General features: G+C 40.9%; 2 protein-coding genes, 1 non-coding gene and 1 pseudogene across 7 annotated transcripts; 1 reads left to right on the top strand and 3 right to left on the bottom strand.

The window, feature by feature from the left end:
* Nucleotides 1–5450: 5450 nt before the first annotated feature.
* On the bottom strand, nucleotides 5451–48869 carry IL20RB (interleukin 20 receptor subunit beta). The gene is made up of 7 exons (XM_012519301.3): nucleotides 48676–48869; nucleotides 35238–35364; nucleotides 34243–34433; nucleotides 30391–30515; nucleotides 27252–27402; nucleotides 24059–24201; nucleotides 5451–6261 (listed from the first exon to the last, which is right to left on the bottom strand). The coding sequence occupies exons 1-7, from the start codon at nucleotides 48746–48748 to the stop codon at nucleotides 6139–6141; spliced, it is 933 nt and encodes a 310-aa protein (XP_012374755.2). The 5' UTR covers nucleotides 48749–48869; the 3' UTR covers nucleotides 5451–6138.
* Nucleotides 12031–12102, top strand: TRNAG-CCC (transfer RNA glycine (anticodon CCC)). Its single transcript has one exon. It is a non-coding gene; the product is annotated as a tRNA-Gly (tRNA).
* An 11435-nt stretch (nucleotides 48870–60304) lies between the features above and the next one.
* Nucleotides 60305–143755, bottom strand: NCK1 (NCK adaptor protein 1). Of its 5 annotated transcripts, none has more exons than XM_004477638.5 (4): nucleotides 143612–143755; nucleotides 86126–86369; nucleotides 63685–64397; nucleotides 60305–61677 (listed from the first exon to the last, which is right to left on the bottom strand). In XM_004477638.5, exons 2-4 carry the CDS (start codon nucleotides 86349–86351, stop codon nucleotides 61483–61485), a joined length of 1134 nt encoding a protein of 377 aa, XP_004477695.1. In that variant the 5' UTR covers nucleotides 86352–86369; nucleotides 143612–143755; the 3' UTR covers nucleotides 60305–61482. The 5 variants fall into 5 exon arrangements, with proteins under 5 accessions (XP_004477695.1, XP_058150994.1, XP_058150997.1 ...); XM_058295011.2 differs by lacking the exon at nucleotides 143612–143755 and adding an exon at nucleotides 143200–143279; XM_058295014.2 differs by lacking the exon at nucleotides 143612–143755 and adding an exon at nucleotides 143026–143045.
* LOC101423736 (sorting nexin-6 pseudogene) lies at nucleotides 99286–100321 on the bottom strand (annotated as a pseudogene).
* Nucleotides 143756–144179: the final 424 nt, after the last annotated feature.

The following is a 144179-nucleotide window of genomic DNA, read 5'->3' as shown; positions in this document are numbered from 1 at the left end:
TGCTTACGAGAGGAGGGGCAGAAGAGGTATATTGGGCCAGTTGCTCATCAGCTCCAAGCTTAACTCCAAGAAGAACTCCTACTTTTTTAACAGTTCCAGGGAAGAGGGAGCCCCTTACTGGACCCAGTACAGACCTTTCCTCCACAGATGGCCCAGGCAAACAAAAAGCTGAGGAAAGAATGGCAACTGCACCATCTGGTTGTTTTGGTTTTGAAAATGTTGCTGGTTTTGGAAAGGTGATACAAATGGAGGTGGCAGTATTGAGATGACTGATTCAAGAGGACAGTTCAGAACCTGAGGATGAAGGTGACAGCATTCCTTGTGAAGTCAGGATAGATAATATTGAGCTTCCAAATTCAGAAGGTAGAAAAGGCAAGAGAGAAGTTCTGGATCGTCCTGCAAGTAAGAAGAAGAAATAGTGAAATAAATGATCTGAAAAGAAACAGGTGGTATATGCTAGGTAATTCTGTGAAAAAGAATGTGGTTATTTTGCATTTTAGGTCTCTGTGGTGCTTTTATGGCACAGGGGAATATATATTTTAGCTGGATTTTAAGGAGCTGGAATACAAAGCATTTGAGGATCTTCTAGGGATAGATCTATCTTTGATCTCATGCTAAAGAGACTTAACTTTTAGAATGCTTAACTTTGTGCATGGTGATGTGTGAACTTGTTGGCATCTTCTTATTTTGTTTTAAATTATCTTCCTGTATAAAGCAAACTAATTTTTTTAGGTTATTATAAAGTCAGATTTATTAGTCACCATACAGTGGGTTCCATAAGGGAGAAATTTTACTTAAGGAAAAAAAATTTCACACAAAAAATTTATTTTTATCCTCAGGCATATCTATTTATATATTTTTTAAATATTCCTTGCCAGCTCAAGCCTAGGAAACCAGTGCTCTGTGGTTTGATCATTGCCAGTAACTTTGCAGCCTGTGAATGCATGTAGAATTTGCTAGCTGGGAGTATGTGTGTTTTCTTTTTTCATAAAGCAAAGCTTTTTGTCAGCTGTTAAAACTGATTCACGCAGTTATTCACAGATTGAAACCTATCAAATGGGGAAAATAGGGACATCACAGGAAAAGTAGCAGGCACGGTACAGAGAAGGGCAAGAGCCGGTTTTCCTTTCAAAGGTCACAGTGTCCCATGCTGAAGTCACCTTTCTACCTCATTCTTGATCCTATTAAACGTGTTTGGGATCTCATCTGCCATCCTGGTTTTTGCTCAGGAAATTGATCGGAGAATTTAAAGGACTGCCTACCAGTCTGGTGAACTGATACAACTTTGTTGCCTAATATTTTAAAGTTCTTTTTTAATCCGTTTCTTTCTCAGCCTCACATTAGCCTCAGGCATCTTGTAAATACCATGAAGAAAATTCCAAGGTCTTTTTTGGCCTTTCTCATTGGAAATTGTAACTAAATGCTATCCGTCAGCTCCTCTGAGCTGTGCCTCACAAAATGTATGAAGATGCAAGATGAGGGAAAAAAATTTCCCAGCTGGAAAGGGCATCATTCTATATTTTGTAACACCCAAGACAACTGTAGCAAATTACTGGTATGAATATTTAAAGATTGCCTTCTTGGATATTTTGCTACTTTGTGGGAAGAATTGCAATTGTCTGGTGCATGGTGACAGAGTAGACACTGACTAATGTTAATACGTTAATGTCTGAAAGTATGAGGGGGTACAGGGCATTTTAAACCATGGTAGACTGCTCCAGGCAGGGGGATTTAAAGGTAACTTAACAGGAATTATTGAAATATCCAGGTAGAAATAGACTGAGTTATCAATGAAGGAGACTAGTTAGTCTAGAAATAGATACTAGTATGTAAAGATTTTAGTATTTCTCTTCTGCTATGGCTAGCTCATATGTATACAGCTAGCTTTCCTTAAGTTAAAAGAGTCAGCTATATTCAGGTCCTTCTTGTGACACATAGGAAAATAAAGAAAAACAGAAAAATTTTATATATGATAAAGATGTCATTTCAAGTAAGTATAAATATTAGATGATTATTAAATATATCATATCGGGTATGGCTAACTATTTGAAACAAGGTTAGAGTCTACTTTCATACCATGTGCCAAAATAAATTACATATGGATTAAAGATTTAAATGTAAGAAATAAAGTTATAAGAGTTCCATAATTAAATATGGGTGAATATTTAATAATGGAATCAGGAAAGTTTGTTTACAAAGCATAATATTAAAGCCTAAAATCACCAGGGAAAAGAGGAGGAATTTTTGACCACATGAAAGTTAAAAAGAGGCTGTTGATGCGGGAGGAGGGGGGGAGTAGAGAGTGGGGTATATTGGAACCTCTTATATTTTTTAATGTAACATTTTGTGTGATCTATGTATCTTTTTTTAAAAGGCAATAAAAATAAATTTTTAAAAAATTAAAAACCAGTGAGTGGTATAGATAGATAGATAGATAGATAGATAGATAAATAGATAGATAGATAGATACCAGTGGGTGGCAAAGAAATTTAAAAGACAAGGAACAAGCTTGGAAAAGTCAAGGGACAAAGTGGCAATACATAATAGAGTGAGTGTCAATATATAAAGAGTGCTTACAAATTAATAAAAATGGATGAATATCTCAATAATGAAAAGGCCACTGAACATGAAGAAGTAATTCACATGGATAAAAGGAAATTCAACCCCATTTATCAAAGAAATGCAAATGAGACCAAGATGGTATTTTTCACCATTAAAAAAAAAGTCAAACTGGCAGATGAAACAATAGCTAGTACTTACTGAGCACTTTCTGCATGCCAGACTCTATCTTTAGTTGTTACCACTCATACATTTGTAAAATTTCATCTTGCTGTACATTAATTTAACATCTGTGCACTTTATCTATGTAATACCTTAATTAAAAAGTTGTTTTGTTTAAAAACAAATAAATAAACTAGGGGCCGTGAAGCTCCAGGGAGATTCCAGGACTGAGAAGGAACATTGCTGGGAGGGGATGATGCCTTCTGAGTCCATGTGGAAAGGATGCGGAGGCTTGAGAGTGAGACCCTCCCAGACGTAACCCTGTGTGCCTCTTCTTTGGGATTCTTCTGATTTGTATCCTTTTACTATAAAAAACACTCTAGGGAGGGAGGCGGCTGTGGCTCAATCAGATGAGCTCCTGTCTACCATATGGGAGGCCCTGGGTTCATATTCCGTGGCCTCCTTGTGAAGGCAGGCTTGCCCGCAGATGCTACGGAGAGCCAACTTGGCAAGGTGACACAAGAAGAAGAAGGGAGACAAGCGAGAAATGCAGAAGAGCCTGCGGTGAATGGACACAGACAGCAGACTGCAAGCAAGCCGCAAGGGGGGAGGGGAAATAAAATAAATAAATACAGACACAGAAGAACGGACAATGAATGGACACAGAGAGTAGACAGCACACAAAAAACTGCAAAGGAGGATAATTAAAAAAATAAAAAGCAGATCTGCTTCAAACATGCACTAAAAAACAACAACACTCTAGGGGAGCATATTTAACCCAAGTGGCTGAGCCCCTGCTTCCCACGTATGAGGTCCTGGCTTCAATCCCTGGTACCTCCTGAAAAAACAAACGAAAAAGCCAACGCTCACTGGGCAGCTCTCAGTGGTTGAGCACCTGCTTCTCAAGTACGAGGTCCTGGGTTCACTCCCTGGTACCTCCTAAAAATTACAAAGAAAAAGTGTAATTGTAAGTTAGCCCTTTCCGTGAGTTCTATGAGTCAGTCTAGCAAATTAGCAAACTCCAGGGGAGGGGGCAACCCCCGTAGTTGTAGCCAGTTAGAGGTGTCAGTGGCCTGGGTTCCCCAAACTTGTGGCTGGTGCCTGAAGGACAGTCTTTCGGGGCTTGCCCTCGCCCTGTGGGGTCTGCCCAACTCTGGGTGCTTAGGCTCAGAACTGAATTGTATCGTCGCTGGTTTTGACGTTTCTGCAGTCTTGACAGATGCTCACACGCTCCCAGCTCTGCCAGTGGAAGCCCTTGTGGGTTGGTCCTTGTGTAATTTTGAATGACCCAATTATTTCAAGCTTTCTCGCTTCTGGCCCAGTAAGGTTTTGGCGTTTCAGGATTGCCTTGAGTCTTTCAGTTTCAGACCAAACACGAGTTCAGCCATCGCTCCAAGAAACCTTAACTCCTTTTTGGAAAAAAAAAATAGCATTAGAAACCAGCATCTGGAAATTAGAAAACATTTGCTACTGGGCAATTTCAGTGGAAAAATGAATAAAGGAAATATAATTGTAATCGAATGTTTTATAAAGGCATGACTTCATATAAACATGTCCAATTCAGTTCTCACATCAGTGTTCCTACTCAAATTTGTGAACCCACACTTACCCCTCCTTTTCACCAATCCTAAAATCCAGATTCCTATAAAAAATTAACATTATTTATTTGCTTTATCTGGCAATATAGGAGAATAGTTCTAAAAAAGCAATACACTACTGGTACAAACAGTACAAATATTCAATGGGGTTTTTGTTTTAGACAGTGTACGCCTCGGAATGTGTAGCCAAATTGCTTTGTTCTGGAGTCACCCGGCCTCTCACACTCTGTGGCTTCACTGACAGGTCAGCTCAGTTGCTTTTATTCACTTCCATTTTGAGAACACTTCACTCTGCCGCCACTCCCCCTTCTTCTGCTCTACCTTTTCATTTCTTCATAACACTTCTACACTCCCTGTGAGCTGGATAATTCACTTAATAATAACATTAACAGTCGCGGTGGCGCGCTCCTCCTCTGTTGCAAGGCAAGCCTCACTGGCAGAGGTTTGGTGCGTTCAGCTCTGGCAGTTGCTCCCTGGGGGCCTGGTAAGCGGTTAGACTGTGCTCACCACGGGCTGGAGGGGGCCGGGGGCGGGGGTGGACAAGGCCAGCTCAGAGACTCCGCAGCGGGGAGGGCGTCGCGCTGAGCAGGGAGGCCGAGGCCCTGCTGTCAATCCTGTGAACCCTCGAGAAACTTGCTCCCTCTTTACTCCCCTCGCCTTGGCCTTCCTACCTGGTGGGGCAAAAGAAATGGCCGGAGTTGAGCTGGGGCCCTGGATATTACATAGTAGGCTGCAAGGGCTCAAGAGCACCCTAAGTGAGGCATCTTAAGGGAAAGAGGGTCCCCAGGGACTTTGGTGGTGAGAGGCCTCCAGGAAGGACCAGGGGACACCCCGACCAGATGAGGCTTTAGTGGCTGCTGTGGTCAGCAGCTTTTGTGTGGCCAGAGGCTGCCCCCATCCAAAGTAGCCCCTGCCCAAGTCCCCTCCCCTGCCCCAGCCCCTGCTGGGGCTCTGCCCCACTCCTCCCCATCAAACATGTTCTTCGGGGGCCTCTCCGGCCTCTAGATTAATGACATAACTAGAACCCTAAAGACCACGTTTTGGCAGGAACCAAAAGGATAACCCAAAGGTATCTCCTCTTACTTTTCATTCAGCACGCTAACAATTCTACAGGAAAAAGGATCGCAGTCCGCATCACACTTTTTATTGATGTCCTTCTCCGCCTTCATCTCATCCTACGCGTATATTTTACCTGCTGTCCTCAGTGTGCACGTGCTATATACACGTCCTAGGATTTCCGGCATCTACAACATTCACGCGCAGCGCATTTTCAGTGGGGGTGTGGCCTCCCTGTGGGACACACTTTGTAGGGTTTGCTGCGCCAGTCACTGCTACACAGGTAAGTGGCTTGAAGTGAAATCCACACCATCGCACTCTCCTTCGGTTCCTCTTCCAAGCGTCCTCTGGGAGCATGAGCTCTCCAAGCCACCAGGGTGTCAAGTCTTTGAGAGCTCTTCTTACACATTTGTATCTTCTCTCCAGAAGAGATGAACCAATGACCGTGGACAGTGTCTCCAGTTTACCGACAGCCATATCTACTTCAACAGATACGTAGGTAGGTCCGCCTCCATTTTACAGATGAGAAAATGGAGGACCAGAGTCAGGTGCCCCAGGTTCACTTAGCTAGAGAATGGCAGATCCAGGACTAGAGGGCACATCTCCTGATCCCCAGCAAGTGCTCGTCCACCCAGCCACTCTGCCTCTGAAGTTGCTTGTGGACACGGGCACAGCAGACTCTTCTAGTCCATTGTCCAAGGAGGATAACAGAAACAAAGCCTCCCCCTCATGTTTCCTGTGTCATGAGGACCAGAGTCTCACTTCAACTGGGCCCTTCCCTAAGCCAGATGCTGAGGAGCTCCTCAGAGGGCAGCACGGCTGTGGCGCAGGCGTCCACCTCTTCCCTTCTGCATTTGATTAACTTCTGGGGCGAATTGGTTATTTTCTGGAAAGTAATTTTCATTAATATGCATTAGATGCTGGTCGTAGCAATAGTCATAATAAAGAATATCACAAAAAATCCCAACTATTTAAAAAATTAACTTTCAAGCAGCAAAAAAAGCCCCAAATTCCAGCCCCTAGAGCAGGGGCTTCCAACATTTGCTGAGATCATCCCCCCAGTTCACAGCCCTGCAGTTCCCTGGAGCCCTGGCTGGTCAGTGCTCCCTTCACTGGGACCCCACCCCACAACAGCCCAGAATGTAGTTTGGTTTTTGAAAACATCTGAATTTCTTCCGCCAGAGAGGTCTGAAAACAGTGACGTGGTCCAAGATGCTCGATGCACCGCACTTACCATGGTGCCCAACCCAGAGAGAGTGCTCCTTACGTGGAGCACCCCAATACATAATCATAACTGGTTGTAACTTTTTAGAGGAACTCTTCCACACGTGGCTAGGCCACTCACCTCCACCCAGATTCTCTACACCAGGTCTTCTTAACCTTTTCTGTTTCATGAACTCCTTTGCCAGTCAGGTGAAAACCATGGGCCCCGTACTAAGTCCACACTACACTGTGTATTATTTAATAAATATATCACACCCGCACCAGCACATCACCACAAGAATAATGTTTTTATTATTATTATAAGCTCACGGACCCCTTGTTAAGAATCCCTGCTCTAGGTTCTTCTTTAACTGCCTTCAAAAGTCCTTCCCATCATCACTCCAATGAATGGCACATGAGTACAGACAAATCAGCACAACGTTTGCCTCCACTTCAGTCCTCCATGAGACATCAGCTTCATCACATCAGTTGTCCTTGATCCTTGTTTGTAAGGAAGCATTTTCAGGGGTTATTTTTAGCATGCATGGTAAAGGCCAATGTGAAAAGGCAATAAAGATGATTGTGGGAAAATAGAAGAGTAGGAAGCACCAGCAATTGGTCCCTTCAACAAAACAACTATTGAGCTAGCAGAAACTATCTGATCCAGTTATTTTGGAGCTCTGGAATATGGTGGAACACTTGCAACATCAAAGAAAAAACTGAATGAAGACACTGGTAAATAAGGTAAACACCAGTTAATTTCACCTTCCATGAAGTGGCTACCATCCCCAACCACCAACTGCATGGCAGGCAGTAGTGGGGATTGCAGCCCATGTTTGGTGCAGCTTACTGGTGTCAGCATGAGCAGTAAGGACCTAGTCCTCCAAAAGCCAGGGATGTGTGGTGTGATGCTGATCACTTCTTTTGATCAGCTGTTTTGGATTGCTGGGGAAGCCAGTATGAAGGTTGGCCATTGATTCAGAGTCCCAAGGGAGAAGTGGCAGAGGAGCCTTAAAGAGATGGTACCTCTTTTTCTTTTCTTTTTTTTTTATTTTATTTTTTCTCTTTCCGTTCAGTGCTAGGTAGCAAACATAGTGTGGAGAGAAAAAAAAAACAACTGCCAGCTCCATCCCTCAAGACAACAACAAACCCAACAATCCCAGAGGAAAAGGAGACATATTTCCGGAGTTACAAAACTGTAACACTCACAATGTCCAACTCTCAACCAAAAAAAAATGATAAAACACATGAAGAAATAGAAGAGTGTGGCCCATTCTCAATAAAATAAAAGAAGGAATTTGACAGAAACCATCCCTGAGGAGGCTCACACAGTGGAACCATTATTCAAAGATGTTCAATCAACTGTCTTAAATATCTTCAGTGAGCTAAAGGAAACCATGGGCAAGAAAACAAAGGAAATTAGGGGAATGTTGTTTGAACAAAATAGAAATAGAGATTATAAAAAGGAATAAGCACAAATTCTGGAGCTGAAAAGTACAATAATTGAAATGGAAAATGCACTAGAGAGATTCAACAGATTAGCACAGACAGAATATTCACTGAACTTGAAGATGAAATCATTGAAATTATCCAGTGTGAGGAGCAGAAAGAAAGAAGGATGAAGAAAAATAGAGTGTGAGAGATCTGTGGGACACCATCACACACATCAGCATACACATCATACATGTTCCAGGTGGAAGACAGAGAGAGAATGGGGTAGAAAAACTATTTGAAGAAATAATGGATGAAAGCATCCCAATCTGATAAAAGACATGGATATGCACATACAAGGAGCTCAATGAACTCCAAGCAAGACAAATGCAAACTAAATCTTCACAAAGGTAAATTATAATGAAATTGTCAAAATCTGAAGATAAAGAAAAAATTTGAAAGCAGGAAAAGAAAAGCAATTTGTCAGATATAAGAGTTCCTCAATAAGATTAACAGCAAATTTCTCATTCAAAACAAACATTAAGAAATGAAGGCTTCCACTAAAAGTAACTGTATGGGTAGTTATGAATACCATAATATAGAATTACATTTTGAGGTGATTGAAAGTGAATATACAACATACCAAAAATTATAGATGCAGCAAAGGCAATGCTGAAAGGGAAATTTATAACTCTTAAAACATTAAAAAGATGAAAAATTGGGAGCAGATGTAGCTCAAGTGGTTGAATACCTCCTTCCCATATACAAGGTTCTGGGTTCAGTCCTTGGCCCCAGTATCTCAGGGTTACTGAGAGTTGCTGGTTTAAGGCGTTTGAAGGGGGGCATCTGGCACAGGGTGCACCTGGGGCAGGCTCCTAGGGAGTGTGTGAGTGCTCATCATGTCATAGTGAGGTATATCAGTGGGTGGAGACCTATACAATGAGCGGGATGGTGCTATACCCCCATCCTGGGGAGGCCTGAGGTTCTTAAACAGAGGGGAGGGTGTCTCTCGAGAGCATGGGTGGCTCCCAAAGGGGGAGGACAGACTAGTGTGTCAAGCCCTCAGCATTGTTGCAAGTATCTATGAATCTTGCCCTTTAAGCAATGAAGCCTTGTTGTCACTGTGGGCCCTGAGGGGTGGGGGAGAGAGGAATAGAATAGATGGAAGAGGAGTAACTGGGGGGCAATGGAAGTGTTCTGCATGATGCTGCAATGATGGATACAGGCTATGTTAAATTGCACCAAAAATTTATAAAAGTGTATAGTCTAAAATGTAAACCACAATGTAAGCCATAATAGAACCATGGTTGGCAGCTATGTTTCAATACCTGTACATCAGTTGCAGCAAATATAACATCCACATGTAAAAAGATGATTGTTGGGGAAAGGGAGGAAGCATTTTGGGGACTTGGAGTTGTCCTTAGTGATATTGCAGGGACAGATGCAGGACATTATATATCCTGCCATAACCCACTGAATGGACTGGGGGAGAGTGTAAACTACAATGTAAACTGTAATCCATGCTGTGTGGCAGTGCTCCAAAAAGTATTCATGAAAGGCAGTTAGTGTACCACAGTGATGAAAGAGGTTGTTGATGTGGAAGGAGTGGGGGAGAGTAGGGGGTATATGGGAACCTCTTATATTTTTTAATATAACATTTGTGTGATCTATGTATCTTGTTAAAAAAAGACAATAATAAAAAAGGGGGGGTGGAGGGGAGCAGATGTGGCTCAAGGGGTTGAGCTCCCTCCTTCCACAAGGGGTTGAGCTCCCAGTCTCAATTCCTGGTGCCTCCTGAAAAAACAAAAATAAACAACAAGCAAAACAAACAAACAAAAAAACCAATTCAGGGAAGCCAATGTGCCTCAGTGGTTGAGCACCAGCTTCCCATATATGAGGTCCTGGGTTCAATCCCCACCCGTGGTACCTAAAAAAAAAAAAGAAAAAAGAAAAGATTTCAAATATTTCAGAGGCCAAATCTCAAAACTTGAAGAACTAGAAAAAGGAGAGCAAACTAAAGCAAAAACAACTAGAAGGAGGAAAATAAAAGATTGGAGTAAAGATAAATGAAATGCAAATTTTAAAAAACAATGAAACCAAAATTTGATTCTTTGGAATCAAATCAAATCTTTAACTAAACCCCACTTTAGTTAAACTGATAAAGAAAATGAGAGGATGCAAATATCTAAAATCAGAAATGAAAAGGGGGATATTACTACTGATGCCACTAAAATTAAAAGAGCTATATGAGATTCCTATCTTAATAATATTTAGTCTTCCAATCCAACAAATTAGATAATTTAGATGAAATGGGCAAATTCTTAGAAACACAGACTACCTACACTTACTCAAGAAGAAATAGAAGATCTAACAAACCAGCAACTAGTAAACAGATTGAATCAATAATAAAAAAAAAAAACTTACCAATAAGAAAAAGCCCAGGACCAGATGGCTTCACAGAGGAGTTTTACAAAACATTGCAAGAAGAACTAATACCAATCCTGCTCAAACTCTTCCAAAAAATTGAAGGGGAGTAAACACTCTCTGATTAATTCTATGAAGCCAACATCACCTTCATGGCAAAGCCAGAAAAATATACCACATGAAAAGAAAATTACAGATCAATATCCCTTATGAATACAGATGCAAAAATGCCAAAAAAAAAAAAAAAAACCCCACCCAAAAACAAACAAAAACCTAGTAAACTAAATCCAACACCACATTTAAAGAAGTATACACTATGACCAAGTGGGATTTATCCCTGGTATGCAAACGTGGTTCAACATAAGAAAATTAATTAATGTAATATACACTACATCAACAAAATGAAGGGAGAAAAACCACATGATCATTTTAATTGATGCAGAAAAAGTATTTGACAAAATCCAGGATCTCTTCTTGATACATTTATAAAAATAGGAGTAGAAGGAAATTTCCTCAACATGATAAAGAGCATATATGAAAAGCCCACAGCCCACATCATACTTAATGGTGAAAGATTGAAAGCCTTCCTTTTAAGGTCAGGAACAAGACAAGGATGCCCACTGTCACTACTGTGTATTAGAAGTTCTAGCTAGAGCGAAGGAAGGAAGGAAGGAAGGAAGGAAGGAAGGAAGGAAGGAAGGAAGGAAGGAAGGAAGGAAGGAAGGGAGGGAGGGAGGGAGGGAGGGAGGGAGGGAGGGAGGGAGGGAGGGAGGGAGGGAGGGAGGAGAGAGGGAGGAAGGAAGGAGAGAGGGAGGAGAGAGGGAGGGAGGGAGGGAGAAAAGCTATCCAGATTAGAAAGGAAGAAGTAAAACTTGCCCTATTTGCAAATGAACATGTTCCTATATGCAGAAAATCCTGAGGAATCCACAAGAAATCTCCTAGAGCTAATAAATGAATTCAGTGAGGTGGCAGAGTACAAGATCAAACATCCAAAAATCAGTAGTGTTTTTATAGCCTGGTAATAAAAAATCAAAAGAAGAAATAAATTGCATTTACAATAACATATAAAAGAATCAACTATCTAGGAACAATTCTAACCAAGGATGTCAAAGATTGTACACAGAAAGTAATTTTTTTTAAAAATTGCTAAAAGAAATAAAAAAGATTTACAGTAATGGAAGGACATTCCATGTTCATGGATTGAAAGACTAAATATTTATGGTATTTTTATGATTTGAAAAGCCAATCATAAAATTTAAAGGTAAGGTGTTCCAAATAGACAAAGCCATTGTGAAAAAGAAGAATGAAATTGGAGGACTCACACTTCCCAATCTTAAAACTTATTAGAAAGTCATAGTAATCCAAAAGAGCCTGAGACTGGCATAAGGGCAGACAAATAGACCAATGTAATCAAATTGAAAGCTCATAAATCAACCCACACATTTATGGCAAACTGACTTTTGACAAAGGGACAAAAACCACTCACTAGGGAAAGAATAGTCTCTTCAATAAATAATGCTGGGAAAACTGGATCACCATTTGCAAAGTATGAATGTGGATCCTTACCTCACAACATATACAAAAATCATCTCAGAGAGTAGGTGTAGCTCAGTGGTTGAGTGCCTGCTTCCCATGTATGAGGTCCCAGGTTCAATCCCTGGTACCTCCTAAAAAAAATCATCTCAAAGTAGATCAAAGACCTAAATAAATATAAAAGCCAGAACTATAAAATTCCTAGAAAAAAATAAAGGGAATCATCTTTAAGACCTTGTGTTAGGCAAGGGTTTCTTACATTTGTTACCCAAAGGACAAGCAACAAAAGAAAAAATATAATGGGTCCTCATCAAAATTTAAAAACTGTTGTGTCCCAAAGGACTTTACTGTGAAAGTGAAACAACAACCTACACAATGGAAGAAGATATTTGGAAATCACATTTCTGATAAGGGTTTAATTTCCAGAATATATAAAGAAATCCTTCAACTCAACAACAAAAAGACAAATAACCCAATTTAAAAAAAGGTAAAAGAAAAAAAAATGGGCAACAGACTTGAATAGGCATTTCTCCAAAGAAGATATACAAGTGACCAAAAAATACATAGAAAGATGCTCAACATCATTAGACATTAGGGGCATGCAAATCAAAACCACAGTGAGATACCACTTCACAACCACCAGAATGGCTACTATTTTAAAAAACGAAAAATCACAAATTTTGGAGGGTGTCATTGCTGGATGGAATGTAAAATGGTACAGCCACTGTGGAAGGTAGTTTGGCAGTTCCTCAGAAAGTAGAGAACTACCACATGACCTGGCAATCCTACTTCTAGGAATATACTCAAAAGCATTAAAAGCAGAGACTCAAATAGAATTTGCACTCCAATATTCATAGCAGCATTATTCACAATAGCCAAAAGATGGAAGCAACCCAAGTATCCATCAACTAATGAATGGATAATCAAAATGTGGTACAGAATATTATTCAGCTATATTAAGTAATGAAGTTCTGATACATGCAACAGCTTGAATGAACCTTGAAGACAAAATGTTGAGTGAAATAAACCAGGCATAAAAGGACATATACTGTATAATCTCGCTGATATGAAATAATTAGAAGAGCAAACTCATAGTCAGAATCCAGAAATTAGATTACCAGGGTATGGGGTGGGAGTAGAAAATAGGGAATTAAAGTTTAAAATGTACACAGTTTCTATTTGGGATGATGGAAAAGTTTTGGTAATTGTGGTAATGATGGTAGCAAAACATCATAAACATAATTAACAGAACTGAATTATATATGTGAATGTGCTTAAAAGAGGATTTTTAGTTTGTAAATGTGCTACTAGAATAAAAGTTTAATTTTAAAAACCCATGAAACTGTGCAACACAAACAGGTAACCCTAAGTTAAACCATAGAATATAGTTTTATAGTTTTATAGTTTTTTATAGTGTAACTATAAAAAATGTGGTTTCTTAATTTGTAACAAATATACGACAATAATGAAAGGTGTTATAGGGTGGTATAGGGAATCTTGTATTTTATGCATGATTTTGTTCTGTAAACCCACACTTTCTCTAATTAAAAAAAAAAGTATAAATACAACCTACAGAATTTGAGAAAATATTTGGAAATTATATATTTGATAAAAGCTTAATATCAAGAACTTCTACAACTCAACAACAAAAAGACAAATAATTCAATTTTTAAATGAGCAAAAGACTTGAATAGACATTTCTCCAAAGAAAATATACACATGGTCAATCAGCATATATGAAAAGACACTCAATATCATAAGCCATTAGAGAAATGCAAATTAAAACTGCAAAGAGATATCATTTCACACATACTAGGATGGCTATTATTTTTAGGATGTGAAATAACAAATATTGGAGAGGATATGGAGAAATAGGAACCCTCATAAATTGTTGGTTGGAATGTCAAATGATTCAGCCACTGTGGAGAATAATCTGTCATCTCCTCAGAAATTTGGGCATATAATTACCATGTAGCTTGACAATTCCACTTCTAGGTATATCCTCAAGAGAATTGAAAGCAGGGTCTCAGACAGATATTTGTACACCAATGTTTATAACAGAATTATTCATAATTCTGAGAAGAATTATGAGAAGAAACTGGTCAGCACAGGCCTCTGAGGGAAGAAAAAATGCTGCTTTCTTCTGGAGCTTGCCTCAGAGTCAAGTTGGCCTCACTGTCTCCCATCATCTTTGGGTTCTGCATTTGTAAGCTTGGAAAGATGCTCATGGAATACTTTTCACTATGGAGACTCGTGGACCTGACATCAGTGATGGTAGAAACCCTTGTTGTGAGGCATCTCTTCCAGGGATATGTGGGATCCGATTTCTGGTCATTGAGTTTGGGAGGCTACCTGGTCGGTGGCATGAATGAGGCTAAATACATTCCAGCTTTAATTAAGAAAGTTGGGAAGAGTTGTCCCCGCCTGACCAAACTGGTGGTCCACCTTGCATCCCTGAGGAAACTTCTAATCGCTAAACAGCCTCAGTTCCTAAGGAGTCTGGAACTGCACAATGGAAATTTCCAAGTCATGGCTTTTCAAGGAAAGCAACGTCTCTTCACTGCCCTTCCTGCAGCACACTGTCCTGCACTGGGTCGCTGTGTCCACTGATAGGCAGCTAAAGGCCTTGAACAGGCTGAAGGCGCTTTGATCCCTGGAGCTGGAGGACTTTCCTTTACTGTCTGACGAGGGGTTCATGATGGCCCTCTCTGAAGTTGCAGGCCCCTCCTACCCAAAACAGGAACTGCTCCTGCTCAGCAGATGGGCCCCTCCAAGGAGCGGGCCAGCATCCTCAGAGGCAACCAAAGCTCATTATCAGCGTGAATGGGCTCAAAACCAAAGAAATGTCTCAACTAGAAAGGATGGATTCGCTGCAGCTTTCGGAACTAAATAGACCTCATACCAGTGAAGACTTCTCCTCCACTGCTCACATCCACTTGTTTGCCTCAAGATGCCCAGATGTTCAACCTCCTGAACATCCAGAGCAGGGGAATGAGGATACCAAAGCTTGTGCGCAGGAAGTGAATGAAGGTGAAAAGTCACCCTCGAGTCCAGCCCAGGCATCCACTGACTGGTGGAAATGATGCCACAACATGACCCTGACCCACCCCTCCCTGCACGCCCCATGTCATCTGTGTGTGTTCCCTTTTCTGCCAGATGGTTATCTTTCTAGGGACCTATCTCCAGATGTATTTTGAGCACTGAAAGGAGAAAATCTACTGAAAATTGTGGTGAGGACCTAGGCCTTGGGGCCAGACTCTCAGGAACTTGAAACACAGTTCTACTGATTGCATGTTTTGTGGGTTTTTTTCAAGCCACATAACCTGGCCTCATAATAGGAAAGTGACGACAATTGCAATTAAATAAGGTATTTTGAACGCATGATAGTAATATCAGTAAATGCTCCTGTCACCTACTGCTTGATCATAGCATGGATACTCCTGGGCAGATGGCCTCTTAGCTCTTCCCCAGGGTGTATCTATGCCCATCAGGACAGGGAAGGGTAGAAAGGTATGACTGTGGTCAAGAGCATTCTCAGTCTTTTTTTTTTTAAGATTTATTTATTTATTTATTTCTCTCCCCTTCCCCCCAACCCCGGTTGTCTGTTCTCTGTGTCTATTTGCTGTGTCGTCTTCTTTGTCTGCCGTGGCATGGGAATCTGTGTTTCTTTTGGTTGCATTATCTTGTTGTGTCAGCTCTCCGTGTGTGCGGCGCCATTCCTGGGCAGGCTGCACTTTCTTTCGTGCTGGGCGGCTCTCCTTACGGGGCGCACTCCTTGCGCGTGGGGCTCCCCCACGTGGGGGGCACCCCTGTGTGGCAGGGCACTCCTTGTGCGCATCAGCACTGCACATGGGCCAGCTCCACACGGGTCAAGGAGGCCCGGGGTTTGAACCACGGACCTCCCATGTGGTAGGCGGATGCCCTAACCACTGGGCCAAGTCTACTTCCCCATTCTCAGACTTTGAATCTTGGAATGGGGGCCTCCCCTGGAATGGGATTCAGGCTTCAGGACCACAATGCTAGCAATGACTGTCTCTAGGGATACACGTTTGTGGTTGTATAATTATTTTTTATGATTTGAGATTTGTTTTCTAATGTTTAGCACTTTTCTGCCAATACATGTATTATGTTTTTGACACCATAAATACGTTATCTTAAAAAAAACTCACAATAGCCAAAAAGTGGAAGCAACCCAAGAATCCATTGACAGAGGAATGGATAAACAAAATGTGGTATATACGTACAATGGAATATTACTCGCCATCAGAAGAAGTGAAGCGCTGATATACACTAAAATATGGATGAACTTGAAGGCATCATGCTGAATGAAAATAGCCTGGCACAAAGTACAAATACTGTATGATTTCTCTTATATGAAATAATTAGTTTTAAGAAGCAAATTCATAGACACAGAAAGCAGAAGAATGGTAACCAGGCGCAGGGCAGAGGGTGATGGGGAGTGATTGCGTAATGGGTTCATGTTTCTGTTGGGGGTGATGAAAATGATCTGGAAGCAGAGAGCAGTGAAGCTCACCCAACGTCGTCAATGTACTTGATCTCACAGAATTGTAAAGTTGAAAATAGGTAAAATGATATTTATGCTATGTAGATTTTACCACAATTTTAAAGATTATTTTTTAAAAAAAGGCCCATGAAGCCATGTGCAAGCAGAGCTCACTGAATGAGCGGTGTTCTGCAGACCCCGGCACTGATTCTTTGCTTCTGGTCCTGTCAGTGCTCAGGACACTGGCTGTCTAAATCTGCAGTGTTTAAACTTCATCAGTTTTTAAATTCTAGATCAGCCCTGTCTGATAGAGATAGAAAAGGAGCCACATATACGATTTTAAATTTTCTAGTGGCCATTTAAAAAAGCAAACAGAAACTAATGAAATTAATTTTACTGATGTATTTTATTTAACGCAGTATATCCATACTAGTATCATTTCAACATGTAATCAATGTAAAAAACATTCATGAGCTGTTCTACATTTTTTTCTTCTACTGAGTCTGGAAACTCCATTATGTATTTTACACTTGCAGCACCTCTCAATTTGGACTAACCACATTTCAGGGGCTCCATAGCTACATGGGGCAAGTGGCTACAGTATTGCACAGTGACATTTAGAACATTTTAGAAGGTGCAAAATTTTGACCAGGTGTTAGAACAAACTTTCAAGCGACTCAGTTGATATTTAATAAATATTTGAATTATTTTTTAATTGGGATAAAATATAACATAAAAATAATTTTCACCAGTTTTAAATGAACAATTCTGTGACATAAGTAATTGATAATATTGTGTAACTTTCACCACTAGCTATTTTCAAAATATTTTCGTAATCCTAAAGAGGAACGCATACCCATTAGGAAATAACCTCCAATCCCCAACCTCCACAACAACTCTGGTAACCACTGTTCTGCTTTCTGTTTCTATAAATTTGTTCTTTCTTTCTCTTTCTCTCTTCCTCTTTCCCTCCCTCCCTTCCTTCTTTCTTTTCTTTCTTTCTTTTTCTTTCTTTCCTTTCTTCCTTCTTCCCTCCCTCCCTTTTTCTTTTCTTCTTTCTTTCTTCTCACTTTCTCTTTCTTCCTCCTTCCCTCCCTCCCTTTTCTTTTCTTCTTTTCTTTTTTCTTCTCGCTTTCTTTCTTCCTACTTCCCTCCCTTCCTTTTCTTTTCTTTCTTTCTTTCTTTTTTTCTTTCTTTCTTTCTTCCTCCTCTCCTTCCCTTCTTTCTTTCTTCCTCCTTCCCTCCCTCTCTTTCTCTTTTATTTCTTCTTTTCTTCTTTCTTCTCTATTTCTTTCTTCCTCCTTCCCTCCCTCCCTTCTTTCTTTTCTTTCTTCTCTTTTTCTTTCTTTTTTTCTTCCTCCCCCCTTCCTTTCTTTTCTTTCTTTCATCTCTTTCTTTTTCTTTATTTCTTTCGTCTCTCTTTTTTTCTTACTTTTCTTTCTTGGCTCTGCTAAGCCTATGTACTTATGGTTTCAATAGCAGATCTCTTACTGAGAAATAGCTCAAAATAGTTAACAGCAGAAGAGCACAGCCAAAATTTAAGTGATTCAATACTTCCACAATATTCCAAATTGTATCTGAAATTTATTAAGCAGAAAAACACCTAGGAGAAGTAGATTTTAAAAAATACATCTGGAGCTCATCTCTTGGGAAATCTACAGTAAACAATCTCCTTTATTTTGCTGCTATGGAGAATTCTTTTTTTTCATTTTCCAGTTATCTCCCCCAATTACCTTTGATTTGTTTTCCTATTTCCCCTTCATGAATTCGTTTTTAGCAATTGAAGATCAGGAGAGTTCTCATGAAAAACCTGGATTTCTGGCTTCTTTCCTAAAACTTGAGGACCGAGGCGCCCTCCTCTCGGCGGCACAGGACAGGGCCTGAGGAGCAGCTGCCTTTCTGGGCGGAGAACGTTTGCTACGGTCTCACTGCCCCTCCCAACTGAATTAGACTTACCGCACTACACACTCATTTGGGGACAGAACTTGCCTCGCCCTCCACAGGCACCTGAGCTCGCAAACCCCACTTCTTGGAAGGTCCGTGAAAAGTTACTAACTTGGAGTCACCCTTATGCTCGTTACCCACTTACAGCAGGGTTAAGTCAAGAAGGAAGGAGAGAAAAAATGAACCACATCGCAGAAAGAAAGAAGCACTTCTGGGTGAAAGACAAAAAAAGAAATTCCATTTTAAATAGGAAATATACACTGGAAAGGATTGATGTGATTTTCATTATGTGTATTTTTGCTTTAGACTGCTACTTAGTGATATAAACTTGAATAGAAAGAAATTTTTAATGGTATATTTCAGCGTGCAACCAACAGCAACTGTAAAATTGTAGATGTAGACATGAAATATTTAATCCATACAGAGAAATTAAACGCTAATAAACTAATAGGGCTTTCTGAAGAATGGCCAAAGATTTCCACTTGGTAATTTCCCATGGTTTAATTTGGAAAGATGTGTGGATTTTTCAAGGATGGCTGGAAATGCTTTTTATAGGTAGAAGGATTATATATAAGTGACACAAATAGGCTAAGCTAAAGGCAGGCAGGCAGGCTAAGCTAAAGGCAGTGCTCTATTTCTCACACAGTGCTGTGGGGAGAATGCACGAACCAAGGGAAATTATCCACTTTAAAAGTCTGGGGATGAAAACAATAAAAGTTAAAATCCTCATGGAGGCGGTGGACTTGGCCCAGTGGTTAGGGCGTCCGTCTACCACATGGGAGGTCCGCGGTTCAAACCCCGGGCCTCCTTGACCCGTGTGCAGCTGGCCCATGCGCAGTGCTGATGCGTGCAAGGAGTGCCCTGCCACGCAGGGGTGTCCCCCGCGTAGGGGAGCCCCACGCGCAAGGAGTGCGCCCCGTAAGGAGAGCCGCCCAGCGCGAAAGAAAGTGCAGCCTGCCCAGGAATGGTCCCTCACACAGGGACAGCTGACGCAATAAGATGACACAACAAAAAGAAACACAGATTCCCGTGCCGCTGACAACAACAGAAGTGGACAAAGAAGATGCAGCAAATAGACACAGAGAACAGACAACCCGGGGTTGGGGGGGTGGGAAGGGGAGAGGAATAAATAAATAAATAAATAAATAAATAAATAAATAAATAAATAAATCTTAAAAAAAAATCCTCATGGAAAAGAATGAACATAGAAACAGACACAGTAATGACATGAAGAATGGAAAAGGTGAACAGAGAAGCAAAGGGTATGGAAGGCTAGTGGTGTCCACCTGCCATGCTGTAGTGAAAGCAGACGTGCTGTCATAGAGCCTCCTTGTCTCCAGGCTCCTCAAGCTGCCTGGTTTTCTCTAAAAGTTATTTTTAGGAAATGGCTCATCATGCATTAGGATTCCTGTGAGTTCTTTCCATTGGAGGAGCTTTGTTGTGCACCTAAAATTCTATAAGGAACTGACCCTTTATTTGATAATTTCCCTGACCCTTTACTCTGCTCCTCACTAATAAGGCACTGGATCCTGAGAGGATCGTACTGCTCCCGATGCTGTGATAGGGGGGAAACTCTGCCTCTGAATGTGAGTCCAGAAGAGGAAAAATGAGGCAGATGCTCAAAACGGAATGACCTGTATGTAGGGGAAAGCATGGGCACCGTGGTTGAGAAGGGCAGCTAAGCTGAGGCAGGCTGAGCTTCCCATCATGTGTGGAAAAGCAGGGCTAGTGGCATTCTGAGGCAGGAGTTCTTCCTTACCACTGCCATCGTTTTGGCCTGGTTCGGGGATCCCTCTTTTATGGCAGGGTTCCACTTCCAGTTATGGCAAGGAGCACCAATCAGACCAGGCCTCCTACAGAGAGCAGCTTTGAAAACCGACCAAAACCTAAAATTAACTTCCAGGGAAGTGGACGTGGCTCAACTGGGAGAGTGTCCGCCTACCATATAGGAGGTCCAGGGTTCAACCCCCGGGCCTCCTGACCCGTGTGGAGCTGGGGCACGCAAGGAGTGCCGTCCCACACAGGGGCGCCTCCGCGTAGGGGTGCCCCAAGCACAAGGTGTGCACCCTGTAAGGAGAGCCAACTCGCATGAAAAAAGCACAGCCTGCCCAGGAGTGGCACCGCACACATGGAGAGCTGATGCAGCAAGATGACAACAAAAAAGAGACATAGTTTCCCAGTGCCACCTGATAATGCAAGCAGATACAGAAGAACACACAGTGAATGGACACAGAGCAGACAACAGGGGGAAGGGGAGAGAAATATAAAATAAAATAAATCTTAAAAAAAATAAATTAAATAAATAAATAAAATTAACTTCCATATGTCACCGAAGAGCAACCAAAGTCGACACTCATTGGATGAGTTTCCCGTTTTTTACAGTTCTTTGCCTGGGGGCAGGTCCCACTTGGTGACATAATGTTGGCAGACTTACTGCTTTGAAAAACCAGAGGACAGAGTTTGGTGCAAATGCAGAAGTTAGTAAGTGAGAGGAGAAATAGAGAGAGAGAGAGAGAGCCAGAAAGGGAGAGCCCAAATTCTGCACATAAATTCTGCCCAATCTGACTGACCTCTAACTATTCAGGAGTGGGGCAAAGGCAGAGTAGTCCAGCTAAGGCTAAATGGACTAACAAATAGCATTTGCCTACTATGTCGGAGACCAGTGTTTGAAATTTGTGTTCATCCAAGTTAATTGCCTACTAAAACAAACAAACAAAACTCAATATTCTTCAAAACATAACAGATCCAAAATCTCTACAATATCCTGAATACAATCCAAAATTATTAGATGTACAAAGACATAGAAAAATGTGACCCATGTAAAAATAAAAAGCAATCAAAAGATACTTGATACTTGGAGTGACCCATATGGTAAAATTAGTGAAGATTTTTAAATTGTAGACAAAAGCCAAAAGACAGTTAAATAACACTTTTAAGGTATTAAAAAATTATCAACCAAGAATTCTTTATTCCCCTAAAATATCCTTCAAGAATGAAGGCAAAATAGACAGTGTCAGATAAAAGATATCTAAGAATTTCTCATCAGCAGAACTTTATTACCAGATGTACTAGAGAAACTTTTTCAGACTGAAGGGAAAATATTAAATGGAAATACAGATCTCATGAAAGAAGGAAGAGTACCAGAAATAGTAAATATGTAGGTAAATATGAAAGACTATTTTATATGCCTTTGAAATACCTATGACTGTTTAAAGAAAAAGATAGTGCAAGATCCTTACGCTCTATGTGAAGTGATTCAATATTAACTCTAAGTAACTAAGAATTTAAGGACATGTATATTGCAATTGTTAGAATAACCATGAAAAAAACAATGTGAAGAAGCATGGTGGTTTGAAACTGTATGTACCCCAGAAAAGCGTGCTCTTAAAGTTAATCCATTAATCCATTCCTGTGGGTAGAAACCTATTGTAAGTAGGGTCTTTTGGTTGGGTTACTTCTGTTAAGGTGTGGCCCAAGGTAGTCTTAATCTTCTTACTGGAGTCCTTTATGGAGAGAGAGGGGGGGAAAAAAAGCCATGGAAGCAAGAAGCAAAAGCAATGAAATCAAGAAGAGAAGGGAGAGACCAGCAGATGCCGCCATGTGCCTTGCCATGTGACAGAGGAGCCCAGGATTGCCGGCAGTTAGGCACCTTGATTTGGACAGTTGCCTCAAAAGTGTGAACTTACAAGTTAATAAATTCCCACTGTCAAAAAGCCAAACCATTTTATGGTATCTCCTTTTAGCAGCAATGCACACTAAAACAAGAAGTATAACTAAAAGGCCAATCAATAAGTTAATAGAATTCTAGAAAGTATTTAACTCAAAAAGAGGCAGGAAAGGAATAACAGAGAAACAAACCAAAAAAGAAAGTGGGAGAAACACAAAATAAGTAATAAAATGGTGGAACAAAATCCAACCATATCAATCACAACAGTAAATGTTAATGTACTAAACACTCCAATTAAAAGGCAGAGCTTTTTGAAATGAACTTAAACAAAAAAGGAAGAACCACCCCTACACTGTCTATAAGAGACACACTTTAAATAGGAAGATACAGGTTTAAAATTAAAATATGGAAAAATATAAGCAGTAAACTAAAAAAGGGTTATATCAGGACAAAAAATAATATCATTGATTATCATAATGATAAAAGACTTAATTATCAGGAAGACAAAGCAATCATAAATATGTATGTACCTAAAACAGAACTTCAAAATATATGAAGCAAAGATCGACAATAAATAAAAGGAGAAATGGACATTCATAATCATAGTTAGGATTTTGACAAACCACTCTCAAAAAGTAATAAAATTCAACTAAAACTTAATAAAGATGAAGAGGAACTGAACAATACTATCAAACATTCTGACCTAACTGATATTTTAAAAAGCACTACCCCAGTAAGTGCTCCTTTGAGCCCCTCGAGTTCTTGCCGAAGGGGAGTAAATGTTCTTCCTGCCTTACGTGTGATACACCGTGTTGTCTTTAGGTCTGGTGGTAAACCGTTCAGCCACTCAGCATGCGCTGGAGGAGGAGCTGATGAGAGGGATGGTGATAAGCTTTATGAAGAGGAGTAACTAAATGAGTTAATACATGGAAAGCCCTAGAAAAATTCCTGGCTTTTAGAAAGCTCTCTAATAGTGTTGGTTAATACTACGGCTACCTGGAAGGGTTGGAGAGAAAAGGAGAGCTGGCGTTTGGATCACAGGGTGGAGGGGTGTCCTGAAGCCTGAATTATAAGAATTACTCCTCCTGTGTTGGGAAAGAGGGCAGGACTGTGCAGGTGTCACAGGCGAGACTAACTCCCAAGTCAAACACCTCTGGGCTAAGGAAAGTGCCAGCTGCAGGCGGTTCCAGCTCTCGCTGCTTCTGAGAAGCTAACTGCTTGCTGACCCCTCCCAGGAGAGCACTGCAAGAGATACCTGGGGTGACAATGTGTGTGTGTGTGTGTTTGCTTGTTTGTTTGAGCTGTTGTGTGGCTGGAATGCTGAAAGAAAGGGCCAAGGATACAGCCAGATGGGACACAGGAGAAACTGCTGCAGGCCGGCTCTTCTTTTCCCCACTATGGCTTAGGGCACAGAGGGTCTAACCCCATGGTGAGGCTCAGACCTGTGGGCCAGGGTCCTCAGGAGTAGGACAAGAATCCTGTGCTTGGGAGGGGCTGGGAAACAGTAGGGACCACTGCCCTTGGAGAGTCTCCATGCGGGTCCAGATTGCTTCCCCGCAGCCAACGCACTGCCTGTGACTCCCACGCTCACACGCAGGCTTCACCGAGGACCACGGAGCCGGCGGCATGGGACTTGACCGTGCTGTGTCAGGTCACGGCTTTGGATACAACCATTGTTATGACTGTGGGAAGGGGCCAGCCTGGAAACTTGAGCCTGCACATGGCTGTTGCGATAACGGGCAACACCCTGGCTCTTCCAATGGATCCCGGGGGAGAGCAGGGGTAGCTGCAGCGAGGCCCAGTCTCTGGAGAAGGGAGGGCTTTTCCAGCCCTTAGAATTAGAGTCACGTTATTTAAGTGCTCTTCTCACCTTTATGTGAAAGTGCCTGTAAATTGCTGAGAGTTGTGCTATGCCTAACTGAGGCTCAAACTACATCCAGTCAGTGTCATGCTGAAAGGGAAATTGAAAATTCCTACCAAGGTGTCGGGAAGAACCACTGCAGGGCAGCAGGAATACCGGAGAAGCTGGCCCATTTTCCAGAGGGAGAGCGGCACCACCGCAAGGATCAGCAGGAAGCCGACAAAGGCAAACAGGGCCAGCGCCAGAGGGAGGGTCTCTCCTGGAAAAAGATAAGAAATAGGCTTACAGGGAAGACGGAGTCTCCAATCCTGGGCCTCCCCCAGTTTCCTGAAGTTGCTTCTGCACATTGGCCAAGAGAGCAAATGCCAGCCTCTTGAGATTTGATGTGTGTCCTGCTGATGAAATTACCACCATTGAAACGATTTTTCTAGAACCCAGGTTAAGGCACGTTTTACCAGAAAGCCCCAGGGAAGATTACTATCATTTTCTCGAGAAGGGAAAAGGGAGCGCCATCACACGCTAGGCCACCAGCCGCGCTGGCACGTCCCTCCACGCTGCTGCCAAGGGGGTGGCTCGGTGCCAGGCCGGGGCAGGGGGAGGGTGGGGGAGCGGGGAGAGAACAGCGCAGGGGGGAGGGGGTGATGGAGAACGGAGCACGCGGCACAGTTTGCTCTTGGTATTGATTTGTATTATGGGGGACATACCGGGTTCAGGAAACAGCCACAGACTTTATCGAGCACCCCTTTCGTGGGCTTGGGCTCCTCGCTCCTGGCGCTGTGCTAACGGCCGGGTGCGGGGTCCCTTTCTGCACCACAGGTGGGAGCGTCCTGCCTCCATAGATGAGGAGACGGGGCTCAGGACGGCTCCGTGGCTACCCACAGTCTCCAAGGCAGGGCTGCCTCCAGAGCACGTGGCCGTTCTACTAAATACATGGAAGACAAAGTGCCAGTCGGAACACTGAGCATCAGAGACTGGGAACAAGGAGGAAGGGGGAAGAGGCTATCTTCCCGTCTCTCTGTTCTATTAACCTTGAACCGTTCATTAAACCTCTCTGGACAAGCACTGCTCGTCTGTGCTGTGAAGGGGCGGCAGGGCTGATGAAGGGGTACAGAAGCTGGTGGACTCACACCTGGCTGGGGGCACTCTAATATGTTGGCCCAGTGCTTTTGGGAAATATTTTGAGAGCACACACATTGAGAGATGCAAAAATGTTCATATCCTTTCATCCACATCTAGGATTTTGATTTTTAAAATGTCAATGAAGGAATGTATACAGGGGTTCACAGCAGCAGCCGTGCTTCCCCCACAGCCTCCTAGCTGGTCTCTCTCTGTCTAGTGTGAGACGCATACACCCCATGCCACCCCCTAGGTGTGCCCTGGTTTATTTTCTTCATAGCAGGTATTCTCAGTGAAATGCTCTCATTTGTCGTCTTTTCTTTTGTCTGTCTCCCCAGTTAGAGGGTAAGCTCCATCAGGGCAGAAACTCTGCTTTCTGCTGTATTCCAGAGACCAGACTAGCACATAGCACATAGTCAAGGTTCAATAAATACTCATCAAATGAATGAATGAATATCATCCTTAAAAAACTGAAATTACCTAAAAATGGAAAGGATATAAATACCCCCCAAAATAGGGGATGGTTTAATACATATGGAACATCAGCATGACAGGCTGGTAATTTAGCTATTAAAATGAGATGTAGGGTATATGAAAATTTGTTCTCTATAGCATATATCCAGTGACGAAAGCCCCAAATTTGCTTATGAATAGGGAGATGCCTGCATATATTTTGGCACATTCGTTTATTGGCTTACTATCCATCTTTTTTTAAAATGATATACATCTATATGTATTGATGTGAAAAGATACCCATATTATATTACTAAGTGAAAGCAAGCAAGTAACAAAACAGCAAGTAAAGTATAATCCCATTTGTGTATGTGAGTCTTGGTATCACCTAGACAATGGCTTGAAGATTAAATGTCAAGCCGTTCCCAAAGGAAATCTCCTGAGTGGTGTGCGGGAGAATGGAGAACACTTGCCTCTTAATTTGTATTTTTATGTCTTGTTTCACACTTTTACCAAACTTGACTTATGACTTTTGCAATAGTGTAAAATGGTCATCAGAAAACGTAAATGGGAAATCGTGTGGATATGGTGTTAATGAAGAGAGCAGGTACAGAGTGTATGCAAAACATGACTACAACACGTATTTATACATGGACAGTGACTGAAGGATACCATCCCTTTGGGGGACAATTTGGGAACAGCAATCAAAATTCAAATGCACAGCTCTTTGGTCAAGCAACTCTACTTCCAGGAATTTTGTCTTTCAAAAACACACATATACACACATGCAACAATGTCTATGTACAAAGTAATTAACTGGAGCATTGGATACAATAGCAACATTTTGGGGAAAAATTCCATGCCCATCAATAGAGAGTTAATTAAATTAAACAATGGAATACTATGTAGCTATAAAAAGGATGAGCAAGTTCTTTTTATATAGATAGGGAAAAATCTTCAAGATATATTAAGTGCAAAATAGTGTGTTTAGTATGTTACACACTTGTGCTAAAAGAAGATATATATATACATATACACACAAATACTATTCTCACTTGTATATATGCTAAATAAATACATATTGTATATGTATTTAATACACAAGGATATACAAGAAGCTAGTATCTATGAGGGAATGGAAACCATATGTATGGGGAAGAGGAGTGGAGAGTTCTCAACATCTTATACTTTTTTTGAACCATATGGACTAAATATTCAAAATGATAATTGTTGAAAAGACTAAAAAGTTATGTGTGAAAATGTAACCAGTGCTGTTTGAGTGGCAGGATCGTGAGGTATGGGTATTTTCTTTTCAAAAAGGTTTTTAATATGCTGTAAACTTTTTCATCATTAAAAATTCAAGGGGAAAAAAATAAGGCAAATGAGAAGATTCCACAGGCTTTATTTACATCAGGTTCCTGCCAGGTGAAAGAAGCTGTGCTATAAAATACCTCCTTACTGAGTCTGAGTCTCTGATGCCCCTGGATGCCTGCTCGGCAAGCTTCCCACCAACCCATCTGGTCAACCAGCCTTGGACCATCTGGCCCCAGGCCCAGGAAACTTCCAGGAGGAAAGTACTCCAGACAGATGCTCAAGTGACCCCCACGCCCCCCGGCCCTCAGGGCAAACTCCTGCCACCGGGAGACACTGGGCCAAGCATGTCCCTTCCCCACGGGAGCCCGCCCAGCCAGGAGGCCTCCAAGCCTTCCACCGAGGGTCCCGGGAGCGGACCAGCCTTACCTCGCACCTCGACGCACTCTGCCCGGCTGAACGCGCTGGCCCTCCCGATGAGCTTCACAAATGTCCGGGCCTTCACACAGTACGTGGTCTCCGGCTCCATGGTCGCCAGGTGCACCGGGATGCCCCGACTCCTCAACACTTTGACGTGTTCCTTCAGGAGACCAGAAAACCCAGTCACACGTGGAGAACGGTGGGACAGCAAAGGGCCAGGAAGGGAAAGCTGCAGATAAATCCTCCCAGGAGGCGCACGGGAACATTCCTTCTCATCTGCTCCTTCATTTGTATTTACTGAGCACCTACTGCATACCAGGCTCTGTTTGAGTGACAAGGACAGCACTGAACACAAAACTGACAATGTCCCTGCTCTCATGGAACTTAAGTAGGGGAGACAGACGACATATGAATACACGGCAGGTGGTGACAAGGAGCTGTGAAGAAACATGTAGCAGGGGAACGGGACAGAGGGAAGAGTGGACACCGTTTTAACCCGGGTGGGGAGGCCTGTCTGATAGAGTGACATTTGGGCAGAGACCTGAAGGTCAAAAATCTTACTAAAGTAAGGGGCTTGGCATGGCCGCTGCTGGCAGGGAGGCTGGTGCCCAGGAGCCGGGGAGCTGGTGGGCAGTATCTCTTTCCTCATCCCTCCGTCCCCCGCTGCCCACCCATCTGCCCCTCTCCACCGCCGCCCCAGCCCGAGCCATGTGCGTGGTGCTCCTCTTGTGCAGTCTTGTCTGGGCCAAGCCCAGATGACTCAGGGCACTCGCTCCTCTCCCTGCACAGGCTGTGCCAGTTACGAAGGGTGGAGAATGGATTCCCTCCCAAAGAATGTGAAGAGCTGCTGCCTCCCCCTCTGGGCCAGGCCCTGGCCTGGCCCCCACCCAGTCTGCCTGGCCAGGGAGGCCAGAGCCGACCACTGGGCTGTGAGCCACGGGGAAGATGCCCAACAGGTGCACGCTGGAAATCGGTGTCATTGCCTGCCCACACCGCCGTCCAGGGCAAGTTACCTTTACAGTGGGAGGGGGAGCATGAGGCCAGACCCCAGGCCCTGCTGTTAGGTCAGGGGTATGCCAGACCCGAGAAGGGCCCAATCAGGGGCCAGCAGCAACCTGCCGCCCATGAGGCTTGACCCGATAAGAAGAGCAGGTCCTATCAGATTCCTCTCCTGGGAACTGGGCCTTGGGAAACTGATACCAGGCTAAAAGCAGGGACAGAAGGGAGAGGACACAAAAGGGGGGTCAGACCCAAGACGCTGTGGCAGTTCGGTATTGTTTATGAATTCCAAAAAGAGATATTGGGTTGTGTCTGAAAACTGGTCTGCTCTTCAGGGCGTACTAGCTTGTATTAGACTCAGAGGTTTCACTTTGACTTCATTAAATCAAGATCAGGGCTTTCATTTGACCGCATCGTTAGGGCAACCCCGTTTGAGTCCCCACCTACAGCTAGCCTACCCTGTGAGCTGTCTAAACGGATGCTCCATCAAAGACAGGGAGGTAAACACACGGAGAAGGAGGCCACAGAAGCAGACACGCAGCAAGAGAGAGTGCGCCATAGACGCGGCCCCGGGAAGAGAGACGAGCCTGATAGTCTACGGCTGACCTTGTGGAGAGACCAGAGCAGCTAAGCCCGGAAAGAAATGAGCCCCGGGGAGAGAGACGAGCCTGACGCCAGCCTAGACGGCGATCGGGAGAAGCTGGGACCACGGAGCCTTAGGAGGAAGGAGGAAGGCTGAGCCCTCACTGTCCTCACCGCCCATCTCGTGCCCACACGGGGCAGCAGGCCCTGGGTGAGGAGGTGCCTCTTACAGCACCTTGAGCTGGCGTCTTCAGGGCCTTGTGACTGTAAGCGTCTACCCTTTATAACATCAACGGAGCTCTGGGAGTTTGCATCAGCACCCCTTGGGCTGACTGAGAACGCGGAGGCCTGGAGGGGCCAGGTCCAGTCACAGCCCTGTGCAGTGAGGAGTGGTGGTGGAGCAGAGCCTGAGGGGGCGGCGCAGGGAGACGGCCATGAGGGGACCCCCAGGGGAAACCGAGGACGCCTCAGGGAGACCGCCAGCTCCGTTCAGAGATTCCCTGACAGCCCCTGATTGCTGCATAGCCATCCTTAGGATAAAGGCTGTTTTTCCTTGAGCTGATTGGAGTGGGCTTCAGGTGCTTGTCACCAATCCTCCTGGACAGGGGCACCACCGCCTGACTGTCCCCTAGCCCTGGTCCCTCTCGCTGCTGCTGCTGGCTTGGGCACTCCCTCCCCCAGGGCTGGCCTCCCCCACCCCGGCCTGCGGCAGCCTTCCCTCAAGGGAGGGGCAGCATCTCAGGGGCGTTCTGGGTGGACCCTGCTCATAACTGGGCGCATTCATAAGCCAGTGCCCAGCACCCCGCCTACACTTCTGGGCCCTGCCCAGGTACACACCCTGGGGCCGGATGCACATGCTTTTGAAACCATCCAGTTTACCTGGAACACCCTGGCCTGCTGCCCCTCAACATGCCAGGGAGAGTGGCCGGGACCAGCTGGCGAGGGGGAGCAAATGCCCTGACGTGGGTGAGCAAATGCCCTGATGTGCCCAGCGAGGGCGAAGGTTAGGGCAAGGAGACCCACCTGCCCTGCAGCAGGGTGTCCTGAGAGGGCTCCCAGCCCAGACCCGAGATGGCCTAAGGCAGTCTTTATTTTTATTTTTTTATCATATACTTTTTAATTTTTTCAAAAAGGTACCTAGATTACACCCCTCCCACATTTCCCCACATTAACGACATCCTTCATTAGTGTGGTACGTGTCACGGTTGAGGACCACATCTTGGAGCAGTGCCACTAAGCGTGGACTGTAGTTTACCTTGTGGCTTACAATCTCTCCCACACAATTTTGTAAGTTATGACAAGATACAGAATGGTCTGCCTCTGTCACTGCCATGTCACGCAGGACAGTTCCCTGAAGATCCAAGGCAGCCTTAAAAGAAGAGACGGCTAGGGCTGTCGGCACACTTCTCACCGCTCCTTCCCGGCCTGCTGGTCGCCAGGCCCCGCCAGGCAGGGAGCGCAGCCGAGGGCCGCCTCTCCCTGCCCTGCTCCCAGGGCTCTGGGCCTCGGCCTCCAAAGCCGCAGAGAGACGGAAGCCTGACTCCAGGGCCGGGGCCGCAAGTCTCACCTTGGCACCAGGCTCGCTCCTCCAGTAGGTCACGTGGAACTCGAACTGGGGCCCCAGGTCTTCCAGCTCGATCACCAGGTGGGAGCCATCCTTGGTGACCACCATCCTGGGTGGGGTGAGGACGGCTGTTGACCAGACAAGGGGAGAGTCAGAGCCAGCCTCCAGCAGGGAGGGAAGGGGGGAGAGGAAGGGAGGGAGGAGGGGGAGGGGAAAGGGGCAGGGGGAGGGCGGACGGGGGAGGCCCGGCTCTCCTGTGCGGAAGCACGCACATCAGCTGAATGTTCTCCCCTACTTAGCTGGTGCCCAGTCCTTTTTTTTCCTTCCCCAAGAGGCACACAGACAGAAGGACTAAATATTAGGTGAAATTCTCTCCATTTTAAAATTCTGAATCCACGTGCCTGTCTTTACCTTTTTCAGCAGAGCGTGCTCCTGCCTTGACTCACCTAAGTGAGCAGGTGCTGTTTCTTAACACCCACACGCTCAGGCCAAAACTGACCACAGCCGTGGTCCAGGCTTTGCCCATTAGGAACGAACGGCCCCAGAGGGGGCACGGACTGCAGTCCATGGAGATTAGTGACACGGACTGGCTGCCGGCGACTTCTGAAAACCAGCGCGACGGCAGCCTTCATGGGCTGGCCGTGCTCTTCTCAGGCCCAGGGTTCTTCATCTCATTTCCTGACTGGGGCTGGTGGCAAGTCAGGGGTTAACGAATTCTAATCATCGAGGCTGGAAGTCGCAGCAGGAGCCCAGGCACGGATCCCAGACAGAGGCCAGCAGCTCCCTTGGGTGCATTTGCCCCAGCGGGCCAGGGACAGAAGGGCCAGCCCGGCGTTCTCTGCTCCCTGGCCGCTGAGGGCAGATCCCCGCTTGCCTCTCAGGTCCAACGCTGCGGGACCGGATGGGCCACCTGGATTGTTGGCCCCGGCCTGGGAAGCCGGGTGGGGGTGCTTGGGCTAGAGCCCCCCGTATTGGGCTCCAGGCAGTTGCTGGAGGAGGTTTCAGAGAACAAAGCACACTCCCCAACTACCTCGCCAGGGCAGGATGTGCACCTGGGCACTTGAAGCGCCGCCTGGCTAGGGGATTGGGGGACCTGGGAAGCCGGGGGCCATCGGTGCCAAGCCCCCAGTCCAGAGACTCCCCATGACTGCAGAGCCCCAGGAGAACCAGATCCAAAACACCTCCAGAAGGAAAAGAGAAGCTCGACGCCTCCATTTTTAAATCTAACATAAGAGAATTGGGTCCTCTGATCTCCAGCTCTATTGAGAACGGAAATCGAGAAAATGATGTAAAGCTCCAGGTCAGATGAGAATGCTTTGACAGTGTTGGGGCAGGAACCCCTGATTTTGAGGACATGCCACGTACCAGGCTCTGTTCCACACACTCCACATGCTCCTCTCCTTTTAATCCTCCCCACAAGCGCAATAAGATAAAAACCATTCCTGTCGTACAGATGGCAGAACGGAGCCTCAGAGAGGCTAGGTGACTGGTCCAGAGTCACACAGTTGATGGTCAGAGCTGGAGCCCAGCTTTTCTGCGTTTTAGGCTCCCCTGTGTGGGTAAACAACTTCCCAGTGGATCTCAAGCCCACCTGCACATGCAAATAACCCGGGGGGATTTTCTACCGCCAGTGAAGAGGCCCAACGCAGATCATTTCGATCAGACTCTGCAGGCTTGGACCCCAGACACCGGCTGTTTTAAAGCAGCTCCGGGGTTCCAACATGTGGTCAAGGTTGAGCCTGTTCCCAACCAGGCTTCTCTTGAAGGGCAGGAGATACCTCCCAGGAGAGCCTCATCCCAAGATTTTTCACAATTCTGGGGAAAGTCGGGATGGCCTCTTCCAAAGGCAAATGAACGGACCTGATGCCCTGCGAGACCGCGGTTTCACCTGGCCCAGTGGCTAACCTCCTGCACAGAGAATGTGCCGGACCACCTCCTCCACCTTCTGGTGCAGGTACAGAGACGCCACTCCTGCAGCCAGACCTTTTCCCGTTTACACAGACATTTGGGCGCACCCCTTGTCCCTGCACACCCCTGCCACGTGGTTTGTAAGCGCTGCGGTACCTCCACCTGACCCGTGCCTGCCCTGCCAACAACAGCGACCAGCCCCCAGCGATGGTCAGGGGCAGAGGGAGGGGGTGCTGGGTGCCCCCAGGCACTGCGGGCAGAGCTGAGTGCCCTCCAGGGCCCTGAGCCTCCCCCGGTGCGGGCCGCTTCCACCTCTGCCTCCAGCACCTGGGGGAGGGGGCGGGAGCCAGGAGCCCCCATTCTGCACCCAGACCCCCTTATTGGTATCCTGCTTGGGCCCACTCCTGTCTCCTGCCCATCCCCCCCTACCCTCCGACTCTCAACTCCGGGCACTCCTAGGCCATTATTATTATTAATAATAATAATACCTCCGAGTAGCTGAGTTCTGTGATAGAACAGCCTGCACTGGGCATTCTCACGGGATCCCCACAACTACCCAGAGGGCAGGACTGTTGCCCCACTTGCAGGCAAGGAGCCTGGGACCAAGGAGCTGGGAGCCTGCCGAGTGGCTGAGCTGGGGTTTGAAGAACACTTCCTGTCTACATTTACCCTCCTTGGCCCCCTTCCAGCTTGCACCTCACCCACCTTCTAGCCTCTCCAGGTTTCCATCCCGTCTCCTACCTCCTTGGACAATTTTCGGCTCATCCATGACAGCAGCTGCTGCCCCAAACCTCCCTCTGCCCTCACCCACTAGCGGAGGATCTTCTCCCACCACCTCAAGGACACAGAAGGCCCTCCCCTTGCCCTGCAGCCTCGAGCCGGCCGCCCGCTTGCCCCCGCCTGTCTCAGCGGAGGAGCCGCCTGGTTCTTTGCCCCCTCTACTCAGTCCTCCCCGCCCCAGCCTGGCAGCCCGCCCCACTGGTCCACGGAGCCACTCTGTCCAGGGCCCATCAGGCAGCCTCCTTCAGGCCCTTCCACTCTCCTGGGCTCCCCTCCGTCCCTCTACCTGCCCAGCCCCCTGCTGGTGCCTCTTCTTCCACCTGCTTTTTAAACCCTGGGATTTTCCAGGGTCCTCTTTGTCCCCCATGTCTTGTCTCTGGACGATCTTGTCTGTCCCCAAGCCTCTGGCATGATAGCTTGTAGGAACCTCAGTCTCGAAGAGCCCAGGGCCAGGGGTCTGTCCTCCTCCCCAGAGCCACTTGCTCCCGCTGTGTCCTCTGCCTCGGATGCCGTGGTCGCCAACCCCAGTTGGAAGCCGGACACCACCTTCGCCTCTCCCCACTCCTTCCTCCAACAACTGGTCCCCAGCTCTGTCCTTTCTCTTGAATCTATCTTGAATTTACGCTTTGCCATGTTTTGCCACCTCTCTGGATCCTTCCCTTCCCTCTCAATCATTTTCCAGGGCTTCTGCAATAGGAAAGCTATTTATTTCCCAACAGCCGTAGAAGGGCAACTGTTTCTGGTGGTTCTCTTTAAATTTGCACAAAGAGGCTGCTCACACTGGCAGTAAACGCAGGGTTCACGAGGGCCCCAGATGAGAAGCAAGAGAAGAGGTGCCGAAGCCCTGCCAGGGTAGAAAGCAGCAGTCCCGGCCCCATCTCCCCATCTGCAGAGCAGCTTTCCCTCCAGGCCCTGAGATCAGCCTCCCCACCACCTGCAGCTGCTGGCAGAGACCACCAGAAATGACTTCAAAGTCAAAGGACGGAGAGCGAGGGCCTGTGGGAAGCGGTTGGCAATTTTTAAAAGGTGCAAGCCAGGGTTCTCTGCGTGCACAGTGCTCTGGCTTTGCCAGGCTGCTTCAGAGACCAAGAGAAATTCTGGGTGAGTGAGGTTGCTGAAGGAGGGGCCGGTGGGGGGGACAGGGACGCAAGGAGAAAAGCGCCTTACTTGAGTTTCGATTAAAGGGCTGCTTCAGAAGGCTCCAGGCCGACGTTCGCGCACCCAGGGTGGCCCTGACGCGGAGGTTGTACGGCACAGAGGCGGTGATGTCATCGGTGACATCGCACTGGGGGTCTTTGGTGAGCGAGCACCAGCTGCTGGGAATCCAGACGTGGCTCCTGTACAGGCTCTCGTACTCCCTGGCCAAGGAGAGGAGCACAGAGCACACCACATGAGCTCCTTCCTCCCAGACTCAACAAGCGGCAAGAAACTGCCCTCATTCTCCAACTTCCAGTGGGTCAGAACATTTAGTATTTGCTCCACATCCCAAGTGCTCCAAGCTCCTCCCTCACCCATCATTCTCTTATTCCTTTTTTCACCAGACAAGGGAAACCTAGGCATAAACTCCATCTGTCCAGTCTCTCTGTCTTCGCTGTCACTACCCTAATTGCAGCTGCCATCATCCCTTGCCCTGCTGAGGTCTCTTGCCTGGTCTCCCAGCCTCTCTTCTGCCATTCTTTGAGCCACTCCTCTCCCTGCAAATCAGGACATCGCCCTCTTTAATGGCTTGCCTCTTCCCCATGGCCCACAGCTCTCTGTGGCCTCCTCTCCCACCTGTCCCTCAGCACGATGCCGCCACCATGTTGGCCTCCTTGCTGCTCCTCCAACGTGCCGGTGCTTCTTGCCTTATGACTTTGTTCTAGTTGTTGAACCCTGTCTCAAGGCTCTGCCCCACTGTCCACCACGGCTGGCTTCTCTTGGCCTTCATTTATCATCTTAAATATCACCTGCTCAGAGGCCTTCCCTGACCCCCCAATTCTCTATTTTATCACCCTTTAGCTTTCTGCTAGCACCGATCGCCGTCTGAAATGACCTGCGGCTGTGCTGCCCAAAGGCCTTTCCGTGATGATGGAAATGCTCTGTATCAGCGTTGTCCAATCGTCCCTGTGCCTCCAGGAACCAACTGCTTTCTAAGGGAGAAAAAAACACACAAAACAACTCACCCCTGGTACTCAACAGAATAGTATACTGGTTCTTCCAGTACAACTGCTGGGCTCCACGTGAAGAGATGCTTCATGTTGGTTGAGTATACAGAGAGGTTCTGCGGGGCAGGCAGGACGGCCACTCCACCTGAGAGGTAGACAGACGGGCTGACAAGCGGCTCATATCCAGGAGTGCCACAACTTCAGATTAGTATCTCAGGAGAGGCCTCACGTTTACGAACTAGAAACAACTCTACTTCCATCACCCTTGTGTTAAGGTGAAGCTTTTGTGATCATCCTCGTTGTAATTCTGTCTTTGGTGACAAAGCAATGGCACATTAATAACAATAATGGCAAATATTCATTAATCACTTAACCAGGTTCTATCTAGGCCATGTGCTGAATTGTTACAACCCTGCTGGGAGATAAAGACCATTAGTCTCTCACAGCACAAACGAGGAAACCAAGGCAGGTTGTTTACAAATCTTAGGGCCAGGCTGACCTGCATCCAGGCCTTGACCTCGCCACTCACTATGTGACCTTAAGCTAGTTGCATAAACCTGAACCTCCCAATCTCGCATAGCAAACCCATGCAGGCTCCTGCCAGCTTCTCATCACCTCCCCTTCCTGCTACTGTCATCCTCAGGCGCCAGAACGTCCCTTCACATCCCCCAGCAAGGCCAGACGGGACATCCACCGACAGCTGCGAGTGCAGGCGCAGGCCTGCTGCGGACGCAGGCCAATCAAGAAGGGACCAGGGGGAAGAGGATGTGGCTCAAGCAATTGGGCTCCCAGCTACCATAGGGGAGGTCCAGGGCTCGATGCCTGGGGCCGCCTGGTGAAGGCGAGCTGGCCCGCAAGGAGTCCTGGCCCACGCGGTGCGCAGGCCCGTGCAGAGTGCTGGCCTGCGAGGGAGTGCTGGCCCATGTACCAAGCTGGCCCGAGCGGAGAGCTGGCGCAGCAAGATGATGCAACAAAAGTAGGCACAGAGGAGAGACAATAAGAGATCAGCAGACCAGGGAGCTGAGAGGGTTCAAGAGACTGAGTGGCACTTTCCCACTCCAGAAGGTCTCAGGATTGGTTCCCGGTGCCACCCAAAGGGAAGAGAAGCAGACACAAAAGAACCCACAGCAAATGGACCCAGAAAACAGACGATGAGGGGAGGGGGGGATAAAGAAATAAATATTAAAAAAAAAAAAATGAGGGACCAAGGGAAGTGGATGTGACTCAAGTGATTGAGCTCCTGCCTACCACATGGGAGATCTGGGTTTGGTTTCCAGTGCCTCCTAAAGAAGACGAGCAAGACAGTGAGCTGACACAAGAGACACACAGAGGAAAGCAAAATGAGACACCAACAAAGCAGGGAGCTGAGGTGGTGCAAGCCATTAGGTGCCCCTCCCACATGGGAGGTCCCAGGTTTGGTTCCCGGTGCCTCCTAAAAAAAGACCAGCACACAACAAAAACAGACACAGCAAATGCAAACGACAGGGAGGGGGGATAAATAAATAAAAGAACACTTTAAAAAAAAAAAGGTTCCAAGCCAGTTATGAGACTTCTACCCAGGAAAATAGTGGGCCCTTGAGCCTGTCTCGCCACAGGCATCTGCCCATCCAGGTGCGTGTGCGCGGTGCACCCAGAGATGCACGCCGTGGGTCTGTGATGTGCACACCCAATGGCAGAGGCCATGAAGCTGGACCTGGGCTCGCAAGGGCTTTGGGTGACCCCCAGGCTCGTGGCTGCGCCAGCCCCAGGTGCGGTCTGGCCCCTCTGCTGCGGTCCTCCTCTCTCACGCGCTCCTCCTCTTTCACGCGCCCCTCCTCTAATGCCCACACCTGCCAGCTCTGCTGTTACAGCTGCAGTGATAACATCAACTGCACAGCGGGTGGCGGCGCTGGGGCCCTTGCCAGAGGCTTTCATCTCTGAGCCTGTCCCCAGTCTGGCACCCGCTGCTCGTTACCAGGCCCCCCCGGGACACGAGGAGATGGGGGCCGCCAGGGACAGGCGGTCCGCTTCCCCGGCCTGCTCTCTGGCACAGACCCTTGTGACACACCCCCATCTCGGCCCCAGCGCCCGCAGGCCGGCCCGTGAGGAAGCACCTGGGGCCCCCACAAGGGAAGCTTCCTGCCCTCCCCACCCCTCCCCGCACACTCGCCCGAGAGACGGAGAGGAAAAGGGGATCGGGGCGGCACAGGAGGGCAGGGCTGTCCTCCCCGGCAGCCTTCCTCTGGTAAAATATGCAAAACCTTTCCTTTAGAGAAAATAACACTGCTAACACACAAGCGGTTCCAGCTCCTGCCAGCCCGACCGAGGTGACGCGGCCCCACCTTGTCCAGATGCCCCGGCCCGGCTAAGAGACTCGCTCCTCTGGCTTCCTCCGTCTTACCGTTCCCGATCCCTCTCAGATAGGTTCTGGGAGCCGCCCTGGCTAAGGCTAAGCCGCTGGCCCTTGCACCCGCTCGCACCCACCCATCTCCAGACACCAGACCCTCTGGCCACATAGCACGCCCCTGGGTGTCAGCCGTGCTCCGTGTCCCCAGCTGCTGTCCTCGGCTCCGCTTCTCCAAGTGGGGTTCATCTGGTGCCCAGCCCATTCGCTGGGACTTGTTTCTCCTTTCCTGAAACTTCCCTGACCCCTGCACTGGCAACATCTGGGGCTTGCTCTCTGCTCCCCAGAGGTCACCAGCTGCTGCCTCCGCGCCCCGCCTCAGGGATTGAATTCCGTGCTTGCAGGGCTGCAGTGAGGGCCTTCCAAACCATGCATGGAGAATGGGAGACACAGCGGAGATGCTCCTCTTCCCCAAATCCTATGGAGGAGACTTTAGAGTCAGCCTCCCTTTCCCCCAAGCTACCCAGAGAGTGTCATGAGGCAGCGCTGCTGCCCCCAGCCCCCTGCTGTGAGGGGCACCCTGCTGTTGGAGCTGGGCAGGCACTGGGGAGGCAGACGGGCAAGAGGAGGTCGTTCTAGAACTACAGACTAAGAGATCTCATGAACTTAGCTGCAAAACTCTTCAACAAAATAAGAGCAAGCAGACTCCAACAATGTGTACAAGGAATTGTATTCCATGACCAAGCGGGGTTTATTTCAGCTAGCCAAGGCTGGTTCACTATTAGAAAAGCAATTAATGGAACTCACCATATCAACATGCTAAAGAAGAAAAATCCTATGATCGTATCAATTGACACAGAGAAAAGCATTTGACAGAATCCAACACTTTTTTATGAAAATATCTCTCATCAAGTTAAAAATAAGAATAGAGGGGGATTACCTCAGTGATAAAGAGCATCTACAAAACACCTCCAGTTAACATCAGATTTAATGGTTAAAGACTGCTTTCTCTCTAAGATCAGGAGTAAGGCAAGGATATCCTCTTTTACCATTCTTACTTAATGCATACTAGAAGTTATAGTGGCTGCAATAAGGCAAGAAGTAAAGACATACAGATTGGAAAGGAAGAAATAAAACTACCTGTTTTACAGAAGACATGATTTGTCTATGTAGAAAATCCCAAAGAATCTGAAAAAAAAAATCTCTTAAAACTACTGAGTTCAGTAAGATCACAGAATATGAGATATACCAAAAATTAATTGTATTTCTATATAATAGTAATGAAAGTTAAATTTAAAATGCAGTATCACTTACACTCATTCAAAAAACGAAAATGATCCACCCTCTACGGAAAACCATCCGGCCGTTTCTTATAAAAACAAGCATACGTTTATCATACGACCCAGCAATTGTGCTCTTAGGCATTTATCCCAAAGAAATGAAAACTAATATCATATAAAACCTGCATGCGAATGTTCATAGTGGCTTTATTTATAATAGCAAAACTGGAACCAGCCCAGCTGTCCTTCAACAGGTGAATGGCTAAACAAACGGTGGTATGTCCATACCATGAAAGAGTGCTCAGCAATAAAAAGGAACACGTGACAGCTTGGATAAGGCTCCAGCTAATTACGCTGAGTGAAGAAAGCCAATCCCCAAAGGCTACATATAACACATAAGGCATTTGAAATGTCAAAATTTTAGAGAGGTCTTCTTTTTTCTCTTTTTTTAAGTGTCAGGGATTGAACCCAGGACCTTGCACAGGGGAGGCAGGCACTCAACCACTGAGCTACATCCACTCCCCTCAAAATTTTGGAAATGGAGAACAGATTGTTGGTTGTCCAGGGTTAGAAGTTAGGGGTGGGGAGCAGGAGAGAAGTGGGAGTGGTTATAAAAAGTCAAATGGCTGGAGGTCGTTATGGTGGCTGGGATTGTTTAGTATCTTGACTCTGGAGGTGGATTGATGAGCCTACACACACACACAAACACACACACACGAGCATAAGTAGAACTGGGGAACTCTAAGATGGGTGGATTGTGACAATGATGTCAATATTGGTTGTGATCTTAGACAGTAAGGGATGTCCCATCTTTTGGTGGCTGTACCATGGTAACACAATAATTTGCACTTTGTAACCCTCTTCTCCCACCCTTGGAAAAGATCCAAAGTCCATTTTGTGCAAAAATACTCAGTCTCACCCCGTAGTAGAAGAATAGCTGCTCCTTTCGTTCCGAGCCTGACAGCAGCACCTCCAATGTTCTCATGCTATTTTACAGCATACTCCAAATTTCATCTCTGATTTGCTCATATTTATGTGGCACACACACATTGGGTATGAGATGGCTAAACAGTACTGCCCATGAGCTACTGATGCTAGGGGCATTGAATAGAGTTACACAGGAAGTGTCATGGCACTGCATGAAGGAGGGGTCCGTTTTACGTTGGGACGCCAAATAGGACGTGGCTCTGCAAGATGGGCAATGCGTTTTCAGCTCTGACTCCACAGGAAAGTGACTGTGCCCACTAAGGGTTTTTTAAAACCTTCCACCTGTTGAGAAGGTTAGCTGTGGTCCTAAAAACACAACTAAAGGGAGAGAAAGAACTTTGTTCCTCACACGACATTCTTGTTAATAAGGCATGTCGTTGGTCAGCAAGAAGCAGTGTGTATTGAAGTCAAGCAGTTAATAAAAGCTCTACCTGATATAAATGTGCAAAATCAAAAGCATGAAATAGTCAAGGAGAAAGGGGAAAGCAAGCTCATCATGTGAACAGAAACAACACACCGGTCGCAGTAAGGAGGATGCCAATTCTGGAAGAATCCTTCCTCCGGCCATCCTTGTTGAGGAGTCTCCCCAGCGTTAAGAGAAATACTGAAACCCACTGTCCAAGCCTCTGGTTCCTCGTGAATATTTATGTTCTTGTTTCTACAGAGTGAACTGGACTATCATTTTCTTTCTAGAGGCCTGACAGGCGTCTCACCAAGGCCCATGGGATGGAATTTCCAGTAGGGACTTGAGCTTTGTGGCCATGACCTCACTTAGGGTTCTGGTACTCAGCATGGGCAAAACAACCAAGATCTTGAAACAGAGCTGAATTTGCAATGATGACCTCTCTCTTGGGATGGATTAGTTTCCATTGCTGCGGTAAGAAATTGCCACAAATTTAGTGGCTTCAAACAACGTAAATGTATCGCCTTGTAGTTCTGTCGGTCTTGCCCAACGTGGCTCTCACCCGGCTGGAACCACGGTGTCAGCAGGACTGCTTTCTTTGGGGAGGCTCTAGGGGGATGTCTTTCCTTGACTTCTCTACCTCCAGGTGCCATTCCTTCTCAGGGTCCCCTTCTAAGATATTCAAAGACAGCAATGGCTAGTCAAGTCCCTTTCATGCTTCTGATTCGTTCTGCCTCTTCTTCAGTCATGCTGTCCTTCTCTCACTGCAGCCAGGAAAGGTTCTCCTCTTTTAAGAGCTCACGGGATTACATGGGGCCCATTCTGGTAATCCAGGATAGTATCTTTCTTTCAGATGCTTAACTTAACCACATCTGCAAAATCCCCTTTTTGGTATGAGGAAACATGTGCACAGGTTCACGGGATTAGGGCATGGGGTGCCATCATGCTGCCTAAAACATGTGACTTGCCCTTCAGGGGACATTTATGGACTTTAATTATTCCTTCCAGACTTCCTCTGTAGCTGGCCTTTTTCTACCAGCTGGACCCCCCGTTTGTACTCAGTCAGACTTCGAGGAGGTCCCGGGGCCACACCAGTCTTGGCACGGCACGTGATCTTCCTGCTCCCTTCCTCCTGCCTCTCCTAACTCCTGCCTGAACGAGCAGCTGCAGTATTTGATTCCTGGTCCTCACATCTGTCCTCTGCAGTGTCAGGAGTTGGGACTACTTGGGCCAGGGTTTAGGCTGCCTTTGGACACCAACTACTGCTCCCACCACCCCCTAGAGAACCTGTGACCCAGCTCCAGCCCAGGATTCCAGGTCCACCAAGCAGCTACCTATGAATTCCCAGGGCTCAGGGCGTGGAAAACAGATTCAGGCACCTTCAAATTCCCACTTCCTCTTTCCCCTCTGACCCTGTTCTTTTGACCCCCTTTCTGGTTTCGAATTCTGAGTTTGCTCTTCCCCCAACCCTGCATTGCTGTTTCCCTGGTTGCTGCTATACTCATTTTTTTAAAAAAGATTTATTTCTCCACCCTCCCTTGTCTGTGTTCACTGTCTGCTCTCCGTATCTGTTCATTGTGTGCGCTCTGTGACTGCTTGTCTTCTTTCAGGAGGTATCAGGAACCACACCTGGGACCTCCCATGTGAGAGGGAGGTGCCCAGTCACGTGAGCCACCTCCGCTCCCTGCTAGTCGCGTCTCTCGTTACGTCTCTCTGCTGCGTCATCTCATTGCTCGCCATCATCAGCTCGCCATCATCAGCTCGCCGCACCAGCCTTGGCGTCAGCTCACTGTCCAGCTCATCTTCTTTAGGAGGCACTGGGAAGGGAACCCCGGGCTTACCACGGGGGAGCTGGTGGCCCAGCTGCTCGAGCCACATCCGCTTCCCTGTTCTCATTTGAAAATCCCTTTTCTCCACGGATTTCTATGAATGTCTTTCCTTTCTTTTTGCTCTGTAAACCTCAGTGAACGAGTCATTTAACATTTCTGAGCCTCAGATTCCTTATCTGTTCGATAGGCCTTATGAGCTGCCTTACTCCAAATACCAGCGCCCCCCCACACACACACACACATGCACGGCCAAGCCGTCTCCGCCCTGGGCGCAGGGTCTGCTCGGAGGCAGGGCTCAGGGAGGGCTTTCTCCACCCTGTCGCCTGCCCACGGCCTCCTCCTGTGTCCCGCGGGAGTCACCAACGCGAGCAGGACGCGGCCTGGGGAGCAGGCTTCCCCTCCACGGCAATGCCGGGGGGCCGTGGTCCCTGGAGGCCCCCCCGACAGCACGCTGCCTCCAGCCTCGGCCTCCCGGCAGGTGGAGGCTGGAGGGGCTCCCCACCGGCTCGCAGCGGGTCCCCGGGGAAGCCGTGTCCGCACCCAGCTGGCAAGCGTCCGTGGGCTATCAGGGCGCCCTCCTTTAGGAGGGACGCGCTATCGTTTTCCTCTTTTTAGGTACTTCTTGACCCCCACCTCTCCTCCAGGGGCCTCTTTCACCACCTCCTGATCCACGTGACTCCTCCTGTGGCCCCAAAGAGAAGCCGACAGGCCCACTTTCCAGCCCATGCTCCCAGGGCTGTTCCTCTTCCAAGGCCTTTCCAAATTATGCAAAACATATGACTTATGAAATTGTGTGGGACACAGGGTAAACTATAATGTAAACTGTCGTCTCGGTGAATGGCCATGCTCTAATGCGGGTTCATCCATTGTAACACATGCAGGGCACCGAGGAAGGATGGTGCTAATGTGGGGAAGACGGGGAGGGGTGGGGCACACGGGAATCCCCTGTGTTTTTTATGCAACATTTATGTCATCTAAAACTCCTTTCCAAATAAAAACAATTCATTATCAAAAATAAAAATAAAGGCACTTCCCAGCCAACTCGAGTCTTACAGGCCATCGTTTTCAACATCAACACGCCACAGTGACTCTCTCTCAATTCTAAAAGGACAGCCTCTTCCTGACCAGAGAAGGGCCTCAGGTTCTCACCGTGACCCACCCCGGTAGTGTCTTGGGGCACTGCCCAGCCAAGGTGCGCCTCCAGCCCCCGCCAGCTGCCTGCTCTTCCCGGAACACCCCCCGAGGCCCTCTCCCCACCTCACCCCTACAGGCTCAGAGGCCACGTGGGTTCCAGGAGGACTCTTCAGTCTGGGTCAGGTATTCTCAAGTCGAGTAAATCATTTTAAGCGAGTTTCCTTGCATTTGACCACAAGAGAAGAGGCACGACGGAGCCAGGAAACGGCTGCTGGGCAGCCTGCTGTCGTTGCTCACTGCCCAAGTGACAAGAGCCCACGCGCCAGCTTCAGAAGGTGTGCCCCCAAGTTCTCACCTCGGGAAGTGACAAATTGCTCTATGGCCTCAAAGTGTGGTCTTTGGGTCTCATCAGCATCACCCAGGAGCTTATTAGAAATGCAGACTCTCCGTCTGCACCCTATACCCTATCAGACTCAGAATCTGCATTTTAGCAGGATCCCCAGGCCCGGTAAAGTTTGAGGGGAGCAGATGCGGGCACCTGCTTAGTTTTTAAAAACTAAAGATTTTATATATATATATATAATACATATATATATATAATACACACATATACACACATACATATATACATATATATATATATATATATTTAATTGAGAAGCACTGGTCTAGAGGCTAAACTAATGGTTCTCAACCGAGGTTGCGCATTAGAATCATCGAGGGAGGTGATTTGGTTTTTTGTTTTTGTTTTTTAATTATTTTGGAATAATTTTATACTTACAGAAAGGTTGCAAAAATGGTACAGAGAGCTCCCATATACCTTTCACCCATCTTCCCCTATGTACGTAGCCATAGTACAATTATGAAAACTAAAATATTAACATTGGTACAATATCTATCATCAACTAAGCTCCAATGTCTGTTCAAATTTCTCCGTTTTTCTACTAATGCCTTTTTCTGTTCCAGGGCCCAATTCAGGATCTTACCTTTAATTGCCATATCTAGTCAGTCTCCTCTAATTTGTTCCTCAGTCTTTGTCTTTTATGACTGATGCTTTTGAAGAGGTCTGGGCAGTTGTTTTGGAGAATGCTCCTCGTTTTGGGTTTGTCTGATGTTACTCATGATTTGACTGAGGTTATACATATTGGGCCAGACTATTGCAAAGTGACTTTATTAGGCCATATCCTACTCTGAGTGTCACTTCCAGGATCTTGATGTCAATATGTCTTATTATTGGTGGTGTTAATCTTGATCACTTGGTTAAGATGGTATCTCCACCGTGAAGTTTGTCATTTACCCCGTTCTAATTAATAAGTACCTTGGGGGATATATTTCAAGACTATGCAAATACCCTGTTTTGGTTCAAACTTTCACCCACTGATTTTAGCATCCGTCATAGATAGTATTGCAACAGTGATTACTGTGATGTTCTAATGGTTTCTATTATTAATTAGAATGCCTTTTTAAGGAAGAGCTGGTCATTCACCCCAACGCATTTACTCAATTATTTATTTATGTTAATATGGACTCATAGATACTTACTTTATTATGTTAAAGTCCAACACTGTTACTTATTTGTTGCTCTAATTATTCCAGCTTTGCCCACTGGGTACTCTTACAGGTTGGCTCCCATGTCCTTTAGACTTGTCCCCACCCCCAGTCCTTTTTTTAAATGTTATTTTCAGTGGGCTTTTTAAATTTTTGGAATTATTTTAGATTTACAGAAAAATTGCAAAAAAAGTACACAGAATTCCCACACACTCTTCACCAAAATTCCTCTATTGTTAACAGGTAACTTAATCATGGTACAATTGTCAAATCTAAGAAACCACCACTGGTACATTATTATAACTGAACTCCAGACTTTGTTTGCATTTTGCCTGTTTTCCAGTAACATGGAAAATGATTTCTCTTCCAGGACTCAAACGAGGATACTGTTTTGTTTAGGCCCCCATCCTTTATTTATTTATTTATTTTTAATCTTTGCCCTTTTTTTTTTTAAAAGATTTATTTATTTATTTAATTCCCCCGGTTGTCTGTTCTCTGTGTCTATTTGCTGCATCTTGTTTCTTTGTCCGCTTCTGTTGTCAGCAGCACGGGAAGTGTGGGTGGCACCATTCCTGGGCAGGCTGCACTTTCTTTCACGCTGGGCGGCCCTCCTTACGGGGTGCACTCCTTGCGCGTGGGGCTCCCCTACGCGGGGGACACCCCTGTGTAGCACGGCACTCCTTGCGCGCATCAGCACTGCGCATGGGCCAGCTGCACACGGGTCAAGGAGACCCGGGGCTTGAACCGCGGACCTCCCGTGTGGTAGACGGACGCCCTAACCACTGGGCCAAAGTCCGTTTCCCGCCTATCCTTTATTGAGCACTTCGTTACCACCAGATGCTCCAAACTGGACTTGTGTTTTCCCTGCCCAGTTGGGACCAACAATTTCTCTAAGGACCCCTCTGGAGTTCTGAAAAACCTCAATGCCCAGGCAGCACCCTGGATTAGTTAAATTAGAATCTCTGTATTTTTGAAAACTCCTAAGTTTGGGACTCCAGTGTGCATGTGGGAGTTGAAAACCACTGTTCTGGACCTTTCTTCTACAGCCTTAAGAATTGTTGAAATAACAAATGCTCAAATCCCCGAATGCCAAAGATTTAAGTCAATTTCCCAGCAGGCTCTTAAATTCCCTGAGGACAAGGGACCCATCCTTCTTCCAGTTTATATTAGACCTTTTTGCTGCTCTAAGTCTTATTCTGAACTCTTCGTTTCCTAAAATCTTGAGTCAGCAAAGGGAGGCAGCATGAAGCCTGTCCTACCACAAAGCCACTGGACAAACTTTCCAAGCAGAAAACACTGCATCTCCTCCTTAGAAGGACCCAGTGCCAGTTTCCCCCGTGGGAGGTGCTGTCGCTTCCCCTCATTTGGATCCTCTTTACCCACCTTTCCCTCCAAAAGCCTTTTTGGCAAACGCATCAGAAAAAGGCAGTGCCATCTTCTTTCTTTCTTTTATATTGTCCCTCCCAACTCTTTCTGGCCTGCTTCAACGTCTTGGCTTCTTCGGCAGAGAAGTTAAAAGGGCTCAATTGCTGGGACCAGCAAAGCCAGAGGCAGACCCCAATCCCATTACACTAGCTGTGTGTCCTCGGGCAAATAACTGAGCCTCTCTAAGCCTCAGTTTCCTGAAACAGCTCGGAAGGGACAGGACAAGGCAAATGATTTCCGTAAGATAGGGCAATAACTCTATCTGCCCAGGGCTCTAGAGTAACTAATGAAGTTCATTTAGAATTTGCAGATTCATTGCAGGAATCTGCATAATGCAGAGGAAATTGTGAAAATTGCTTAAAGGCCATCTCAGCTGAAGCAATGATCTACCAACACCATCATCTGTTTGAGTGACCAACAGATGATAGTAACTAAAATTTGGGGAGCACGCTGAAGTTCAAGCCATCCCATAACCCTCAGGTGGCTATTATGACCATTGTACAGATGAGGAAACTGAGGTTATACGAGTTAGCCACTGTGCTAGTAAGAGAGCCAAAACTCACACAAAATCACACTTTTCCACAAAATCACACTTTTCTTGTATGTGTGTGTGTGCATGTGTTTTCTTTGCAAGTTTATAGATGCCAGAAGGGTACACTCACCTTCAGGTCTGTTTAAAACAGGAATTTTAAGGAAAAATCTTAAAAATCTAGTCTTCCTCATTGAAGAAAACATAAAGTTAAAAATTACAGATCTTTCTCCTTCTCATTGGGCCTCCCCATCTTTTCCCTCTGGCAGAGTAAAAGGCTATTTCCCTGGCAGCTTGTTGGCCCCACCAACTAATCAATCAATTGACCAGCCAATCAGCCAGTTGCTTAGCCTGTGCTGGGGGCTATGGGGCCACCAGGAAAGATGCCCGCGTCCTGCCCTCAAGCCAACGCATGAAACAGCAGTAACCACTGAAACCAGAGAACTTGGGGCCAGCCATGTGGTCAGGGGTCAAGGAGAGAGAAGTCTGAAACCTTCTGGAAAGGGCTTGGTATGGGGAAGGAACTGGAGATAGTGCGTCTGGTGGGAAATTAAAATATGGGCCAGAAGAGGAAATGAGGGTGAAATATGCTAGCTGTGAAGGCAGTGGCCACACTGCAGCCCATCCTGGTTTTCAAAGAACAGTGAGAAATAGGGTTGAGTAAGTAAAGAACCGGAACTGAGTAGGCTGGGAAATGAGAAACAAAGAGCAGAATTTGGATATCACGTGCTGAACAAGCCGAAGCGGTAAAGGTTTTTGAGCTAGGAGAGAACTCCATAAATGGAGTGTTAAAGCTAGTTCTAAACACTTCCAAATCGCCTAAGCATTGATTTGTTGCCTGACTAAACTAGCTGGAATAATTATTTCTTGGCTTAAAAAAAAAAAAAGGCAGAAAGTACTTGAGGCTCCCATTGACACTGTAAGGTGCCCGGAAGCCGGGAGCATTAAAATTAGAAATTTCTCTTAAACGTGATTTGACATGAAGAACCATCAAAGACTAGCAAGCTGTGATTTAGGAATGATAAAACAGGTAACTGCAAGCAGAGGATAGCACAGAATATTACACAACCTCACCAGCTGGGAAAATGCCCCAAACGAATTGTTTTTTAAAACACTACAGCTTACCTGACTTCTACTTTTTCTGCACTGACCAGGAGAGGAGAAAAATCCAATTTTCATCAGTTTGTAGCCAATATTAAGTTTGTAAATTATGTCTTTTTGTTTGTATGTATTTTGTTAGAATCATTATTTTTTCCCAATATATCACTTAATTTTTTTTTTAGTTTTTATTTTTGAAGAAGCTTTAGATTACATAAATGTTACATAAAAATTATAGGGTTTTATTTATGTTCACGTATAAATCATATAAAAATAATAATAAAGTGGGTTTGGGGAAAAATAAAAATAAAAAAATTATAGGGAATTCCTATATGCCCCACCCCCTTCCCCTCCCACACTTTCCCACAGTAACAACATCCTTCATTAGTGGGGTACATCTGTTGCAATTGATGAACACGTATTGAAGCATTGCCACTAAGCATGGACTACAGCTTACTTTATAGTTTACACTCTGCCCTGTACAATTTTATAGGTCATGACAAAATGTATAATGGCCCGTATGCATCACCGCAATGTCAGAATCATTAATTATTTTACTTTAAGCTGTCGCAGAAAACCTGTGATTCCTACAATGCTCCATTTAAATAACAGATAATGAGATAAATAACAAAATACGTGTAGCTCTGGTAGCCCTTATTCATTTTGATACTTCAGCTTTCTAAATCGGTCTATGGATGTTAGGAGAGAGATTTCTAAACAGAATGCAGGCTTTTTCTTTCCTTTGGGAGGCAGGGATGGAGGTTTGGGAAGAAACTTTTTTTAAAAAAAGACGTAAAGATGTCCTAGACATATATTTCATCCCAAACCCTGGGAAAGTATGTTTCAGCTTAATTCATATTTGAGTCCCAGAGTATCAGCTGTCTTCTAACTCAAACTTACCTGTGAGTGAAGACGGGAGCGAAGCGTAGAAAAACCACATGACAGGACTTGTTGAGATTCCTCCTGGAGCCATCCTGGGGGCTGTGTGGGTGCAGTCAGTTTGGCCTGGAAGGCTCTTTCCCTCCGGGATGAAGCGTTCCGCTCGGCCCGGCCGTCCCTGCTTCAGGACACAGAGGTCGGGGCTGCGCCCTGGGACGCAGTGGAGTCTGAATTGTTGGGAAAGAGGAGCTGGCGCAGACAGCCCAGGAGGGGCGGGCACTGCAGCGCCCTCTTCTCTGCCCAAACCCAGGAGCTGCATCAGGGGGAGTGGCCTGGGAGAGCTCCAGAGAAAGGGGGGCTCTGGGGAGCCTGAGAACCTGCCCGAGCCTCAGGCTCTGTCCTGGCAGACCGTGGGTGCCCTGTGGGCCCCCCTCGGCAGACAGGATAATCTGCCCCCCTCATTGACCAGCTCTTTTCTTCCAGCTCTCCTGCTTGTGAATTCGTTCAAGCTGGGTTCTGATGAGCTCTTTTTGCGAATACATACCCACTTCGTAAAAAGCAGAGAAGTTTAAAAAAAAAATTTAATACCTTTTAAAAAGTCAGGAGGCAAAGAAGAGCTATGTAGCTCCATATTTCCTTGAATTTGCAAAAAAGAGAATCTGGAAGGAAACAAGATTGGCTATCTTTTTATACTGTATTACTGAACCATTAAGATGTGTTATTGAAAAATTAAAACCTATTTTTAAAATTGGAAGGCAAACCTTATTTGGCCTTGAAATGTCAGCTCTTTAAGGACCCTAAACACTCTACAGGTGCAAAGGCAATAGTGGAAAGAAGATGGGTTTTACAGTACCATAGATTTTAGTTCCAGTTTCAGAAACATACTTGAAATGTGACCTTGGAAAAGTTTGTTCATCATTTATTCATTCAACAAACATTCACTGAGGGCCTACAATGACTTAGATTTGGAGAGGTCAATAGTTCTTGTCTTCAAGAATTTCCCAACAAGTGGAGGCAATGGACATAGGAATAATTATAAATCAATATTGAAAACGTAGTGGCAGAAATATTCACAAGGGGATAGAGGAGAACTAAGGAGAAACGCCTAACCCAGTCTGGAGATCAGAGGCTTCCTGGAGGAAGTGACTTCTGGGAGAAACGGTGAAAAGAATTCAGCCGGGTATGGAGTGTTTAGGAAAACACAAGCAATTTGCTGTAACAGGGAGTAAGGCTCAAGTGGCAAGAGGCGGGTCCAACAGCGGGCAGAAACAGGATGCCGGAGAGCTCTGAATGCTTTGCTAAGGAGCTTAGAGTTTATCCTGGGAGCAATGAAGGTCAAAGAAGGGATTAAAAACTCAAAGCTTATCACTTCATTTCCTGCGTTTGGACTTTGAAAAGGTTCTGTCTGCGGTGGAGAAGGCAGAGGAAGAGGCCGAATCCGAGGCAGGAGGGCCAGAAGGGAGCTATGCAGTCAGCTGGGCGAGTGTTATTAGTGGCCTCCAGTGACGCTTCCAATGTCTGTTGAGAGAAGTGGCCAAATTCAAGAGACATGCAGGAGGTAGACTTGACAGCTCCTGGATATTGAGTGGCTGGGGAGGGTGGAGGAGGAGGAGGAGCCAAACACGACTTTCAGGTTTTGGTTTGGATAACTGGGTGGAAAGAAATGCTTCAAATGAAACAATGAAGAGGAGGGTGGAGTGGGGTCAGACAGGCAGGGCTGGAGGCGGCGCAGAGAAGAGTTGCATGTGTTCAGCTTGAGACACTCTGAGATGCTTACAGGGCAAGGGGAGTCTCCAGTTTGTAAATACTCTTTGCCTCAAATTTATGGGTCATAATGGTCTGACTCCATCTCCCCTTCAGCATTTTGGTGGTAGCTGAGACCAAGAAGTAGGTGAGATCATCCAAGGAAAGTGTGTAGACTAAGGAGAGCTGTGGATGTGTTCCTGAAGAAGACCCACACTGGAGAACCAGGGCAGGAAGAAGAAATAGGGAGGGAATGGTCAGCTAGGTAGGAGAATCAACCAACTAGTCCTGGAAACCATGGAGTGATTACCAAGAGGGAGTGCAGAAGAAAGGGCCAGTGAGTTAATCATTGAAACATGTGCCCTGGATTTAGCAACTTGAAGGTCATTTGTAATTTCAGCAAGAATTTCAGTGGAGGACTTGGATTAGAAACTAGACTCTTATCGGCTGATGAATGGATGGAAAAAGTAGAGAGTCCAGTGCTCTGTTGATGAGAAAAAGAGGGGAAGCAATGCCATGAGCCTTTTTGTTCATTTGTAAGATACACGCAGTTGCTTGCTAATTGTAGGAGTTCAAGAACGCAGACAAAACACATTAACACAACACCAGGAATGCAGGTCTGCATAAATGGTAGTTCTTGTGCTTCTTAGATTAACAACACTGAATACATTAGGGTCATTTTCTTTTTCCTCATGAAATAAATATTAAACATCTAGGACACACTAGGTTGGGCTATAACATCAGACGGGCAGTCCATCTCAGAATTTTACAATATGCCTGGAGTGATGAGAATCAGCCCTTAAGTCTGACTCCAAGGTCGTCAATCCCTCCTGTCACCTGAAAGGGACGCATTGCTGGCTGGCCCTCTTTGGGTCTGACCCCTACACCAGCAAAGAGAAGGCTTCTAGTTGGATGGAGGTGCTCACGAAAGTAGTTAAAACCATGGGCTCGGGCATCAGCCACCTTCAGGGAGATGGCAGCAACGTGGCGATTTTGCCAAAGAAAACAGCAGTTGCACCCTGTTTTGCAAAAACCATCAGTGTTTGGGAATGACTCTGATGATGACGACGTACAAGGGCTGGGGATTGATCCTGGGAACTTTGTATGTTGGGAAGCCTATGCTCACTCACTGAGCCACACTGGCTCCCCTAAGTTGTTTTCTCATTGTTGGCTTGTTGCTTTTTTTAGTTCTTCAGAGGCACCAGGAACCGAACCTGGGACCTCCCATGTGGGAAGCAGGAGCTGGATAATAACACTTGTGAGATTCAGTTTTGCATCATAATTCATATGCCATGGAAAGGCATGATGCATACAACCTGAAAATTATTGGTTTTGGATAAAAATATGAAAATCCTTGACCTCTTCTTTAAAAAAGAATATGAAGTTAAATGAGATAGGTGAAATTTATAAATTTAGCATTAAGTATAGCAAATATGTCAGATAAAAGGTGGATGAGGATAATAGTTGCACTTTGAGTAATTGAAAAGCCATGGTAAAGACCTTTACAGGTTAAGCATTAATTTTTATAAGATTTAAAATTTATAAAAACTATAAGAAAAACACTAAAACCCCAGCAGAAAAATGGGCAAACACATATATTGACAAATAGGTAAGCTATAGAAATACCTAATACCCATTTTAAAAATTCAGTCTCGCTTCATTAAAGAAATATAAATAAGGATAACAGTGAGTGGCCATTTTTACTATCACATTAGCAAACGTTTTTTTAAAAATGATAATGGCAAAGTTTGAAATGGGTTTGCCTAAATTTTTGCTGGTATAAATTGATGCACGTTTCTGGAAAGCAATTTTGCAATTTGCATCAGTCCTTTTATTTTTAATCCAGTGTTCTAAGACAAGAGACAGAAATCATGCCAATAATTTCCCTTCTAAAACTCTGTTTTGAGAAAATTGTCAGAAATTTGGATCAAATATTTATAGATGTTCAAAAGTATTTATCTCAGGAAGCGAATGTGGCTCAAGTGATAAGGCTTCCGCCTACCATATGGGAGGACCCGGGTTTGATCCCTGGGGCCTCCTGGTGAAAAAGAAGAGAAAGCGTGCCTGCGTGGTGAGCCAGTGCCCACGCAGCGAACCAGTACCTGCATGGCCAGCCAGTGCCCACATGGTGAGCCAAGTGCCCACACAAGTGCCCGTGTGGCGAGCTGAGTACCTGCATAAGTGCCGGCGTGGTGAGCCGAGTGCCCGCATGAGTGCCTGTGTGGTGAGCCAGTGCTCATGCAGCAAGCCGAGTGCCCGTGCAGTGAGCCAGTGCCCGTGCAAGTGAATCACGTAGCAAGATGACGATGCAACAAAAGAGACAAAGGGGAGAGTCAAGGTGAAGCACAGCAGAGACCAGGAACTGAGATGGCTCAATTGGCAGGGAACCTCTCTCCACATCAGAGGTCCCCAGGATAGAATCCTGGTAAATCCTAGAGGAGAAAGACGAGGAGAGAAGACAAAGAAATAGATACAAGAGATCACACCGCAAATGCACACAGACAGCAAAAACAGCAGGATGGGGGAGGGGGGAAAAGTATTTATCTTGAGGTTGTATAAGGTAGTAAAAACTTAGACCCAATCCAACTTTCAACAGTGACAGCATGCTAAATAAGATGTGATACAATGGATAGGTATTAAAATTATCACATAGCATAACATCATAATATCAGACTTATAAGTGGTTATTTCATTTTTATACTGTTCTGTATTTTCCAAATTTTCTACTGTTTTGTAATTGAACAACAAATTTTAAGAAAATTTGGTGGTGAATTTTAAAGATTACCAGTAGGATATTCAGCTCTCAAGTCATATTAAAATATAAAATATCATATCATAGAAGGTTAAAAAAAAAAAAAGCCTGGGCTCTGTGAGATGGTGCCATTTGCACAGCGGGGTCCCTTCTCCAAGCTGCCGGCCCCGGCCCCATTCCCTAGTGGCCTGGCAGTGTGCTCAGAGCTGTATGTTTGGGAGCCACCACATGGCAAACCTGCATGGCTGGAAGCTGGCCTGACCTTAGACACCGCCATCTTCCCATGGGGTTATCTCACCAACCTACTTCAGGAAGAGGTTTTAGGGTATAAAAGAAGAAATTGATTGCAATAAACTTTTGCAAGACTATACAGTACACTCCGTGTAGTGATTACAGTAGTTCCTCTGAGTTTTATATGAGTATATGAAGTCAGCATTTGTGTGTTGTATCATTAAATAAAAAAATAAAAAATAAAAATAAAGCATGGGCTCTGGAGCCAAGCCGCCTGGGTTTGCATCCAGGCTCTGCCACTCACTGGCTGTGTTTTTGGGGCAAGTCACTTAAACTTTCTGCCTTAGGGTCCTCATCTTTAAACTGAGGACAATTATAATAGTCTCTAACTCAGGACTGTTGTGAGCACTAAGTGAGAGTATATCCTCAGAACAAGGTCTGGCATAAAGTACGTACAATCTTTAGCTACTTACCATTTTACTGCACCTCGAGAAAGGACCACTGGTGCTTGTTCTCCGTGAACAAGCATCAAAGCAGTGGCCTTGTACCTGTGCCCTGCTCTCTGGTCCCCAGCTGCTTCCTGGCTGATCCTGGCTTGCCCTTGCCTTTGAGTCTGGGCACACCCCAACTTGGAGTGCTCCATAAGTGCCTGGCCTCAACGTGTTCCCACTGTGTACCAGGTTCCTACGATGTGTCAGCAATTGCCCTAAAGGTTTTCCCCATGTGCGATCTCATTTAACACAACACCCTTGAGAAATAAGATTCAATTCCCTACTTTTCAGATGAGGACACAAGCCTCAGAGAAAATCGAGAGACTTGCTGTGATCACAGTCAGGGAGGTGACAAGAATTCCAAATGAGGTCTGCCTAACTCCAAATTCTTTCCACTCTACTACCTCCCAGCTAACACCAAAAGATGGCTCACAGGGTGTCCAAGGGCTAAGGGGAGTGAGTGATCCAGATTAGCAAATGCTTTCTAGAAGAGGCAGATGTGAAAATGGAATTCCAAGGATGTACCCATTTAGATTTGGGGAAGAGGAGAAGAGATGCATTCATAGTTCAGCATTTCAGCAGGGAGAATGAAATGAGCAAGGCCCAAGATGGAAAGCTTGAGGGAAATACCAGACTGAACTAAAGGATGAAAAGGAAGGGGCTAATATGAATGCAAGGTGTTAATAATGGGGGGTATATAAGAACTGTATTTTCTGCAAACCTGTAACATAATTTTTTTAAAAAGGCAATATACTTGTCTTAATTTTTGTTTCAAAACAGAACAAAAAAAAAAAAAAAAAAGGAAGGGGTAAAAGCAGAAAGCATATGGGAGAGAGAAAGAACGACTCCTTTGGCCCCACTGTGGGGGAGGAAGGAGAACTGTTCCTGGAACCCTGAGGTCTTAATTAGCTCCACCTGGGCATGAGTCCCTGTCAAGACGCCCTTGGCCCAGCACTGCCATGCTCTGACAATCTTTCACAAGCCACTGCAAGTATCTGTCCTGGGCTCAGCACACCTCAAGGGGCACTGAGGGGGAATGCCACCTGTCACAGCTTTTGAACCACAGCCTCTCTCAGCCCTGATATGATTCAGTGAGGAGCTCAGGCCATCTGCCTCTACCTGGGACATGCTAGTGGATGAAGACTTCGGGATGGCTGCACCTCTCTTGCTAGCCCCTACCCTTGCCTGGACACCTGACTCTGATTTTGCTTTCCTCTTCTGTCTTGAGATGCTTCTCATTCTATTCTATGTCATCAACTGGTTGTGATCTCATCTACTACAGGCAATCCTAAACGGCCCTCTGTCCTGTTGCCTGCATTCCCCAGGTTAATTTCCATTGCTTTCCACAGAGTTGGAAGAGCATCCATATCCAAAGATGAACTGCTAGAACAGACCTATTTCCTATCATGAGCTTCAACAGTCCAGAAAAATGATTTTCTATTACACTCTTTTCCATTTAAATATTATGTAAGGAAATGTATTAGCAAGCAGATACACACTTTTATGGAAAGGTAGAGAGAGGCCAAATTATAAGGAGATTGATGGCCGAAGAAGAGATTCCTAGGCTGTTTATGACCTGTAGGGTAGGAACCAGAACGAGCAAAGCAAAGTGCCTAGGTCGTAACGTTTGTGGCATTCACTTAGGGTCATCCAAGGGCAGGACCGGCTCTGGTGCCCTGGCACAGACGATAGTCAGCTACTCCATTTCAATAACTCTTTGGCACCAAGATTCCTAAATATCTATGCTCTGCATTTGAGCTCTGCATTTGAGCACATCTGACATTTAGTTGGAATTTAACAATACTTTCCTAATGTAACACACTCCCTCAAGATTTTTATTTCTCTGTAACAGAGAGAAGAGTCTTAAGACTCTTCTAACTCTTTCTTCTACCAAGTCGGAACCAGATATAATTTTCACACTTTCAAGCTCTTGTTTTCAGGGATCCTACATCCCTTTTTCACCACCTCTGAACATATCTTAGATTGTTCCTCTCTAAAGTTGGTCTGCTCACCAGTACAGAGCACAAGGAACTCAACCTGACCTCAGTTCTTTGTGCCAGGCATCAATTAAAACACATAATTGTGCCAATCTATTCTCTTTCCTGTAGTTGTAACTTTTTTTTTCCCTGTGTGACATCTCTGACAGCTCCTCTTATGATGGAGAATCAGACTTTATTCAGCATAGCCCTTTGTAGTTAAAAGGTCCACATTTAAACAAATACTAATTTATTCAATTTTAAAATAAAAAAAACTGTAAAGCAAACTGTAGTAGTGAGGAACTTAATGTAATTTTCTAATGACGTTGGTTGCTGCATTTACATTAGTGTTTCTATTATGTGCAGCACATAATATGCTCACGTCCATTTTATCAGACGCCTCCTTTGATCGTATTATACAACACCCCCAGCCTCACACTTCCGGCGCCTTCAACCTGCTTTATCTTTCCTTCAGAGCACTTACTCATCTGGTATTAGGTAACTAGCAATATAAGGTCTACGAAAGTTTTGTCCATTTTGTTCCGTTTCACTGCTAATGTAGAACAGTACCTAGCACCTGGGCAATCAAATATTTGATTTGGGCAATCAAATATTGGATCTGATAGGATGATGGATAAATACTTCCAGAAGCTATGTGCATGTACATATATTCATATATACTAACACAAATGTTCAAATTTTTTTTCATCTTGACACCAAGTAACTATGGAGTCCTGATGAAATTAAGATTTGTCTATAATCTCCCTTGTCTATAATTTAGAAAAAAACATCAAAAACAAGTAAAAGTTTGGCATAATTCTTTCTTAAAAGTTCAAAAAATATCCAATAACCATTCCTGCATCTAGCCTAAAATAGACAACACAAGCCTCATTCTGGAAACTCTTTTCTGTTCTCCACCATTTCCTAAAGTTTGCCTAAAAAGTATTTTCATATAAATTATCTGAACCTTATTGACTTAAGGTAACTTAAAGCACCTAAATAATATCTTAACTACCTTAGACATGAATTTTTAAATGCCTATTTGTAATGCATGTTTTCCTGTTTGAAAGTAATCATCCCATGAAGAAAATATGAAAAGAGGAAATTGGCTTTTTGTCTTCAGTTAATTCTTTGCAACATTATTCTAGAGCAGAGACCAACCTTCCCTTGAGCTTTAAAAACAGCATAAAAAGTAATTTAATGAATGGAGTCATTTAAAAATAATTCAGCCAGTCATAAATTATATGTGTTAAACTATCAGAGGCATGAAAAATTTGAGGTAATTGCTATGGCCTGGCAAAACATATTCTCAAGACACTTGGTATAAAACATCTTCCTCTATAGATATGGCTAATGATAAATGAAGCTCTCCTCTTGCACCTCAGAATTCCACCAAGCCTGTTAGGTTCTCAATACGTATCAGGCATACTCTGTATACTTCCAGCTCCATAGAGCACCTCATTATCAAGTTAGAAAAATAAACTTCTGTCCCTCAAACGCTTGGTTTAAGTCCTATTAAGAAATCAAGGGCGTGGAGTATGCATTAGTATGCTGATCTGTCAAATGTTTCAATGACAGAGTTGAGTTCATATAAACTTGCTAAACCAATAGAACCGGCTTATCAGAAGAAAGGATAAGCCAATGCTTCTTACTTCACAAGAGTGTCAAATATTGGTTATTACACACACACACACATTTGGCATTTTTAAAAGCCCACTGGATGATGCTGTTCAGAGAACAAAACAAGAGTATCATCTATATCAAAGGTTGTTTAGAAAGGACTTCCTTATCTTCCAGCAAAGTATTAAAATGAGAAGTTAAAGCATGCTGTAATGCTACACTCTCTGAAAAATGCATCTGAAGTGGTTTGGTAAAATGATAGTTACCAGATTTCAAACCAAAACTTCCCACGTTACAGGAAATTAAGGAATAACAGTCACTGTATTTGGAGACGTGAATGAAGGAGATAAGGGTTGGGAGACTTTTTTATGCTGCTTGAATGTTTTTTTTACTTTGTGCACTGGTAGAAATAAAGGCTATTTATATCATACTAGGCTCCAGTTGATTGTCATCTCATGGAAAATCCAACTCCAGTCTTGTTGAGGTTCTCATTTTTCAAAGGAAAACAGAAACCTGAATTTTACATGAAATCCCCCAATTTTTAAGTGGTTAGCAATTAGAAAACTAATTTTTAAAGTACTGTGTGAGTGAAACAATATTCCTGTATAAGGCTACCAAGTTTAGCTGTGCCCTGAGCAAGTGACCCAGACAAGAGATGGAAGTGAAATTCAGACTTTTCTTCTCACCCAGGAAAGGGGCTGGGTCTACCTAGAGGATGAAATACCTTTTCCTAATTCTCACAAAGGTACTTCTCTGGGTGGCGGTGGCCCTGCTTCTTTGCGACCTTTGGATCAGATGATATAATCATAGCATTAAAGCTGGAAAGAATTTATGTGCCATGTTATAATAAGGTCTCCCTTATTCTAACTCCAAGTTATTTATCCACTAGGCACTTTTTAGTTCTTCCAGCAATGGCAATGGATTGTACTCAGCCTTCCTATTTTACTTAGTCATGTCTCTAACACTGCCTTTAATAGTGCTGTGTATTACAGTGTATAGTGTTATGTGTGAATGTATATTCAGCTGACCAAATTAGAGATAAAGCAGCAATAGCTTTCCTTTGTTATTATGTATAGTCGTGAAAAGCCTTCTTCCAAGATTTTGGAGAAGTTATTTGTAGGCGTGGGTGGGCAAGAGGCGTGTATGTGTGTAATACAGATTTAAATTGGTACTAGGCACACCTCATATATGAAAGAAAACCTCTGTAATACTCTTCCTCTGTCTAAAATAATAGAGGTTGTGATGCAGAAAGCACCATGCTGGGAATAAAACAACCTGATTTCTAATCTCAGCCTGATACTACCTAGCTATGTATACGTTTTCTAAGGTTCTTCTAGTTAAGTAGAATTCATGTTTATAAAAAACAGCCATTGGTTAAGGACTGGTGTAAGAGGTCTTTTTGTTGTTGTTGTTGTTAATTAATAAACTGTTGGAGAAGTACAAAATTAAGTAGTTCCCAATGAGGTTCCCATCCAAAATTAAGTAGTTCCCAGACAAGCACACAATAGATATGATTGGCAAACATGAGCTATCTGGGAACTATATAATAAATCTAATTATAGCACAGAAATATAAATTCTGTTTCCAATGCTACTTCTACTTTCTCAAAATCATGCTCTATTAAAATTATCTCAGTGGGATTTGCTGTAAATAGCTCATGTCTCTATTGGTTTTTTTTCCTTCCACGAAGACTGGGGGGGGAAACCCACAAAGGGATGGGGAACAAAAAGGAGCATCATTAAACATTAAAACTCTAAAAAGATGCTTACTACCTCATCATTTTATAACTCACTTAATTTTTTTAATATCGATTTTTTTTCTCTCCCCTCCCCCCCCCAACCCTGCCCCAGTTGTCCGTTCTCTGTGTCTATTTGCTGTGTGTTCTTCTTTGTCCGCTTCTGTTGTTGTCAGCGGCACAGGAATCTGTTTCTTTTTGTTGCATCATCTTGTTGTGTCAGCTCTCCGTGTGCATGGCACCATTCCTGGGCAGGCTGCATTTTCTTTTGCGCTGGGCGGCAATCCTTACAGGGTGCACTCCTTGCACATGGGACTCCCCTACGCGAGGGACACTGCTGCATGGCACAGCACTCCTTGCGCACATCAGCACTGCATGTGGGCCAGCTCCACACAGGTCAAGGAGGCCCGGGGTTTGAACCACAGACCTCCCATATGGTAGACGGACGCCCTAACGACTGGGCCAAGTCCACTTCCCTATGACCCACTTTAAAACAATTTTTTTTTGGTTTCTATTCATGTGATTTCACAGCAAAAAAAAAAGGTAAGTATACATGACGTATTTCCACTAACTAAACTTATCTATTAGTAATTACCTTATTAATAAAGTAGCCCTAAATTAGAAAGATAATGAAATATGAACCAAAAGCCTTTTAAAAGCAGATATAAAGATGAAGATTCACATATCAATGTCTTAATTCTATTTACTGACCCCTGTTGTTTAGTGGGAGAGGTCAGGGCTGCCACCCAATGGTAACATAAATCTTTAAATGATTTTAAAATTTAAAGAGTAAACAATATTTAAAATAAAACAATGAAGTTAAAGAAAACTCACATATTAAACAACTTCACTTTTTAAAAATCAATAATTGTGGCTACTGAATGTCTGTTTATAACATATAGAATGGAAACATTTATAGGCTTAGGCAACACTGATGAAAGTTTTGGAAAGATCTTATGACTTTCTACTGTTTACTAGGTTATGTGGTTTTAATAAATACTTTCAACTAAAATATTGAGGGTTACTTTCCTTAAATTTAAACCTTTGGAATTAAATTTCTTAATGATGGGAAAGTGAGGGGTGACCATAAAAAAACAACTGATTTTCTTTCATCTACAGAAATGGATTTAATACTTTACAGTAGCCTCTCATCCATACATCCAAACTATTGCTTGATAAACAAAATTATAATAGAAGCACCTGCAAAAATAAGATTTAAAAAATAACAATTATTTCAAACCATGAGCATCTTTCCCTCAGGTATGGAGTACTTGAGAAAAGTACATTAATTTTAGTGTCCCAGTTCAACAAAACTCAAAGAAGGACATGAAAATATGAAATATGATACTTGACAATTATTGATGTTTAGAGGGCAAAAACAAGCATCTCATTCCTCCCACTTCCCCCAAAACTTGGCCATACCTATTTTCACATTAGTGCAAGCACAGCATGTCCTGGTATAAAATGCTTTGGTAAAATAACACTATGAAAAGAAAAAAAACACACCACTAGAGCATCTATTCACACTTTGAAAAACTAACTATATCATAGACTCTTGATCTCTTGAATAACAAGATGAGAGGCACACACAAAAATATTTTTTAAGAATTTAGGGACTTTTGTTTCCAACATTTGTAAATTAAAATTGTACAAGATGGTTCCAACCTATATCCCATCTGATTTGCTTTATACTGAAGGCAATGAATGAATTTTTAAAAATACTGGCAGACACAACATATTTGGTACCTACACTGGATGTGTCAAATATAATACCTGAAAAATTTTCATTTATTATTGCTATGCAATCACAGAAAAGACTAACATTTTCCAAGTAATTTATTTTAGCATATGCCATATATATATCAATATAAGAATTTTACATGAAGAGAAACCATGGTGGAATAATTGAATTCTAAGGAAATAAAGGCAATAAAGAGATCCTTCCATGTAAAGATTTATAATCTGCATTATTTGATTTTTTCAAAATACAAAGCCTTAAAATATTAAAAACAAAGAGAAAAACAGCTAAGAAGAAAACAATAAAACAGAAGACCAAGGATAAGCATTTGCTTTATGCAGATGCTCTGCATACGTAGTATATATGTATGTGCTCAGTTATAATAAAAATACTTAAATGTATTATAGTCAATTCTCATACAGAGTTAGAAACAGTCCTTTCCAATCACACACGACTGGACCAACTCAGTCTTCCAACATTTTCTCAGTCTTCAATTACATGACAAATTAAAGCTGTGTAGCAGTCACTTCTGGTCAACAGTATCATGATAAATGCTTGACAAGATATAATTTTTCTCCTTGTTCACTTGTAAAAATCGGTGCCTTTTTATAATGTTCTACAAGTTCTTCCATGGTGCTGAATTTGCGCTGCCCAATGCAGTAGACAGTCTCTTTTAGTTGGACTTTAAAATGCTTGTTTTTTCCTTGTGCTTTTAGTGATACTGAGAAATCATTTGGCTAAAGGAGACAAAACACCAATGGTAAATATTTTGACAGGTATCTATTACCATTTTCATATTAAACTATTAATATGAGCTAAACTTTTAGCTCTTACTAAATACTAGGCATTGTGCTAAATTGTTTACATAGATTATCTCCTTTACTGCTCAAAACAAGCCCATTTTATAGAAAAATGAGGCCCAGAAAAGTTAACTAGGCCAAGATCATTTATCTAGTTAACAAGAGAATCAGCATTCAAACCCAAGCAGTTAGATGCCAGAGTCTTTTAACTAATATACTCTATAACACCCATGGCAAAGCCTTTACTTCATCATCTGAAACACAAGAGCTACCTGAGCCCTAGTCAGACTACTGGAGAAACAAGTAAGAAAATCCAAAACACAACTGTCCCATTTCAACTTGTAGTTGTGTCTTAAAGGCATTTTGAATCCTCAAAATTAGAATTAATTGGAACTCTAATGAAAGGACACAATCTCAGATGCCTACAAGGGCCATAAAAAGTTAAGCAAGTGATAGAGTAGGAGGGTCAAGGTAGATGGACAGAAGGAATGACAATTCATGGCCAGTCTAAAAATTCACTTCTCAGGTATAATTGTTACCATGTAGGAATATAGATGCAATGTTGACAGGTCTTCCAATTTTGAACAGGAAGTTTGAAGACTGGATTTTTACAACGAAACTCCCAATATTTAAATGTTGGCAATGAATTCAAATGTTTAAAAAGCATTGTGCAGGCCAAACAAAATATTCCCGTTTTGGATCACTACCCTAAAAATTATACTGCTGAAAATAATGGTATATTCTGGCTAATATCTATAGCTCATTACACAAAATAAAATACCCAGTACTCTGTATTTAATCTTTCTTAATTAGATTTGACTTGGTTTGGTTTTTTCAACTAACATAATTCTAAACAGTCTAAATCAACCCTAGACACCTCTTTTATACAGTTAGTAACAAAGCTAACAGTGGGCTTCTTGTAAAAATATCCCACTCTTATGGTTACTTTTTTATGACACATTCCAAGACTGACTGTTGTTAAACTTCTCTGCCCACTGCTTGTCCTGGAAAGCAGAGCGGCCAACTCAAGCATCTAACAGAAAACGGATCCAACCACTCTTCCCTACCATCAATCACCTGCTTTCCTGGGGGTTACGTGGAGGCCTCTGTTTTCCTGGCCTTTCACATCAGGCAATTCAATTAATCTCAATCTCTCTCTCTGTCCCTTTCTCTCTCGCTCTCCGCCCCCCCATACTTAAACAAGTTTTCTTCTTTCAACCTTTTCTTATAACTACAAATACACAAAATACTAATCATGATTTGTTAGTGGAAAAGAAGTGATATGCTTTATCAAGGCAAAAATAGGGTCATTTTTAAGAGAAATGAGAATCATCAAATTCTAATATCCTAGAAAGTACTCAAAAGAGCCCACATGATTATATTGTTACTCAATTTTTATAGTTATTAGTATTGCAATATAATTTACTGGTTATTGCAAATGCATTCCTAATACAGTAAAAGTATTCAAATAGGTTTCTGAGATACATTAGAAAAGGCATTACAACTTCCAAAACAACCAATACATAAAGAAACTTAAAAATCATTTTCTTAAATTTGGGGACTTCCTATAAGAACTACAGTAATTATATTTTTATTCATTGGATCCAACATGCAATTAAAGAAATGTTTTCTCCAGTTTAGTCTATTGTTCTATTCTCCACAAAGAACCCAAATGTTTAATTTTCCCCATTTTTCAGTTTAACACAACAGAAAATATTTCAGAAATGCAAAATCGACAACCAGATAAAGCCAAATGATCCAGTTTAGTATCACGCCAGGGCTGTCGTTTATTCAAAGTAGACAGATACAGGTGGAAAGAACAGTGACTTCACCTTCAGAACATTTATGCTTATATCCCAGGTTACTACCAGGTTTACTTTAAGAAAGCCATTTAACTTCTCCAATACAATAAATTTTTTTTTTTACTTTTGAAAACCAACTTACCGAAGATTCACTATCACGAATGAGGAAGTCTCCTTCGTGTCCTCTTTCATTCAATGCCATTTCTGCTTGATGCCTGGTGACTTTTCCATAATACCATGGATTGCCAGCAAATTTTCCAGTGAGTGAAGGCCTAATGTAGTTACATTGTGGAGGTGATGGTTCCAACCCTGAGGTTAATGGATTATTCTGCATAATGGTAACATAGTTTTTTGGCACCAGACCAACTATTCCATTGATCTTCCTGCATTTCCACCACTCAGGGTCGTTTTCAGGTTTTTCAATAACATCCATTACATCTCCTTTCTCAAAATTAAGTTCTTCATCATTGGATGAGCTGAATGGGTAAAGAGCTTGTACCACATGTAACACTTGCCCAGTATTTAGGTTATTGACGACCGCTGCTAGTTTCTCTGAAAGGGAACCTACATGGTCACCCAAAGGACTGTCACCTTCTTCAGTTACATAGTTTGAAGGGAACCATCCAACTTGTCCATTGTAGCTTCCCCGCCACCACCCGTCACTACATTTCTCCATGACAATCACCTTCGTCCCTTTTATCAATGATAATTCATCCTCTCTCTCAGCCATGTAGTTAAATTTCACATAAGCAGGCATGTTGAGGTCATAGAGTCGCTCCCCTGGGTCAACAAAACTATCATCAGCAGGAGACGCAGAGTCTGGCACACTAGGTTTTCTTTTCACCTTTCCAATGCCTGTTTAAATAAAAAGGGGGAGTGAGAATACAAAACGTTATCAAAAAATAATTATTGAAAAAGGATCTTCAACTCCATATAGCTTTTGTAAGTCTTTAAATTTCAATCAAATAAGGACTTAATTTCATTTATTATGTGACAGTTTACCATCTCATCTTTTCTCTTGTCTCAGACCCTGAAATAATTGTATAATCATGAAGTTGTCCTAAATTAACAAATGTTCTCTTAAATGCAAATATAATTACTTGTCTCAGATCTAAACCTAAATATACAAAGGTTCCCCAAGCCCATATCTTCTTGTCTTAGCTTACTAAACTAGATTCTATAGTTAGCTACACAGAAATAAAACAGCTTCAATTACAGCTTGTTAGGCAATATAAAATTGTAGTTACATCTGAGTGGTCTTCCCATTTGCTTTCTGTTAGCAGAATCAGGTTGCTCTATTTACCCCATACATTTATTTTTAAATAATATATAATTTGTCTCCCTCACTCAACATGAAAGCTACGTAAGGGCAAGGATTTTTGTTTACTTTGCTCACAAATATAATCCCAAGAACCCTGTACAGTACTTAGCACAATTAATAGATGCTTAATATGTATTTGTTGAAAGAAATGAGAAAATCACCATATGGTACTATTATCACAAATATATGCTACAGTAAACTCAATTTTAGGCAGGCATTTTCACTGCTGCTCATTTCTTATTGATTGCCTACTACATTCCCCATAGTATTCCACTCTTAAAATGACTTGATATTACATTACCAAGAAAAATGAGGCATTCCTAGGTAAAATTTCTCATATACCTTCTGGCTGTCTCAAAACTTTATCATTACTCTCCCTCTCTCCCTTCACACCAGTCCCCAAACCTGAATCCTTCTTAATATCATCTTATCTGCCTCTTTGGGGACTCTTTTCATCCTTATTTCCTTCCATTCAATTATCCAAAATTATAGTCATATCTCGATTCCAAATAATTACTTCAACATTGCTATATTCTTTAAAAAGTTGCCTTCCAGTTCTCTGTAACTTCATCATGCACTCACGCCTAACCTAACCAGTCACTCACCCCTAACCTCTTACCATCTGGTCTTCTATCCCTATCATTCTACCAAAACTACTCATTTGAAACCATCCTCATGAAATCTGTGTCAAGTGTTTACCATAAAATCCAGCAGTACCATTTAGAGTCCCTGACTTCTCAAGCTCTCTACACAGCAATCAAGATTACTGACTACTCTCTCAATTATGTTTTCTCCTTCTGTGTTTCACTTCCCTAGCAGCCTCCTCTTTTCCCACCTGATGTCTTTAAATATTCTTGTATGCCTTTGTGTGGGATCCTCTAAGACTTGTTATTATAACATTGCCTTGTACTTATTTGTCTGTCTTCCTTTTAATGAGAGCTTCCTTTTAATAAGAGAAAGACAGGAAAATGGACCTTAATCTCTTATATCTCCAGTACTTACACAAGTAATAGAAACACAGTGAATAAGTGAGTGATTCCTTAGCTGAAAGTGTTTTCCAAGATGCCTTTCCCTCTACTACAAGGAAATCGCATGCTTTCATTCTCTATAACCTCTATGTGGAATGCTGCCTGAACTCTTTTTAATTCAAACACTTCAAGCGTCACTGGATATCTACTGATTGTACCATCAGCACCTCCACCTGAATAGCCACATCCAAATAAAAACAGCCACCACCACCACCACCACCACCCCCCACCAATACCCACAAATCAACTCCCTCCCTCTCGATTTTTGTACTCCTGGTGAATGATATCAAAATGGTATCATCACTTGGTAAATTCTTCACCTCAGGGGTGACATCACTGAAATGGTGGAATAGGGAATTTGAGGGTTCCATCTCTTCAGAAAAGCAACTAATGGGACTGTAAAAACTGCCAGTATCAGTTTTTGCAGAATTCTGGAATCTATTCAAAACTTTACAAAAGCCAGGAAAAAGTACCCTGAAGAAAGAAGCTGCTGCTCTGCCGTAAGAGCGCTGTGAATTTTAAACTGCCTACCTCCACCCCCCACATCCCGGATCAGCTGTGGCTATGAGGATGGCAGCCTGCACTCCTGGTATAGGTTGCTAGGGCCAGAGAAAGCAAATTGGATCTTATTTTCAAAGAAGTATGGTGTGGGTTTCCACCTGCCTGCCACCTCCCTGAAGGACTGGCACAAGTACCCACCTTTGTTTTGCCTGACTTGTAGCATGCTCAGGGCTCAGGTGGCTTCCCCAGTGGCTTTTGCTGAAAGCACTTAAAGGCACAAGTATTAGCCTCAGCAGCCTGAGAAGGAAAGGTTTGGAAAAAGTGATATGTGGAAGAATAATCCTGTGCATACTGGTGAAAAGAAAAGGATATGTGCATGCCCAGGACTGGACACATGTTCTAAAAAAGTCCTGAGAAGACCTCTAAGCTTTCAACCTCTAAGCAAGCAAGAAGTGAAGGCTAAGGCAGAGTTGGAAATAACCTAAGTGCTGAAGCAGTGTCCCAACTCAAAGCCAATCTACAAAGATTGGGAGAGAACTCTTGCATTTTTGGGAAATTTCAAAATACCAGCAGACCACTAAGTTAACAGAACACAGACTTTAGTGGCAACATGTGAAAAGAAAAAAAAAAAGGTAATTCAAAATTTATTTAGAAAACTCAATTAACAAGCAAACAACAACAAAAAGCAACAAGCTGTGGAGAGGCAGAAGAATCTGATGACCATATTTGACACACTATAATAGTGAAAATATCCAGTTTCCAACAAAAAACTGAGACACGCAAAGAACAAGGGAATGTGATCCATTAATAGGGTAAATAAAGCAATTAATAAAAACTATCCATGAGGAAACCAGACATAAGGCTTACTAGACAAAGACTAGAGACAAATCAAAGAGCTAAAGGAAACCACGGACAAAGAACTACAGGAATCCAGGAGAGGAAAGTTTCACCAAATAGAAATTCTGGAGCCAAAAAGTACAATAACTGAAATGAAAAAGTCACCAGAGGCATTCAAGGGCAGATTTGAGGTGGCATAAGAAAGAAGCAGCAAACTTGAAGACAGGTCAATTGAGATTATCCAATCTGAGAAGAAAAAAGAAAAAAGAATGAATTTTTAAAAACAGAATCTAAGAGATGTGCAGGACACCATCACTTAAACCTACATATGCCCAGAGGGAGAGCAGACAGACAGAAAGGGGCAAAAAGAAGAAATAAGAGCCAAAGGCTTTCCACATTTGATGAAAGACATGAATGTACATATCCAAACTCCAAGGAGAATAAACTAAAAAAAACTCCACACCAAGCATGCTATAGTCAAATGCGGACAGGCAAAAACAAAGAGAGACTCTTGAAAACAGTGTGAGAGAAATATGTCACATATAAGGGCTACTCAATTAGGATTAGCAAACAATTTCTCTTCAGAAACTGTAGAGGGCAGAAAGCAGTGGGATGATATATTTAAAGTGCTGAAAGGAAAAAATGTCAATCAAGAATTTTTATAGCAGAAAGACATGGGACTCTCTTCTCTCCCAGAAAAATTGCTAGAGGACAGGGAGAAACAGCCTGGAAAGAAATCTTTTCGGGTTCTGGACACCAGGGGAAAGGCTGGGCACCAGCCAGAAGAGAGAGGGGTAAAGGAAAATAGTTGTGACAGCAAGCTGTGAATTAAAAGCTGCAGCTGCAATTGCCAGCATCCTCCCCGACCCTACAGACAATTTTGAATTCTCAGGACTTGAAACTGGCAGCTACAGACAAAGGGATCCAGTTCCCGAGGATGGAGAGAGAGAGGGACACAACCTAGAATAATCAGCTTTTGGTCTGCTGTGACCCACAACCCCTTCCAGGCCGAGTGGAACTGCACCACTATTTCCTTCGGGAGCCTGCAAGAGACTAAAGGATCCCAAACCTCTCATTCACCCTCTCTACTGACTGGGACTGGTTGATGAGGATGCAGAGGGGAATGGAATAATTTCCTATCAAGGAAAAGGAAGGGGTCTGCCAGCAAAGGTTGAAGAACTACCTCTGAGAAAGTTTAAATTATGAGGCTCTTAACTTCCAGGCAGGAACCTGTATCACACTAATCCAGTCTGTGATGCAGCAAACACACTCCAACCAGACTGTGACCTGAGAGGGCTGCCAAAAAAGCACCAACTGCTGGCAGACCAAGGAAGTACATTTGAGAAAATTAAAAGGAAATAAGAAAAGCTTTTTCCAGCCTTTACAACCTCCCCCTGCAAGGCCCTTTGAAGTGGACCTGCAACTCATTACTAGGTCCTGGGCCTAGATTTGAGTAACTAACAGGGACAAACCTAAACATCAAAAACAGGCTGAACCAAGCATAAAAGAACAGCAGTAGCACACAGCCTCCCACCACTAAATCCCCAGGAAACAGAGAAATTGAGCATCTGCGTAAACTCACCATCCTAATCAGATGCCTAGATCAGCAAAAAATTACAAGCCATACTAAAAAAATGGAAGAAATGGCTCAAGAAAAGGAATATATCAAAACTCCAGAAGAAACACAGGATTTGAGACAACTAATCAAGATGCACACACCTTTCCAAAATCAAACTATGAGCTGAAAGACAATATGGCTAAAGAGATAAAGGACATCGAGAAGACAATGAACAAGCACAAAGAATTTGAAAACCTGAATAGGAAAGTAACAGAGCACATGGAAATGAAAGACATGTTAGGTGAGATTTAAAAAAACACATTAGAGACATGCAACAGCAAACTCGAAATGACAGAATAAAGTAAAAGTGATACCGAAGACAGAACAGCTAAAGTTGAAAAAGGAAAGAATGGGAAAAAAATCAGCCAGACTCAGGGAGCTGAATAACAAAAAACACAACAACATATGTTTAATGGGAGTTCCAGAGAAGAAAAGTGAAAAAGGGCAGAAAAAGTATTTGAGGAGACTCACCTTAGATCAAATATGCAAATAGGCTGAAAGTGAAATGTTGGAAAAAGATACTCCATACAAACAGTAACCAAGAAAGAACAGGGGTAGCTATACAAATAACAGACAAAACAGACTTTAAATGCAGAAAACTTATGCGATACAGAAGGCCACTGTATATTAATGGAAGGGGCAATCCACCAAAAAGATATAACAGGGTGCCCCAAAATATATGAGGCAAAACTGAAGGAAGAAATAGACATCTCTACAATAACTGATGGAGACATCAACACAACACTCACATCACTAGACAGAACAATTAGAAGATCAACAAGGAAACAGAGAACTTGAACAATATGATAAACGAGTAAGATCTAACAGACATATATAGAATGTTGCATTCAAACTCAGCTGGTTATACATTCTTCTCAAGTGCCCACAGATCCTTTTCCAGGATAAACCACAAGTTAGGTCCCAATGCAGCTCTCAACAAATTTAAAAAGTCTGAAATTATACGAAGCACCTCCTCAGATCATAAACTGGAAATCAGTAATAGGAAAAAGGTAAATTTGAAAATGTGTGGAGGCTAAACAACACACTCCTAAATAATCAGTAGGTTAAAGAAGAAATTTCAAGTGAAATCAGTAAATATATTGAGACAAATTAAAGCAAGAACACAACTTTTCTAACTTATGATACAGCAAAGGCAGCCTTGAAGGGAAATTTATAACCCTAAATGCCTACATTAAAAAAGAAGCACTAAATCAAAGATCTAAGTGAACAACTGGGGAAATTAGAAAAAGAACAGCAAACCAACCCAAAAGCAAGCAGAAGGAAAGAAATAACTATCAGAGCAAAAATAAATGAAATTGAAAAAAAAAATAGAAAAAAATCAACAAAACCAAAACCTGGTTCCTTTGACAAGATCAATAAAATTGACAAGCCCCTAGCTAAACTAAGACAGAAAAAAAAAAGAGAGGATGCAAATAAATACAATCAGAAATGAAAAGGGGGAAGTTATGACTGAACCCACAGAAATAAAAAGGATCATAAGAGGGTATTATGAGAAACTGTAAGCCAACAAACTAGATAACCTACATGAAATGGACAAATTCTTAGAAATGTACAACCTACATTGATGCTATAAGAAATATAATAAGTTAATAAACCAATCACATTTAAAGTAATTTAATAAGTCATCAAAAATCTCTCAACAAGAAAAGTCTAGGACCAGATGGCTTCATAGGTAAATTCTACCAAGCATTTTGAAAAGAACATCAAAGCTGTTTAAAACTGGTGAGGAGAGAAAATTACCCAACACATTTAATGAAGCCAACATCACCCTAACACCAAAGCCAGATAAAGAAACTGGAGAGATATGAACTCTTAAATTCACTGTTGGTGGGAATGTAAAATGGTATAGCCACTGTGGAGGACTGTTTGGCAGTTCCTAAAGAAGTTGAATATAGATTTACCATGTGACCCAGCAATACCACTACTGGGCATATACCTGTAAGAACTGAGAGCAGTGACACGAACAGACATCTGCACACTGATGTTCACAGCGACATTATTCATAATTGCCAAAACAACCCAGGTGTCCATCAACTGATGAATGGATAAACAAACTGAGGTGTACATGCATGATGAAATATTATGCAGCTGTAAGAAGAAATGAAGTCATAAAGCATATGACAGCATGCTGAACCTGGAGGACATTATGTTTGAGTGAAGCAAGCCAGACATAAAAGGACAAATACTGTATAACTGCACTACTATGAACTACATATATTTTGTAATCTCGTGGAATTAATAACTTGAATATGGGTCACCAGAAAAAAAGAATGAGTTAGAGAATGGAAGGCTGAGGGTTAACTTGCACAGAACTGGTAAAAAGGATGTGTGCTAAACTTTGGAAATGAACAGAAAAAGTGAAAGCACAACATGTTATTAATCTATTATATGGGTATGATAGTGGTTTAAAGGGAAAGTCTATGGTCATATATATTACTAAAAGGAAAGCTAAAAAATATAACATGGGACTGTACAGCATAGTAAAACCTCATGTGAAATAAGAATATGGGTAAAACTGCATATATCAGACCGTTTTTCTTTGAAACGGAACTAATACATTAATTCTACAAGACGTTAATACCAGACAAAAGAACACATGTAAGTGAAAGAAACAAGACACAAAGTATTACACATTGTATGATTCCATTTATATAAGATGTAAATATAAATCAAATTATAAAGATGAAATTAGATTAGTGGTTATGTAAGGGTAGGGAAGGATACAGGGATTGAGAGATGACTGCTACGGAGTGTGCAGCTGGTTTCTGTTTTTTTTGGCAGTCATGAAATTGTTCTAAAACTTTTTGTGGTGATTAATGCAAAAACATTGTGATTATACTAAAAGCCACTGATTATACAGTTTGAATAGATTGTATGGTATGTGAATATATCTCAAGAAAACTGCTAAATAAATAAATAAGAATGGCCAGAAATAGAAGCTATGTATGGCAGGGGAAGAGCAGAGAGATTGAGAGGTAAAGAATTGTGTCTGTTTTTTATTTATTATTACCGTTATTATTGAAATAATGAAAATGCCTTGATGTTGAAACTTTTAAGTTTTCATACCATGGGTGACTCAGGAAGAAATAGAAAATTTGAACAGACCTTTAACAAGTAAGTGGATTAAATCAGTAATCAAAGAACTCCCAAGAAAGAAAAGCCCATGACCAGATGGCCTCACTAAAATACACCAAACTTTTTTTCTTCTCATTGTCTGTTTTGTTCTTTAGGGAAGAGTTCAAACTGTGGACCTCCTATATGGTAGGCGGATGCTGTATCAGTTGAGCCACATCCTCTTCCCTCCCATATTACTTCTGTTACACTTGTCCCACATGAATTCTGTGCCAATCTTTGCTGATTTGAGCACATCTGTATTTTCTGTATTTTTTGAGTCTGTAAATTATAGTTCTCCAAATTCTACTGAAACAGGAGATTGTGAGCTTTTTCTTTTTTTTCCCCTCCTAAGTCCATTGTTGCTCTTGCTTTTATGATATGATATAAAAAGTGATACTACATGAGAAAAGGGAAACTACTATCTCATGTTGTTGTGTTCATACCAGATTTTTAAAAAATGTTATTTCTTTTACATCTACATTTCTAAGTGTTAACTGCTGGTGTATAAAAATACAATTAACTTTTATATAACTTTATATACAGAGTTCAAACTCAGGGCCTCCTGGCCCATGTGGTGAGCTGGCCCGTGAGCAAGGACTGTGCCCTGTAAGGAGAGCCACCCCATGCGAAAAAAGTGCAGCCCACCCAGGAGTGATGCCACACACACGGAGAGCTGACGCAGCAAGATGATATAACAAAAAGAGACACAGGGGAAGCGAACTTGGCCCAATGGACAGGGCATCCGCCTACCACATGGGAGGTCCGCGGTTCAAATCCAGGGTCTCCTTCACCGGTGTGGAGCTGGCCCATGCACAGTGCTGATGCATGCAAGGAGTGCCGTGCCATGCAGGGGTGGCCCCCGTGTAGGGGAGCCCCACGCGCGAGGAGTGCACCCAGGAAGGAGAGCCGCCCAGCGCGGAAGTAAGTACAGCCTGCCCAGGAATGGCGCCACAAACACGGAGAGCTGACACAACAAGATGATGCAACAAAAAGAAAAACAGATTCCCAGTGCCGCTGATAAGGATAGAAGCAGTCGCAGAAGAACACACAGCAAATCGACACCAGAGAGCAGACAACAGGGGCGGGAGGCAGGGGAAGTAATAAATAAATCTTTTAAAAAAAGAAAATACTTTGAGATGAATGAGAACAAAAGCACAAGATACCAAACACCAAGGGATGCAGCAAAAGCTCTGCTCAGAGGAAAATTTATAGCTGTAAACAACTTACATTAAAAAAGAAGAAAGATTCCAAATCAACAACCTAACTTTACACCTTAAGGAACTAGAAAAAGAAGAGAAAAAGTTAAACCCAAAGCAAGCAGAAGGGAGGAAAAAAATAAACATTAGAGTGACAATAAAATAGAAAAACAATTAAAACAAAAGCTGGTTCTTTGAAAAGATCAACTAAACTGACAAACCTTCAGTTAGACTGATGAGAAAAAGAGAGGACTCAAATTACTAACATCAGTAATGAAAGTAGGAATATTATATTCTTTATAGAAATAAAAAGGATCATGAAAGTATTATGAAAAATTGTACACCAACTATTGAGATAATCCTGATGCTGAAACTTTTAAGTTTTCATACCATGAGTGACTCAGGAAGAAATATAAAATTTGAACAGACCTTTAACAAATAAGTGGATTGAATCAGTAATCAAAGAACTCCCAACAAAGAAAAGCCCATGACCAGATGGCCTCACTAAAATATACCAAACTTTTTTTTCTTCTCATTGTCTGTTTTTTTCTTTAGGAGTCACTAGGAACAGAACCCAAGTTTTCCCTCAGAGGTGGGTGCTCAATTGCTTGAGGCACATCTACTCTCCCTCTACCAAACATTTAAAGAAGAATTAACAGTGCTTCTCAAAATCTTTCAATAAATTGAAAAGAGGATTCTATGAGGCCAAGATAACCGATACCACAACAAGATAAAGGCTTCATAAGAAAACTACAGCCCAATAGCTCTTATGAATACAAAAGCAAAATCCTCAATAAAACATTAGCAAACTTAATTCCTGCAGAATATTAAAAAGATTATCGCAACCAAGTGGGTTTTATTTCAGGAAGACAGGATCATTCCACATACAAAAATCAATGTAATATCCTATATGTAAAAAAGAAGGAAGAAACCAGAGCATCAACTTGATATATGCAGAAAAAACACGGGACAAAATTATAAATCCTTTTATGATTAAAAAACACTCAGAAAACTAGTAATAGAAGGGAACTTCTTCAACATGATAAAGGCCAAATAGGAAAAATCCACAGCTAACATTAAACAATGTTGAGAGACTAAAAGTTTTCCCCTCAAGATCAGGACCATGTAGTGGTTGACTACACTAACCACATGTAGTCAACACTGTCCTGGAAGTACTAGACAGCACAATTAGGCAAGAAAAACAGAATGAATAAATGGCATCCAAATTGGTAAGTAAAAGGTAAAGCTACTTCTATTTGCAGATGACATGATCCTATTAAAAAAAAAAAAAAGAAAGAAAGAAAGAATCTGCAAGAAACTTCTACTACACCTAATAAACAAATTCAGCAAAGTTATGGGGTATAAGATCAACATGCAAAAATCAGTTGTGTTGCTATACACAGGTTATGAAAATTGGAAAAAGAAATTAAGAAAACATTTCCATTTACAATTAACATCAAAAAGAATATATATAGATCAATGGAATAGAATTGAGAGTCCTGAAATACACCCATAGCATCTATTGTCAATTCATTTTTGACAAGACTGCCAAGACCAGTGAATGAGAAAAGAGTCGTCTCTTCAACAAATGTAGGGACAACTGGATATCCACATGCAAAAGAATGAAGTTGTACTCCCAACTCACTTCATAAACAAAAATTAACTCAAAATGAATATAAAAACTAAATGTAAGAGATAAAACTACAAAATTTCTAAAAAACAACATAGGGGCAAATCTTCTTGGCTTTGGATTTGGCAATGGATTCTTAGATATGACATCTAAAGCACAAGCAACAAAAGAAAAAACTGGACTTCACCAAAATTAAAAATGCTCTTGCATCCAAGGATATTATCAAAAAAGTCAAAAGAAAACCTTCAGAATTATAAAAAGTATTGGCAAATCATATATCAGATAAGGGTCTGGCATCCAAATATATAAAGAACTCTCTCTCAATCTTAACAACAAAAAGATAAGCAACTCAATTAAAAATTGGACAAAGCTCTTGAATTACACATTTCTCCATAAGAGATACAGAAATGGCTGACAACCACCTGTAAAGCTGTTCAATGTCATTAGCCATTAAGGAAATGTCAAACAAAATCATGAGATACTGCTTCACACCCACAAATTATAGTTTTGTTTTGTTTTAAAAGGAAAATAACTCATTTTGGAGAGGATGTGGAAAATTAGAATCTTTGTACAATGTTGGAGGGAATGTAAAATTATGTAGCTACTGTGGAAAACAGCTTGGCAATGCTTCAAAAAGTTAAGCAAAGAATTACCATATGACCCTGCAAAGTCACTTCTAGCTATATACCCAACAGAAATGAAAACCGGTACTCAAATTTGCATACCTGTTCATAGCAGCACTATTAACAATAACCAAAAGGTTATAGTAACCCAAATGTCCATTAACGGATGAGAAAACCAATTGTATGTATGTATGTGCATGTGTGTGTGTATTTCACCATACAATGAAATGTTTAGCCAGAAAAAGGAATAAAGTTGATATGTGCTAAAATGTGGATAAACATCAAAACATTGTTAAGTGGAAGAAACCAGATAAAAAAGGTCATATATTGTATGACTCCATTCATATGAAATATCCAGAATAGGTAAACCTACAGACAGAAAGCAAAATAGCCCCCAGAGGCTGGGGGAAGGCAGAAATGGGGAGTGACTGCTTAATAAGTATGGGATTTCCTTTTGGGATGATGAAAATGCTTTGGGGGAAGCGGACTTGGCCCAGTGGTTAGGGCATCCATCTACCACATGGGAGGTCTGCAGTTCAAACCCCGGGCCTCTTTGACCCATATGGAGCTGGCCCATGAGCAGTACTGATGTGCGCAAGGAGTGCCGTGCCACGCAGGGGTGTCCCCCGTGTAGGGGAGCCCCACGCACGAGGAGTGCACCTGGGAAGGAGAGCAGCCCAGTGTGAAAGAAAGTGCAGCCTCCTAAGAATAGTGTCACACACACGGAGAGCTGACACAACAAGATGCAACAAAAAGAAACACAGATTCCCGGTGCCACTAATAAGGATAGAAGTGGTCACAGAAGAACAGGCAGTGAATGGACACAGAGAGCAGACAACTGAGGGGGGGGGAGGGGGAAGGAGAGACAAATAAATGAAAAATAAATCTTAAAAAAAATGCTTTGGAACTAGACAGAGGTGATGGTTCCACAATATTGTGAATGTACTAAATACAAGTGAATTATACACTTTAAAATGGTTAACTGTACATTATGTGAATTTTACCTCAATAAAAGACTTTTAAGAAATTTCCACATAAAATTCTTAGTTACTATCTTACCATGCTTACCATGTCTCCTTACTTTCAATTCTCATTATTCCCACTCTAGTTAAGGCTTATTATATCATACATCTAAACCTTCCACTATCCTCCCTCACTAGCTTTCTTACTAATCCAATCTCTCCCCCGTTCAAACCATCATCCAGAGCAATTAGAATAATCTTCCTATAAATACAACTCCAATCACATGACTCTACTGCTCAAAAATCAATAGTGGCTCTTCCCTGCTTATCAAATTAAGAGAAACGGGGAAGGAGATGTGGCTCAAGCAACTGGGTTCCCATCTACCATATAGGAGGTCCGGGGTTCGATCCCAGGGCTTCCTGATGAAGGCGAGCAGTCCTGCATAGTGAGCTGGCCCAAGCGGAGAGCTGCCCACGTGGAGCCCTGGCCTGTGCAGGAGTGCTGGCCCGTGCAGGAGTGCTGGTGCAGCAAGATGACACAACAAAAAAGAGACACAGAGGACAGACAATAAGAGACACAGTAGACCAGGGAGCTGAGGTGGTATAAGAGATTGAATACCTCTCTCCTACTCCAGAAGGCCTCAGAATTGGTTCCCAGGGCTGCCTAAAGAGAAGACAAGCAAACACAGAAGAACACATGGCAAATGGACAGAGCAGACAAGGGGACAGGGGTGGAATAAATAAATTGTAAAAAAAAAAAAAAAGAGAGAGAGAAACACTCTACCTAGATCCTATGACTCTCTCTCTACAATGTCCTCAGCATTCCTTTCCAGGCTTATGGTATGGAATGCTGAAAAAAGGAGAGACCTTACAATCAGGCTTTTTGGTTCAAATTTCAGTTCTACACATACTAGCTGTGGCAGATTGATACTGTTTATGAATTCCAAAAAAAGATATTTATTATATTTGTGAACTGGTCTGTTCCTCAGGGCATGTTAGACCATACTGAATTCAGATGTTTCAATTTTACTTGATTAAAGAATGACTAGGGCTTTGATTGGGCCACATCAGTAGGACACTGAGTCCCTGTCTTGATATTTCACAAAGAAAATGACAAGGCAGAGAAGTTAGTTGGAGTTTTTATGCTGGAGCCCCAGGAAGTAAATACAGAGAAGTAGTTACTTGTGGAGAGAGAAGACTCCATTAGACACGGCAGAGGCCTTGTGGAGAGAGCAGAACAGCTGAGCCCAGAGAGAACCAAGACCCAGGGGAGAGACCAGACTTATCCCAGCCTACAGCTGAGACTGGAAGAAGCAGGGACCACGGAGCCTTAAGAGGAAGAGGAAGGCTGGACCCTTGCTGATGCGGGCAGCCATCTTACTCGGCAATAGACTTTGGTGAGGGAAGTAACTTACACTTTATGGACTGGTAACTAAATTTCTAACCCAAGTAAATATCCCTTATAAATGCCAACATATTTTTGGTACTTTGCATCAGTACCCTTTTGGCTGACTAATATACTAGCTGTGTAATCCTGAGCAAGCTATTTCACTTTTTCGAGTTTAGAAACAGAGAAAATATCATTTACCTCATGAAAGTATTATGAGAATTGAATAAAATAATGTAGAGTGACTGCAAAGTATCCTGTGTGGAAATTCTAATACAAACGGGCTACCTGGCATACCCCAATGTTTCTACCTTTATGACTTAGCAGATCTTGTCTGCTAGTTTCTCCCCAAAACTTTATTAACTTTTACCTCTCAAAAATCTACTCATTTAAGTACCACTGTTTTTTTTTTTTTTGGTTAGGCCAAAGAGTTTATATATTTTATATTTTTTTATTTAAGGGAGCTTTAGATTATATAAATGCTACATCGAAAGCAAGGGATTCCCATATACACACTTCCCCCATTAACAACATCTTTCTTTAGTGTGGTACATTCGTTATAATTGATGAACACATACTGAAGCACTATTATACATTATAAATAAAAAGAAAGAAAAGAATTTTTGACAGACCTAATAATTAAAGTCCCAAAGAGGAAAATGCACCAAAACAACCTATTTTGGTTTTAGATGCCAGAACTATTTCAGGGAACGAACATCATAAGCTCTGAATATGTGTTTTCTATGTAACACAAAGCCTTCTATCTTTCTTCTGAGCACATCTTCAACTTCATACCTATTTCTAACATACTGTTGCTGCAATCAATGCTACAGCTATATCAAGCTCCTTAGAGTTAACAAATATCCATGTTGTTTCAAGGCTCTGTGCCCTTGCGCATGATGTTTTCCTGCCTGAAACCCCACCCCCCCAAATCCTCATTCTTCAAGATTCAGCTCAGGTATCTTCTCTGTGAGAATTTCCTTATTTCTTCACCAAACAGTTGATGTCTTCTTCCTCCTTTGTGTCACTAATATTCCTGGCATATATTTTTAGTATAACACTGAACACTCTATATACCAGTATTTGTTTCTTGGAGATCAGGCACTATGTTTTTAATCACCTTCCTATCCCCAGGGCCTGGTCTATATTAAGTGTCCCATTAATATTTACTGAATGACTGAACATATGCATGTATATAAACAATTATCACTAGTCAGTAATTAGTGCTATTTCCTCTATTTACAATTCTTTGAGAAGGTCCCATTTATTGCCCTTTGTTTCTACTGCTAGAAAATGGTCCTTCCAATCTATTGCTATTAATGAGCTAGCAAATGCAAAAGTACTTTACAAAGTTATATAAATATTATTAAATTCTCTTAGTTTCTAAATTGTATCACCAAAATTTGATCCTTCCACCATAATGGTCTCCCCTCAGATCAACTGTTATTATCTTTTCTAAATTTTGCCAATCTTGCAGTCAGTTCACCACCATCCTAACCTTAATTAGTCCTTTGTGATCAACTTTCTCCAATCTATTGCCTATCTGACTCCTTTCTCTTCTTACTCTACTCTATTCCTTAGTCAAACAAGGTCCACTAGGAAAACTCTAACAACAATCTTACTTCTGCTACTTACTGATTGTGTGACTTTGTCAAGGTATTTAAATCATCTTTCAACTCCAGGTTCTTTGTAAAATTGTGGCGTGTACGACCTACCACCTAAAAATTTTATAATTTTTTTAAGTTAATAGGCAAATCACTTAGCACAGCATAGCACATAGCAGGCCCACAATCAGTGGTAGTTATTACTTTTTTACCTCCTGATGCTTCTGGCACTTAATTTTTCAAAAATATTTACATCTTTATTATACCATGTTATAGATGGGCATGGCAGTGGTTAAGGGGAAAGGCTCAGCTCTTAAGCACTGCAGATAAGAGGAGGGGTGCAACTCTGATGCAATCATTTTCATCATTAGCTTTGTTATAAAAATAACTGTTGGTGATTCCAATCTCTCCATCACTCCTATACAGTGATCTTCTCTCTTCCTTAAACCACAGTTTCTTAATCAGAGTGATGCATTATAAACTCCTCAAAAGTTTTTTTAAGAACTGAGTTAAGCATTGTAAATATTCTGTCTTGATGTGACAGTCGTTCTCTTCCTGAGGCAAATTTTTGTACCCACAACTATTCCTTAAGCAACCTGGTTTCTAAATTCTTAATATACAGGATGCCAGTATTTAAAAACATTTGGGCTTCTCAATCCTATTGTTAATATATTTATCTATCCAAAGTTGGATAAACTACTTCATGTTTTATTTGGCAAGCACAACACATTAGAGTTATTATATCCCTTCATCTGAGTACCTCAGGGATTTAAATCAATAGCCCATGAACTGTTGAGATTTTTTTACCACTTACATTATCACAGCAGCTCTTTCTAAGTTTTTTACTCAAACAACTACTAGCAGGCCAGTGTCACCAATCCTTTCAATTCCTTTTTCAAACTTATTGCAAAAATTTTACATTAATTTACATTCATACTCATGTTTATTTCAACCTAAACTTTTAAAAATTTTTATTAGAGTAATAGTAGCTTTACAGAAACATCATGTAGTAGTACCCACATAATGTAGTTTTCTCTATTATTAATATTTTATATATATGGCACCTAACCTTTTAACATCCAAAAATAATCCTAAACCCAGTATATTAGGTTCTTGCTTCCACCATTAGGTTTTCCTATTTTAAGCATGACAGCTTCCATTCATCTAAATCACTGAGTAAATGTTCAAAGGAATGAACCCACAATGTGTTACTGCTTCTTCTTTTTCCTTAATGAACTGTAAGTCAGTTCTTGTGTTCTTACTTCTTCAAAACCAGTTTCTCTCGCATCAGTTTCCCCTGATTTCTATGACACATGTAAGACTTCACAGTTATTTATCAGAACTATAAGACTTTCAGTGTTAGAAGGGACTTTCCAGGATCATTCAGTCTTGTGCATCTCCCTCCTTCACAAATAAGGAACAGCAAATCAGGAAAATTTAGTTATGTTATCTAGTCCACATGGTAAGTAAGTGGTATACCTGGGAGCAAGACTAAGGTATTATAACTGTACAAATATAAGGTATTCTTTTCATTACAGGTTTTCATGTAAACAGTATTTTCATCTGTTCATTTCATCTACATGAAATAAAATAAATTACTGATTTTGATTATTCTTTGTTTTATCTAAAACAGTATGTTCTTTCGTTTCCAAGAGCACTCTTCTGGCTACCACACCAGAAGCAAATATGCAGTTTCCTCCACTTTTAAAATATGTTTGGGGGCAGGTGTGTGAAGTTTCTCTCTACTCTGACGAGATGACTAACAAAAGTTTTGGGGTGCTGCAGGGACTGAGGAAAGGAATATTTTGGTTACAAATCTCAAACCTTGACCCTCAGTTCCAAGGGTGCCAATTTAATAGCCATTTAAGATTAACTATCAATTTCCTAAGACTCAAAATAGGAATAATTTTATCTTTGTATTGGAAAGATAATATATTGAATCACTGTATCAGTGATAAAATACATTCTTTTTATATTCTTTTTATGCTGTTTCTGTTAGTTAATGGTTACCATCACTTATGACCAAACCTAACTGAAATCCATTATATAAAATAACCATTAGCTGTCTCCCTACCAGAATGTTATTTGGTTCCATGATAGTGTTAGTTTTCATTCTGAAATTTGTGCCTGGCTTGCAGGAGGCTCTCAAAAAAGGTGTTGATAAACAAATGAGTTAATTTGTAATTTCTTTAAAAGGAAAACTAACCAACCTTTCTGAAAATGGAAATGCAAAGATATGAAAAATCAACAACTGTCAAGAAATTAACAGAAGACACATTTTAGAGGGATTCATTTGGCCACCAAACTAAAGAAGCAAATGAATCTTCATATTACAATTACAACATTCTTTTTCAACAAAGCAATTGTGCTCCTTTTCCATTTTGTCCTTTCCCTGGACTCTATCAACAGGTTGTGTCTTGTTTCCTTAGACGCCTTATAATAAGAGTCTTCTACAACAAATCCTCTGTTCATTTTTGTAGAAACACCAAACAAATGTTAAGGAGATCAAATAAAATTCATCATCATAAGGTCAGAAGGAGGCTGTGAGCAGACATACAGATTATAAATTTGTATTGGTACTACTTCATGACATGAACTAAAAAATAATGCCAAGAATTCATTATTTCCTTTCAGTGTTTTTCACTTTGTACTCAGCTACTCTCAGAATTCATTTCAATGTATCAAATCTCAGATTCACCAAAGGAGCAATTTCTAACAATCCTACACTGATTAAATCAAACCACTCTTTTCACTGGTACTTTTATTAAAGTTTATCTTCTACATTGATCCTCTAAAATCTAAGCAAAAAGTACTAAAACAATGTTAATGTTAATTTAACGGTTGAGAATGAAAGAACTAGATTCATCCAATTCTTTTTTCCCCTAATGTTTTTAAAATGCTTACAATTCATTTAACATACCCCTTATATGCCTGTCCTAAGCTGAAAAGATACTGAATTAGAATTAACTGCATCAAATCCAAACAGTTTATACCTTTTTTCTTTTTGTTATTTAAGCATTCATACTAAAACTTTAAAAAATTATTAAGTCAAAACTATTATTTGATATATCACCTATAGTTTACATTATATTCCATAAATGACATAAAACTCAATCCTATATAAACCCACTAGATTTTCTTCATGGAATTTTCACAAAAGTGAAAAGTCTAATTAAAAGCCAAAAGAAAACTATGGATTTAATAAACAGATTAACTTACAGAAAAAATCTTTAAAGACGCTTAACCAATCCATTTTGGAAAAAAAAAATCCCGTGTTCTCTTCTGTCAGTTTGTTACACAGCTCAGGATCCTTCCCAGTGAGCTTCCTGGTCTGTTCTGCAACACTGGAACTTCCCACACCCAATCCATGTGACTTGGCCCAGGCCCAGGCAATAGTTTTTCTGAAGCTTCCCCCTTTCCAAAATTTTTTTCCCCTCAAACTACAAATGAACCTGTGAAACAAGTATACAATAATGGCCACAAATGTGACCTTATTATTCAGTTATTTTGCAAGAAGCTTTAAAGCATTTATTTTGTTAACAATTAAAAATATATTCATGCAGTCAACCTTTCCTTTTTCTCCTTAACTTTCAAAATGTTTCCACCAGCACACCCATTATGAAACAAATCCACTAACTACATGGGACATTTAAGTTACCCAAAAGAAGTGCAGTAATTCTGAGAAAAGGGAGAAGGTTGACTGATGTAATAGCTAGATTAAAATCATTACATGGGCAAACTATAGATTACTAACTTAAAACAGAATATTTCTAAGTACTCTGGAATATAGCTAATGATAACTGTAATATAAAGATAAAGTTAACAGATTTTCTATAACTTAAAAGATATAAAACCTTGATAAAATTGTCTTCATAATATAGAAAATAGTAAGGAAAGCTTCCCAGAAGTACTAATAAACAATAAAAACTAATTTAGTTTTTAAAATTTATATCCAGTAATATTGCAAACTAGGATGTTTTTCCTCTTTGCGCTATGATGTTTGTTTTTTCACTATCTTTTGTTAATTAATTAGCACAAATGTCCTAGATCCAGGATACCCACAAAAAAGTCTAGTAATGGCTCTAGTCCTTTCTTTGCCTTCACCACTATCAGGCATATATTCTTGATAAAAATTCCCTTAATTTTCCCCACTAGACCTAATCAACGTATTTTAAATAAATGCCCAATATCAGGTCTATTCAACTCTTTAAGGGAATCTCTGATTTGGCTTTCATTTAAAAACTAAAGATAATGCTCTAATTTACAAAACCTGAAAAAAACTTTACCTAAGATGCAACAATTAAACATAATGGTGAAATTTAGATTAAAAATCCCATCTATTAAATCATCTTTATAACCCTGAAAAATGTTTTTAGCTCACAAAATATTCTAATATAGCATATCTTACTTTGAGTTGTACTAAATTTTAGTTTTTACTATTTAATAATGGCTAAAGACACTAAAGATTTGCCTTCTATAATTAAATAAATGATAATTAAAATGACACTCTAGTCTAGAATAACAACGATGATTAAAAAATAAAAACTAATGTAAAGCAGTCAGTAATATTTCACACTTGTTCCCAAACTATCTTTGCGAGAAGAATTTTACTTTCTCTTCTCAAAGTACCATTAAGCAAAAATATGCCTGCCTAAGTACAAAAATGAAATTCTGTCCCTCCCAATTCCTTCCTGTCAGCCAAGAGACTATTATTTAAAAAAACAAAAAACAAAAAAACACAAAAAAAACAGACCAGTCCTCACCCATGTACATTTCCTTCCTATCAGTTCAGGCAAGCTCAGCTGGAAACAGGCTGCACTGTATCTGGCCCTAATGAAGAGCCAGTAAAAAACTATACATTAGAGGAAGAAATAAGGGAAAAAAAGAAGTAGGAAAGAGATCAGCTCTATAGGTGCTCACCTACAGTAATAATTCAGTTTAAAACTCTTACCAAATAAAAGAATGAAATGATGGTTTGGTTTTTAAAGTTAAGTTAAAAATGTAAGCCATTAGATGTTAAAATACAGCAACATGCCATGTAAAATAAGTTGCCTTGATGCCAAGGAGGCAATCATGCATCCCTCTCACTTATCCTTGCTTCAATTAGAGGCAGATTCAGAATACAAAGTCAGAGTCAATTCTACTCATTATCACTACTCAGGCTTAACTCTTGAACTCAGGCCAGTGCACCAGCCTAGATGTACAGAAACTACCTCCTAATAACATTTATGACCTTTACTGGCCTCCTGACTTAAAACACTGGCTATAAGCCAAACTTACCTTGCCTAGCTGGAATTCTAGTTCCTGGCCTTTTCAAGCCAATTTTGCCCAATCTGTCTAAATTCTGTATGAAGAACCAAGCTTCAGAATCTATTGATGGGCCCTTGATATTGACAACTATGCTTATAAGCCTTTTGCTCTTGAAATTGCAACTTAGCCTAGTGTTGTAGGGTACCTAAGAGTTACCTCCCAAGAGCCTCCATGTTGCTCAAATGTGGCCATTCTCAAAGCCAAGTTCAGCATATAAATGCATTACCTCCCCCCCCCCCCCATCATGGAACATGACTCCCAGGGATGAGCCTCCCTGGCACCAAGGGATTACTACCAATCACTGGCTGGTGATGCAACTGGAAAAAGACCTTGAATAAAAGGGGGAAAAGGTAAAGACAAATGAGTTTATATGGCTAAGAGACCTTTAAAGTGAGTTGGGAGGTCATCAGAGAGGTAATGCATATGCATGTCTCAGCAGGATCTCATACACAGCCAAAGTAGATACTACCCCAAACAGTGGGGCTCCTGAGGGCTCCAAAGATTCCCAGGTCCTACAGTCATGGCAGATAGCTCTGGAGTTTGGTGTCTTGCCAGTGGGCCCTATTTTGAAGTTTGTGCTCCCTAGTGTGACAGAGTTGGACTCCAATGTGACTTCTTTACACATACCTCTTCTGTCCCTTTTATTTGAACCTATAGTAGGTGTAAGTCCAAGAGACTTGAATCTCTGGGTTGTCCATGTGCCAGCTGGGCCCTGACCCTCAGAAGAGTTACATCACCTATTCTCCAGTTCATTGGGCTAACCCAAGAAAACTAACAAGGAGGTAAGGATGGACAATTACCACACCAAGGAACCTCGAGAGACTACAACTGCAAGCAAAAGAGTCCCATCCATCAGCCATATGGGGTCGAAGCCCCCTCTCAATTAGTGGTGGAGTGGGCATCACCATTCCAGACATCAGGACTGGGGAATAAAATATGAACTATTCTCTTTGTGATTCTAGCAATGGAAAATTAGATCACTGATGAGGAGACAGTGGCCACTGGAAGTGCTGAAGCCAGGGAGAGGGAAAAAGAGGTGTAATATGAGGGCATTTTCATAACTTGGAATTGTCCTGAAGGGCACTGTAATGACAGACACAGGACATTATATATCTTGCCATAACCTACAGAACTGAGTGGGACAGGGTGTAAACTACAATGTAAACTACAATCCATGCTGTGTGGCAATGCTCCAAAATGTGTTCATCAATTGCCATAAATGTACCACACTAATGAAAGAAGTTGTTAATATGGGGAAAAGTGGAAGGTGTGGGGAGTGGGGCATATGGAATTCCTTATATTTTCTTATGTAACATTTTATATAATCTAAGTCTCTTTTAAAAATTAATTAAAAATATATTTAAATTTTTAAAAAGAAAAGAATCCATTTAGTAGGAAGTTTTGTTTGTATGTGTGTATGAAACAACTTACCTAACGTATCCTTCAGATTTTTTACAATAGATGCTTTCCGAGCACTGTTTTTCCTTTCCACATAGTTAGAAGGCACAAAACCAGTTTTATTCATGGAATTTCGAACTCGCCACCAGGACTTAGAATCATCCAGAAGCCATAATCTCTCATTCTTCTTAATATCCAGCTCTTGTTCTTGTTGGGCCACATAATCAAATTTGGCTACTACCACCACTTCTTCTGCCATTTTTTAGCAGCTTCAGCACTGTAAGCACATAGAAAATATTTTTATTCGCACAAAATACACACACCTGAGAACAATGAAACACTGAAAATAAAAATATGGGAGAATAAAATACACCAGGCAAAACACTAACCAAAAGAAAGATGGTACAGCTATAGTAATATCACACAAATGGACTTTATGGCAAAACCATCACTAACAATAAAGAAATTCACTACACAATGCTAAAAGGTTCTATTCAACAATCTAAACTTAAATGTACCTAATAACAGTTTCAAAATAAAGAGAGCCACAAAGAGAAATGGACAAATCCAGCGTCACAGAGGACAATTTTTAAAACATCACAACAATACAAAAGATCTAGGAGACAAAAAAAAAATTGTTAGAGAAGAACACCACAACCAATATATTTGATCTAATTAGACAAAGTGAAGAACTTTACTTCCAACAGTTAAGAGAATGCAAAATACATATAAAAAACAATCAAATGCCAAGTCAAAGTCTCAACAACTTTCTTACAGTTGGTAGCCAATAACCATATACTCAGACAACACTTTAAAAAAAGGACACTTATAAAAACTCTTAAGTCAAAGAAGATATGAAAAAGAATTCTAAAAATACTTAAAATGGAACAATAATAAAATTACTATAATCTAAACCTTGGAAGGGAGCAAAATGAGTACATAGAGGGAAATTTTTAGATTGAAATGGTTTCCTTGGAACATTTGAAGAGCTAAAATAAATCAACAAACTGAGCATTTATCTTAAGAAGACAGAAAAATCCAAAGAAGAGTAAAAGGAAGGAAATAAAACAGAATTTATTGAAACAGAAAACAAAGACATACTGGAAAGTCTCAACAAAACAAGAACATTCTTTTAAAATTGACATTTTTGCAAAGACTGATCAAGAGAAAAAAGCAAAAGCACACTGACATACCAGGATTGAAAAGGAAATACCAATTAGAGATATTGCATTCAAAAGATGTGGTAATATTATCAACAACTAAACTAACAAATCTGAAAATAGGAGAAATGCACAAATTTACATAAAAATAAAGATAACAATATTAATAAAATTGAAAGTTATTAAATCTTATCATAATGAAAACATTAGACAAATGGTTATACAAGAAAACTCTATTAAAATTTAAGGAACTGGTAATTCTAATTTATATAAACTCTTTTAGAATAAAGAAAGGAAAATTACAAGCCAATTTCACTCCTGAACCTAAATTAAGCACTCTAGCCTTACATAAACAGCCATCCCTGGCTTAGCAAGCAAATAAATTCAGCTTTCTGCTTCGGCTACTGACTAGCAGTCTCTTCATTCTACTATGAAGTTATTTAATCTATTACACATTCTGAAAAGATGACTCAAATTTATGTACAGCAGTAAAACAACTAAAGAAACTAAAATAGTGAATGATGTGGTGGTAATCAAGAAACAAAAGGGAGTGGACAATGATATGGGAATGTTGCATTTTTTATTCTTGGAAAAATGTTATATTGTCACAGAAACAACCAAATTTCCTTGGCAGTCATACTACAAAATGCAGCCAGCTGCAGGTCAAAGCTTCATAGAAGAGGAAGAAGGAGGAGAAGGAGGAGGAGGGAGGAGGGAAGGAGAGAGAAGGGAAGAAGGACGAACAACAACAACAACTACTTTACACAGGAGCAAAGCAAGTATATAAATTATGCTCTACCTGTCAGTCAACATAACCCTGATAATAAGGTAAAGGTGAGGCAGTCAAAAAATTTCTCTGAACAGACAGGGCCTTTTGAACACCATGAACATACAGCTACATAAATGTGTCCACGTGGCCACAGGTATGTTTTCTGGACACAAAGAGGCCCTCACAGTAGCTAACAAAATACTGAACTTCCGTCCTGGGGAATCCTGCTACTTTCTTAAATAAGATGGCAAAAAGTTCTGAAATATATAAGCCTTGCCTAATAAAAGAAAACAGTCTAATAACGCAAGCCCTTGATCTTAAAGCTTACACTTAAGAACCTTATCCCTGTAATAATGAAATTAAGCCTAATTATAATTAATGCCTAAGAGCATTAATTAAAACCTCTTTTTCAATTCAAATTTGGCTCTCGCTAAATCAAACTTTGCAAATAAACTCACTACCTTTCTTCCAAATATGGGACGTGACTCCCAGTGATCTGCCTCCCTGGCACCAAGGGACTATTACCAAGCATTTATCAGTGATCCATTTGGAGAAAGACCTTGATCAAAAGGGGGAAATAGTAAATAAAATAGACTTTATATAGCTAAGAAATTTCAAAGTAAGTTGGAAGATCATTCCAGACATTACATTTATTCAGGTCTCAGCCAGACTTCACAAACTGCCCCAGTAAACCAAGCCTTAAATGAAAGCACTTCTGAGGGCTACTCAGAATGACAAATACCAGAGATAAAAAGAGGATTCTGAAAGCAGCAAGAAAAAAGCAAAGCATCATATAAAGGGAAAGTTGGTAAGATTAAGTACCGACCTCTCATCAGAAACCATGGAGAAGAAAATGGTATGATGTATTCAAGGTAATGAAAGAGAAATACTGCCAGCCAAGAATTCTGTATCTGGCAAAGCTGTCCTTCAAAAATGAGGGTGAGTTTGAATTCTTCACAGACAAAACAGAATATGCTACCAAAAGACCAGATTTACAAGAGATACTAAAAGGGGTGCTGCAGCCTTAAAGGAAAAAACAAGGTTGAGAGATTTGGAGACAAATGTAGAAATGAAGATTATTAGGAAGGGTAAACTAAAGGATAAGAAGACAGACAATAGAATGGTATGACAATAGAAAACTGAAGGAGAAAATGGAGGAAGTAAGACTTGCCTATACAGCAATAACACTGAATGTTAATGGCTTGAACTCCCCAGTCAAAAGACACAGACTGATAGAATGAATAGGAAAAAAAAAGAGCCACCTACATGTTTTCTACAAGAGACTCATCTCAGATATAAGGACACAACCAAATCAAAAGTGAAAGGTTGGAAAACGATATTCCATGTAAATACTAACCAAAGGAGCTAGAGTAGACCAGATAAACATAAAATAACATTATAGTATATGAATAATAATAACCCAGTGCAACTGGCAAATGTTACTGTGTATTCTGAAATTTTCTTCATATAAAATAAACACTTGCTTTTAACTGAGGAGGACAGGAGAAGAGATATTTTTGGATACTTCATTTTTCTTTAATCCTTTCTTATTCATACTATTAAAGGAAATTTATCTAGATCAATGGTTTAGCATAACTACTGTTGAAAAAGATTTTGAGTTTTTCGGTCTCAAAAAATTACGAATTGACAAACTATTATCTGCTGTAATTCATTCCAAAAAGATGTGAAGAATTCCCGGATAGGAATCTGATTATCTAGAAAGAACTATTGCCTAAATGGAAATTAAATAACAAAACCAATAATTTATTTAATTCTTAAGAGATGATTATGTCCAATAGTTAGAGCCATAATAGAAAAATTAGAATTATGATATAATTTCTATTATATCTGAATTATTATTTACACTTATAGATATTGCTATGCTATTTTTTACAATTGAATATATTAAATCTAACCTTGTCTTGCACACTCTTTTAAAATGTGTAACTTCTTTCAATCTATTTTTGTATTTATTTTACAATTTTGCAATAAAAGGCTTTTTGACAGCTAAAAAAAAAAGCCATTGATTATACACTTTGATAGAGTATATGCTATGTGAATATATCTCAATAAATCTGCTTATTAAAAAAAACTGTGAGAGAATAGCCAGAAATAGCAGCTATGTAGAGCAGAGGAAACAGAGATTGAGAGATGAGGAATTTTCCTGTTTGCCTGTTTTTATTATTATTACTGAAATAATGAAAATACTTTAATAATGATTGAAGCGATGAATGCGTAACTATGTGATTATACCAAATACCACTGATTGTAAACTTTGGATAAATTGTTTGCTTTATTAATATGTATCAATAAAACTGATTTGTTTAAAAAAATAAGGTGGGAGTATAACTGCTCACTAAAGCAGATTTAATGTCATTGTAATTATCTCATGTTAATTGAGTTAACTTGTAATAGTCTTATAAAAATAAATGTTTATATAAAAAAGAAACTGCACAGAGAGAAATCAGAAAAAAACTGTAATTTATTCTTGCAGTTTTTCTGTGTTTGAAAATTATTTCAAAATAAAAAGTTAGAGCCAAGCCTAAAGAATTTACTGATATCTGGTGTGAAAAATTACAATGGGCAGCTTTCTAAGAAACTGAAAAGCTAGACGCAGAGATATTTTTTCAGGGATACTTGGGCACTGACTCTGTTTCCTTCCCTATGTATAACCCTCTCCCCCATTTAATATATAAATTTAACGGAATTTAATTCTAGGCCCAATGGAATTTCTTTTGCAACCTGACAAGCTGATTTTGATAAGTAAACATGCAATACATGTAAAGACTATTTTGGAAATAATGAGATTTGGAATAATGACATTGTAGGTTGATTATCCAGCATTAATGTTCTATCCAGACATTCATTTTCTATTTTCCTAACAGCATACCAATTATCTTTCTAATAGCCACCATTCTATTATTATTTTAGCCTCACAATTAGAGACTGATGCAAGCTTCAAAGGGATGTCTAGATTATTCACAGCCCTGCCAGTATATTAGAATTACTTAAAGAGCTTCTTTAAAAAAAATACAGAACCAGGGCCCCAACTTCAGAGATTCTAATCAGTCTGGAGTGTCACCCAAGCATCAACACTTTTTTAAGTTTCATGACTCTAAGGTACTGCCAGGCTTCAGAAGCTAATCACGGCAATCTCTCCCCTTGGTCTGTTCACATTAACCCAATTAAGGCCAATGGGATACAGGGTTAGTTAGGAACTTGTAGTAAAAGTTTCCTGGCTCTTGAGACACACAGTAAGCAACTGTCTCTGAATTTTGTAATGAACAAGTGTGAGGCCTGGAACTACTGCAGCTATTGTGTCATCAACCAGAAAATAAAGCTGACAAGAGAAGAACTACTAGGAAATAGAACCAAAGCTGCTAAAACAAGCAGTAAAGCCCTCCTTCTGAACTACCAGTTCCTTGGGCCAAAAACTTTCTTATTGTGTAAGACAATTTTACCTGGGTTTTCTATTCTTTTCAGCACAGTTCCCAACATAGGCCAGCATACTCTGACAGATATCAAAATAGACTAAAATGTGAATATAATTAAAATAATATGATACTGACACAAACAAATAGATCAATGGACTATAAATTGATATCCAGAAACAGATACACCTACATACTCATGATTTAGAAGCCCTTCTCTCTAATATACCATATCTGAGTTCCAGTTTAGACTTTCTTAAAGCAGATGAAGTACTTCAAAACACTGATGATACAACCTGAATACAGAATGGATTTTTGTGATCATCCTACCCCAGCCCTCCCTCAACCTTTTACAGTGGACTCACACCTAATACAAAGTGAGTAATTTTTTAAAGTGACTTTCTTTGGTCTTTCCAAAGCTATCAACTTGGTCTACATAAAAAAAAAAAAACCCTTTTAGCACATTTTCATTATATAATATATAAATTTATAGTAAGAAACACACCTGGAAGAAACAGGCTTAGAAATATAACACAACTGATTCTTGGAAAGCAGATTCAGCTCAAGTAGTGGGAGTAGAAAAGTGTAAAGGATATTAGGGTGAATGCTTTGTAGTAGAGGGGTGTACTGGGTTGAACAGTATCCCCACAAAATTCATGTTTACCTGGAATCTGTAAATATGGCCTTATTTGAAAATAGGGTCTTTGCAGATATAATCAAGTTAAGATGAGATCATAGTGGATTAGGGTGAGTCCTAAATCCAATGACTGGTATCATTATAAGAAGAGGGAAATCTGGACACAGAGACAAATAGACAGAAGGAAACCTATATGATAAAAGAGGCAGATTGGAGTAATACAGTTAGAAGCCAAGGAATGGCAAGGATCCTGGCAACCACCAGAACCTATAAATAGGCAAGAAATGATTCTACCCTAGATCCTTCAGAGGAAACATGGCCCTGCCAAAACCTTGATTTAGGACTTCTATCTTCCAGAACTGTAAGAAAATTAATTTTTGTTGTTTTAAGCTACCCAGATTGTGACAATTTGTTATAGCATCCATAGTAAACTAATAACAAGGGGACAGTTAATTAGGAAAGGCAAGTCAGTTAAGTAACTTCCATTCTTTGTGTATACACATACAAATAGTTAAGCATTTCCTATATGATAGGGGCAGCATTTTAAATTATGGGAAAGAATGAGTTATTCAATAACATACCAAGACAACTGGTTATCTCTTTAGGAAAAAAACAGTACCATTTGTCATATGATATACAAAAATACATTATTAGACAGAGTACTTTCATTGTCAGGACAAGGAGTAAATCTCATTATTCCCTATTCCTCAAGCTAAGAACAACCAAAGGGTCTGGACGTTACATACAAAACAGATAATTCTGAAAGGTGAAAGGAGAAAAGAAAAAGGCAGACTGGTAGAGACCTCAGACTCCAAGAAACAACATGGTGATTAGTTCGAGGAATTTTATTTTTGCTTCATGTATCCTGGCCACGTTGCTGAACACTGGCAACATACAAATACCAATGGGCCAGATGCAAACAACAACAGAAGCCTGTAACTACCAGCCAAAGGACCAAAATAGTGGCAGCCCAGCAAAAACCAAACTTTTAGAAAAAAACTGTTCTACTCCAGCAAACCTCCACAGAAAATACTGTGGCCCCATCAATGTCTACAAAGGCCAATTGGGAAGTAGAGATTTCTACCCTGGCAAGGGTAGAAACATCTCTGCCAAGTCGTAAAAGAAAAGATCAAATTAGGAAGACAGGACTTTTACCCTGCTGGCCAGAGTGTAAATCAGCAAGGATATAAAAGAACACCATTAACAATCAACAGGATTTAGTTGACAATCATAAAATAATCCATTCAACAAAAACAAAATACATATGCCTTTCAAGTGCCCACAGAACATTTACCAAAATAAGCCATATCATGGATCACAAATCATACCTTAGCAAATTTAAAAGAATTGAAATCATATAGTGTCTTCTCTGACCATAATGGAAATAAATTAGAAATCAATAATAGAAAGACAACAGGAAAATCTCCAAATATTTGGAAATTAAGAATACATTTAAAAAATGATCCATGAGGCAAAGAGAACATTTCAAGGGAAATAAAAAGATTACGTGAATGAAAACAAAAATACAGCATATCAAAATTTGTGGGACCCAGTTAAAGCAATGCTGAAAAAAAAATTTGTAGTACTAAAGGCATAGATTTCAAAAGTCTCAAATCAGTAATCTAGGTAACCAATTCAAGAACCTAAAAACAAGAGGTAAAATAAACCCAAGGCAAATAGAAGGAAATAATAAAGAGTAGAAATCAATGGAAACTGAAAATAGAAAAAAGAAAAATCAATGAAACAAATAGTTCTTTGAAAAGATCTTTTTGCTAGCCAGAAAAGAATACACAGACTAACAATCCTGGAAATGAAATAGGAGCTACCACTACAGATCCTGCAGACATCAAAAGTATAAGAGATTCAGGTCTCCAGAGTATACACCAACCCGAACACCAACCACAGGTCCGGTAAAAGTAACAGAAGAGGCATGTGTAGAAACGTCATATCTGAGTCCAACTCCATCACACTCAGGAACATAAACTCCAAAGTAGGGCCAACCAACATGGCCCTGAACTCCAGAGCCATCTGCCATGACCACAAAACCTGTGGGTCTCTACAGCCCTCAGGAGAACCAGCACCTGGGTTTCCATCTACCTTGGCTGTCTCTGGTACCCTGCTGAGGCATGCATAAGCATTACCTCTCTGATGACCTCCCGACTCTTTTTTGGAGATTCACTGCCATATAAATTCACTTGTCCTTTCCATTTTTCCCCTTTTATCCAAAGTCAAAAAGCAGTTTTTAACACCTGGTATTACATGTAGGCTGAGATATTCTGCTGGTCTGAGTTGATGTCTTTATTCAAGGTCTTTTTCTACTCACATCATCAGCGGGTGCTTGGTAGTAATCCCTCAGCGCCAAGGAGACTCATCCCCGGGAGTCATGTCCCATGCTGGGGGGAAGGCAATGCATCTACATGCTGAGTTTGGTGTATATTCAGGAGACCTGAATCTCTAAACTGTCCCAGGCCCTGGGCCTCAGCAGACTTGCAGCTCCTACCCTCTGGTTTCTTGGACTTACCCTGGCCAGCTAACAGGGAGGTGAAGAGGGCCAACCACCACACCAGGGAGCCAAGAGTGCCTACAGCGGCAAGCGGGAGAATGGCATCCATCATCTATGTGGAATCTAAGCCCCCTCTTGATGTAGAGGGGACTGGACATAACCATCCCAGGGTCCACAGGATGGAGGAATAGAGTATGGATTAGAGAGGACTTACTGGTGTTCTGTGCAGGGACTACTGTGATTAGTAAGGGAAGAAATTGTAGTAGTGATGTGGAGAGGGTGGGCACGGTGGCTGCTGATAGCAGGGAAACAGAAGAAGAGATATGGTGTGGGGGCATTTTCAGGATTTGGAGTTGTCCTAGGTGGTGTTGCAGGGACAGATGCTGGACGTTGTGTGTCCTGTCATGGTCCACTGGGTGGACTGGGGAAGAGTGTGGACTACAATGTGGACCACTGTCCATGTGGTGCAGCGGTGCACCAGAATGTATTTGCCAGGTGCAGTGAATGTGCCATGATGATGGAAGAGGTTGTTGATGTAGGAGGGATGGGGTGGGTGGGGTGGGGGGTATATGGGGACCTCATATTTTTTCAATGTAACATTAAAAGAAAATAAAGAATAAATAAATAATAAACAAACCACAATGGCATTTCACCATAAATTTGCCAGCATGACTACAAAAGTAAGTGACAAGGTCAAATACTGACAATGATACTGTGAAACTGGATCACTTGTTATGGTCAACTGAATTGTGTACTCCAGTATGGACATGTCCATGATTTTGGTCCACATTCTGGTGGGTGTGGACCCACTGTAATAAGATCTACTCAAGATGTTGTTTCAGTTAAGGTGCAGCCCAACTGAATCATGTTGGGGTTTAATATAGATTATTAGAGTCCTTTATAAGTAGAGTGAAAGTGAGACAGAAAAGCCATGGCAAACAGCCAGAGCAGGAAGTTAATAGAATCCAGGAAGGAAAGGAGAAGACACCACCATGTGCAATGTCATGCGACAGAAAAGCCAAGGACCAAGAAGACCACAGTCTTCAGGGAGAAAGCATCACCTTACTGATGCGTGGATTTTGGACTTCAAGCCTCAAAACCATGAGCCGATAAACTGCCATTGTTTAAGCCAACCAACTGTATGACATTTGGTTTAGCAGTTGAGAAACTAACACACACATTGCTGATAGAAATAAAAAATGGCACAAATAATCTGAAAACAGCTTGTTAGCTTCTTAACTAACTATGCAACTATCACACAACCCAGAAATTGTACTACTGGGCATTTATTCCAGAGAGATCAAGACTCATGTTCTTACAAAAACTTTAACATGTCTATATTAGCTTTATTTTTAACAGCCAAAAAGTGGGAACAGTCCAGATATCTTTCAGTAGTTAAATGGTTAAACAAATTATGGCACATTCATACCATGGAATACTCCTCAGCAATAAAAGGAATGAACAATTGATACACGCAACAACCTGAATAAATATCCAGGGGAATTATGCTGAGTGGGGAAGAAAAGACAATTCCAAAAGGTTATATACTATATGATCCCATTTATATTCAATTTTCAAAATTGTAGAAATGGAAAAGATTATTGGTTGCCAGGGGTTAAGCAAGGAAGGGAAGGTGTGAGAGAAGTAGGTATGACTATATGAGGGATCCTTATGGAATTGTTCTATGTCTTGATTGTTTCAATGTCACTATCCTGGTTCTGACATTGTACTATAGCTTGGCCAAATGCTATTGCTGGAGGAAAATGAGTAAAAGATATTCGAGGTCTCTCAGTATTATTCCCTACAACTGCATGTAAATATAAAATTATCTCAAAATAAAATTAACTTAAAAAAACAAATTAGACTGATTAAAGATTTAAAGATAAAAAGACATAATGAAAAATATACAAACAATATTTTCATATTCTTTTTTTTTTTTTTTAAAAGATTTATTTATTTATTTAATTTCCCCCCATCCCCTGGTTGTCTGTTCTTGGTGTCTATTTGCTGTGTCTTGTTTCTTTGTGCAGCGGCACGGGAAGTGTGGGCGGTGCCATTCCTGGGCAGGCTGCTCTTTCTTTTCACGCTGGGCGGCTTTCCTCACGGGCACACTCCTTGCGCATGGCCAGCTCCACACGGGTCAAGGAGGCCCGGGGTTTGAACCACGGACCTCCCATATGGTAGACGGACGCCCTAACCACTGGGCCAAAGTCCGTTTCCCTATTTTCATATTCTTGATGCAAGAAAGTACTTTCTTAGCATGATTCCAAGGGTCAGAAATTAAAAATGAGTAACTTAAAACTTCTGTACAGCAAAGGACATTAATCTCCTATTACTATTGTAAAAAATTATAACAAACTTAGTGACCTAAAACAATAAAAACTAAATATTCTATCATTTTATTATATATGTCAGAAATGTGATGGGTTTTATAGACTAAAATCAAGGTATCAGCAGAGCTGCATTCTTTCTGGAGGTTCTGGGGAGATTTCATTCTTTGCCTTTTCCAGCTTCTAAAAGCTGTTCACATTCATTAGCTTATGGCCACATTACTCCAACCTATGCTTCTGTTGTCCAATCAATCCTTCTCTCACTTAAAAGAGTCTTCTGCCTCCATTTATAAAGACCCTTATGATTACTTTGGGCTCACTGGATAATCCAGGATAATCTCCCTAGCTCAATATTCTTAATCACATTTGCAAAATTCTTTAACTAGGTGAAGTAACATAACCCACTGGTTCTGGGATTGAGAACTTGTATATTGTTGCAAATGGGGTAAGGGTATTATTAGGCCTACTAGCAAAATCAATGAAGTTAAGGGACTAATAAACTGGAGGAAATATCTGTTATATGTTTAACTGCTTAGTAACCATTAGAGAATTAAAGCTCATATTTTCTTCACAGATAAAATAAAATAGTAAATAAATGTATACATTGCTAAAGGGTAAAAACAATTATAGAAGAGAAAATACACATGGGAAAAAAGTCTTTTAGGGAAGCGGACGTGGCTCAACTGATAAGAGTGTCCATCTACCAGATGGAGGATCCAGGGTTCAATCCCCAGGGCCTCCTGACCTGTGTGGTAAGCTGGCCCATGCACAGTGCTGCAGTGTGCAAGGAGTGCCATACCACGCAGGGGTGTCCCCGTGTAGAGGAGCCCCAGGCACAAGGATTGCACCTGTGTGCAAGGAGAGCCACCCTGTGTGAAAAAAGTGCAGCCTGCCCAGGAGTGGCACCGCACACATGGAGAGCTGATGCGGCAAGATGATGCAACAAAAAAGAGACACAGTTTCCCAGTGCAGCCAGATAATGCAAACGGACACAGAAGAACACACAGCAAATGGACACAGAGAGCAGACAACGGCGGGGGAAGGGGAGAGAAAGAAATAAAAAAAATAAATCTTTAAAAACAAAAAAAGTATTTTAAAAGATCCTGAATGTCATAATTAAAAAATAAAACGGAGACACTATACTTCTCCAATATTACCTAGTCTCCTCAGAATGTATAAAAAATAGGTATTCATACATTTAATTGGTATTATAAACAAAAACTAATACAAAGCTTTAAATTTTTTGGTTATAGGAATTTTCAAACATATACAAATACACAGGCCAGCATAATGAATACCTACCCCATCACCCAAATGCAATTATCAATATTCTGTCTTTGTGGTTCCACTATCCCCCTAATTTCTTAAAAAGCTACCACTGCTATCACTTTATCATACAATTATTGGTTTAAGGCAAACATATGAATGCACTTGCTTCTTTTCAGAAGTCATACTTATAAAGATTATATAAAGTCTGTCCAAAACTAAGAAATGCTCATTAATTACAAATGTCTGATTAATATTCTTTACCAGGAAACATGAATGAGCTAAAGTAATATATAATTTTTAAAATAATAACTATTCTAAAAGGTAAAGGCAATCTTCATCTCTTTTGAACAGTATATTTTGAAAGGGTTAAAATCTCAGAAATTACTTACAGGTAAATAAGATTGGCAGCCATAAAGAATACTACTCATAACATAAACTCAGTTATAGTGGCTACTTTTTTTTTTAAGATTTTATTTATTTCTCCCCACCCCACTTGTTTGAGCTCACTGTCTGCTCTGCTGGTCTTCTTTTTAGGGGGCATCAGGAACCGAACCCAGGATCTCCCATGTGGGAGGGAGGCACCCAATCACGTGCACCACCTTTGCTCCCTGCTAGTTGGGTCTCCCATTCAATTTCCTCGTTGTGTCTCTTTCTTATGTCATCTAGTTGTGTCAGCTCACTGCACCAGCCCGTTGCATCAGCTCGTGGTCTTGCTCATCTTCTATAGGAGGCACCAGGAACTGAACCTGGGACTTCCCAGGTGCTAGGTGGGCACTCAACTGCTTGAACCACATCTGCTTCCCTATAGAGGCCACTTTAAAAAAGACTGAACTTTGGGCTTTTGAATACCAAGAGTACACAATCAGCAGCTAAGCCAGGGAGAACATAGATGCAGGCATGCAATGCTACACTACACAGACTGGAACCACCTGTAGATAGCACCACTACACTGTTTATCAGGAAAAAAGAATATATACATTTGATTGTCTTTCTCTTTTTGTTTTCAGTGAGCAGTAAATGTCTACCATCTCTAAGAAAACAAAAATAAAATTTGAAGGAAAGCAGCCCTTTTAAACAGGAAGATGGAGTGCAGCTTATGTGTCTCCATTTAACACTGCAGGCAATTCTGCAGTAAATGTAGGTTACCCTTGGCATGCTTCAGTTCTAACTCTGCCAGCTCCACTAATTTTTTTCTGAATTTAGCACCTCTTCTTGTCTTGAAATCTGTAAGTTCTGGTTTTCGCAGATTCAGATACTTTTTCAAATGTATGACAACGTAATTGTTGGGAAGTTTCAGCCTGCAGAACATCTTTATTTCTTGTTCTTGCTTATCCAGTTCTTTATTAGCACTTTCATAATCCACTTGTGATTTTGATCTTCTATAGAGAAGATTAAAAACTGCTTGAGATTCTCTTAATATTTTAATATTTAAAAGTTTGAGCTCCTTCATCAGCAGACATTAGTGGCTTCTATTTTTCTTGTTTTATCTAACAGTTCTGACACTGAGAAAAAACTTGTAAATATCTGTAGAATCTTAAAGCATACAATGAAGAACCAATTCTATTATAATCATCTGCAACACCTATGTATGACAGTGTCATCCTATCAGATTTAGCACATGCATCCTTAACTATGATATTCTAAAAGAAATGTTCATTCATACCCAAAGAAATCATCTACATCCTTTACCCCTGAACAATTACTTCATCTGCTGAGTTAACCATGTTTTTAAAGAAATCTTCCTCTGACACTCAAATCTTAATTATATCCCAAGAAGAAATGGAAATTTAAATATTTCCTCCAAATTTGATGTGCTGCCACATGGCATAGGAACACTTAATGCAATGCAACTGCCTCCTTGAATATTGCCAAATATTCAGCTTCCAGTTCCTGTTTCACCTTTGTGAATTCTTGCTTGGTCATCAACCCTTCTCCAAGCTTCTACAGTCTTTCCCTTGAACATCAAATCAGGTTTTTGTGGTGCTGATGGGATAATGTAACCTGCATAGTCTTCATTTTCAATGAAGGAATTGTGAAGACAGATAAATGTCTCACGCTGTCGCATAAAAGAAAACTCATTTTCAATATGAGTTTTCATATGTTCACTGTGTGAACCATGAATTTTACTTTATCCTTCCAACTAGACAAAGGATCAATGAAGAAACAGAGAACGTGAATATTATAAATGAACTAGACCTAAGAGGCACACACAGAACAATGCACCCCAAACAGCAGGATTTACATTCTTCTCAAGTGCTTGTGGATTATTCTCCAGGACAGACCACATGCTGGGTCACAAAACAAGCCTCAATAATTGTTAGAAAATGGAAATTATTCAAAACATGCTCTCTGATCATAATGGAATGAAACTAAGAAATCAGTAACAGGCAGAGAACTGGAAAATTCACAAATATATGGAGGTTAAACAGCACACTCCTAATCAGTGAGTAAAAGAAATTGCAAGAGAAATCAAATATCCCTGCAAGAATGAAAACAAGACCACAACTTATCAAAACTTATGGTATACAGTGAAGGCAATGCTGAGGAAAAATCTATAGCCCTAAATGTCTACATTAAAAAAGAAGAGATAAAATTAAGCACCTAACCGCACACCTGAAGGAACTAGAAAAAGAACAGCAAACTAATCCCAACGTAAGCAGAAGGAAAGAAATAACAAAGATTAGAGCAGAAGTAAATGAAATTGAGAATTTAAAAAATGAGAGAGAATTAACAAAACCAAAAGTTGGTTCTTTGAGATCAGTAAAACTCACAAACCCCTAGCTAGACTGACAAAAAAGAAAAAGAGAAGATGCAAACAAAACAAAAAATGAGAGGAGACATTACTACTGACCCCATAGAAATAAAAAGGATACTATGAACAACTATATGCAAACAAATTAGCCAGCCAGGTTGAAGTGGACAAATTCCTCGAAATACACACGCAACCTACACTGACTCAAGAAGAAACAGAAGACCTTAAGAAACCAAATACAAGTAAAAGATATGGAATAACTCATCAAAAACCTTCTACAAAGAAAGCCCAGCAATAGATGGCTTCACAGATAAATTCTACCAGTCTAAGAATAATTAATACCAACCTGGCTCAAACTCTTCCAAAAAACTAAAGAGGAAGGAACATTACCTAATGCATCCTATGAAGCTAACATCACCCTTATACCAAAACCAGATAAAGATATTATAAACAAAGAAAATTACAGACCAATTTCTCTAATGAATATAGGTGCAAAATTCCTCAACAAAACACTTGCAAATCAAATTTAACAGCACATTAAGAGAATTATACACCACAATCAGGTGGGTTTTAACCCGGATATGCAAGGGTGGTTCAACACAAGAAAATCCCACATTAAAAAAGGGATTTCAAGGGAGAAAACCACATGATCATCTCAACTGGCTCAAAAAAGGCATGTGACAAAATCCAGCATCCTTTCTTGATAAAAACACTTAAAAAGATAGGAATAAAAAGAAACCTCCTCAACATGATTAAAAGCATATAAGAAGAACCCACAATTAACATCAATATTTAATGGAGAAAGACTGAAAACTTTCCCTCTAAGATCTGGAATAAGACAAGGATGCCCGCTGTCATCACTGTTATTCAACATTGTGCTAGAAGTTGTAGCTATAGCAGTTAGGCAAGAAAAAGAAATAAAAAGCATCCAAATTGGAAAGGAAGAAGCAAACATTCACTATTTGCAGATAGTGAATAGGGAGAAAATGTCTAGAATATATAAAGTCCTGAAAAAGCTACAAGAAAGCTTCTAGAGCCAAGAAACGAATTCAGGAAAGTGGCAGGATACATCAACATATAAGAATCAGCAGTGTTTCTATACAGTAATAATGAGCAATCTGAGGAGGAAAAAAAGAAAAACTTCCATTTACAATAGCAACTAAAAGAACCAATATCTAGGAATAAATTTAACCGAGGATGTAAAAGACCTGTATGAAGGTAACTACAAAACACTGCTAGAAGAAATCAAAGATCTCAATAAATGGAAGGGCATCCAGTGTTGATGTACTGGAAGACTAAATATTGTAAAGATGTCGATTCTACCCAAACTGATTTACAAATCTAATGCAATCCAAAACAAAATTCCAACAGTCTACTTTGCAGAAATGGCAATGCCAACTATCAAATTTATTTGGAAGGGTAAGGGGAACCAAATAGCCAAAACCATCTGAAAAAAAGAAGAACGAAGTTGCATGACTCACGCTTCCTGACTTTAAAGCACATTACAAAGTTACAGTGGTAAAAAATAACAACAACAACAACAACAAAAACAGCACGATACTGGCTCAAGGATAATTATATAGACCAATGGAATCAAGCAGAGTTCAGAAAGAGAACCCCCCTCCCTACCTATGGCCTTTTGATATTTGACAAGGTTGTCAAATATCTATCCACTCAATTGGTATATAGTTTTTTCAACAAATGGTGCTGGGAGAACTAATATCCATATCCAAAAGAATGAAAGCGAACCCCTAACTCACACCTTACACAAAAATGAACTCAAATGGAATCAAAGAACTAAATATAATAGCCAGAACAATAAAACTCCTAGAAGAAAATGTAGGGAAGTATCTTCAAGATCTTGTTGTAGGCAATGATTTCTTAGACTTTATTCCAAAAGCACAAGCAACAAAAGGAAAAACAGAAAAATGGAAATCCTCAAAATTAAAAACCTCTGTGCTTCAAAGGGCTTTGTCAAAAAAGTGAAAAGACAGCTTCCCTAATGGAAGAAAATATTTGGAAACCACATACCCAATAAAGGTTTCATATCCAGAATATATAAAGAAATCCTACAACTCAACAATAAAAAACAACCTAATTTAAAAATGGGCAAAAGACTTGAAAAGACATTTTTCCAAAGAGGAAATACAAATGGCTAAAAAGCACCTGAAAAGATGCTCAACATCACTAGCTACTAAGAGAAATACAAACCAAAATCACAGATAGCATTTCACACCTACTAGAATGGCCACTCTTGAAAAAAAAAAACACCAGAAAACTACCAAGTGTTGAAGAGGATGTGAAGAAATAGGAATACTCATCACTACTGTTGTGATTGTAAAATGATACAGCTGCCGTGCAAGACAGTTTGGCAGTTCCTCAGGAAGCTAAGTATAGAACTGCCATATGATCTGGCAATTCCACTACTGCGCATTCTGCTACTGGTATATACAAGGCACCCAGAAAGACTGAAAATAGGGATGGGAAGACATGCGCACACCTAGCAGCATTAGGTACAAATTCCAAAAGATGGAAACAACACAAGTGTCCAGGGCCAAACAATGAACATTTCAATGAAATGTGGTATATACATACGATGGAATGTTATTCAGCTGTAAGAAGGCATGAAGTCCTGATGCATGCAACAGTATAGATAAACCTTGATGACATTATGTTGAGTGAAATAAGCCAGATACAAAAGGATTAATGTTTTATGTTCTCAATAATATAAACTGATTATAAAAAGCAAACTCATAGAGGTAGCATACTCTAGGATAGAATGGGGGTAGAAAATGGGAAAATGAAGCTTAATTTGTGCAGAATTTAGTTTAGATTGATTGTAAATGTTTGGAAATGGATAGAGGTGGTGGTAGCAAATTACGGTATGATTAACACCGTTGAAATATGCGTGTAAATGTGTTTCACGGGGAAAGGTTTGGGTCATATGTCACTAGGAGGAAAGCTAGAGGATAAAACATAAGATTGTATAACAGTAAACACTGTGGGCAATGACTGTTAACAGTACACATATAAGAATGTTCTTTCATGAACTATAACAAATGTACATTACAAGGTGTTAATGGTACTTCTGCAGTCATACAGGAACATGTGCAGAATGGTAAAAAAAAATTGAGTCACCTGACATGGACATTCCCACCTGAGGTTGGACAAGGTGATGCTCTGCCTTTTTGTTTCAGTTCTCATACACTGAGAAATATATATTCACATTTTTTTGTGGTTTTTTTTTTCTTCACATTTTCAAGTTTATTCACAAGTTAGGAGTAATTCCCACAATTTACATAAAATCTTATATATATGTATGAATGTATTTAAACATACATATAGTAACATTAAAAGAAACTGTTTTGTGTTTGAATTGCGGGTACCTTATAGCACTGCTTAGAAAAGAAGCAATGGCTTTTTTCTGGGGGTAACATGTTGAGAAGCAAGAAGACAGAACCTAAGCTAAGGATAAGAAACTCCTCCCCAGCTGCTGTGATTGGACCCTCATTACCTCCTGGTGGTCATAAAATTCCCCTGCAGTCCAACCACCTGTGCCCTGCAAGGGAGGTTTTGGTCTGGGCTTACAATGATTTCCCTTCACAGTGTCTCTTGCACAATAATACCTGGAACTGTCCTCAGTTCTCAGACACCTCAGTTTTAAATAAACTTTATTCTTAGAGGTGCCCCTGGTGATGCCAAGTTAAGACTGAAGAGATGGGTTATAGTCTGTGCTTCCACCACTGTATAACCTGCTGACCCATTCCAGCCCTTTTCCTGGAGACTGGTGGATCCAGTCCATATAGTAGCCAGTTAAAGAGAATCCAGAGGCTTTGCAGATGAGGGACAGGGTCTGTGAGGGCTTCACCAAGTCAGGCTGACTCCTGCAGCTGCACCTGGGACAGGATACAGTACTCTGGTGATCACTGCTCTACTTGGTATGTTCTTCACAGAAGCTGCAGCACCACTGACCCTGTCTGGTGTGTGGAGCTCTTCTGTTTAATTCTCAGGGTCTCTTCTAAACCCTCTGTTGCCTCCAGTTTCTTCCAGAAGGGCTCCAACAGAGTCCAAAACCACTTTCTGGACTAAAGAGGTCCAGGGCTGTCCTGGACCAGGGTTTGCTTGAGCCCTCCTTGCTTCCTCAGAGGCATCCAAGAGGGGCAACCAAATGTTGCCATCTCTGGCCCAGAAAGGCCCCCAGAAATGTTGTGGTAGTAGAGAGGATTTAGTGATCACAGTACTGACGACTAGAATGTCTATTCAATGTTGAATCAACACCTTTTAATGAGCTCCAGTTACCTGTCCAACAATGAGATTTATGATTAAACTTGCTTAAATTTACACTTGGAGGTGTTGCAGTTTGAGATTATTTATGAATCCCAAAAAGAGAAAGACTATGTTTGTAAACTAATCTATTCCTCTGGGTGTGATACCCTTTGAGAATGCATTAGATTCAGCTGACAAGTCTTGACTAAATTACCTGCTAAGATTAGGGGGTCTGATCTGACCACATCAGTAGGACATGACGCAGGTTGAGTCCCCGCCCCCTTGGTGGGCTGATATAAATGGACACTCACTCAAAAACGCACACAGAGGAGGCGAGAACTTGGTCATTTGGTCCTGCCATGTGACAGAAAGGAAAAGGCTCCAACAGCTAAAGCCATGGGAAGAGAGAGAGCACTGACATGTTTGATCCTGAGGCCCCAGGGAGAGATGAGCCATTCACCTGACAGTTTGCAGGGAAAGAGAACGGAGCAGCTGAGCAGCTAAGAAGGCTCAGAAAGAAACAAGCCCTATGCCAGAGACTGAAAGAGGAAGCCCTGAGAGATCAGGCAGAGATCACCTGCCATCTTGCTTTAAAATGTGGCAAATGACTTTGGTGAGAAAGCAGCCTTGAGGTGGACTCTTTGGGGCCTTGTAATAACTGTTACCCCAAATAAATACCCTTTATAAAAGTCAACAGATTTCTGCTACTCTGCATAAGTACCCCTTTGGCTAATACAGGAGGCTTTGCTCTAAATGCTCAGAAGGCAATGATACTGTTTCTAGATGAAATAAAATGGAGGGAATCTAAAAGACTGGAGAAACAAAGCAAGTCCTAGGAAATCACTGTATGCAAATTTGAGAAAGGAGAAAATATAAGGTACTTTCAAACAGAAACACATTAAAACAAGATTATCGATTGGTTGAGATTTGCAGGAACCTAACCCTGTATTTCCCCTATGGGTATTCACTGGTCTGTTATACACTTTTATTCACGGATGATATTGCATTATCATGCAATATAAATTCACTGAGCTATTGCTTTCATCACACTTCACAGATCCTCTAGAAACCCCAGAGTGAAAAAAGAAAATAACATCTATTATTATGGTCTTGTGGACCCCTCTAAAAGATCCACTATAAGGAACTTTTAAACAATCGCTTATCTAAATATGTGGATAATACCAGGACAAAGACCTAAATACACATCCTTCCCTAACCTACTTTTATGAATTTATGGAGGTTTAAATATATATTGAGACTAACTTTATCAAATCATTTTATCAATCATAATGTGTATGGTTTGTAAACTCTGCAGAGAGTACTCTACAAGTCTGTCATATGTACAGGCACGACCCTTTTTGGCAAGACACTTGTTACATTCTGAGAGAAAAGTAAGGAACTAGTAAAAGAAATTTTCTAAAAGAAACTCTCCGTACTAAAACAAACACAATTTTAGAATCTGTTATAACTTTAACAGAGAACTTGACAGTTTCCTGTTTCTGATAAAAATCAGCAAAGTGACAATACACAAGTGACTAACTCCGGAAGTTTGGGTGGGTTGTAGATCTCTCAGCAAACAATAAAGGGGGGAAAATCCCCAAATAACTAACTTTAATATGTTACGGACTAGGCAGTTCATAAGGTGATTTTATTCTACTGAATTTTAAATCCTACTATGATCAAGTAATTTTAATTTTTGAACACTCTTCATAATAAAATATGGGTAAAACTCCTATGACTAGGAAAACAAAATTATAAGCTAGTCAGAGATACAGGTTATTTAAAAATCAAGGTTTTTCTGAAGTGTAGGTCAAATAAAATGCCATCTTACCCATCTACTTTTGAAAATGAGCCCAATATGGGAAAACATAAAATAACCACAAAGGAAAATTTCTATGTACATCAGAATTCATTCACTTATTCATTAAACAAATGTTTAAGTACTGATTATAGCCTAGAAATGAGCCAAGGATTAAGAGTAAAGAAAGATATCAAACAAGAATCCCATTCTCAAAAAAAAAAACAAAAAAAAAAACTCTCTTCTTTTTCTTCAACAAACTTTTTTTTTTTTTTTTTTTTTTTAAAGATTTATGTATTTAATTCCCCTTCTCCCCCGGTTGTCTGTTCTCTGTGTCTGTTTGCTGCATCTTGTTTCTTTGTCCGCTTCTGCTGTCATCAGCGGCATGGGAAGCATGGGCGGCGCCATTCCTGGGCAGGCTCACTTTCTTTCGCGCTGGGCGGCTCTCCTTATGGGGCACACTCCTCGAGCGTGGGGCTCCCCTACGCGGGGGACACACTTGCGTGGCGCGGCACTCCTTGCACGGCACTCCTTGCGCGGATCAGCACTGCGCATGGGCCAGCTCCACATGGGTTAAGGAGGCCCAGGGTTTGAACCTCGGACCTCCCATGTGGTAGGCGGACGCACTAACCACTGGGCCAAGTCCGTTTCCCCTCAACAAACTTTTTAATGCTTTATATAAATAAGGCATTCCTTCCTACAGGCATCACAAATTTTTACTTAATATTACTCTCTTAATAGTACTTTTTAAGTGAAAGTAATCAATCTGGCTAATATTGCTAAATTATGAGCAGACAATTAAGATATAAACCACCAACTACATGAAAAAGTATAAAATACATGAAGAATGTCATAATTTTTTAAAAAACATGTGAACTTAGTAAACAGTCTAATTCTTATTATACTATATAGTAATGAAACATAAATGGCAAACTGGCCTCATAATCTACTGTAATTAAATTATTTGTATACACTGAAGTGAGTTTTTTATTTTTCCTTTTAGTTTTCTAAATGACCAATAATCAGAAAGTCAAGAGTTTTCTGATTAGAGCTTAATTTTCATTGCATAAATTCCTGTACTACATACCTTTTTTCAAAGATCTGAATCGGATCCCACCAAAGTGAATGCTGATATTCCCTGTAACTGGCATGGTTAAAGGCTAAGGATCACTGCATTTCTTTCCACGCACGCTCTCCTCTCTTCTCATCCAATTCTCTTTCTTAATCTCTCTCCAGCCCATCCTCACCCAATCTCCTATGTAAATCTTCAACTGCACAGTGGTCTTGATTATCTTAAATGCTAAAAGTTTCAGACAGAAACTTCTGAGCCAAGAAGGTTAGGGGGCTCTCCATAGTTCATAGGATTGGGTTTCAAAATACCCAAGGCAAAAGGGATGAGAAAAATGGGAGAACTGAGAGAAAGGAGTAACTATGAATAGTCAACTAGATTCAATGCATCTGGAAATGTCAATGGAGAATAAAATACACAGACTGGTTTTAAAAGTGTGATACAAATCATCAGAGATGATCAGACAAAATTAAATCCAAATCCAGGGATTACAGTTGGAAAAAGCCTCCAAAAAGTATGAATGAAACAACAGGGGCAATCTTAACAGAATGATCAATGGTCTTGGATTATAAGAAATGAGTTACAAGGGAGAAGTCAAAATTAAAATGAACTTAGATCATTTATAACTTTGCTTATGCAATTTCACTTCTAGGAATTTATCCAAGTCATATACTCAGATATGTGTGACTATCTGGTTTTTAGCTGCTGCACTCTCTGTAAATGATAAAAAAACAGAATAGCCTAAATGTTCATCAAAAGGGGACTGGTTAAATAAAGTTATCATATATATTTAATGGAATACTTTGCAACCACAAAATATGTATTTTCATGTATTTATTACAAAAATTTCTCTAAGATAAATAATTCAGAAAAAAAAATCAATGTACAAAACAATACAGATAGCGCACTAGCATTTGTGTAAAAAACTGGATGGTAGGAGCGAAGTAATAGGAGAGAGACTTTTCACCAAATATCCCTTTATACTTTTAAAATATGTAACTACATAATACAGCAGCCTGGGAAGGTAAAAGACAATGAAGCAATGCCTTCCAATTTTAAGTGAAAATTATTTTCAACCTGGAACTCCATATACAGCTAAACTAACAATCAAGTATGAGAGAAGAATGAAGTCATTTTCATACATGCTTTTCAAAAAATTTACTTCCCACATATCCTTACTCGGGAAACAACTGGAATACACACTCCACTAAAACAAGGAGTAAATCAAGAAAGAGGAAAACACAGGTCCAGGAAACAGAGGAACCAATAAAGAGAGACTAAGGAAATTTCTTTCCAAAGGAAATCTAGCTCTAAAATAGGTCTAGAATAAAGGGTCCCAAGTTAGAATAAGATTTCAGGGAGAAGAGAGAAAAAAATCAGATTATTTGACAGATATGACCATGTAAAATATATACAAAGGTGAAATTTAGAGAATCATTGGTGGGTATAGAAAGGCTTAGCTGCTAGCTGAAAGAAACCAAAGAAAAATTTTAAACGAGACCTAAATTTTAAGAAAAAGTGAGAAGTTATACAAGAAAGGAAATTTAATCATAGCATGTATGCTAGATATAATAATAAATGGTGGGGAGCAGATGTAGCTGATGTGGTTGAATGCCTGCTTCCCATGTACATGGTCCTGGGTTCAATCCCCAGTACCTACTAAAATTAACACTACTACTACTAATACATGGTTACAATGGTCATAATAATGAAAATGCTGAATATAGATGTATGTCTATCAAGAGAATCAGGAAAATTAAGAAAATTAATGTTCTCATTTATTTTAATAGAAAATCAATACATAATATTTAAATTTTAAAAATCAAGAGATAATAGACATATTATACTAAAAAAAACACCAGAAGAAACAGCTGAAGAGTTGGAAGGGATTATCCTTTCAGGCAAGGGGCAGGAAAAGGGAGCTTATATTTTTGTTATAAGCTTCTTAACACTATGGCATTTTAAACTATGTTCATATATTCCGCCGATAAATAAAATAATTTAGAAAACCGTGTTAATCCCTTAAAAAAACAAAATTATGTCAGTCAAAATATTGAGTAGTTGACTTTCAAGAAATACCAGCATCCATTTGCTCTTCCGTTTAGTAATACCTCAGTTTCCTTCTGAGGAACTATCCCATCTCATTCCCCAATTCTACTTCTACATTTTTTAAATGGAGTTCTACCAATTCCAGGGTAGAATATAAAATTCATACCTGTCCACTCACAAAATTAACTCCCTTAGTTCTTGTCACTAATTTAAAAACAGGTTTAAAACCCCAAGTTATGGAGCAGATATGTCTCAAACAGATGAGCTCCCACCTCCCACATGGGAGGTCCCAGGTTCAGTTCCCAGTGCCTCTTGAAGAAAAAAAAAAAAAAATGAACAAGACAAATGAAAAAACCAACTCAGCAGAACCAATGTGGCTCAGCAGTTCAGTGCCGGCTTTCCACATACAAAGTCCCGGGCTTAATCCCCCACCCCTGGTACCTCAAAAAAATAAAAAAACAACCCAAGTTATTCAGAATGACTCTTGGGATGTCTTTGGTGACTACTAAAAAGGCCCTCTCTCTTCCCACTGAACTTGAACCTGTGAACATGTACACCTAAAAGCAGACCAGGGTTGGGGGTTACTGCTTAATGGGTACAGATTTTCTGTTAGGGGGATGAAAATATTTCGGTAATGGATGGTGATGAGAGTAGGAGAATACTGTTAATGCAATTAATATCACTGAATTGTAGACTTCACAGTGGTTAAAGTGGGAAGAAATTCTATGTTGTATATGTTACTGCAATAAAAATTAAAACAAAAACAGATGTCACCATGCAGAACCTGACAACCTGAGAAGTGATGAACAACTGGAGTCAATCTTTTGAACCCCTAAATCTAGCCTTTTGTGAATAAAGAATTTAGCCTTGTATCTTTCATTATATAAACAAAAAATTTACGTTTTAAATAAAACAAACAAAAAAAGCAGGGTCAATATATAATTTATGATAATAGGCCCCTGGACTGACAGAAGTAGTATTGAGTTTAAAGGAGAAAAAAAGGAAGCTGATGTGGCTCAAGTGATAAGGCCTCCGCCTACCATATGGGAGAACCCAGGTTCCATCCCTGGGGCCTCCTGGTGAAAAAGAAGAGAAGGCGTGCCTGCACGGTGAGCCAGTGTCTGTGTGGCGAGCCAAGTGCCCACACAGTAAGCCGAATGCCCACATGGTGAGCTGAGTGCCCAGGTGGTGAGCCAAGTGCCCACATGAGTGCCTGCGTGGTAACCCAGTGCCTGCGCAGTGAGCCGAGTGTCCGCGTGGTGAGCCAAGTGCCTGTGCAGCAAGCTGAGTGCCCGTGCTGTGAGCCAGTGCCCGTGCAAGTGAGTCACGCAGCAAGAGGATAACATAACTAAACAAAGACGACAGGGAGAGTCAAGGTGAAGCACAGCAGAGACAAGGAACTGAGGTGGCACAGCTGACAGGGAACCTCTCTCCACATCAGAGGTCCCCAGGATGGAATGCCGGTGAATCCTACAGGAGAAAGACGAGAAGACAAAAAGGGAAATAGATACAGAAGATCACACAATGAATGGACACAGCAAAAACAGCAGGGGGAGGTGATTGAGTGGGGGGGGAATAAATCTTTAAAAATTAAAAAATTTTAAAAATAAAGCAGGAAAGAATACAAGTTAGAATACTTCAGATGGAGGGAAAATGAAGGAACAAGTGTGAAAGAGCTAGAAGATTAAGGAAATGCTAACAATGTGCAATTATACACATTACTAAATTTAACAGACAAGTTTGTACACACTTTGGAATGAGTTTAATGAAGGTCAACACTGAATACTCTAGAATTTATAAATATCCAAATCACTCATTTTACCAAGTTCTCACTTGTATACAGGTTTACTGCCCCTTTTTTTTTTTAGGTCCTACTGCATGTCAGGTACAGTACACAGTATCCAGCTTACAAAGCAATATCAGTTATAGTACCTGAAAGAGCTTACAGGCTAGTGTAAAAAATTCTTTTCTATGTTTTGCTAATATTACATGCAACACTGACTTATTTTAAATTTATTCTGCTTCCATTAGCATCATAACATACGCCAATTATACTTATAAATTAGGTCCAATGTGCTGTTTATACATTTAGCTATTTTTGGCTAGACCAATAAAACTACCTCTTTCCACTTTATAAATTCTTAGTTCCCAGAGCCCTCTACATTAACAATCCATTTTTAAATGTAATTAAAAAGAAGTTGGCCTTGAACTCCATATTTCTAAAGAACAAAAAGTATAATAGTTCCTAGGGAAGTAGGACTAAGGTATATAAAACAGGACAGATCTAGAGAAGCAGCAGAACAGGATTACACCCACTGGTTTTAAGACAGAGGCTGTGCATTCTGATTTTGTTTTCCTTTGCATAAGGTGATGCCAAACAAGGGAATCACTAGTAATTGGAAAAGAGCTTCCTGATACATGTGTCATCCATTCTGGAGATCCTGTGATGAAAAATTATCTTCCCAAGACATGGACGCAGGAATCTTATTCAGCCTAGACCGCCTCTAACCCCAAAGTGTCAGAGGAAAAGGACCCTCATAAAGAAACATGGCCTTTACCAAAGGGGAGCAGAGTTGAAATAGGTGACTGTACCCTCAAAAATAAAACAGATGTCAGAAACTACAGATCAAAAGCCCTAACGGTAAGGGTTTAAGATTTGGGCTATCCCTTATTTCTCTGTTGCTATGACTTTTTTTTTTTTTTAAGATTTATTTTTTATTTATTTCTCTCCCCCCGCCCCCAGTTGTCTGCTCTGTGTCCATTTGCTGTGTGTTCTTCTGTGTTCGCTTACATTCTTGTCAGCGACACCCAGAATCTGTGTCTCATTTTGTTGCATCATCTTGCTGCATCAGCTCTCTGTGTGTATGGCACCACTCCTGAGCAGGCTGCACTATTTTTTTTCTGCTGGGCAGCTCTTCTTACAGGGCACACTCCTTGTGCGTGGGGCTCCCCTACACAGGAGACACCCCTGTGTGGCAGGGCACTCCTTGCGCACATCAGCACTGCGCATGGGCCAGCTCACACAGATCAGGAGGCCCTGGATTTGAACTTTGGACCTCCCATGTGGTAGGCAGACGCCGTTATCTGTTGGGCCAAATCTGCTTCCCAGTCGCTATTACTTCTAAAACACACCCATATGCTTGGCTACGTGTGCTGTTTTTAAAAAGGGAGAACTGGGAAGATTGTCGAGATTCTCTCTCTCTTCAGCCAATCTTTGGGAAGAAGCCTCAAGGAGTTGTGCAGATGAAAACAGCTTTAAAGAAACAAAGGTAAGTCTACTATGTTTGAGATCTGATTCAAGAATATAAGGAGAATACAGGAACCAGTCCAAGTCTGAGTAAGACCATATGGTAAGGCTTGCTGCAGAATACCTCACACTGTTCTCACATAAAGTGGATGAATGCTCCACAAGGGCTTAAACACTGCTGATTACTGCACAGAGAGCTAAGTTTCAAGAATATTCTGTTCTGCCACCACTACATCTAGCATCCTCATACTATCCCTAAACTACAGGGCTGGGAAGAACAAAACTGAAGATCTTTGGAGTGCAAGGTATGCATACCCAAGAATGAGTGCCTCCTTAAATTTTGCATCCTAGACAACTTGCTTGCCTCACTCTAGTCCAGACCCTGCTTAATCTACCTATAAACAAAATATGCTTATGAAACCTTCAAATTCCTTTCTACTCAAATACTTGGTATAAAGCCATGGCTCTGCCATTATGTAATGAGGTAAGATATGTCTTACTCAACTCTATTTCCTCATATGCAAAGTAAGGGAATTGAACCAGTTAATATCAAAAGATCCCTGTTAAAGTCTATTCAACAAATGGTGCTGGAGAACTAGATATCCATAGCCAAAAGAAAGAAAGCAGATCTCTATCTCACACTTTACAAAAATTAACTCAAAATGGATCAAATACCTAAATATAAAAGCAAGGACCATAAAACTCCTAGAAGAAAATGTAGGAAAACATCTTCAAGACCAGGTGGTAGGTGGTGCATTCTTAAACCTTACACTACAAGCACAAGCAACACAAGAGTGGATAAATGAGACCTCCTCAAATTTAAATACTTTTGTGATTCAAAGGACTTCATCCAGGTAAAAAAGCAGCCAACTCAATGGAAGAAAATATTTGGAACCCACATTATTTGATAATGGTTTGATTTCCATTCTATATAAAGCGATCATACAATTCGACAATAAAAGAGCAAGCAATCCAATTTAAAAATGGCAAAAGACTTGGAGAAAATCTCCAAAGAGGAAAGACAAATGGCCAAAAAGCATTATGAAAAAATGTTCCATATCACTAGCTATTAGGGAAATGCAAATCCACACGACAAAGAGATGTCATCTCACACCCCACAGAATGGACAATATTTTTAAAAAAACAGAAAACAAGTGCTGGAGAGGACGTGGAAAAACAGGAACACTCCTTAACTTAACAGAGTGGGACTTCCACTCTGTGGAAGACAGTTTGGTGCTTCCTTAGGAAGCTAAATATCCAGCAACTCCTCTATCAGGAATAGATCCAGAAGAACTGAAAACTGTGATGTGACAGACATCTGCACACTGATGTTCATAGCGGCATTATTCACAATTGCCAAAAGACGGAAACAACCCAAGTGTCCATCAACCAAACAATGGATAAAAAAATGTGGTATATACATATGATGAAATACTATGCTGCCATAAGAAATGAAACTGGAACACACAACATGGATGAATCTTAAAGACATTTTGCTAAGTGAAGCCAGATACAAAAGTACAAATATTAGTCTCATTAATATGAACTATTATTAAATACAAAGAACAAATGGATGGAGTTAAACCTAGAGTATAGGTTATTAGGAAATATGGGGATAGCTGAGAAGGACTACTATGCTTTATGTATGTAGGAGTTTTTATTAACTTGACTAAAAAGTGTGGAAATGGGTAGAGTTGATGGTAACACATTATAGTGAGTAAGAGCTGGTTTATAAATGGGATTGTGGCTGAAAAGGGTAGTCTAGGAAGATAAATGTCAACTAAAAGAAAGCTAGAGAATAATTTAGGGACTGAATAACACAGGGAACCCAGAGTTAGATGAGAATTGTGGTTGATGGTACAGATTTTGTGAACTAGAGAGGATATATGTCACTGTTGCGGGGTACTGGGAATATGGAGAAGCAAGGGAAAAATACAACTGGTGTGACCTATGGATTGTAGTTAACAACAATACTTCAATATTCCTGCATCAATGCCAAAGATGTACTGTGTTGATAATGGGGATTGGGGGTGGAAATGGAAAAAGTGTGCCAAATATACACTAGGGACCATGGTTGGTGGTAAGTCTGATGATATTCTCATAATCTATAACAAATATTCCACCACAACGTGGTGTTGGTGAAGGGGTGTTGTATGAGAAATACACATATATGCATGATTGTTTTGTACGTTTACAACCTCTGTAATAAAAAATATATTTAAAATAAATAATAGGGTAGGGTGGGGAAAAATACACCAAATGTAAGATATGGACTATAGTCAGTAGTAAGATTTTGATTATGCTCTTGCATAGTTTGTAACAAATGTTCCACAACAATACAAGGTGTTGGTAGTGGGTTGATGTATGGGACCCCTGTACGATGTCATACATGTTTATTTTGTAAGTTCACAACTTTACTATATACTTGTTTATGTATGTTCATGTATGAATGATACATTTCAATTTAAAAAAAAAAAAAAAAAGATCCCCTTAAGCCCCAAACTATGATTCTAAGTTTCCTCTTAAATCTTCTGGACTAAACAAACCCAGTTTTGTCTTTTCCTCATTTTTTCATTATATTAACACTCACTATTCTGATTCCTACTCTTTAATGTATTCTAATTATGGCTTCTTTTATAATGTCATTCCTGGTTGTACATACTTCCAAAAGAATACATAAAATTAACACAGGGCACAGGGAAAATACATTTTCCCATGCGTGTGTTTTGTGCCATCTCATTTAGCAATCATATGCTCTGGACACAAAACCTATAGTCACCTGAAATCCCACACATATTTACCTTACAATCATAACTCTTGTGTATTTTGCAAATTAATTGCTACACTTAGTTTCAATTCTTCCTCATGCCCACCAAGGGACTTGTGAAATTTTTATTCAAAAATGATTTCAGGATTTTAGCACATAGTCGTAGTGAAGTTTAATTATGCATCCCATTACCTTTTGGCCAATGCAAGCCACCAACCTAGGAAAGTTAAAGGTAACCAGTTAAACATTAAAATTGCTGGATGTAAGGGTGCTTTGTGAACCCTAAAGCATCGTGCTTATCTATGTCACAGGTACCTCTCATGTTACCTTATCTACAAATTTTCTTCTTCTATGTTCTAAAACTCAGTAAAAAGAACCACCATTAACCAGCCACTTGGATTAATGAACACCAGGCAGTGAACCCCACATCTCAAAGCATGTCCCTTTTGCCTCCTCAGTAAGCCTCAAATGAATCCATCTATCTTCATTCTCACTAACACTACCTTAGTAGTAACAACCGCACTCACCTCCTTAAGTGGTCTCGCTGCTTCCAGTCTCATCCTCAAGTTAGAAGCATTTAGGCTTCTTAGAAAAAAAGATGACAAATTCAGAACTATGAGTTTCCTTTTTAAGTGCTTGCTAACTAGATCTGAAAGTTAAAGAAGAAAAACCAGAACTCTTCTTACTCTATGTTTTTTTAAAAAATTATATATACCTTTAAACCTCCTGAATTTAATGTCATTTTTTTTTTTTTGGTTTCTTTTTAGATGAGATATTTTAGACCTTTACACTTAAGTCAGTTTCAAGTCTTCACACACTGTTTACATAAATTTACAAAAGCAATAAAGCAAGGCTAATAAGAGAATTTAACAATTTTTAAAATATATTAACTGATGTAAATAAATGTAAAGCTGAACTGTTACAATGAAATGAAAAACAAAACAACAAAAACCAATATCATTGTTTGGTTCTTTTGCCACAGCAGTAAAGATAAAATTTGAATAAAGAGTTTTAACAGTTTTCCTTAAACAATACCAGGCTTTCTGTTTGTTAATTACTAAATTCCCCACAACCTAGGCTCCACACTGCAACCAGTAATCTTTCTAAAGCACAAATCTAAGTTTGACTCCTCTGCTGAAAATCTTTCACCAGTTCCTCCTAGCCCTCAGGATAAAGTCCACATTTCTTAACAGGGTTACAACTTCCAGTATTCTCCACCTATACTCTAGCCATACATAAAGATCTGTGTTTTGTTCTCTCAATTTGAGATGCTTGAAGGCTGTTTAGCTGTGTACTCCTCCTTTGGGACCTAAGCTTAAGGCCTATTTCTCCAGGAAGCCTCATCGGATCAGAAGGAATTAGGTTCCTGAACAACTTCCATTTCTTTTATTAAAGCACTCAACATACTGCCACTGAAATTGGCTGCTTAAATGATGTCTCTCATTTACACACAAAAAGCTCTTACACAGACAAAGTCTTCATTTTATATCCTTGGCACCCCAGGAGACTACCATGCATACAGGAATTAACATTTATGAAATTACCATCATGACTTTCGGCTCTTTGCACTGTCTCAGGTCTCAGTTTAGCATGCCCTTCCTCCTTCAGGAAACTCCTACATATCCTTTAAGACCCAATTCACATTTGTTTTCTTTGCTCCATTTTCCCAGACATCTCTGAGCAGTCAGTCACTTCCTTCTTTGTTCTTCCACCTAACTTTTGCCTTTTTATTACCCACTGAATCTCAAATTCTGGGAGATGTGGCTCAAGCAGTTGAGCTCCCCTGCTCCCACATGGGAGGTCCTAGGTTTGGTTCCTGGTGCCTCCCAAAAACAAGGACAAAACAACAAGTAAAACAAAGAAACCAACTCAGGGGAGCCGATGTGGCTCAGTGGTTGAGTGCTGGCTTCCCACATACAAGGTCCCAAGTTTGATCCCTAGTCCCAGTACTGCAACAAAAAAACAATAAATTCTGAAATTCTTTTGTACTCTGTGGTGGTTTGAAGTTGTATGTACCCCAGAAAAACATGTTCTTTAGTCTAATACATTCCTGTAGGTGTAAACCCATTGTAATTTTAAGTAGGACCTTTTGATAAGACTACTTCAGTTTCCCCATTCTGGATGGGTCTTAAATCCTATTATTAGAGTCATTTATAAACAGAACACAGAGAGAGTGATGGGAAAGCCACAGATGCCAGAAGCTGAAATCAACAGAACCCAGAAGAGAAGGGAGAGACCAGAAGATATTGCCATGTGCCTTGCCATGTGACAGAAGAGCCGAAGCTCTCCCGGAGGAGGTCTTTGTGAAGAAAGCATGACCCTGATGATGTCTTGACTTGGACATTTTCTCAGCCTCAAAACCATGAGTGAATAAATTGCCATTGTTTAGGTTGATCCATTTCATAGTGTTTGCTTTGAGCAGCCTAGGAAACTAAAACATACTCATTATAATTTCTGTACTTCCCTATGGTAGAGACTATTAGTTGCCCACCTATATACCTGTTCTCTTCTTCCTAAGCAACAGAACTCCTCAATTTTGAACTTGGCACATGGTGCTCACAATAAAATAAACCGAAATTCTAGCCTCCTTTGGAGTTAGATGTGACCGTAAAAGCCTTAGTCACAAGCAGCCGTCAGTTGCAGCTTGGCTCAAGAAAAGGAGCATCCTACTGCTGTCTCTAGTTTTTACTAAGTGTCCCTAGCTCTGGTCTCTAATCTCATGTGTGACTCTCTGAGAGAGATGATATTGCAGGACATGAATTCAGGGTCACCTTGACCTATTTCCATATCTAAATCCTGGCAAAGCCATGGCTTCAGCGCTACTTTCCAAACTACTTTCAGTCCACTACTTCTACAGATAAAATATTTCACTTTTGACAAGGAGATTGTATCTTTTAAAATTCTTTTTCAATTTTACATACTGTTGCTTTGTGTTTAAATTCTAGTATTTTTTAAAAACTAACTTAAAAAATATGATTCTATCAATTATTAAAACTAAGGGTCCCCACAAATGCGGGTGAAGGAATGTTAAGAAAAGGCCAAGACCACAATTTTTAAAAAAGACTATAAAGTTTTGTATGATATGCGTACTCTTTGATAAACAGACTATTTTGCTATTATAAAGGACCATATGCTTTTGTTTTTTTCTAAAAGTATTTGTCACTAACCATTCCTTTATTATATTTTATAGAGAGCGCTTTTTTTAAAATTATTTTTAAAGATACTTATATTACAAATTTGTTACATATAAAATGTATGAAATTTCCCTATGCACCACTCCCTACCCCTCCCACACTTTCCCACATTAACAACATCCTTCATTAGTGTGGTACATGTTACAATTGATGAGCACATATTGGAGCATTGCACTAAGTGTGGATTATAGTTTACATTATAGTTCAAATCCTCTCCTGCACAATATTGTAAGTTATGACAAGATATATAATGGCCTGTATCTGTCATTGCAATGTCATTCAAGACAATTCCAATGTCCCAATAATGCCCCCATATTACAGCTATTTTTCCCTTTCCCTCCCCTCAGATCCTCTGGAGGGCCACTGCCTCCTGATCAATAATAAAAGTGCTTCCATTGCTAGAATCAAAATAAATCTATAATAGAATAACAGTAAATCTACTCTAGTCCACCATTTTTCCCAATCCTGAGGATTCCAGGATAGCGATACTCACTCCACCTCTATTGAGAGGGGGCTTAGATCCCATGGGGCAGATGGATAGAGTTATCTTGCTTGCAATTGCACACTCTCTCTGTTCCTTGAGATGGTCATTGTCCATCATCATTTCCTTGTTAGTTGTCCTAGATGAGTCCAATGAACTAGAGAGTAGGTACGGCAACTCTGTTGAGATTCAGGACCTGACTGGCACATGGAAAGTCCAAAAATTTAAGTCTCTTGGACACAAACCTACCAAATCTAGTACTAACTATAGGTTCAAACAGAAGGGGCAGAAGAGCCATGTGTAGGGAAATCACAGCTGAGTCCAAACTCTGTCACACTGGGAAGCATAAATTCCAAAGAAGGGCCCACTGGCTGGGTATCAAACTCCTGAGCTGTCAGCCCTGCCTACAGTGTCTGAATGTCTCCACAGCCCTCAGTAGCCCCACTATTTGAGGAAATAATTACACTGACAGTCAATGGAATCCTGCTGAGATGTGCATAAACGTAACCTCTGGGATGATCTCCAGGGAATACTTCTGAAGAGTAAATGCTTCCAATTCTACTTCAACAAGAACTTTCAGGAATATCATCACTACTACAGTAGAAACAACAATTCTTTTTTTTTTTTTTTAAAGATTTATTTATTTATTTCTCTCCCCTTCCCCCCGCCCCGGTTGTCTGTTCTCTGTGTCTATTTGCTGCGTCTTCTTCTTTGTCCGCTTCTGTTGTTGTCAGCAGCACGGGAATCTGTGTTTCTTTTTGTTGTGTCATTTTGTGTCAGCTCTCCATGTGTGCGGCACCATTCTTGGGCAGGCTGTACTTTCTTTCGCACTGGGAAGCTCTCCTTACGAGGCACACTCCTTGCTTGTGGGGCTCCCCAACGTGGGGGACACCCCTGTGTGGCAGGGCATTCCTTGTGCGCATCAGCACTGCGCATGGGCCAGCTCCACACGGGTCAAGGAGGCCCGGGGTTTGAACCGCGGATCTCCCATGTGGTAGACGGACACCCTAACCACTGGGCCAAGTCCGCCGCCGAAACAATAATTCTTGAAGAGACTAAATTATAAAGGGTTGGGTCAAAGGTGTTGTCTCTTGTTTATCACTGTATCACAAGTTCCTAGCATACTGGACACACAAGGATTGGGGACTGAAGTTGATGCCTCATAAGAACATGACAACTTGTGTCAATGAGGTCAATAGCTAAGACTCTACATTCCCAGTTTTGTTACATGATATGAGAATGAGTTATGGTCCATATTCAATGATTAATTCTTCAGAAGACAAGAAAAGGGAAGAGAAGCAAAGAAAAAGCATGGTAAAGATTTTTTTAAAAAGGAAGAAAAAGAGAAATAAATCCAGATATATCATAGTCAAATAGATACAAATGAATTTAATTCATATATAAAATAGAGGTTATAAGAATAGATAAAAATATAAAATACAAAATTCAACTAAAAATGCTTCTAAGAGATAACCAAAACATTAACAGAGAAAGGGTGAAAATGAATGAAAAACTACTTGGGCAAACATTAACAAAAAAAGTGCAGCAATTTTAACAGACAAAACAACTTTAAGGCAACATTAATAGGTATGGAGAGGCATGATGTATAGTAATAAAATAATCCACTAAGAAATTATATTAAGACTTTACATGTACTTCACTCTTAAATAAGGCAAAAACAATAAAATTGAAAAAAATTAATCAAATCTTGGACCACTTCAGCCAATCAAATCTTCAACTATTAGAAACTGACAGATCAGGAAGTTCACTATAAGGAAGGATACAGAAGACCTGACCCACAAAATTAAAAGTTTGATCTAATGGTTAATATAGAGAATCTTCCACCAAACAAAAAATAAGGACATAATTATTTCAAATACACATGGAACATTTTCCAAACCTGATTATTTATTAGGATCAGAAAGGAACACAAAAAAATTCCAAGAACTTATATCTGAGACTATGTTCTCTAATACTGAACTCACCAATATTTTTTAAATGTCTGGAAACTTAAAAGTAGACTCAAACAATTGGTTAAAGAGGAAATCACAATTTAAATTTTACAAATAAGAAATGAATAATAAAAGTACTACACTACCAAAAAATGGGACTCAACTGATATACTTTTAGTCTTACTTAGTTTGTAGCAGAACAAAAAGGGCTCAGCTTGCCTTGTTATCAAGAAAAAAACCTGAAGAAAGCATAAGGGAAATAAAGAACGATAATGAATGAAACAGAAAATCAGAAATAAACTATCTTAGAGTAGGGAAAGGTTTCTCAAACTTAAGAAACAAAAAGTGTAAACCATAAAGGCAAAGATAAATATGGAAAAGATAAATATGAGTACATTAAATTCTCCTCTTTCTTTAAAATTAGCTTCGAGATGTAATTTACATACTGATTTTTTTTTTTAAGGAGATACCAGAGATTGAACACAAGACCTCGTTCATGCAAAGCAGGCACCAACCACTGAGCTACACCCGGTCCCCATCCATAATGATTTTAAGTATAGAGTTTGATGAGCTTTGACAAACTTATATAGTTGTGTCACCAGCACCACAATCAAGACTTAAAATATTTCCACCACCCCAGAAAGTTCCCTTTGTGCCACTTAATAATCAATCCCCTCTCCCCTGGCAATCACTGATGGGTTGTCACTACAATTTTGCCTTGTCTTGAATTTTATATAAATGCAATCAGATAGTTGGCATTAAAATTTTAAATTTCTATGCATCAGCAGAAATATTATCAAAAACATCAACTTACTTCTGGAAAATGTCAAAATAAAAAGTCTTATTGGAAGAGATAAAATTCAACCAAGATTAGGATCACTACAGAATTGCAAAGAGTAACTTGTCAGACATTATCACTGAGCAGGTGCAGGATGATGATGGAATCCTTGCATTCTGGTTGGACAATACTTCATCATTACCAGAATTTACACCTGCTCTAGAAATGGGTTTGCCTTCCCTGTCCAGAGTACCACTTACAATATTTCTGCCCAGTACTCACGTTCCAAAGGCTTCAAAATGCTTGCTTTACCTATAGAATCCACTTTAACATCACCTCAAACCAAAGGACACAGTTCTGGTGAAGGAGATACAACATTCACAGTTCTCCAACATATCACATTACCTGGAAACTACCAGACTATCAGAATGATGGAGTGGTATGTTAAATGCTCAACTAAGGATTCACCCTGCTGGTCTTCCAGGATCCTGCATATGCACTTAACCAATGGCTATAGTATATATCCCTAAAACCAAGAATCCAAGAGTCCAGAAACCAAGGGACAGAAGTTGGATTGACTCTTTCCCATCACTTCCAGCAACTAACTTATGGAATCTGGGTTTTCCACCCCCACAACTTTAACGGTCTGATATATTAGAGGTCCTGAGGGAAATGCTTCCACCAGAGGACACAATAATGTTCCACTGAGCTTAAGGATACAACCACCACTTTAGTCACTTTGGGCTCCTCAAGCTGAAAGACCAGAAGGCAAAGAAAGGAATAACTACACTAGTAGTGATAACTGACCCTGATTATCATTAGGAGTAGCTGTACACAATAGGGACAGGGTACAGTCTGTCCGGAATTCAAGGGATTCACTTGTCTGTCCAGGATTAATAACAGGTTATGTAGGAAATTGCAACAACCATGGCCCAAAATGGGCAAGGCAAAAAGGGGGCTCAGATCCTTCAAGAATGAAAAATCTAAAGATTATAAACAACCTAGACCAATGGAAGTTCTCGCCAAGTATAGGGGAAATCAAGAATAATTGGTGAAAAAGGAAAGTAATGTATACCTGCCTAAACACTAGTTCCAATAGCAGTGATTTTAGCTTGGAACATAAACTTTTCTTATATTTCTGTTGAACAGATTGTACCTTGCAATCTTGGAGGGTCAGTGATATATTAGACTCAATGTAGGGTCCAAGCAGACCTGAGCAGAACAAGAGGTGGATTATAGCAGAAGTCACTTGTACCTGACCTTCATACATCTAGCCTCTCCTGTGATTCTAGATATATTAGTTTATTATCGTTTTTTAATAAATTACCACAAACTTAGTAGCTTAAAACAACACAAATTTATTATCTTATAGTTCTGGAGGTCAGAAGTCTGAAACAGGTTTTACATGGCTAAAATCAAAGCCTGTATGCCTTCTGGAGGCTCTAGGGCCACCTGCATTCCTTGGCTCCTGGCCATATCATTCTGACCTGTCCTTCCACTGTCATATCTTCTAGACTGGCATAACCAGCTCCCTCTTACTAGGCCCTTATGATGATATTGGGCCCACCTAGATAATCCAGGATAATCTCCACATCTCAAGGTCCCATAAGCTTAATTACATCTACAAAGTCCCCTTTGCAGTCTGTGGTGGTTTGAAGCTTTATGTACCCCAGGAAAAAAAAAAAAAAACAAACATGTTTTTAAATCTAATCCATTCCTATAGGTGTGACTCCACTGTTAAGGAGGAATTTTTTATAAGATTACTTCAATTAAGGTGTGGCCCACCTCAGTCAGGATGGATCTTCATCCTATTGCTGGAGCCCTTTATAAGTGGAATGAAATTCAGACACAGAAAGAAAGCCACGGAGGGAGCAGCCAGAAGCTGAACATCAATGAAACTAGGAAGAGAAGGGAGACCAGGAGACACAGCCAAGTGCCCTGCCATGTGACAAGTTAAGGAAAAAGGACTGCCAGCAGCCAGCCCAAGAAGCCACAGTCTTAAGAAAGTACCGCCTTGATGATGCCTTGATGTGGACTTTTCCTAATCTCGAAACCATGAATGAGTAAATTCCCACTGTTTAACCGAACCCATTTCATGGTATTTGCTCCAGCAGCCCAGAAAACTAAAACATCCTGTAAGGCAATTTAGTCACAGATTTCAAAGATTAAGATGTAGATCTGGGGGAGGGGAGGCATTATACTGCCTTTTACACTAAACTAAGGCTGATAGTTCCAGGTAAGTTTTCACTTACTTTTCCCACAGTACTCACTTGAATATTTTGCTTTCTGCTCTGTAGCTTGAGGCCATGAAGAAGGACAGCACTAAGAGCCAACCTGGCAGGCTTTTCTATATAGCCCAAAAATGAGGAGGGGAGGAGAAAGAAGTTATAACAACTACAAAACCCCATCCACCCTGCCGCCACCAGGAAACCCTCAAGACAGAGAACAAGAACAGGTGGTTAAAGGTTTAGCCTTGTTCATCTTTGAGTAGAATTCTGAGAAGCATTTAGATCCTCAAAAGTACCCAGTGGGATTGAGCCCTAGTTGCCAGAGACATGAAGAGACTGATGTAACATTCTTGTATTGGCTTTTCTTCTTGTTCCATTTTCCTTGGCCCCTTGTTTTTCTTCCCCAAGCTCATCTCCCAAATTACCTGCATATAAATCCTTGTTTGAAGACTATACTTTAGGGAGGGCATAAGGGGCAATATTGAGACAGGTAAAGAGTTTTAGACACAGTAAAAAAAAAAAAGATGATTTAATAAAATGTATGCTATATACATACACACCAGAGGGTCTAGTCTTGACTCTTCCACTAGTTCACTATATAATTTTGGGTCACCTTCCTTCATTTATCTCAGCTTCATAAATAATAAAACAAATGGTTTGACTTACATGATTCTCTACAGTTCCTTTCAAGTCTAAATTTTTATGACACAATGAACAGAATTATAGACTGGTGAAAAGGGGTGAGCAGAAAGTCAGAGTTACACGATTATCACCAGAGGCCAGATACGGAAATTGTTCAAATAAGTCAATCAGAGGTAATGTGTTCTGAACTAGAAGGACAACAGAGAATATAGACAAAAGAAGTTGTTTTGTGTTTAAAAAAAAAAAAAAAGCCTCATATTATTCACAACTGCCAAAAGATGAAAGTAATCCAAGTGTCCACTAACAAATGAATGGATAAACAAAATGTGATATGTATATGCAATGGGATATTATTCAGTTGCAAAAAAGGAATGACGGGGAAGCAGATGTGGCTCAAGCAGCTGGGTGCCTGTCCACCACATGGGAGTTCCCAGGTTTGGTTCCCAGTGCCACCAAAAGAAAACAAGCAAGACAGGGAGCTGGCATGGCAAGGTGACGGAACAAGATGATGCAAGGAAGAGACACAACGAGAAAACACAATGAGAGACACAACAAGCAGGGAACAGAGGTGGCTCAAGAGATTGGGCGCCTCTCTCCTACAAGAGGTCCTGGTTTCAATTCCTGGTGCCTCTTAAAAAAATTAGCACACAACAAACTAGACACAGAGAGCAGATTAACAAGAGCAAAGAGTGTGTGTGTTGGGGGGAGATAAATTTTTTAAAATATTTTTTTAAAAAAGGGAATGAACTTCTGATACATGTGACAACATGGCTGAACCCTGAAAACATCTTGGTAAGTGAAATAAACCAGACACAAAAAGACAAATATTATATGCTCTCATTGATATGAATTACAGTAACCAAATTCATAAAGTCAGAAACCAGAATACAGGTTACCAGAGGATAGGGTAAAAAATGAGGAGTTAATGCTTAATTAGTACAGAGTTTCTGTACTGAATGACAGAAAAGTTTTAGAAATGGATGGTGGTAATGATAGTGCAACATTGTGAATAGAATTAACACCACTAAACTGTATGTATGAATGTGGCTAAAAGGAGACATTTTAGGTATTATCTAAGTTACTAGAATAAAAATTTTGAAAAGAACATACCATAGGACTGTACAACATAGTGGTCCCTAATGTAAACTATGGACTATAGTTAACAGTATAATAATAATAACAATAACAATAATAATCTTTTATCAACTGTAGCAAAGATACCACATTAACACAAGGTATTAATAGGGAAAACTATATGTGTGAGGATAGGTATATGGCAATTCTATGTTTTCTGCACGATTTTCTGTAAATCTACAACTTCTCTTTAAAAACAGTGGAGCCTCATACACTGCTGGTAGGAACATAAAATGGTACAAACAGGCTGGAAAAGAGTTTGGCAGTTCCTCAAAAGGATAAGAGTTACCATATAGCCCAGCAATCCCACTCCTAGGTATATATCCAAGAGAAACGAAAGTGTATGTCCACACAAAAATATGTATATGAATGTTCATCACAGCATTATTCTTAATATTGTCTATTGACTGATGAATGCCTAATAAAATGTGGTATACCCATACTAGGGAATATTATTCATCAACAAAAAGAAATAAAATACTGATATATGCCACAACATGGATTAACCTTTAAAACATTATGCTAAGTAAAAGAAGCTAGTTACAAAGGACCATATATTGTATGTGCCATTCATATGAAATATCTAAAATAGGCAAATCCATAAAGACAGAAAGATTAGTGGTAGCCTAGGACTAGGGGGACGGGATAGTTGGGGGTGATGAATAGGGGGCATGTGGTTTCTTTCTCAGATGATGAAAATGTTCTAAAATTGATTGTGGTGGTGGTGGCTGCACAGCTCTGTGAATATACTAAAAGCCACTGAATGGTACACTTTAAATGGGTGAATTATATGGTATGTGATATCTCAACACTGCTGTTTTTTAAAAAGCCAACAATACTCAGTGACTGAATGGAACTGTAAAATGAAGCACAGTGATGATTTTTAAAATAATTGGAAGAGAAGAGAAAAAACACCATTTAAATTTTTGCTCTGCTACATATTATCTGTGTGATAGTGAACACACAATGTGTCTGTGCTTCTGTAACACCTACCTACAGGTTATTGTGAGGAGTACACAATACATAAAACACTTAGCACAGTACCTAGTATACAGTTATTCTTTCCCTGCCCTATCCTCCTATCCCACCTAAAAATTCCACTACCAATTGTATGGAAATATAAATTCAACTATATTTGCACTGGCTTTAATGATAAGGAAGCTGTCTGTTCCAGGTAGCAAATAAGCCTAAAGTCACCATTTATTTGCGATTGTCAAAGCAACTTTTATTGTGAATTCACTGCCAAGTTGAAACCAAAAGAAAAAGGTAACAAAAACATGAGATGGCTCTTTTCACTAATTATCTTTCAACTTCTTTTTCTCCTCCCCTTCATTTTTAAACACTTCTTCCCTTACCTGCCTACATTTTTACCTTATCCTTTAATCCAAACTACTATTCTTACAAGTACTGATCAGGAGAAAGGCAACAATAATTCATCTTAACATATAATGTTAAGATGTTAAAATGCCTGATCATGCAAGCTATAGGAGAGTTTCAAACACTGCCCAGCTAACCCATTAAAGATGAACAAATGTTAAAAAAAGATGAACAAATGTTAAAAATATAAGAATGAAAAGGTATGCAAGAAAGCTCCCTCGTTCCCCTAGTTTATTTGGGGACAGAACTGTGTGACCTCTACAGACTGACAGACTGGAAATGGAATTTCTCAGTATACTATCCATACTATCCAAAATCAAGCTCCATACCAAAACAACAACAACAAAACCACTCAGGTGTGTATTAACACAATCTGACATATCATTAAACTATGTTTCTATTTAAAATACACCCTCATTTCTTTTTAAAAAAAAATTTTTAAAAGAAGCTTTAGATTACATAAATGTTACGTCGAAAATATAGGTGATTCCATATACCTCACCTCCCTCCCCCTCCTCCGCTCTCCCTCATTAAAATCTTTCATTAGTGTGGTACATTTATTACAACTGATGAACACATACTGAAGCATTGCTATTAAGCATGGTCTATAGTTTACATTGTTTCACACTTTGCACCGCACAATTTTATAGGTTTTGAAAAAAATGTATAACGGCTTGTATCCATCACTGTAATATCAAGCAGAACGATTCCAGTGTCTCAAAATGCCCCATTACAATGATTCTTCCCTCTCCCTCCCCTCAGAACTTCTGGTGACCACTGTCTTTATATCAGTGTTACAAACTCTTCCATTACTAGAATAATAAGCCTACTTTACCTAATTTCTTTTTAATATTAAATAAAAACTTACTCAATTCAAAGTACATTAAAGGAGATTTCCTTTCTAAGGAGCACCTGCATTAAAAATGTTTCCGGTATAAGACTCAGTAAAAGGATGTGGTTAAAGAAGCATAACCAGAACAGATGAACTGTCACTGTATTGCTATGATTTTGTATAGTTTCAAGTCAGAAAATTCCTACTAAAAATATTTCAAAATAAACTCATAATTATTATCTCTATACGAGCTTTTGGTACAATTCTAACTTACTGTAATATTCAAAAATAAATAAATCTCTTGAGAAAAGTTGCTATAATAAGCCTAATAGCCTTTTACTCCTTCCTCAAAACTCCTTAACCTTGGTACCTAACTGTATTGCCTCACTGAATCATTCACTTGAGAAATATTTACTGGACACTTAGTGTGCAGAGCGAATCAATACGTTATTAACCCCCACAACAACCTTATGAAATAGACACTACAATAATACCACCATTTTATAACTGATGAAAGTCAGGCTTCAAAAGTTCAAGTAACTTGCCCAAGATCATACCCAGTAAGTGGAAGAAACCAAACCCTGACTTACCTGAAAGCAAAGTAATGTAAATTTCAAATATACATTAAAGAAGATAGCAAACTCCCTAAAGCCCATCACCCACCACAACAACCATCAATCCGTGGCTTGACTTTGATTGTCCAAATTTTCACTCACTCTTACTCTACTACTGGCTTATTTTGAGGCAAAACACTTTTTTTTTTTTAATTTTTTTTTATTTTTATTTTTTATTTTTTATTGACTTTGTAATAATATTACATTAAAAATATATATGTGAGGTCCCATTCAACCCCACCCCCTCACCCCCTCTCTCCCCCCCCCAACAACACTCGTTCCCATCATCATGACACATCCATTGGATTTGGTAAGTACATCTTTGGGCACCTCTGCACCTCATAGACAATGGTTCACATCATGGCCCATACTCTCCTCCATTCAATCCAGTGGGCCCTGTGAGGATTTACAATGTCCGGTGATTACCTCTGAAGCACCAACCAGGGCAGCTCCATGTCCCAAAGACGCCTCCACCTCTCATCTCTTCCTGCCTTTCCCCATACCCATCGTCCACCTTGTCCACTTTTCCCAATCCAATGCCACCTCTTCTATGTGGACATTGGATTGGTTGTGTCCATTGCACCTCTATGTCAAGAGGAGGCTCAGATTCCACATGGATGCTGGATGCAATCCTCCCATTTTCAGTTGTAATCACTCTAGGCTCCATGGTGTGGTGGTTGTCCTTCTTCAACTCCATCTTAGCTGAGTGTGGTAAGTCCAATAAAACAGATTGTAGGTGCTGGAGTCTGTTGAGGCTCAGGACCTGGCTATCACATTGTCAGTCCAGAGATTCAAATCCCCTAAATATATCTTAAACCCCAACATTAACTGCACCTCCAGCACATTAGCATGAAAGTCTTATGAAGGGAGATCCCATCTGAGTCCAGATTCATCACACATAAACACCATTTCCAAAGAGGGGCCATCTGCCCTGGTAGTTAACCCCATCGGCCATGACCATAACTCCCATGGGTCTCTTTAGCCCTCAAAGGAACCAATATCTGGGGGTTGTATCTGCTTTATCTGTCTCTCTGACTCTGCTCAGTTGTGCATGAGGGCAATCCTTCTGCCAGCCTCCAGACTCTTTTTTAGAAACTCGTAGCCATATAAACTCATTTCTCCTTTCCATTTCCCCCTTACTTTAGGTCAAACAGCCTTTTAAAGTCATGTTATTTTATGTAGACATGGATATTCTGCTGATCTGCATTGAACCTTCCGTATAAGGTCATTTTCCAGTTGCATCATCAGTTGGTAGTTGATAGTGGTCCCTCGGTGCCAGGGAGGCTCATCCCCGGGTGTCATGTCCCACGCTGGGGGGAAGGCATTGCATTTACATGCTGAGTTTGGCTTCGAGACTGGCCACATTTGAGTAACATGAAGGCTGACAGGAGGAAATTCCCAGGCACAATGTTGCTCTAGGCCTTGTTCTTATTTTAGGTTTATCAGCTCACAAGTATAGTCATTAGCATCAGGGGCTCACTGTCGAACCCTCACTCCCTCCCGGTCCCCGCCACTGTACCTGGGAGACTGTCGCTGCTCCCCTAGGGACCACGACAGAGCACCACTGGCCAGGAACCCAGTACCCCCCCTGCTGTGGTTTTTAATTGTTGCCACTATGGGTATATCCAAACATTACCATGCACCCTGGACATATGTTCTGTACAGCTCCCTGTCAGCCATATATCACCCGTCATTGGTATCCCATACCAGTATCCCTCCATGAGGCAAAACACTTTTTATCCATAAATATTTTGGTTATATATCTAGAAGATAAAAACTCAAAGTTATACTCTTTACCATTCTCATTAAACTACACTATGTCACAAAGAGAAAGCCTACCAACTCTGTCATTCCAACTATGTGCTCTAGTCCAAGCTACTGGATCCTTAACATTTCTATTTTAATGTCTTGCTATCCTTCACACTCAACTTGCATGAATCACAACTTATCATTATCTCCAAAAAGTCAGCCTTCTATCCTCTTCACCACTATCTTCCCATTCACTCATATCCTCGCAGAGAGATACTAATTTGTGTTGATTTTTCCTCCGAAATGTTACCCATTCATCCTTTTCTGTTTCATTGCCACTACTACCACTAAAACCCAATCCCTCAGTAATTCAGGTACATTACATAAGAGCTCTTGGTTACATTCATCTCTCCAGTCTCTCCACTTCACTTTATTCTGCGTAAGGTTCACTCTTTCATTCAACATAGTTTATTGAATGACTAGTGTGAGCTAAGCCCTGGCTGGGTGCTAGGGGATACACAGTAAGAGGCATTTCTTTGTAACAGAGGGTACAAGTAAAGCAAAAAAATTTTTTTTCATATAAAATAACTAGATAGTGAAAAATGCTGCCTATGACAGATATAAATACAGTGCTATAATAAGATTTTAACACAGAAAACATCTAATTTAGTTAAGGCAATTGGTATAAAAAATGGAATTGAAGCAGAGACTTTAAGGATGAACAGGAGGCAGTGAAGTAAATATTTAAGGTACACTGTTCCAAGCAAAGGCAATTGCAAAATACATAGGTTCTCAGAGCAGAAAAGTTTGGAATGTTATGGGAAATGACCGAGTCTAACATGTTTAGAGAATCATAAGGGGAAGAGGGCTACAAGGTGAGAGAGGAACAAGAAATACGCAAGATCATGAAGTACTTCAGATTTTATTCTACATGTAATAAATCATTAAAGTGCTTTAAGAAAGGATATTCTAATATATATTGTGACAAAAACTGCTAGTACTAATATCTGTGTTCTCTCCTTTTCTAGCATGCTGGTGTGTTATATTTCCAAGCACCATGCAGTTAGGTGGAATCATGTGACATGATCTGACCAACAGAATGTGGGTGAAAGTGATATATGCCACTTCAAGCCTGGACCCTAAAATCTTCCTCCACATTCTCTTCTCCTTTCAAGACAACCTCAAAAGCCCTGAGTGTGTCCCTGAATGACTGCATGGAGCAGAGGTGTCCCACCTCAACACACGGAATTGACTACGATGTGAAAATGGAATATAAACTTTTATTGTGTTAAGTCACTGAGATCTGTTGTTTATTAGAGCTGCTAGCCTATCATGACAAATTTGGAAGTCTTAAAAGCATTCCTCTGGCTGCTGTGTGAAGGATGTGTTAAAAGGAAACCCAAGAGCAGAACTAGAAGACTAGTTAAGAGGCCAACAGTCCAAGTGAAGAGATGACAGTGGCTTAGGACTTGAGCAATGTGGTGACAATGTAGATAAAAAAACAGATGAATTCAATATTTATTTGGAGATAGAAGAGAAAGGCTTGCTGATGGACTGAAGTGTGAAGGTGGGGGGATTAAGGAAAAGAAAGGGATTAGGTATGACACGTTAGCTTTCTGGCAAAGGTAGTGAGAGAAATTTTGGGAGACCTTATGTCTTACCTACACGTCTTAAAATGTCTTTTTTTTTTTTTTAATTTCTCTCCCCTTCTCCGCCCCCTCCCCCCCAACTGTCTGCTGTGTCCATTCACTGTACGTTCTTCTGCGTCCGCTTGCATTATGTGGCAGCACTGGGAAACTGCGTCTCTTTTTTGTTGGGTCACCTCTTCGTGTGTGCAGTGCCACTCCTGGGTGGGCTGCGCATTTTTTACATGGGGTGGCTCTCCTTGCAAGGTGTACTCCTTGCACGTGTGGTACTCCTACATGGGGACGCCCCACTGTGGCATGGCACCCCTTGTGCACTGCAGCACTGTGTGAGGGTGAGCTCACCACACCGGTCAGGAGGCCCTGGGGATCAAACCCCGGACCCTCCATATGGTAGACAGACACTCCATCAGTTGAGCCATGTTCGCTTCCCTTAAATTGTCTTCATTCCACACTTAACAATATAAAAGTTGTTGGGCTAAGGAATTTTGGGTTTGAAATCATTTTCCTTCAGATTTTAAGGGCATTACTCACCACTGTATTTTAGATACTCTAGTTGAGAATACTGAATCTTTGTAATATGGGCTGTTTTTCTACCTGGAAATTCATAGTATCTTCTTTGTCACTGTACTCTGAAATTTCATAATGACAACCTCAGTGCCGGTGTGGGCTGGTTAAGATATTATTCTTCATCTTCATACCCACTCTTCTCCACTCTGCTTTGAAATGCCGGGGCTGGAATTCTACATTTCTTCTTTACTAGCCTGCTCCCTATTAGGCTCTACCTATAGAAGATTGGAGGAGGGACCAGGGACATACTTTCTCCAGTCAACAACAACCGACACCAGTTCTCCACCTTGGCAACAGCAATGGTTCCAGTAGCAGGAGCTGGTTCCATTTAGCAGCTTTTTGCTTTTTTCCCCTGGCATTTCCAAACCAGCCATCTTATTTCCTAAAATAGCTTATCTCCAGAGACAGGTAGCAACTCTTCCTCAAGGTCTACACTTCAGTTCAGTAGGGCTCCTCTCCAAGCTTCTAAATTCTAAGCATCCAAATTCTTCTCTTTGTTCTTCCACCCTAATTACTTCCAGCAGTTACTATCTCTGTGATACTCAAGTGTTCTACCTGGTTAAACAATTCTTTATATTAAATTCTGTTAAAATAAGTGGTATAGTCTCCACTTTCCTGATTAGATCCTCACTGAAAGTGTGTATTTATTTTCATCCATTTTTCTGGGCACCCAAAGGGCTTCTCAATCTGTAAAACCATGTTCAATTCCGGGAATTTTTCTTGCATATTTCTCATTGATAATTTTCCCTCCTCTTTTTTCTCTGCTTTCCCACACTGCACTTTTTTTATTTGGAAGTTGGGCAACCCAGACTTTTTTTTTTAAATTTATTTATTTCTCCCCCTCCTGGTTGTTTTTTGTGCTCGCTGTCTGCTCTCTGTGTCTGTTTTTAGGAGGCACCAGTAACCAAACCCGGGACCTCCCATGTGGGAGCGAGGTGCTCTATTGGCTTGAGCCACTTTCACTTCCCGCTGGTTGTGTCTCTACTTGTGTTTCTTCGTTGTGCCATCTTGTTGCATCAGCTCACTATCTTGCTCATCTTCTTTAGGAGGCACCGGAAACAGAACCCGGGACCTCCCACGTGGTAGGCAGGCACCCAACTACTTGAGTCATATCCGCTTCCCCATCCGGACTTTTAATTTTCTCATCTTTTCTCACGTATTTTCCAATTTCTGTCTTTTCCTTTACTTTATGGAAGGTCTCCTCTACTTTAATTTCTACCCTTTTACTGAGTATTTTGTGCTTGCTATTATGACCTAATTTTCAAGAGCTCTCTTTGTTCCAACTATTCCAAATTCCTTTTTTTCTACTTGTTATTGCCTTTTATATTAGAGGTTTTCCTCATACGTCTGGTGCTCCTTAACTGCACATATGGAGTAAAGCCATAAATGCTGACTGTGAATAACTTAATGGTCATTCCTCTTAGGCTAGTGAGAGAAGCATCCTCCAATCTACTAGGTTGCCAAAATTCTGGAAGACAAATAGAAGAGACCTCAACAAAGGTCCAAAAATGAAGCACTCTCACTTAAGCCAGGTGTTTTCTGTATGACTAGTTCTAGTGCCCTTCTCCAGAGATACTGTTTTATCCTCTGCAGAGGATATACCTTAGGTCTCCTGCTAGGGCTGTAAAGGGGGCAGTCAGAAGCAGATGGAAGTCAGGATCTCAAACTGTTTCTTTTTTTTATTCTTGGTAACAGCTTTATTGAGATAGAATTCATATACCATAAAATTCACCCATTTAAAGTGTATAATTCAGTGGTTTTTAGTATAGTCACAGAGGTGTGCAGTCATACCACTATCAATTTTAAAACATTTCATCAACTCAAAAAGAAACTCCATGACCCCTGATATCACCCCCAACCTCCCTACTGTTTCCCCATTAATAAGGCTACCATTAATCTACTTTGTCTTTACAGATTTGCCTATTCTGAACATTTCAAATAAACAGAATTATATACTATGTGGTTCTTTGTGTCTGGCTTCTTTCATGTAGCATAATGTTTTCAAGGTTCATCCATGTTGTAACATGTATTAGAACTTCATTCTTTTCTATTACCAAAAAAATATTCCATTGCATGGTATACCACATTTTATTCCTTCATTCATCAGCTGATGGGCATGATCAAGCTGCTTCTTAGACTTTCAAGCAATCCTATTTTTAGTCCCACACTCACCTTCCCAAAATTACCTGATGCTGCTAGTTCCTGAGTCTTTTCAGCTTTTCCTGCTGCCAGTTTAGGATTTTGCATTCTTAAATCTGCTAAGAAATTTACCACCAGTCCTTCTGTTTTCCAGTTTCCAAATTGTATTGTTGTCGTTTCTTCTATTCTCTTCTACCTGTGTACCTCAAATCTTTCAAAAATACCCTTTATAGTCAGTTGCCTTTGTATTCTTTGGAAGAGAGGAAAAGTAATATGCATCTTTCACTCAGCCATCCTTACCCAAAAAGACTTTCAATTAATTTTAGCCATTATTCTTTCTAATGTATTTTCAAGTTATAAAGTTTTCTCTAACTATAGATTTCTCTGTATTCCTTAAGTTAAGTCATATCTGTCATCAATCAGTTCAAAACAGTTTCTAAATCCAATGTGATTTCTTCTTTAACCCCTGGGTTATTCAGGAGGATACTGTACAATTTCTAAACAGGTAACAATTTTCTAGTTACCTTTTGTAACTGATTTCTGGGTTAATTTAAATATGTCAGAGAACTCACTCTAGAATTGATCATGTCAATCTTTTTTGTGGCTCTGTATGTTTCCATTTGGAAAAAATATCCAGAGGAACCTGAGAAAATAAACTGTATCCTGCAGGTGTCAGGTGAAATGTTCTATACATGCTAATTAGATTTGTTGTTCAAATCTTTTATATTCTTTTGACTCTTTTTGTCATATTATTCTAATTACTAGACATGTTATGCTAAAAATACTGATTATGCTTATGGGTTTGTCCAATTCTCCTTTTAATTGTATCTATTTTTTTGCCTACCAAATTGACAAAGATTTAAAAGAATGATAATAATGGAGAGTTAACAAATACTATTTGTTGGTAAAGGTATAAATTTGTATGTATTTTTCTGAGTAGCAGTTTGGCAACAGCAACACTTTAAACAAAGGTATCTGTGAACCCAGCTGATATAATGTACCAAGAAACTGATTATTAGGGGAGAAGGGAGAATAAAGCAAGTTCTTAATATGCACCAGACACAGTGCTTAGAGTTTACATGGATATATTAATTCCCATTTAAGTCTTATAATAATCCCTTGATTAGGTACTATTCCCACATTATAGATAAGAAAGATGAGGTTAACAGAGACTATGTCCAAATAACTGGTAAGTTATGGGGCTGATATTGGAACCTAAGCTATTTGACTCCAGAACTTTTAGATACATAAACACTGACATGGAAAGATGTTTATAAAAACCAAGTTAGGGAACTGAATGTCGCTCAAGCAGTTGGGTGCCTGCCTACCACATGGGAGGTCCCAGGTTCAGTTTCCCATGCCTCCTAAAGAACATAAGACAGTGACACAACAAGATGATGTAATGAAGAGACACAATGAGAGACACAACCCACCAGAAGTGGAAGTGGCTCAAGTCAATAGAGGTACCAGGTTCAGTTCCCAGTGCCTCCTAAAAAGAAGACAAGCACACAACGAACATACACAAGAGCAGAAACCAAGTGCAAACAACAATGGTGGGGAGGGGAATAAATAAAATAAATCTTAAAAAAAAAAAAAAGTTAGAAAACAAGATGTAGCACCAGATTCTATTTTTCTTTAAAAGAAACTGCGCATGAGTTTTTATATTCAGAGAAATCTGGAATATACATATTAAATAATAAGCGATAAACAATAAAAATGAGATACCAGTTAGAGAAAATAAAAAGAATTATACAAGAACCCAGTGATGAGAGTGCTCGTACATTTAATATCACACATAACTCAGCTTTCTGGCCAGGACTGAAAGGCCAGGACTAATCTGACATGTGGCCCACATTATTTCTTCCTCTCATTTATGACTGATACATGGGTGGAAAATACAACCACACATATGCTTATGCATGTATATATACATACACATATATATCTATATGTATATTACTGCTACGATGTAATTTCCAGGGATGTAATACTAGCCTGAAAATATATTTAGGAAAAAAGCATCTAAAACAGCTCTTTACCTAGAGTCAGTTTACTCCCTAGCTTTGATTTACCAACTACAATAAGGCCACTAAAATGGCTCATTTGAAATATGATTCAGGCCTATTCGTTTGGGCCTACAACTACCCCCTTTCACCATTTTTCAAAGTATATGTGCCTCTAGTGTTCCACATTTAGATGACAAGACAAAGAGCAATGCATACATATATGTGTGTTCTGATTTATTTAACATTTTGCTCTTTCAAATCTTCAATATTTTATTTTAAAAGAAGTATCTTTCTCATCTTGCTGATAAGAATATAGCCTATCAATTCTTACTTTTAACTTTGATAATGTATACTAGATTAGACAGAAATAAATCACTTCAGCAAGTTCCAAAATTATAAATCACAGCTTTGAGAAAGGATAAAAGCATAAGTGTTCTAAAAACAGCTTTATCAAAGGTAGTCAGAAATTTATAGGCCAGGGTTGGTAAGCTTTTTCTGTAAAGGATCAGCTGTAGTGACTTGAATGTTTTCCTCCACACTACCCTCCCTCCCAAAAGCTATGCCTGCTCAGAACCTCAGGATATGACCTATTTGGAATAAGGGCCCTTGCAGAATTAGGGTAAGGAGCTTGAGATGAGGTCATCCTGGATAGTGTGGGTCCTAAATCCAAAGACAGGTGTCCTGTGAGAGACAGAAAAGACAACACACAGACACAGGAGAAGGTCCTGTGAGAGACAGAGGCTGAGATGGGAGTAATGCCTCTACAAGCCAAGGAATGCCAAGGATTTGCCAACCAAAACGCTGGGAGAGAAGCTGGAACAGAGCCTCCCTCAGAGCTTCCAGAAAGAAGCCCACCCTGCTAATGCTCTGACTCAGACTTCTGGCCTTCAGAACCGTGAAAGAATAAATTATGGTTGTTTTAAGCACACAGTTTGTGATAATTTGATACAGTAGCCCTAGAAAATATTTTAGGCTTTTCTGGTAGCGAACAGTCGCATATTCTTTTCTTTTTTTTCTTCTTTTGTTTTTCACAACTCTAAAACTAAAAAAGCTATTCTTAGCTTAGTGTGGCAAAACTACACTTTTTGAGGGGTTCTAATTAAAATAAAGATTTAATACATCAATGGATTCTTTTTTTAAGAAATTAATCCCCCTGGAAAGATTTGTACAGGAAAGCAGAAAACAGCAACAAAATCCTGGAAGCAAAAAGCCCAGACGCAGATGGATGACTGATAACTGAGCAGACTCGAGAAAGGTGAAGCTGGAAACGGACTTGGCCCAGTGGTTAGGGCGTCCGTCTACCACATGGGAGGTCCGCGGTTCAAACCCCGGGCCTCCTTGACCCGTGTGGAGCTGGCCCATGCGCAGTGCTGATGCGCACAAGCAGTGCTGTGCCACACAGGGGTGTCCCCCGCGTAGGGGGGCCCCACGCGCAAGGAGTGCACCCGTAAGGAGAGCCGCCCAGCGCGAAAGAAAGTACAGCCTGCCCAGGAATGGCGCCACACACACGGAGAGCTGACACAGCAAGATGACGCAACAAAAAGAAACACAGATTCCTGTGACAACAGAAACGGACAAAGAAGACGAAGCAAATAGACACAGAGAACAGACAACCGGGGTGGGGGAGGGGGGTGGAAGGGGAGAGAAATAAATAAATAAATCTTAAAAAAAAAAAGTGGGGGAATAAGAAACTCAGTCCCTTACCCGAAAAAAACTGGTGGCCAACCCTTTAGCTTTCAAGTAGATTGAATTTTTTTCCTCATGACCCAAGAGACAGCTCTCAGACACCAGGGATTTTTCAAAAAACAGCTTATTTAGACTACCATGCAATGAAATAGTCTATAAATCCCCATCAGGCATCTAGGCTTTTGTACCTGTCAAACACCTCAAACACACAAATACTGACATCCAAAGTAAACCTCCAACATAAAGTCAGAGATCAAAACAAAGACAAAAAAAAAAAGATTTAGAGAAAACAAACTCCAAAAGGAGAAGAAAGGTTTTTAAAAAAAAGGGAGTGATGTGGCTCAAGCAGGTGAACCTTGCCTACCACACAGGAGGTCCTGGGTTTGGTTCCAGTGCCTCCTGAAAAAGACAAAAACAAACAAGGAAAACAAACAAATGATAAAACCAACTCAGGGAATCCAATGTGGCTCAGTGGTTGAATGCCAGCTACCTACATACAAGGTCCAGGTTTAAACCCCAGGCCCGAGTACAGGGGGAAAAAAAAAAAAAAAGTCACCTTATACCCTCAGAAGTTGAGAAGATTTACATCCATGAAACATGAAACAAGAACATACCACTATACAGAAAGGAAATTTTGGTGGTGGGGTAATGTATGGGAGCCCTGTCTGATGATATGTATGTTTTGTAAGGTCACAAAATACACTTATTATTTATGTATGTTCATGTATGAATATTTATTTTTTAAATTTTATTTTTAAAAAAGGAAATTTTAAGGAAACAAAAAAGAGCTCTTGAAAAATCAAAATCTTGACAGAAAAAAATGAAAATTTCAGAAGGCTTAGGAAATAGAGTTAAGAAAATCTCCCAAATAAAATAGAGTAAAAATACTAGGAGAGGAATAACAGAAGAAAAATGTTAAGAAAATAGAAAACTAGTCTAAGAGATGCAACCAAATAATAAGAGCTTCACAGAGAAAGAAAAAGGAGAGGAGGAGACATGATGAAATAATTTAAAAAAATGTCCTAGAAGTACTGAAAATAATTTTGCAGACTCAGAGGGCACAATATCCAAGAAAACACATGAAAAGAGCACATCCTCGTGAAATTAAATAATAAAGAAACACAAACTTCCAGAAAAGAAAGAAGCATTACTTAGGATGAGGAATAAGAGTATCTTCAGAATTCTCAAAGGAATCAGAAGCTGGAAAACAATGAGGCAATGCCTTCAAAATTCTGGAGTAGGGGTGGCAAACTTGGCCCAGCGGTTAGGGCAGCCGCCTACCACATGGGAGGTCTGCGGTTCAAACCCCGGGCCTCCTTGACCCGTGTGCAGCTGGCCCATGCGCAGTGCGGATGTGCGCAAGGAGTGCCCTGCCACGCAGGGGTCCACCCACTTAGGGGAGCCCTACACGCAAGGAGTGCGCCCCATGAGGAGAACCACCCAGCACGAAAGAAAGTGCAGCCTTCCCAGTAATGGTGCTGCACACACACAGAAAGCTGACATAGCAAGATGACGCAACAAAAAGAAACACAGATTCCTGTGCGGCTGACAACAGAAGCGGACAAAGACGACACAGCAAATAGACACAGAGAACAGACAACAGGGGTGGGAGGTAGGAGGGAGAGAAATAAATACATAAATCTTAAAAAAAAAAATAAAATTCTGGAGTAAAACTATTTCCAACCTAAAATTGGTTACCCAATCAAATCAAGTGGGGAATCAGAAAAAAAAAAGCTTTTCATAAATGCAAGATCTCAATCTTTCACAGGAACCTACTACAGAATATACTCCTTCAAAAGGAGGGAATAAACCAAGAAAAAGAACTACACGATTCACAGGCAAGAGATTTAACACAGGGAGAAAGACAAAGGAGTCTCCACTTTTATGACAATGGGGAAACCCAGATAAACCACTCTATATCAGCCAGAGAGCAGGTTCAAGCTTCTTCAAAACCTGGTAGACAATGAAAGTACAATTCTATTCCCAGTATATATAACCAAAAGAAATGAGTGTGTATGTCCACTGAAAAACTTGTACAAGAATGTTCAAAGCAACTTTATATTCACAATAGCCAAAAACTGGAAAACAAGCCAAAAGTCCATCAATGTTGGGGGGGGGGGGGGGGAAACGTAGTATATTCCTCCAAGAAAATATTATCAACTACTGCTACCCAACATCATGGACGAATCTCACAAACACAAGATTAAGCTAAAAGAGCCATCGACAAAAGGGTACATACTGCTCAAATTTACATTAAGTTCAAGAACAGGTAAAATTGGGAAACGGACTTGGCCCAGTGGTTAGGGCGTCCGTCTACCACGTGGGGGGTCTGCGGTTCAAACCCCGGGCCTCCTTGACCCATGTGGAGCTGGCCCATGCGCAGTGCTGATGCGCGCAAGGAGTGCCCTGCCACGCAGGGGTGTCCCCCGCGTAGGGGAGCCCCACGTGCAAGGAGTGCACCCAATAAGGAGAGCCGCCCAGCGCGAAAGAAAGTGCAGCCTGCCCAGGAATGGCGCCGCCCACACTTCCCCTGCCGCTGATGACAACAGAAGCGGACAAAGAAACAAGACTCAGCAAATAGATACAGAGAACAGACAACCGGGGGAGGGGGGGAATTAAATAAATAAATAAATCTTAAAAAAAAAAAAAGAACAGGTAAAATTAATTTATAGTGACAGGTGAGAATAGTGGTTATCTGAGAGGGGAATATGAGTGCCTTCCGGGCACTGGAAATGTTCTTTATGTTGGGTGATGGATATATGGACGTCTACAAATGTAAGAATTCGTTGCGCTATATATTTAAAGCGTGTGCACTTTGCTACAAAAATTTTTTTAAGATATTTTCTCTAAGTAAGTTTTTTTCTTTTAAAGAAATTAATGAGATTTTTCCGTTCAATTCCACAACAGTAATTAATCAAAACATCAAAGTTATCAAAGGTCCAAAGGTGAAACAAGAAACCCAGCAATGCGAAGCATCACTCAATGTCTAACAGCATTCCATCTATGGTTCAGGCTTTACACGGACCTTAACGCCCTGAGAAGGTGAGAACTTAAAAGTAATACGAGGAGGGGGCGCCGGTGTAGCGAGTGGCTTGAGCACCTGCTTCCCCAAGTACGAGGTCCTGCGTTCCATCCCCGGTACCCCAACTGAAAAATAATAATAATACTAGGAGAAATAAAGCAAAGGATTTAAAGTTCAATACATGAATAAGCATAGCTGTGGAAACCTGAACACCCTGCAAACCGTGTGTAAACTATTATAAATGATTCCTACAAATGACAATTTCCCCAAAGAAGAAAATCCCCGAGTTTCTGGTAAGGATGGAATGAAACTATTAATCAACCAATACATATTTACTGGGTAATCACGTTGGGAAGGGGATGCCTATTTAAGAATTGGTTCTTACTGACAATTACAGAACAAAAACAAAAAACAACCCTTCTTCTTGGATTATTTCCCCCATTTAATTTGTGACCTCGCTGAAAGATGAGGTGCTTAATAAATCGCCAGTGGTTGGTTTTTCATAATTCTATCAAAGCACGATTTTTTAAAAATCTTCCTACACTTAACCGTTTTGACCCGACACTTAGCTTTTCTCCCCCACGAAAAATGAGGTTAGGAAATTATCTTCACACCCGTTTCATTCTTTCCTAATTCCGACGGCTTCTTCCGAAACTCCTTCGGGGAACGAGCAGAATGGTTTTTAGGCGACTTCAACTCGTCAACTCCACATTAGGGGAGTGACTGCAATGTCACGGTCCTCAGCTCCTGAACAAAACCCAGCTTCCAACGGCGAATTAGCTTCCAAGGAAACCCACAAGGAAGACTACAAAACCAACGCGCCAAGTTAATTCTTTTACCGTCTATATCACAACTCGAGTCAAAAACCCACAGCCAGGCAACTCGCAGGCGACAGCAGGACTGGTGCGAACGATTCAAGAAACACCCAGATTTCCCAGGAGCGGCTGGCGGGGGGAGGCGCGGCGAGCAGCCCACCCCCGGGCCTGGCCCTCCCTGCTGCATCCCGCCCCTACCTTCCCGGCCTCGGCTGGGGCGCCGCGCAAGCCGCAGGACTCTCGGCAGGGGTGAACGCGCAGGGCAGCGCGCGTCCCGCACAGCCCACCGCCCGGCCGGCGCACGCACCCCGGCGCGGCACCCGGGGGTCGAGCTCGGAGGCCGCGGGCCGCCCCGGCCGGGCTTTCGAGCGGCCGTGCAGACGCCCGGGCCCGGCCGCGCCGCCGCCCCGCCCCCGCCGGCTGCAGCCGCGCTCGGCTCCGAGCCGGCAGACGGCGCCCCGGCGGCTAACTTCACCGGGGAAGAGGAAGCGACGCGGCGAGTCACAGTCTAGGGGGACGGACAGGGGGAGGCCGGGCCGTCTGCTTGTGTGTCTCTGCGCGCCCGGCGCCTCACCTCCCCGCGGCCGCGCTCGGGCGGCTCCAGGCTCACCTGAGGAGAACACCGGGACGCCGCCGCGGCCGCCGCGATGGCCGTTACGGCACGAGGCCTGCGCTCCGCCGCCGCGTCGCTCTCGGGGCGGGGGGGCGCGGGGCGGGGGCGGGGCGGGCGGCCGCACCGACTGGCCGCGAGGCCGTGGGCGGAGCCGCGCAGACAGGAAACGTCTCTCCCGGCCCAACCTGATAGGCTCAGCCGTCCCCTTCTCCCCTGTCCCTGACGCGCCCAGGGCTTGTGCCGCGTCGGGATTGGGCGCGCCGACCTGTCACTCAAGCGCTGAGCTGGGAGTGGAGTGAGCTGAGGCTGCGCGGCGGAAAGAGGAAAGAGGGCGAGATGGTGGAAGCGGGGGGCCTGACCCTGTTCGCTCCTGTAACCCGGCTGCTCTGACTGCTGGTTTTGAGCCTTCTTCCTCAGCGCCGCGGGAGCGACTCCACAGAAAAAAAAAAAAGGGAGGGGGGGGGAAATCACTGCTTCCGGAGTTGAGCCCCAACTGCTCGAGGAACTGCCTCCCTGGATTGCAGGGATGCACCTGAGGGTCTTGCCAGCCGAAGGTTCTTAGAGG

Source organism: Dasypus novemcinctus, chromosome 4 (genome assembly GCF_030445035.2).
Source record: "Dasypus novemcinctus isolate mDasNov1 chromosome 4, mDasNov1.1.hap2, whole genome shotgun sequence".
In the NCBI taxonomy this organism is placed as follows: domain Eukaryota; kingdom Metazoa; phylum Chordata; class Mammalia; order Cingulata; family Dasypodidae; genus Dasypus; species Dasypus novemcinctus.
Note: the sequence above shows the minus strand (reverse complement) of the source record. Positions and strands in the feature narration are given on the sequence as shown.

Coding starts and splice junctions, on each gene's coding strand:
- IL20RB (XM_012519301.3), bottom strand. CDS start 48,748: ATGGCTCCAGGAGGAATCTCAACAAGTCCTGTCATGTGGTTTTTCTAC. Junction 35,365..48,675: donor GCTCCCGTCTTCACTCACAG/GTAAGTTTGAGT, acceptor TCTACCTCTCAG/GTGGAGTGGCCGTCCTGCCT. Junction 6,262..24,058: donor TGGTTCTTCCCGACACCTTG/GTAGGAATTTTC, acceptor ATTACTTTCCAG/AAAATAACCAATTCGCCCCA.
- NCK1 (XM_004477638.5), bottom strand. CDS start 86,351: ATGGCAGAAGAAGTGGTGGTAGTAGCCAAATTTGATTATGTGGCCCAA. Junction 64,398..86,125: donor AAATCTGAAGGATACGTTAG/GTAAGTTGTTTC, acceptor TTATTTAAACAG/GCATTGGAAAGGTGAAAAGA. Junction 61,678..63,684: donor TTCGTGATAGTGAATCTTCG/GTAAGTTGGTTT, acceptor TGTCTCCTTTAG/CCAAATGATTTCTCAGTATC.